General features: G+C 42.7%; 4 protein-coding genes across 8 annotated transcripts; 3 read left to right on the forward strand and 1 right to left on the reverse strand.

Moving 5' to 3' along the window:
- Nucleotides 1-37,988: 37,988 nt before the first annotated feature.
- UCN3 (urocortin 3) lies at nucleotides 37,989-38,471 on the forward strand. Its single transcript, XM_004311438.1, has one exon. It carries the CDS (start codon nucleotides 37,989-37,991, stop codon nucleotides 38,469-38,471), a length of 483 nt encoding a protein of 160 aa, XP_004311486.1.
- Nucleotides 38,472-46,388: 7,917 nt separating this feature from the next.
- Nucleotides 46,389-55,410, reverse strand: TUBAL3 (tubulin alpha like 3; the record flags this gene model as incomplete). The annotated part of the gene is made up of 3 exons (XM_073799910.1): nucleotides 46,389-47,663; nucleotides 49,063-49,211; nucleotides 55,146-55,410. Coding segments are annotated over 3 exons (1,359 nt in total), but the record flags the coding sequence as incomplete, so codon positions are not given.
- A 6,336-nt stretch (nucleotides 55,411-61,746) lies between these two features.
- Nucleotides 61,747-115,068, forward strand: NET1 (neuroepithelial cell transforming 1). 5 transcript variants are annotated; one of them, XM_019933195.3, is made up of 13 exons: nucleotides 61,747-61,979; nucleotides 76,208-76,274; nucleotides 77,522-77,584; nucleotides 80,671-80,730; nucleotides 107,549-107,656; nucleotides 108,069-108,236; nucleotides 108,840-108,902; nucleotides 109,234-109,330; nucleotides 109,687-109,763; nucleotides 110,596-110,853; nucleotides 111,294-111,464; nucleotides 112,463-112,649; nucleotides 112,957-115,068. In XM_019933195.3, the coding sequence occupies exons 1-13, from the start codon at nucleotides 61,852-61,854 to the stop codon at nucleotides 113,361-113,363; spliced, it is 1,854 nt and encodes a 617-aa protein (XP_019788754.1). In that variant the 5' UTR covers nucleotides 61,747-61,851; the 3' UTR covers nucleotides 113,364-115,068. The 5 variants fall into 5 exon arrangements, with proteins under 5 accessions (XP_019788754.1, XP_019788755.1, XP_073657608.1 ...); XM_073801507.1 differs by lacking the exon at nucleotides 61,747-61,979 and adding an exon at nucleotides 72,934-73,049; XM_019933196.3 differs by lacking the exon at nucleotides 77,522-77,584 and having other exon boundaries at nucleotides 61,748-61,979.
- Nucleotides 115,069-123,329: 8,261 nt separating this feature from the next.
- LOC117311156 (uncharacterized) lies at nucleotides 123,330-136,612 on the forward strand. Its single transcript, XM_073799911.1, has 13 exons — nucleotides 123,330-123,364; nucleotides 123,453-123,597; nucleotides 126,825-126,946; nucleotides 128,742-129,220; nucleotides 129,825-129,939; nucleotides 130,344-130,407; nucleotides 130,630-130,761; nucleotides 131,115-131,533; nucleotides 131,624-131,767; nucleotides 133,530-134,613; nucleotides 134,939-135,116; nucleotides 135,238-135,332; nucleotides 135,844-136,612. The coding sequence occupies exons 1-8, from the start codon at nucleotides 123,330-123,332 to the stop codon at nucleotides 131,208-131,210; spliced, it is 1,188 nt and encodes a 395-aa protein (XP_073656012.1). The 3' UTR covers nucleotides 131,211-131,533; nucleotides 131,624-131,767; nucleotides 133,530-134,613; nucleotides 134,939-135,116; nucleotides 135,238-135,332; nucleotides 135,844-136,612.
- The last annotated feature ends 639 nt before the right edge of the window (nucleotides 136,613-137,251 follow it).

The raw sequence follows: 137,251 nt of genomic DNA on the forward strand, positions 1-137,251 counted from the left end.
AAAGCAAGGCGTGGTGGAGGGCAGGTGGGGCACTCCATAAAGTCAGGTGTTCAAGGCCCTGGATCACCTGTGTCCCTTGAGAACCTGTCTCTACCTTTCTAGATTGTTCCAACTTTAAAACCCGAATCCCGGGTCTCCTGGTCATGCCTGGCTCTGCCTCTCGCTGTCCTTGGCTTGATGATCCTCGGTGTTTCCAAGCCCACTTCCCATTTCTGTCCTAGGAGTACCCACCCTGCTCCTGGTCCAGTAACAGTAATAATTTTCGTTCAGTCAGGACGAGGCACAATGCAAGCACTTTACGGGAGTTATCTATCAGCACTGGCTCTCTCACGTAGGTGGTAAATGACCCCAGACCCCAGAACCTGCGTCCTCTGGGCAGTGGTGGCTGGTGCTCCATCACCCCAAGGACCTTTGTCCAAACATACATGCCAGGACCCCACAAAATCTTCTGAAATGGAACCTGTAGGGGTGGAGCCTAGGAGTTCCCTGGATGGCCGGAACGGCGACTGCTGGGTCAGAGCTGCTGGCCTGGACACATCCTGGTTTGACTGATCCCACTACACCAGGAAGAAGCCAAACTCCTTCTTCTGCCATTAGACCCCTGCAGGAGCCCCCATCAGGGCACCCGGTGTATCTGGCTTCCTCCTGCAACCTTCTCCCACAGGCTGCATTCCAAAGATTTTATAAACATCACTGGGGGTTAAGCATTCGTTCAGATCATCTACATCTCTTTCTTAGACTGTGCCTGGAAACTCCTTTGGCAGAGACCCACAGATCCCTAAGAGAACTTTTGAGTATGCGACACCCGTCACTCACAAGGTCTTCAAAATAAAAATGCTCATGGCAACCAGAAATAGAATAGTTCTGCCCCCAGCTTTCATGGTAATAAGGAGAAGCCTGTGAATCAGCTACTCTAAAGGGCAGAGGGCGGGGATGTTTGAAGCAAAAAGGAGATCAGGATTATCACCTGATAACACCTCCCAACCCACCAGCCTCTTTATGCATTAAATAGGAAAGTAATTAAAAATAATAATCACATCTGGGCTATTGTGCTGGGAAGAATGCAGGGAAAATGAGGAGGCGGTGCCCTTGACCCCATGCACTGGGAGAATATGAAGGATGTTTGCCCCCTGAGCAAAGTGTAGAGGGGCGGCAGAGGATGGATGCAGGTCCCACTCTTGTCCAAGGCAGATGGAGGCCAAAGCTGGGATGGTAGAGCAGAGAGGTCAAGAGCAAGTGAGGATTCAGAGACAGACAGGCCTGAACTCAGGTCCCAATCTCTCCACTTCCTACCTGGGAAAGACACAGTTTCATCATTCCATCCCTAGGTGGGAAGGATCCCTGTACCTACGTCCCAGGACAAATGTTGTATGTTAATAACCAGACAACTTAGCTTCAGAAGAAACTTTGATTAAAATATTATGTGTAACAGGGAACTATATTCAATATCTTGTAATAACCTGTAATAGAAAATAATCTGAAAAAAGTATATATATGTATAAGTGAATTGCCTTGCTGCACACCTGAAACTAACACAATATTGTAAATCAACCTTATGTCAATAAAAATAAATAAATATATAGTGTAAAACGTTTATCTCAGTGCCCAGCACTGAGTAAGAGTTCAACAGATGGCTGATAATCGCTATGATGACATAGATGTCCCCCCTGGATTTCCGCTTCTGATCCCTGATGAAGTCTAGGCAAGGACTTCATGACTCAGAGCCTTGTTTTCCCCACACGCACACACACACACGCACACACACACACACACACACACACACACACACACACAAAGGGAGTAATTACCTCTGACCCCAATCCTACTTGAGTCTTTAGGTTTCCCAAAGAATTAAGGCATGTAGGGCAGGACCCAGGACAAAGATATTATTGACCTTCAGCCTTAAAAAGGAGGAGCTCCTGCCCCTTGAGACAACATGGATGAATCTGGAGGACATTATGCTAAGTGAGATAAGCCAAAGACAAATACTGCATCATCTCACATGTACGTGGAATCTAATATAGGTGAACTCGTAGAAGCAGAGAGCAGAAGGGTGGTTGCCAGGGGGGCAGGGGCTGTGGAGGGATGGTGGTCAAGGGCTACAAAGTTCATGGTACAAGATGAATACTGGAGATCTAATGTGCAGCATGGTGACTATAAGTAAAAACTGTATTGCGTACTTAAATTTTCCTAAGAGGGTAGATCTTGATCCTGTGTTCCCTCCATACACACACAGACACACACACACACAGACACACACACACACACACACACACACGCAGGCACACACACACAAAGGAAATGGTAACTGTGAGGTAATAGATATGTTAATTAGCTTGATTGTGGTGATTATTTCGCAATGTACGTATATATCACATCATCAATTGTACACCTTAAATAGATCCAATTTTATTTGCCAGTTATACCTCAATTTTTAAAGAAAGATATTGACCTAGAATGAAAAGGTATCAGCATTCCTGCCTTTATGTTACTTCTAGCAACAAGATGTGACTCCCAGGGAGCGGACAGAACAAAAATCACAGCACGTCTGAAGGACCCACCAGCCAGAGAGGAAGAGCTGGTGAAACATTCAGAACACAAACCCAATGAAACCTGCAGGGGGGAGAAAAATGAACACCTGCAGTAAAAGGTACTAAGAGCAGTCAAGAAAACTGAAGAAAAGCACAAAAAGACTTCCAGGGGCTTCCCCCAAAACATGCTTTGAGTTTTAAAATTTAGTAGATGAATTAAAGAAGAGGATGGTCGGTCACTATTGAGACCAAGTGTTAAGAAATGTGTCAAAGTACAAAAAGTAATAATAATAGGAGATGAAATCAGAGGGAAAGAGAAGATACAGAAGGGGTAGCTCCAGGAGAGCTGATTTTTGATGAATAGCATTTCCAGAAAAAGAAAAAGAAACAGATTATGAGGAAATAACAGGGACCACCTCTGCCCTCCTGCCACAGGCGACTAGAAAGCCAAAATGTAGGAAAGGTGTTTCTAACATTGGATGACAGACAGTGCAGGACTGCCAGCTTCACAAGAAATTGTCCTTCACAAGATTACAGATAAGTCTCAGCCCTCTCAACACTAGACTGGGCATCTTTTTACTATCCTGTGTGACAAAATGGGAAGAACACAGTCACATCCACAGCACAATGGTTGTTTCAAGGAGAAACACTTGGGCAATTGTTTGAATTTCAGGCTGAACAAGTCACTTTTTCCATAGAGTGTTATTTTTACTTTGAAAGAACAACTGCCAGGGCTTCCCTGGTGGCGCAGTGGTTGAGAGTCCGCCTGCCGATGCAGGGGACACAGGTTCATGTGGGAGGATCCCACATGCCACAGAGCGGCTGGGCCCGTGAGCCATGGCCGCTGAGCCTGTGCGTCCGGAGCCACAGCCACGGGAGAGCCCACAACAGTGAGAGGCCCGCGTACTGCAAAAAAAAAAAAGAACAACTGCCAGACAGACAAACTCCAGCTGGTTACTCAAACACAGGTAAATAGCAGACATTTTCTCCTTGCAAGGAAAACAACTAACAGTTTTTGTTGCCAAGAATAAAAATTGAGCTTTCAAGAGAAAATTATAGTTTGAGAAAACAATAGTTGAGAAAGCCACTATGAACTCCCTCAAGAAAAAAATAGTTAATAGGACTAGCCCTGTATTTTTTTTAATTTATTTATTTTATTATTATTATTATTTTTTGGCTGTGTTGGGTCTTTGTTGCTGTGCACGGGCTTTCTCTAGTTGCGGCGAGCAGGGGCTACTCTTCATCGCGGTGTGCGGGCTTCTCACTGCGGTGGCTTCTTTTGTTGCGGAGCACAGGCTCTAGGCACGCAGGCTCAGTAGTTGTGGCTCACAGGCTCTAGAGTGCAGGCTCAGTAGTTGTGGTACACGGGCTTAGTTGCTCCGTGGCATGTGGGATCTTCTCGGACCAGGGCTCGAACCCATGTTCCCTGCATTGGCAGGCAGATTCTTAACCACTGCAGCACCAGGGAAGCCCTAGCCCTGTATTTATTAATGAAATTGAATTTGTAATTAAAAATCTTATTACCCTGATACCAAAGCCACACAAAGATATCACCAAAAAAGGAAACTACAGGGTAATATTCCTCATAAACATAGATATAAAAATCATCAACAAAATAGCTAATTGAACCCAACAATATGTAAGGAGGATAATACATTTTGATCAAATGGTATTAGATCTCAGAAACGGATAGAGAAAAGACAAACATTTTTAAATACCATGATTCTCATTATTTATGGCAACGTTTGATAAAGTTGCTGTGAACGCTGAATTAGTGAATACTGAACCATCACTTCTTGGGGAAATACTGGATTATGTTCCTGCCAGCCTCTGGTCACAACATTCTCATCAATTAACCAGTACATAACCTTGCTTTACATGTGCTTCTATTTAAGGAAACCTCATTTAATTTAATATAAGTTGTTAAGTCATTAACATTGGACTCATGACCCACAGTGCTGTGTCATTACTGAATGAAATTTTAACTCATGTATTATCTCCACAAGACACGTGTCATCCTCTCGCACTTAGGAATACTAGGTAACACTTCAGCACTATGCCTGAGGCCATTTTGAACAGCAAAATCACCCAGAAAAAGCAGAAAACCTAAAAATGTGGCACAAAGTAGACTGTGAAAAGCACACGTGCAGGTAGTGTGAGAAGACAGACTGTCATCTGGTCCAGCCTCAGCTGGGAAGGTGCGCTCGGGGCGACTCAGGATCTACCACCCAGCACACAAAAACTCCACAAGTATTGATTCTGGGGTTAGAAATAATGTTAGCATTTAGGAAAATTCACAAATACACACTCAGTAAATAATGAGGGTCAACTACAGTCATAGAAGGAAAATGTCCATGAGTTGAAGAAACACTTGGGTCTATGTTTTAATGGGCTCGCTGAATCCTAGTTTAGATTGATGAGAAAGGGTACATAAGTGAGCATGTCCTAATGAAGTTCTGGATTATCATGATCAAGGGAGAAATTTGCAAACATCCTGGGAAAAGAATCAGTTACCCATAAAGGGGACCAGGGCAGGGAGGGGAATCCAACTCATCTGGGACTTCTTGTCTGCTACATATTTACCTGGAACTTTGCTGCAGAAAGTGTGATCCACTGACTGGCAGCTGTTGTATCGACTGGGAGGGTCATAGAAATGCAGAGTCTCAGGCCCCAGCCCAGTCCTTCTGGATTCAGATCCACATCTTAATAAGACCCCTAGTGACTAGCAGGCACATTGGGGGAGAAGACAGTAAAGAACATCTACAGACCTTCTAGAAAGAGATTGCCACCCAAGAACCCTCCAAGCAGCCAACATACCATTTCCTATTGAGACAAAGGAAAGATATTTAATGATAGACTCAAACAGAGAGAATATTATCTCTGAGTCCTATTTAAAAAAAAAAAAAAAAAAAAAAAAGCTAGCTAAACAATCCATGAACCAAAGAGAAAGCCTTACAATATACAATTAAATATTAATGGTGAGAATAGAGTCTCTGAGAATGTATAAATAAGAACCTTTGTACCAGAAGAGACAGATTATAAGGAAAATTCTAATAACATTAAATTATTTCATAAAACCTAGATGTTGGGATGAGATTTGGGGAGAGAAATTAAATTATTGCAGGGAACCAGTAGCTCCTTGCAAGGGGTGGGTGTAGGGGAGAGGAGAATAAAAGTGCTTTTACCTAAAGGTCTAAAGTGAGGCTCTGAATGGGTTATATTCTGCACCTCCATGCGTGGATGCTTTGTGAGGTTGCCCCATACCCTGCGGATGGACGGCTCTGAAATGGTAACACCCCCTTTTCCCCAGCAAGCTTAGAGATTGAGCCCTGGAGGAAAGCACCGTGTCTCTTGGTTATTCTGAGGGGAAGGAAGGATAGCTCCCACTTACCTACCATGCGTAAGTCACTCTATGTATACACACCCGCATTTAATCATCACCGAAATCCTGCCAAATACGACTGATACCGTTTTCTCCATCATAAAAATGGAGAAACAGAAGCTTAGAGAAGGTAACATGCCCAAGGCAAGCTAATAAATGAGAGAAATGGGATTTGAGCTCAGGTCTGTTTGCTTCTAAAATGTTTGCTTATTGGGTGAAGCAGTGAGATTCAGAGGCAACAACAAAAAGTAACCTCCTGAAAGCTTCACTTTGGAAGACTGCCTAGCAGTTTCTTACAAAACTAAACATACTCTTATGCAGTCACACTCCTTGGTATTGGCCCAAATGAACTGAAAACTTATGTCCACGCAAAAACCTACACTGATATTTATAGCGGCTTTATTCACAGCTGCCCAAACTGGAAGCAACCATGATGTCCTTCAGAGGGTGAATGGACAAATAAACTGTGGTCCATCCAGACAACGGAACGTTATTCATGACTAAAAAGAAATAAGCTATCAAGCGATGAAAGACATAGAGGAAGCTTAAATGCATGTTCCTAAGTAAAAGAGGTCAATCTGAAAAGGTTACAGACTGTGTGATTCCAATTATATAACATCCTGGAAAAGGTAAAACTATGGAGACAGTAAAACGTTTGGTGAGTGACAGGGGTTAGAGAAAGGGAGGGATGAACAGGTGGAGGAGAAGAATGTTAGAGCACTGAGACAAGAACGTTTGTTATCATAAGGATGGATAGATGTCATTATATATTTGTCCAAACCCACAGAATACACAACCCACAGAATACGAGTGACCCCTAATGTAAACTATGGATTTTAGGTGATGATGATGTGTCAACCTAGGTTCATTGATTGTAGCAATGTACCCTCTGGTGGAGGATGTTGATACTGGGGGAGTCTGTTCACATGGTGGGCAGGGGGTGAATGGGAAATCTCTGTACTTTCCCCTAACTTTGCTGGGAGCCTAAAGCTGCTCTTAAAACGGGTATTTTTTTTTGTTTTCAGGAGGAAAAAACACTGATTCTTAAAAAATTTTAAATTTCTAACCATTCCAAAAACCTGGTCATATCAAGTTAGGTAAATGATCAGATAAAACAACCAAGAACTTTATGTCTCTTCACTTTTTTTTTTTTTTTTTTTTTTTTTTTTACGGTACGCGGGCCTCTCACTGTGTGGCCTCTCCCGTTGTGGAGCACAGGCTCCGGATGCGCAGGCCCAGCGGCCATCGCTCATGGGCCCAGCCGCTCTGCCGCATGTGGGATCCTCCCGGACCAGGGCGCGAACCCGTGTCCCCCGCATCAGCAGGCGGACTCTCAACCACTGCACCATCAGGGAAGCCCTCTTCCCTTTTTTATTTGACTGTAAACAAAAAAGACTATGGCCAGATTTTGAAAGGAGGTAACTGAATTTCAAGTCACTTTGGAGTCATATAACTCTCTCTTCTAAATAGAGATGAAGCATTTAAAAAAAAAATGTGCTTAGTTTTTTTTTTTTCTTAAAGAGCATTTCCTAACAATGATGAGTATAAAATTCTAAAATGGATGAAAGAAGGAGAATATGAATTCAACTTCTTTAGACACGTATGGGTTGTTTGCGACATATACTCATACAGAGAATGCTGGAGTTGGAAGGTCCCACGGTTTTCATATTCCCAGAGGTGTCGGGATTCTGACACTATCTAAGCTGCCTTGTGGAGTTAATGAACCAGTTAATGAACTGGTCCTATATATGTTTTACGTATTAAAGTTCTAAGTAAACTAGCACTTGTTAAAATAGTCTCACTGCTTTAAACAAAAAACAATTTTTTAAAAAACAGGAAAGGGAGAAATTGAAAACCACTTACAATCTGATCACCTATTCTTCTGAACCTGAAATACCAATTTCGTTTTTAAGAACAAAGCAAAGAAAGTGTTACTTTCCATGGTGGGCAGCCAATCTTTGGAACTTGCTTCCCTTGGAGGTGTTACAGGCTGAAAAACACGACGGTTCACACATCTTGCTCACATATTTATTGGGTGTCTGTGCCAGGGTTACAGTGCCAATGAGACGGCCATGACTCCTACTGCATGAAGCTTACATATTCTTAATAGAGTTGAAAGAAAACCATGAAGAAAAACGTTCAAAATTAGCAAAGAAGGGAATTTCTTCTAAGTCTTAGCGTGTGAGCTTCCATAGACCGGAGACTCCAACAGCCTAGCAGCTTACTCTTCTTATTGCCCAAAACACCAACTTTAGAAGAAAATAATCCCGGCAGTGTTTGGAATTAGAGCTACTCCTGGACAAGGTTGTGAAGCTGATCTGGTTCTCTTGAGTTGACTTTTAGCTCCTCTTCCTTCTCCCAAAAAGGCTTTGTCCCATCGCAAAGCGTCCCCCATCCCGCTCCCCGCCCCCCGCCCCACCCCCACCCCACCGCACCGGTGACATTTGGAGGAAGTACTCTTTTCACGGTATCTTCAAGCCTCAGAGCAGGAAATCTGTAATGGTTTGATTCCGGACACCACGATCGTCCCATGGGAGGGATAATTTTGAGCTCTGCTCCTAAAGTTATGCCAGCAGCGTGCCCTGACTGCTCTTGGGTCTCCTACGATGAGGACACAGAACAGAGACACGGGTCCTCACAGGGACTGAACACAGCATTGCTTGTGAACCTCGTGTGGGTGGGAAGACGTCGTCCCAGGACTGCATCCTCACTCTCTTTTAATCTCTTATAAATCCTTCCAACGGAGGTGTTGTCCCTTTTCCAGGTGCATGAAATCAGTACCACCTCCTTCCCCCACTGAAGGTGATGGAACTGCCCAGCACAGACCATGACTGATTCCTCGGTGATTAGATTTAACTCTAATTTGATTTCCAAATGTGGAGAACACAGATCAGTCATGGTGCTGGGCTTAATACAGTTGAGATCTTTGTCTGACAGGAGAGAAGGTAGGGAGTAGAGAAAACCTGAAATGTAAGTCTGTGCAGTCATCCCAGATGGAGAACGAGACCTGTGTCAGGACCTGCCCTCCTTCCTGCCTTGCTTCGGCACCACAGTCCCACCGGGAGCTTGATGCCTGCCTTCCCCAGACCCATGACGACGCTGAGATGGGTGGATTTTCAGTGAGCACAGCCTCTTAGCTCCCTGTGTGCAGTGGCTCCCCTTCTCCCCCCAGCCCCATCAGCTCCAGCACATCTCCCAGCTCCTTTGGCTGAGGTTTCAGCCCCCAACCCTCTCGCCATCTCTCTCCTCTCCCTGACACTGATATCTTCCCAGTTTTGTTACCGAGTCCAAGCTTGCTCTGTTCGCCGTGCTACAGGCCAATGAATCAGAGACGAGGTGTTGAGGCAAAGAATACGACTTTATTCGGAAAGCCGGCAGACCGAGAAGATGGCAGACCAATGTCTCCAGAAAACCATCTTGTGGGGGTTTGGATGCCAGTTTCTTTTATAGAACAGAGAGGGGGAGGAGATGAGGAAGTAAAGTAAAAGGCCATGAGTTTTGCAAAAGTCCCCTGGAATGGCCAGCCCCGGGGAGGGGATGTGTTAATTTCTTCTTTCTTGCAGCCATCCACAGGTGGACAGGGGCGGGATGCTTCCCTGAACAAAGGCGCTTTGGTTTAACATTCAGGCAGAGGGGCAGGCTTCCCTGAGGCAGGCCATTGTGTATAGACAGTATCCTTTTAGTGAACAAAAGCAACAGCAAGCAAAGGTTAAAGTAAAAGGAACAGATCCAACATGTAGTCAGAGTTGGCTCTTCCCTGTTACAGTTTGACTGTTGAATCCCAGTTTTTCCCACCTCCCAATTCCTCCAACTCCAACTGTAGCTAACCGGTGAGATTCTGAACACTCTGATGGCCATGGGACACTCCGAGTTCTTTCCTTTACACCTCAGGTGCTGTCTCCACCTCCCTCTGGCCACTTCCGTCACATTTTGGCCAAACTCCATGGCTCAGATAGGATATCACGTGAGGATATACTGGAAATTTAGGAGAGATATGTAGCTGTGAGCTAAGTGGCCCGGCCCACAGTCAGCTGACCTCCAGACCTGTACCTGAGCCCAGTTGGGACCCGAAGAACCACCAGCCTAAAGGGCTGATCCACAGCATTGTGAGCTGAATATGGTTATGATTTTAAGCCAACTGAGTTTTTTGGGTGTTACATAACACTATTTGTGCAGTCAGTAACTGCTAATATTCAACAACATATGTACAATGTTTGAATAAATTTCCTCCTATTTATATGTTCCTTGATATTTTTCTGTTTTTATTGCCAACTTCTGTGCATTTCATCCCCTTGGGAGCAGTTAAGCCACACCCCCCAAAGTCACACTCCCTTCCCTACTATCTGCTAATAATAATAATAAAGGAGCCTATTACAAGGTTTCGAAAGAATAACTCAAAGGTCTATTGGAAGAAATAGCTTGTAAGTAAAAACTACTTACTGAGGATCAGAAAGTATTTACTTTCAAAAGTGGGCCCAGTACTACTGACAGAAACAATCAGTGTATAGAAATATATAACTCACAACATTTGCTCTCAAAGTGGCTGAAATTGGAGGAGCTAAAAGTCTTAAAATTGAGGAGAATAAGACTAGTACAGGGCTTCCCTGGTGGCGCAGTAGTTAAGAATCTACCTGCCAATGCAGGGGACACAGGTTTGATCCCTGGTCTGGGAAGATCCCACATGCCTTGGAGCAACTAAGCCTGTGCACCACAACTACTGAGCCTGCGCTCTAGATCCCGTGAGCCACAACTACTGAAGCCTGTGCGCCTAGAGCCCGTGCTCCACAACAAGAGAAGCCACCGCAATGAGAAGCCCATGCACCACAATGAAGAGTAGCCCCCGCTCGATGCAACTAGAGAAAGCCCACGCACAGCAACGACGACCCAAGGCAGCCAAAAATAAATAAATAAATTTATTTATTAAAAAAAAAAGAAAAAAAACTAGTACATATAAGATCATTAGAAAAGAATGATGGGATGATTTGCATGACAAAGGCTAGATACACAATAGAGAACACTAGTGTGTTAGAATAAGGAGGAAGGCTGTTCATTTTTTTATGTTTATTTTATATTGGAGTGTAATTGATTTACAATGTTGTGTTAGTTTCAGACGTACAGCAAAGTGATTCAGTTATACATATACCTATATCTGTTCTTTTTCAGATTCTTTGAGCAGAGATGAGCAGCAAGTCCATTGTTTGGGAAGTGTGGGCAGAACGGGGTGATCAAAGCCTTAGAAGCAGGAATACGTTTCAGGACAGTGAATGCGGCAGGAGTTGGGATCAATGGGGAGACTGTCCCACTAAAGTACAAAGCGCATGTTGGTGAATATGAGGGAAAAAACTCAGTCGTAAAGGTCAGATTTCCTTGGGGAGTTAGTGGTACACGCAGAATGTACATGCCACTGCAAGCATCAAAATGTTATACTTTGAGGGGCTTCCCTGGCGGCACAGTGGTTAAGAATCTGCCTGCCAATGCAGGGAACACAGGTTCCAGCCCTGGGTCAGGAAGATTCCACATGCCGTGGAGCAACTAAGCCCATACGCCACAACTACTGAGCCTGCGCTCTAGAGCTCGTGTGCCACTACTGAGCCCGCGTGCCACGAGTACTGAAGCCCGCGAGACTAGAGCCCGTGTTCTGCAACAAGAGAAGCCACTGCAATGAGAAGCCTGCGCACTGCAACAAAGAGTAGGCCCCGCTCGACAAAACTAGAGAAAGCCTGAATGCAGAAACAAAGACCCAACGCAGCCAAAAATAAAAATAAAAAAATAAGGGACTTCCCTGGTGGCGCAGTGGTTAATAATCCGCCTGCCAATGCAGGGGACATGGGTTCAAGCCCTGGTCCTGGAAGATACCACATGCCGCAGAGCAACTAAGCCTGTGCACCACAACTACTGAAGCCTGCATGCCTAGAGCTCGTGCTCGGCAACAAGAGAAGCCACGGCAATGAGATGCCCGTGCACCACAACAAAGAGTAGCCCCGCTCACCGCAACTAGAGAAGGTCCACATGCAAAGCCCACATGCAGCAACGAAGATCCAACACAGCCAAAAATAAATAAATGAAATAAATAAATTTTTTAAAAAAATGTTATGCTTTGAACCACTAAAACCAATGTCGGGGATTTACTCCCAAGCCAATACTTCAAAAGCAGAAAGAAAAAAAAAAAAAAGCTATCAACATAAAGTTACTTTGTGCCAAGGCAGTCACAGGAGAGAAAAAAATCTTTAAATACAAAAGGCCCACAAACTGAGGAGAGACAAAGTATAGCAACTTTAGGGAATATTCTACAGCCATTTTAAAAAAAAAAATCCATGAAGACAATAGATACACAACAAGGTGCTTACGATGTAATATTAATCAGAAGCAAACTAAGTTATATGTGTTCTAAAATTATAGCAGAAGTATTCACTCACGTGGGAATATATTAAAAGGATACCTAACTGAAAGTAGCTCTATGTGAGTTTGAGACAAATATTTAATCTTTTCAAATATTATCATGGTTTAAAGGTGATATAATAATAGCATTTTTTTAAATTTAAAATGAGTTATGCAGAAGAGTTGAAATAATGAAGGTGGAAAATTTTAGCCAAACTGGTCTGGACAGCTCTGTGTTCATATATTTGAACACTATATAATCATACTAGATTGTGACTCAACCTTCCCACCTCTGTGCCTTACCTTTTAATTACCTCTGTCACCTCTAATTGCTCCCATACACATCCCTAAAATATGCTGATTACACAGGGCACCCCAGAACTCTACCCCGGGGCCGCCATTCCTGCTGATGAGTTCGGAGGCACTGATCCCAAACTTCTACTGCTTCTTTTATCTTCTTGTAAGTTTATAGGGTTTGATTTAGGGCCTGTCCTCAATTTAGACCATTAGGATTCTCCTTGCCATTAAATGGACTTGTGTAAATCTACAATTTTGTGCCTACAATGTAAACCTATAAATGAAATGGCTAACAATAACAACTTCACTCAACAAATATATCTTAAATAGCAGGCACCATGAACTAGACCCTAACCCTCTCTTTCTCTCTTAACAAGGCTTTGATCCATGTAACTTACAGCCCATCTACTTAACCCATCCTTTCCACTGGTTTAGAATCCTGCTGCAGGGACCATGTTCTGGCTGTTCACACTCAAGGCTTCCTGCCTCACCATATCCTTGCGTAGAGGTGTTTGCCAATTACATGCAAACTGATATCTCTGTATTATATCTAATTCATCTTTGATGTTTAAGATGATAATAACTGCTATCATTTGTCCCTCTGATCAGCCTTTGCATGTTATTTCAGGGAACCCTGAGGCCTCATGTCAGTCGATGAGAGCAGTAGAGCGAACCAAATGTCACGAAGTACTCAGAACAGGAGTCCTCCTGAGACAATCCCATTAAAGGTGAAGGGGTTTTTTTTCTTTTCTTTTTTTTTTTGGTCATTATGATATGTGATTTATAAGAAGAAATATATATTTGGTTCTCCTCCAGTTCTTGGCACAGAGCTCTTAAAACCCCTGGAATGTCTTAAGTGATAAGAGCCATAAAGGTGAAAGGCGTGCCTTTGGTTATTCGTAATAAGCCCTCATTGAGCCAAAGACCACACCTGAGTTTATGCTAATAAGGTGACTTTTGGAAAACCCCCGAAGCTGGGGGCTGGTTGCCAGGGGAACCAGCCACTGATTAGAGGGCTGGAACTTTCAGCCCAACCCCCCAACCTCTGGGGAGGAGAGAGGAGCTGGAGGTTGAGTTGACCACCAATGGCCAATGATTCAATCAATCGTGCCTATGTAATGCTGCCTCCATAAAAAACCTAAACTGAAGGGGTTCAGAGAGCTTCCAGGTTGGTGAACATGTGGAGGTGCTCGTGGGGTGGAGCATCAGAGAGGACCTGCCTCTTCCCCCTGTGCCGTACCCTGTGCATCTCTTCCGTCTGGCTGTTCCTGAGTTGTATCCTTTTATAATGATCTGCTAATCTAGTGAGTACACTGTTTTTCTCTCAGATCTGTGAAGTGTTATAGCAAATCATCAAACCTTCGGAGGGGGTTGTGGGAACCCAGATTTGTAGTCAGTTGGTCAGAAGCACAGGTGACAACCTGGACTTGGGATTGGCACCTGAACTGGGGGAGGGGTCAGTCTTGGCGGAGGCAGGCTCAGCACACTTGACTTACCTTCTTGGAACAGACTGGAATTTCTTTCCCACACTTACGTGAAACGGCCCCCCATCTTTTCAATGAACTCACGAAGCTTCTATCCCTTCACCTAAGGTGACTTTGATACATCTCTATACTAATCTCCTTCATTAATTCATTTGTTCATTTATTTGCCAGCTATTCATTGAAGACCTGCTGTGTTTGTGTCCACCCTGGGGCTAGGCTCTGGGGAGGTCATACAAATCCCACGGCCGTGCCCCTGATTTTAAAGAGAACGTTTCTAATATTTCTCCATTTAGGTTGATGATACTTATAGATTTTAATACCCTTTATCCAGTTAAAGAAATTCCTTTCTATTTTTAATTTAATGAAGAGGTTTTTTTAAATCAAAAAATATGTTAAGTATTATTAAGTGCTTTTCCTGTAGCTATTGAGATAATCATATCATTTTATTCTTTAATCTGTGCATGTGATGAATTATGTTGATAGTTTTTTTTTTTTTAATTCCAAATGTATTTTAAAGACCAAGTCTACAGGATTTGCTGACAGCTCAGATGTGATACTGTTGCCAAATCTTGGCTCCCTGTGCATAAGGCGGAGACAGAGATTTGGAAGATAAGAAATAGAGGCTTTTTATTTTCTTTGCCAGGCAAAGGGAAGACACGGTAGGCTAGCGCCTCAAGAACTGTGCGCCCCCTTCCTGGGGAATTACAGGGATTCTTATAGGGAAAATCGCAGTCCAAAGTGAATGGTAAGGATCAAAATGGTGAAGGTCTTGCATTCTTCTTCTTGCATTATTTCAAAACAGTCACCACTGGAGTCCGGCAACCCGGTAATTGGGTCTGGCAGCCCGGTAATTGGGTCCGTTAGTGTCTCTGGGTTATCGGTCTGCGACCTCCTTTCTGAAATACAGCTACAAAGAGAGATTTGCTACAAGAAATTATAGGGAGAGTAAAGAGCAAATACCAGGTGCAGGAAGTAAATTACCTAAATTACACAGAATTAGGGATGACAGGTTAGCTTCGTGAAGGGCAAATCTAGTTACAGACACTACAGATTAGTAACAGTTCAAATAAAACTAGGATTGATTAACTCAGGCCAATTTATGTTTCTTCTCTAGCCTGTTCACTGTTCCCTTTATTTTCCTTGTTCTCAGGAGAGGGAAAACTTCATTTCTATTTTTGCTGCAACAAACTCTGAGAGAAATAGAATAGTCAGGTATGATGCCAAAAGTTTTGTCCTAAGCAAGCGAGTAAATAAAATTGCCGTTAATCCAGACAGGGAAGGCTGCAGGGAGAAGGTTTGATTTTGGGCGGGGGGAGGGGGGCGGTTTACAAATCAGAGCTCAGTTTTGTACATGTGAAATGTGAGATGCAGAAAAGACTGAGAAGGACTGTATACAATTGAATTAGAAGACAGGTAGCACCCGAAGATATGAATGTATAAGTGTGGGAGTCATCAGCACCGGAGGAAATTGAGCTGACAAAACATTCTTAAGAACGTACGTATACAAGAGTAAATAGATCTGAAAATTACATGCAAAATGCTTGTCCCTTCTCCAATATAGGACAAAGAGCACATAGAGACAGATGATCTATCATGTTTATTATCCAGCAGGGGCTTTGCTCTGGGCTTGGGTGATACTCCTCACCAGGCATGCAAGTTTTTTCTGGCAGTAGTTATTTTGTCCTATAGGTTGCCTTCAAGTGTCTGTTCTGTAAAATATGATGGAAATTCTTCTATTTGGAGAGCAGAGCTGAAACATCTCTCTCTCTCTCTCTCAGACACACACACACACACACACACACACACACACACACACACACGTGTCAATTCTACTGTATGTAAATTTATATAAAATATATATATTTTTGGGCTTCCCTGGTGGCGCAGTGGTTAAGAGTCCGCCTGCCGATGCAGGGGACACGGGTTCGTGCCCCGGTCCGGGAAGATCCCACATGCCGCGGAGCGGCTGGGCCTGTGAGCCATGGCCGCTGGGCCTGCGCATCCGGAGCCTGTGCTCCACAACGGGAGAGGCCACAACAGTGAGAGGCCTGCGTACCGCAAAAAAAAAAAAAAATAGATATATATATATAGATATATATATATATATATTTTAATGCCTGAGTCTCACAAATTCTGCCTTTGAAGTTTTCCAAAGGTACCAGTCAGCCTAAAGAGAAGGTATGACCTCTTCAGGTAAGATGGAAGGGCAGGTATTTATAAAGTAGGGTGGCTGTGACTGTGGGCTTCTCCTTATTACTCGTATGAAATTATTTGGAGTCTCATTGAGCCAAAGACAAAGTCCACTCATTCTATAGGTTCTTGGATCTCATTTTATAGCATCCAAACTGGAGGCTAGATGGGGCCCTCAAAGATGGCACGGTCCAGTCACCTAGTCATCCATCCATTGTGCCTCTAAGTAACAGACTAAACCACGCTGGACTGAAATGCCTAGGAATCACATAAGAGGGGCAGTGGTTAAGAACAGAATTAAGAGCTTTACAAGTGGAAAGCATTCTTTTTCTTCCCTTTCACTGTGAATCCAAACTTACCGATCATTTCTATAAGGAACCCAAGACGATAACGTTATCAAGAATTAACATATCAATACTTCTTTAACATTTAACAGCAAGATTCCTTTAACATATTTACCATTGCCCTGAAGTTTGGGCTTCAAGATCAGTTTGTTTCCACCATAAAAAGGAACGAAATTGGGTCATTTGTAGAGACGTGGCTGGATCTAGAGACTGTCATACAGAGTGAAGTGAGAAAGAGAAAAACAAATATCGTATATTAACGCGTATATGTGGAACCTAGAAAAATGGTACAGATGAACCGGTTTGCAGGGCAGAAATGGAGACAGATGTAGAGAACAAATGTATGGACACCAAGGGGGGTAAGTGGCCGCGGGGGTGGTGGTGTGATGAATTGGGAGATTGGGGTTGACATATATACACTGATATGTATAAAATGGATAACCAATAAGAACCTGCTGTATAAAAAAATAAATTAAATTAAATTAAAAACTTAAAAAAAAAAGATCTGTTTGTTTCCTTTCCAAAACCTGGCAAATTTATTGAATTCCTGATGAGATTACTCTCTGACTCTTACATTCTCCTTCTGCTCATCCCAGCCCTGACTAATATGTGACCTTTTTTGACAGAATTATTGAAATTCATTAAAGGTTTTATTGCCTCTGATTGCCGACATTTGTCACTGTTGCTGTGACATTTATCAAGCTCTCGTTAGCCCAGACAAGGGTCACTTCCAGCACTGATTGAACTTCCACAAACAAGTTTTCCTTAACTAGCATCAGTTCAGCTCCAACAGTCCTGGCTAATAAGCTACTAATGAGTTTGCCATGGAGTTTGTAACAAAAATAAATAGAATGAGTGAGTATTTAGCAAAGTTAAAAGATATTGAACTTTCAGAAAAGGATGTCATTTCTCTAGAGGACTGTTCTATCTAATGCCTTCCTATGGAAGGGTGATGGGATAGCAGGAAGTTGCTTTACCCTGGGGGTGGGGGGGTCCATACCCCCTTCCCTTAACCCAAACTACCTGATGTGTCTACATCTAAGATGACTTCTGATTATTCCAGAGCCCAGAAAAGAAAGGCACTTATGTCAATGTGAAAGAGCTGGGAAGTTGACTCACTCCTTGGAGGAAGCTCAAGTGATCTCTTTACTTTATTGCTCAAGTAGCTTCAGAGAGTTTGAGAAAAGAGTCTTGCCTTAGAAGTCATAAGATCTGCATTCTTACTAGCTGTTGGACCCTCTTAACCTTGGGTCCAATTACATCTTCAGTAAAATAAGGATCACAAAACTTTACCTGCTCCCAAGAACAAAATTTGGTCAGATGAATTCTGCCCAATATCTCCTCCCAGATTGAAAGGTGGGCACCCCACAGATTTTACTTGTTGCTGTCCTCACTCCAATACTCACCTCCTTCCTCATTTTCACACCAAGAAGGTCAAAAGCTTCCTTCCACTATGGCTGGAGGAGTTTGGCTGTAACACAGTGAAAAGCATAGTTTTCACGTTCAACCTGCCAAACCCCTCCGGTTTTGAAAGGGAAATGATCTCTGTGATAAAAACCAAACTGAAAACCTCCAAGCTTTGAACAGAAGACTGGTGGATAGGAGAAGCTCTAGGCGACAGGAAGGAGAGGATGGGCTCAATGCGCGTGGGGTCTTGACACTTTCCCCCCACTGTCTGCCCTCCTCCACAAGGCTTCTCTCACTCTGATCCTGGTCTCTGATCAAAGTTGGTTCCCAAAGATGTTGTGTTCCTTCTAACATTCGCTCATCCTCATCCAGTTAACACTCATTGAGGGCTTCACCTCCTTACTGCTGGGCTTTGGGATAAATGTCCTGGGGTAAATAGGGCACAGTCCCTGCCCTTGGGAAGCTCACAAGATAATAGAGGAGTGAGCTGGGTAAAGAGACAATAACAGTGAAACGTGGTAAGTGGTCTCATGAGAGTACGTACAAGGTGATACGGGAGCATCAAGATAGAAAAGACCAGCCTCCAGAAAACTTTTGTAGAGGAAGTTACTTTTCCACCACATTTAGTTGACCTCTCAAAAGAAGGACCCCTGTATGACCTGGCATGGTCCCCTGTGATTAATTCCTTGAGTGACGTCAGCACCTGGAGGTACAGCATCGGCCCTGGTCTGCCTGCTGTAGCCTGTGAGCAAGGGGCTGAGCTACTGGCCTGTCACATGGGACTAAGGGCTGAGGGCTGATGTTACCACCTGTGCTTTGCCTTAAGCATCAGCAGATGGCTACTGGAGCTATTTGGAAGCAACGTTCCTTGGAAAGGATTAGCATATATAATTTCTAGATGAATTAGTAGAACCATATTATCCATTAAAGTATTTATACTCAGGGTTTACTTGCTGAAAATAGTCACAGTTTCTTCCTTGGGAGTCCTAAAACCAAATAGCCCACATGATGCTCATCTTAAAAACCATAATGGCGCCCACTCCCAAAGTCCCTGCCCTAGTTAAGACTCTTATTACCTTTAATGAAATTCTTGGGGTGCGCTCCTCACGGGTCTCACTGCTTCCTACATTCCTGGTCTCCAGTATTAATCCTAGCAGGGTCCTCCTCAAAGCACAGCTAAGACCACATCACAAAGTCTGCTACTCAGCCATTAATGTTCCCTACATTGCAGCTGCCATTCCCAAAAAAGGTCCCAACTTTCCAGCCTCATCTCTCACTGCACCCCAACACCTCCCAACCCACCAGCCACGCTGTTCCATGAACACCCTCGGCTTTTGCTCATATATTCCCTCCACCAAGAATACATCCCACACCTCACACCCACAGTCTTTGTCTTTCAAAATTCTTCCCCAATGTCCAGGCCTTGCATAAACGCCCTCTACGATAAAACTTTGGATATCCTCTTACTCGAATGTGATATTTCGTCCTCTGAGCCCCCACATCACTTTGTTTGGAATTCTCTTGTGATCCTTATCTTATTAGCTTCATGACCCCGGGAAAGTCACTTAACTGTAAGTTGAGAATAATACCTACCTTACACGTTGTTGAGAGGATTAAATGAGATTAAAAATAACTTGGAGTAGTGCGTGGCATATAGGAAGTACTCAATTTACAATAGCTTTTCTGGTAGCTATTTTTTGTCTGTAATCACACACACACACACACACACACACACACACACACTAAGCCCTGGAGGACAGGTGCCAACCCTTTTCATCTTTGTGTCCCTTGCAGAACCTCTCACATGGTATGTCCTCAAAAACATTGATTGAATTGGAAATGCCAGCATCCCAATGGAAACAACAATTCAATTTTTTTATTGAAGTATAGTTGATTTACAAAGTAGTGCCAATCTCTGCTGTACATCAAAGTGACTCAGTTATACACCTATATACATTCTTTTTTTATATTCTTTTCCATTATATTTTATCACAGGATATTGAAAATAGTTCCCTGTGCTATAAATTAGGACCTTGTTGTTTATCTATTCTAAATGAAATAGTTTGCATCTGCTAATCTCAAACTCCCAGTCCATCCTTCTCCCTCCCCACCTCCCACTTGGCAACCACAAGTCTGTTCTTTATGTCTATGAGTCTGTTTCTGTTTTGAAGATAGGTTCATTTGTGCCATGTTTTAGATTGCACATATAAGTGATATTATATGGTATTTGTCTTTCTCTTTCTGACTTACTTCACTCAGTATGATAATCTCTAGTTGCATCCATGTTGCTGCAAATGGCATTATTTTGTTCTTTTTTATGGCTGAGTAATATTCCATTGTATATATGTACCACATCTTCTCTATCCATTCATCTGTTGATGGATCTTTAGGTTGTTTCCATGTTTTAGCTATTGTGAACAGTGCTGCTATGAACATAGGGTTGCATGTAGTTTTTGAATTATAGTTTTCTCTGGGTATATTCTCAGGAGTGGGATTGCTGGACCAGATGATAATTCTATTTTTAGTTTTCTGAGGAATCTCTATACTGTTCTCCATAGTGGCTGTATCAGTTTACATTCCCACCAACAGTGCAAGAGGGTTCGCTTTTCTCCACACCCTCTCCAGCATTTGCTATTTATAGACTTTTTAATAATGGCCATTCTGACTGGTGTGAATTGGTACCTCACTGTAGTCTTGATTTGCATTTCTCTAATAACTAGTGATGTTGAGCATCTTTTCCTACGCTTATTGCCCATCTGTATGTCTTCTTTGGAGAAACGTCTGTTAAGGTCTTCTGCCCACTTTTCAACTGGGTTGTTCGTGGGGATTTTTGTTGTTGAGTTGTATGAGCTCTTTGTGTATTCTGGAGATTAAGCCCTTGTCTGTCACATCATTTGCAAATATTTTCTCCCATTCCATAGATTGTCTTTTTGGGGTTTTTTTATGGTTTCCTTTGCTGTGCAAAAGCTTGTAAGTTTGATTAGGTCCCATTTGTTTATTTTTGTTTTTATTTCTATTGCCTTGGGAGACTGACTTAAAACACTGGTACAATTTGTGTCAGAGAATGTTTTGCCTATGCTCTCTTCTAGGAGTTTTATGGTGTCATGTCTTATGTATAAGTCTTTAAGCCATTCTGAGTGTATTTGTGCATGATGTGAGGGTGTGTTCTAACTTAATTGATTTGCATGCAACTGTCCAACTTTTCCAGCACCACTTGCTGAAACAGCAATTCTTAATGTCCAGAGAGGGAGAAACTTTGAGAAAAGGAATAACTCACCCACTTTGTCAATACACCTAGGCTTTGTAAGTATATTTCTTTCTCCTTCTTGAGTGGTTAGTTGGAGACGGAATAGGTATTGTCTTTCCTAATAAGGACACTGACATACACCCAACTCATATCATAATTGCTCAATTTTTATAACATTTAAAAAAAATAATGGTATGTCTCATAGACTGAATTGTGTTATTTGTATTTTCTCCATTGGTGTGTGGGTCACGGAGGACAGTGGAGTGGCTCTGTCACCTCTGTTTTGGTATCTGTGGACCCATAAACAGAACCTGGTACAAAACTGTGTTCCAGAAAATGCATTCTGAATATTGTTGAACCAGATTCTCATTCACATTTCTTAGTGAAGCTACTAAGGAAGCAATAGATCAGTCTGTGCCCAGCTGAGCCTCAGCAATTCTCTCTCCCCTCAGTCTTGTCCTTACTTCATTACCCTCAGGGCAGCTTGCTCATGTTTCTTCCTGGACAGTCCAAACAGGGGCAAAGGTTCTTGAACATTCTAAGGATGTCAGGGCTGTAATATGCTTTGGAGTTAAGGCTCGAAGGAGCATATTTAGAAGCAGTCCTTTTACGTTGGTATTCACAAAGTTCTTCTGCTCTCCATCAGTCTGTCGGAAGCTGATGCTAGGGGAGGATATTAAACAATCCATCAAAGGTCTTGCTTGAAGGAAACTCAATCATAAAGAATGTATTTGTTAAAAGTGCTTTCTGGGCTTCCCTGGTGGCGCAGTGGTTGAGAGTCCTCCTGCCAATGCAGGGGACACGGGTTCGTGCCCCGGTCTGGGAGGATCCCACATGCCGCGGAGCAGCTGGGCCCGTGAGCCATGACCGCTGAGCCTGCACGTCCGGAGCCTGTGCTCCGCAACGGGAGAGGCCACGACAGTGAGAGGCTTGTGTACCGCAAAAAAAAAAAAAAAAGTGCTTTCTTTTTAGGTGCATGATCAAGGAAGGGGGGGAGAAAACAATCCCCCCAAGTACGCAGACAGACAGGAAATCTTATCTTCATCTGGGATTTGGAGAAAGTTACATTAGAGATTGAACAAGACAGCAACTTCTCTCAGAGTAAACGGGAACTTATTTCCTGTTGGAAATGGGTGATTCCTATTCATCCTTCAACTCTCATACTAAATGTGAGCTTTGACATCTAAGAACCTTTTGGTGGACCCCAAGACTGGACGAGGCCCCTCGGGATGTCCTCACAGAACCCTGGTCTTCCTCTCTTGTAGTAGTGGGTTATCCCACCGTCTGGCCACTGCCTCTTTACCCACCCTCAGCCCACTTCAGCCCACCTGGCAGGTGGTTCAGATTCAACAGACCTTAACTCGCATTCTCATATGTTGCTATTAAGACTGCAAATTGCTACAGTCATTATAGAGGACAACTGGCAATATTTTTCAAATATTATCGTATCTTTTAAAATTATAAAAGTACAGATTCTTTGATCTGGCAGTTCTTAGACATCTAACCTGACACTTAATCTTTGAAGTGAAGGATGAATAGGAATTATCCCTTCTCAACAGGAAATGAGTTCATCATTTGCTCTGAGAGATGCTGTTTTGAAGGCAAGAATCATGACTGTCCTGCTGCACCTTTAATCTCCCGAAGTCCAGACTGTCCCTCATGGCCATAGGCATTCAATAAATATTTAAGTGAACAAATGACTTTACCAAAAATTCAGATTTCCTTCATCATGTAAAATCTATTTTTACAAACCCAACATGTTCCTCTTCCAAATGGAACAATTAACTAGTCCTATAATTTTGAAATGGCGAAGCAGGGCATCTCTGAAGCACTTCCTTTGTTGAAAACTGAAACATATTTATTACTGATATTTAAGTGTTGCTCCCACCTGCTCCCCCTTTGCAAATATTTCTGAAGAAAATTCATTTCTGGACAGATTTCGCCTCATTTACAACTAATTCTCTTCAGATTACACTCAGTGGAGGGGTGTTAGCAAAGGTTAGGGCATCAGAGACATGTGACAGCCAAAGAATCAAGTGAATGCAAAGCTTTAATGGACAATTAGTCAGAATGAAGAAAGAGACAAAGGAACCAGATGCCTGTCCTATCACTCAGCAAAGAACTATGCATTGTGACTGAGAGATGCAAAGAACACAGAAGACCTTTTTCCATTTTCTCTGAGTCATTGAATTTATGGGCATAGAGCTGTTTGTAATATTCATTACTATCCTGAAGGGTCAGCAATGATGTCCCTCTTGGATGCCTGATATCAGTAATTTGGGTCATCTCTCTTTTTTCATGGTCAGCCTAGCTAGAGGTTTATCAGTTGTGTTGATCTTTAAAAATACCAGCTTTGGGGACTTACCTGGTGCTGCAGTGGTTAAGAATCCGCCTGCCAATGCAGGGGACACGGGTTCGAGCCCTGGTCCAGGAAGATACCACATGCTGCGGAACAACTAAGCCCATGCGCCACAACGACTGAGCCTGTGCTCTAGAGCCCGTGAGCCACAACTACTGAGCCCACATGCCACAACTACTGAAGCCTGCATGCCTAGAGCCCATGCTCCAAAACAAGAGAAACCACCATGATGAGAAGCCCGCTCACCGCAACTAGAGAAAGCCTACGCAGAGCAACCAGGACCCAGTGCAGCCAAAAATAAATAAATAAATAAATATTTTAAAATGCCAGCTTTTTAAAAAAAAATTTACTTATTTATCTGGCTATGCCTAAAATACCAGCTTTTATTTTCATTGTTTCTCTCTTTTTCTAGTCTCAATTTCATTGATAGATACTCTTATCTTTACTGCTTAAGTTCCTTGCCTTGGACCTAATTTGCTTTTCGTTTCCTAGGACAAAGTTTAGATCTTTGATTTGAGACCTTTCTCTTTTTCCAATATAAGCATTTAATTCCTCTATGCACTGCTTTAAATACATGCCACAATTCTTAATACATTGGTTTTTTTGTTCTCATTTAATTATATTTTTTATTTTCCTTGGGGATTCCTCTTTGATCAATGGACTATTTAGAATTGTTTTTGTTCAATTTCCAAAAGTTGGGGGATTTTTCCAGATATCTCTGTGTCATTAATTTCCAGTTTAATTATTTTATAGTCTAATAACATACTTCGTAATATTTCCTTTTTTTAATCTATTAGGGCTTATTTTATGACCCAGAATATGGTGTATTTGGTGATTCAGTCATGTACAGTTTTAATGAATGTGTATTCTGCTGTTAAGTGGAATGTTTTTTAAGTGTGAATTAGGTCAAATGGGTTGAGACCATTGTTCAAGTCACCAATTCGTAATGAGTTTCCTCTTTACTTATTCTATCAATTACTGACCTAAGGGTTAAAATCTCCAATTGTAATTGTAGATTTATGTATTTTGCTTTTCAGTCCTATCGGTTTCGCTACATGTATTTTGAAGCTCTGTCGTTAGACACACACACATTTAGGATTATTCTAGCTTCCTGGTGATTTGACTCCTTTACCATTATGTAACCTCCGTCTTTATCTGTGGTAATATTTCTTCTTCTAAGTCTGCTTTCTCTGATATTAATCTATCTACTCCCACTTTCTTTTCATTATTGTTTGCATAGTTGATCTCTTTCATCCTTTTCTTTTATCCATGACTTTACATTTAAGCTAGGTACTTTTCAGACAGAATGTAGTTGATTCTTGCTTTTTTATCATACCTGACAAACTCTTCAAATGATGTGTTTATACTGATCATATGTAACATAATTATTGATATTGTCAGACTCAAATCTAATTTTTGCTAGCCATTTTCTATTTTTTCCATTTGTTCCTCATTTCTTTTAAACTATTTTTCTGCCTTCTTTTGAATTGACTATTTTTTATGACTTTATTTTATCTCCACTCTTACCTTATTATGTATCCTTTTAAAAAATGTTTTTGGTGGTTACCCTAGATTTTACAATATACGGTTTAGTTAATTATATTCTACCTTCAAATAGAATTTTGCCTGGATGTCAGGGATGGGATTGCTCAACAATCCTGCCTCCCCCATACTGGTAGGGGGCTTCCAATGATCTGGGCCCAGCATATATTCCCCTCTCCTGTGAGTAGAGAGCTTTTGTTCTGTGGGTGAGATGGACCAAAGCATCTGGACAGCACTTTGTATCTTTCCCAAGGTGGCTTCTTCTAAGTCTACACCATGAGACAGGCTTTCTCCATGTCTCACTCTGTCCAATCTTTCTCATGACCACCCAATGAGGTTTGAGGAGAACTTACAATCATCTCTCCTTGGAGGTTGCTATGGTCTGAATGTTTGTGTCCCCCGAAAATTCATATGTTGAAATCCTAACCCCCAAAGTTCATGGCACTAGCAGGTGGGGCCTTTGGTAAGTGCGTCAGTCATGAGGGTGGAGCCCCATGATGGGATTAGTGCCCTTATCAAAGAGACCCCAGAGAGCTCCTTGGCCCCTTCCACTGTGGGAAGACAAAGGTGCCAGCTATGAACCAGAAGGAGGACGCTCATGAGAGCATGACCATGCTGGCACCTTGATCTTGAATTTCCCAGACTCCAGAACTGTGAAAAATAAATGTTAGTTGTTTATAAGCCATGCAACCTGTGGTATCCTGTTATAGCAGCCCAAAGTAAGATAGGGGTACTTGTTTTTTCTTAGATTAAATTCCTATATCCTAACCAGAAACTGGAAGTTTCTCAATTCAATGTTAATTTGCATTTTTCTGATGATTGATATTGCTAACAATGTTGCCATCTGCACATTACCATTTTGATATCTTCTTTTGTGAAATGTCTGTTCAAGCTTTTGCCAATTTTTATTGGGTGTTGTCTTTATTATTGAGTCATAGGTGCTGTTTATGTATTCTTGGTACACATCATTTATCAAAATTTCTATTATCAGCTTTCTAATGTCTACAAAATGCTTTGTTGGGATTTTGATTGGGATGGCACTGAATCCATAGATCAACTTGGGAAGGCCTCATTATTTCTTAAAATACATTTCCTAGCTCTGCCTATAGAAAGGGCCTAGAAACAATGATACCCTTGTAGCAAGAAGCATCCCCACTAAATACCGTTTCTATATACCCTTCCCACTAAAAAGAACCAGGGTTCTTTGGAACAATGTTTGATCCCAGACAGCTGGATAGTGAAATTACAAGGTAAGCCTAGAACATCTTGCTTTACCAGAAAGTAAGGATATATTTTTTAAAAAACTAATAGGGACATGACAAAGGACATAGGAGCTTGAAGGCCCACCATGTGACAAATTTTGACTAATTTGAGAATTTTAAAAAATTATAGTGATGGATTTTAACACATGGAAGTTTTTTAACAAAGAATCTGTGTCTGTGGTGTTATTCAGAAACAAAACAGAAAAAGAGAGGGAGAGAAAGAAAGGGGAAAGTTGGGGGTGAGAAATTCTTCTCTGCAGAAGAATGTTAGCCAATAAACGTGAAGGATTATGGAATTAGAAAGTTAATGTTTGCAACCCCCAATGTTATAATTTATTCAATCAAATGTCAATAAATGCTAAAAACCATTGGGTGAAAGGGTATGGGGGAAAAAGGATATTCACATGCTCTCAAAACATCAACACAGATTATTTATTGACTACAAAGGAGAGATCTAGGAAAACCATCTTAACTACATGACAAAATTAACACTACCAGTAACACACACTCTTGATATGATTCAATAAAAAGTACATAACATCGTCAATGTGATATTCTTGCCCAAAGTGTTTAACCTGAATCTAAATATGAGGAAACAGACAAATCCAGAATGTGGGGCATTCCACAAGATACCTGGCCTGGATTCTTCATACACAAGACACACACACACACACACACACACACACGCGCAATCACAATGTTGACAATTGGCTGATTTAGATAAAGGGTATACCTGTGTTCATCACACTGTTATCTCTACGTTTCTAGAAAATTTTTGAAAAAAAGTTGGGGTCAAAAAAGAGTGCACAGAGGGTTATTTGGGCAACTCCCTTGTTTTACAACGGGGATAGTGGAGTTACCATCACGGCAGAGCACTGAGAAGCCAGCCATCTCTTCAATAACAAAGTTTGGATGTTTGAAAATAAGCCTAGGAGAGAAGGACTAGCTGGCTGGAATGAACAACAGATTATTGTTTGGGACGATCTCATTTTCACCTCTGAGCTGCCGCAGGGAGACTCCACAGAGCAGTGATGTTCTCGTTAGCAGCTCAAGTTCAACCCAGGCTTCTCTGCCTTCTGTACGGTACAACATTAGCGATAGTTTCTGCAAACCCTGGGACCTGAGAAGGTGCCTGCTGCTCACCAAGATGACTGTTCAGACCTCCCTTTCCCACAGGGGAACTGGAGCAACCCCAAAAGCCATCCACCTGGTACACAGAGTGTGAGATTGAGGGTAGGGAATGTATTGTCCCTGTGACACAGAGTGGGTGGGAAAGTAAGTCTCAGATGAGCAGAAAGAGAAGCAGATTTTTAAATGTTCAAAAATGCAGTGGGAGGGGGAGAAAGGGCAGAATATAAAATAACATCTATGCTATGGCTACAAATACATGTACCCACATTTTCTCAGGTTACAAGTCCAATTTCTCATGCCCTGGTCTGATAATATGGAACCTACTGTCCACACTGCCCCCAAGGCCCAACGAGCTATTTCTGGGGTGTCTTACTGAACAGTACTTTTAATTTCATCTACTTCCAGCCCCCCACCATGGTAACATGGTGTCCTTCCCAAAGCTACAGACCCTAATGGGAGCAAAGTGACACTATTCCCCTCGGCTTTCCCTGGGGTAAAGTCAAGCTGTGTCCCACAAAGGATTAAAAAGCTGATCATTTCTAGTCTTCTTGCAAGGCTCTCTTCTCATTCAATCACCTGATTCCTCAAACATGTCTACAAAAATATTCCTGTAATAAATCTATTTGTGGGAATTCCCTGGTGGTCCTGCAAGCAGCCCGGCAAGGTCTAATTAATTAATTAATAAAAATAAAGCCATTTGTTAGTGCTTCCCATAGCTGCTCTTCTCCCCTGAGGCTCTTATTAAAAGGAAGAGTTTGATTCATTAGGTCTGGGATGAGATCGGAAATTCTGCATCTTTAACAAGCTCCCAGGGATGCTGAGCCTGGGGGTCCAAGGACCACACTTTGAGCAGCAGACTCCTGTAATACTTAGTACTTACTATAATACTTAGTACTAAGTACTTAGCACTTATATTCCTTGTCCTTAGTAGGTTTCCAATAAACCTGATTTGGAGGGATGATTGAATGTATTGAATGTTTCTACGTAGTAGAATAGAGGGGGAAAGCTTTAACAAGACAGCTGCCTTTCATCCTACTCATGATCCTCCTTTTACTTGGAGTAAGGAATCTGGGGCATTGTTGGGTGGAGGCAGAAGTGGCAAAGTGGTGTTTATTTTTTGACTTGTAGAACAAAACAAGAGAGAGCATCAATAGTGGAGGACCCTGCCCATTTGGCCAGTGATCTGGCATCATGGGATGAACCTGCTTATAGCAGCTTCTCTCCCTAACTTCCTAACAATTACTGGCCAAAATTGCAGATTTATCCATTGTTTATTCTCCCCCTACTTTCCCTGTCTTGTACACATATATATACACATAAGCGTACTCCTTGAAATTTGAATTACTCCTTCAGCTTCTATAATGGAAATTAATTGTATGACTTCACACTCTCAAAAGCCGACTATAGAGGTACCACTCCCTGCTAACGCAGCCTCGAGCTGTGGAGACCCACGCATACATTCTTCACCCTTCCTTGATTATTAGAGATAAAATGGAATCTCAATGCAGTCTGACTCCCTACAACTTGTCTTTTTGAATAAATCTCTAATAATCTCTAATTTTAATTTCATTACAATAATATGATCTTCAATTAGGGGCTCCATGTCCGAAACAATCCCTCACTCTCAAGGCCAAGTCCTGTTCCCTCCTCATGGTCAGAAATGCTGCCTCATCCAGCTTTGCAAAAGAAGATGACCCTCGAGAATGTTCGTGTTGGGGGCCTGAGCTATGAGGGTAACCTGTGTGTGACCTGAGCTAAGTGATTGAACTAGAGCATGACCTCTCTTTTAGGCCAAACACTATGATTCTAGAAAAGTTCATGGAAACAAAGGCATTTAAAATACCTAAAGAATATCTGTTCAGGTATATGTAATTGATTGCAATTGTGTGTGTGTGTGTGTGTATGTGTGTATGCAGCTACAGCTTTCCTTGTTGAGTCTCTACTAAACTTCAGATGTTGTGTTAGTTGTACATTTCCTGGCATAAATCTTAGTCTCAAGCTGCTTACAGACAAACAGAGACAGGCAGGAATGGACCACAGGCAACTTCAAAGCCTAGGCTTGACAAGGGAAATGGATTAAAATTCACAGCAGATAGGAACATACTGGCTTTATTTCTGATTGATTGATTGGTGGATTGATTGAGCGCAGTACCTGATTAACCTGCAGGCATGTAGACAGAGGTTCCAAAACACGTTTAGGGTTGGGGGTGGCAGAGGAGAGTTTATTGCCCTTGGAAGAATATGGGCTGCTTGGCCACCATGACTACTGACTCGGCCCCTGTGCAGAACCACGGGTGAGCTCGCCATCCTGGCCCCCCTGCCTAGGAGCACGCTGCCCAGTCTGCTGCTTTGTGGAGAAGTCACCTTGTCACTAGAGAAGACATATCCCCTAAGTGGATCTGTTGGTATTGATCACCTTGTCCACACGTCAGGTAATCAGAACGCTTTGATTGGGCCCACGTTTGGGAAGGCGACAACGGGACAGCCCTGCAAGGCTACCCAAGAAGGCAACGTCCCCCCTTCCCTGGAGGGAGACAGAGAGCTTTGATGCTCTGTTTCACGTGGCCCTGAGGAGGCAGCTGCCTCTTACCAGCGGCCCCCAGGAGCTTCGCTCTAGGAATCAATCAGCCACCAAAAGTCCATCAGAGAGGATCATAAAATGTCTGTGATTTGCCAGGACACCTGGACATGGAGACAGGCTGGAACTTTCCCCACCTGTTTCCACTGCTGCTGGTTGCAAGGTGGATGCAAAGTCCAATGAAACCGATTTCTGATAGGCCCATGGGAGAGAGCATTGGCGAACCCACATCAGAAAGGACTGAACGTGAGTGCAGTGTAATGGGTGCGGTATTATTGCAGAAGTACTAATATTAGTAATTAAACCAGTCCTGCCTGTTGGGAAAAATGTGAGTCAAGGCAAGGGTCTCCCCTACCCAACAGACCAGAATAATTTCAGCAGGTTAAAGGGAGCCCTGTTCATTTGTTGTGGGATATTGTGAAACAGTGCTTAGAGGAAAAATTGTAGCTTTAAATGCTTGTATTATAAAATAATAGAGGGAAAGATGAAATGAAGAATTAATCAATCTAGAAGAATACAGAAAAGGAAAAACAGGAATAAAGCAAAGGAAAAAAAAACCAGAGCAAATAGAAAGCACACTAAAACAGCAGAAAATAATCCAAATACATCAGTGATCACTATTAGTACAAATGTGTCAAATGCCTTGTTAATACAGAGATTGCTAGATTGGATTTTTAAAATTTCAGTATATGTCATCTACAAAAGAATTTTGACACAGAAAAAAACTGGAAAAAATGCACCAAGCAAATGTTAACCAACAGAAAACTGGAATAGCAATTTTGATATCAGACAAAGCAGACTCCAAGGCAACCCTTATTTGGCATGAAAGTGTTTATAGTAAAATGATAAAAGGGGCTATCTGTACGTACCCAACACTCCAAATACATAAAGCAAAAATGGACAGACTTACCAAAAGAAATCGACAAACCCACAAATACAATGGGAGATTAACACACACCCTCCGAAAACTGAGGAGTCAAGTAAACTAAAAATCAGTAAAAGGGAAATAAGGGGAGAATTGAAAAATAAGGATGAATAATACTCTGTGTCCACGTAAAACTTTATCAAGTTCTTACAAATACTATCTTGACACTGACCTTAGAAAAATAGGAAGATACACTAATCTACATTTTATGAAACAGGAGCAGAGAATGTAAGTGACCGTCCCAATCCAGTCACCAAGCTAGAAACTGAGGCAGAAGTGAAAACCCTTTCTCCTGACACCAAAGTAAAGCCTCTCTCCTATAAATCAAGCGTCCTTCCAATTCCCTAGTTCCTTTTTCTTATCTTTTTCTTTTACTGCCTAGCTCAGATGTTAAGAAAATAATTATGTTATTATGTGTAAGTGCTTTGGGCACTTTGGTGAAATGAGCTTTATAAGTAAGAGCCATTTCTATCTATATATGAAGCTGATCAGATTTTCTCCCCACCTGGGCCCTCCACATACTCTCTACCGAGTATTTACATCCCTCATTCATAGAGATGAATTCATGGAAGATACCGATACCGATACCGAGCAGGGCCCTGTGGGGCTCCTAGGCACAAAAGCCTTTCTGTGTCCCCCATTTCTTGATAACAGGAAATAGGCTTCATTCAGCCTCCACGACCTTCCCTGAGTTCCAAGGGGCAGGTTCAAACAGTTGCTAATCTGGGAAGGGAGGGGACCGGGAGACAGGGGAGGAGCAGTCAAGAAACAATAGTGCAGCTCTGGGGCAGGGTCCTGGTTCCCCCTCAAGGGATACACATAACAATACCTTTGAGCTGTTTTGCTGACACTGAAGCCCCCCACCAGGTGGGAGAAGTTAACTGTGTGCTGCCCACAAGCACGTAGACCCCAGACCGGTTGGAACCAGAAGGTCGACGATGCTGACTCCCACTTACCTCACCACGAACCAATCAGAAGAATGTCCACAAGCTGGTCACGCCCTCTTTGAACCATTACTATAAAACTCCTCACTACCCCCTCCAGGTTGGGACACACAGTTTTGAGGGCATCAGCCCGCTGTGGCCCCCTTTGCCTGGCAAAACAATAAAGCTATTCTTTTCTACTTCACGCAAAACTCTGCTCTGAGAATTAATTCGGTGTCAGGGTACAGAGGCTGGATTCGGCTTCAATACCAATGGCTCACCAAGGCCAGAGAAATGGGCCAGCATAGCAGAATGCTTCGTGTGCACTTCAGAGAAGGGAAATCATCATTTATATGAACCAAAACGCTGGCGATTTTTGCTCACTAATCGTCCTCTTTCTTTCTTAGACTGTCCCCAATCCTCCCTCAGATGCAGCCGGAAGCACTTTACAAGCTATAAAGCAAACAGACTGCTTCTTGAAGTGTTCTTCTCTAAGAAAAGTACCTTTAGGACCCTCCCCCACTGCCCAGGTCTGTGAGCATCCCATCCGGAGCCTGCCTGCTCACACCCTCAGAGCTCCTGGGAGCCATCAGCCAATCCCAAAGATGACCTGGGATGGGCCAGTGGGAACACAAGAGCCCATCTGTGTCTGGACACGGGCTGGCAGGCTCAGCAGACAGCCACCAGCCCCTGACACAAAGATGGTTTGGTGCCATGGAGCTCCAGCGTCAAGTGGGGAGGTTTTCTAGGAAGTTGAGAGGAGTCAGAGCAGATCACAAAAAGAGAAGGCAACGTCCATTGTCTCTCCTCCTAAACCCCATACCTTAGGGCAGTGGTTCTCATGGCGTGGGAGAGGGGCAGGGAGCAATTTTGCCCCCAGGGGACATTTCTGGAGACATTTCTGGTCATCACAGCTGGGCAGGGGAGGGCTGATACTTCATCAAGTCGCTAGAGGGAAGCTGCCGAACATCAGGACAGCCCCTCCACATCACCTGGCCCCAAACGTCAGGAGGGCCAAGGCTGAGGATCCCCGCTCGAGGGGAGCAGCGTCTGGTATCCTCACAAGGCTGCCCTCCTGGCATGTCAGAGCTCAGAAAGGCAGACGAGGGAGTGAAACTCAGATTTCCATCTCTCTACCCCTCAACCTACACAAATTCCATGACTGCCTCAGGATCTGAAATGGAAAAAACAAACAAACAAAAACAACAACCTTCTCCCAAAGACCAGAATATACGAAAGAATGAATTTAGATTTCCTAGTTCCATGCTGCCACTAACCTCAGGAGGAGGCCAGCCAGAGAGACAGGCAGCTCCAAAAGAAGGAGCGCGAATGAGGTCCAATCCCCACGTAGCCACAATGAAGGCTGAAGCTGCCAGAGCTTGGGGTCCTTCTGGGTAAGGGCTTTCCATGTGTTTCACACAGATACCTTTGAGCACTGAAGAGTTTTGATAATTCCAGAAGTCCACTCACCTCTTCATCATCATAGAGGAATTTCAAGATCTAAAAGTGCCCATCCAGGATGGGAGCTGTGGTCTGGCCTGGAGACCTGGAGAGAACGTGGTCTTGCACGGCCCTTCATGATGGTTAAGCCCGAGGTTCAAGGTGGTTGTGAAAAGAGATCTGGGCCCACCTGAGACCTGGATCCTCAGTCGCCAAGCGCCTGTGTAATCCCCACAAGTCACTTCTCTCACAGTCTCAGCTGTGAAATAAGGGGGTCACCTGCCTAAATCCCCTTACACCTACACCATCACATTTAGAGTAAAATTCAGCTCATAGTACCTCCCAGTGTGAGCCCGGCCTCTGCCACATGCAGCGCCCCTACCTCCTGCCCACCTGCCTCCTGCAGGTCCCTCTCTGCATTGCGTTCTCCATCCCAGGCCTCTTTTCTGTCTGCAGTCCCTCTGCTCTGCTCTGGTACATTACCCGTCTCGAGTCTCCAGGACAGGGATGCTCCCTTCCGTGCTATGGCATTTGCCACACAGAAATTATCCTGCTTTTACATATCTCTCTAAACTGCCGATGCCTTATAAGAACGGGGGTCTTAATTCACTTTGAATTCCTGAGGGTCCTGCAAGACCTGGCACACAGCAGGTGCTCTAAAGATATTGGATGAATAGATAAATAAAAATGGGTAAAGTTCCAGTGATTTCCCACCAAAAGCTCTAGGTAGGTGTCTACCCGCTCTGCGTGCCCTTTGATGAACGCAAACATCTAGAGCCTTGTAAGCAACCAGAGAGAACACTGCAAGTCAGAACCCACAAGAATCACAGGACAGCAGAGGACCTTTCTTCTCTACTTTCAAGCAGGTCTTGGTGCCAGGTTTCCAAAAGGAGGGGTAGAGAGACAGGGATGCGGGAAAGCTGAAGTTAATGAGAACTAAGGTGAGTAATAAAACTCTTCAAAGAAGCTGCTTCTCAGTTCAACAGAGTGTTTTTCCTTTTTATCAGTGAATCGAGTTGCTAGGGCAGGAAGGGCAGGGGGAAGTGATGGGAGGGCTGGGAGGGAAGGTGGATAGGAGGGGTCGAGGATGCCGGCAGCCTGTCATCTCCATGACGCGGACAGCTGCTTTGGTTGTATTTTAAACGGAATCGCATCCCAGTGTAGACACTGCGTCTGGATTTACGATCCACCCCGTGATCTGTCACTTTTATATACACACACACACGAGGGAGTGGAGTGGTTTCCATAGAGAGGAAATATCACGGCCCACTTACGAACAATACAAGAAAAGGAGTCAGCGACCCCAGCATAGACAGAAGTTCAGGGGGATGGTCCTGGGGCAGATCCCCCGGTCCTGAAGCTGCTGCACATCTCACTGCGCTTTTCCACTCCGGAGGGAAGTCAACTCACGGGTAAGGTTTTGGTTGGGGACTTCTTTATGAAGGATAAATTGATTTGCCCTAAATTAGGCAGGAGGTGCTGGGGACTGGATGGGGTAAGAGATGAGAGTTGCAAACGCCCCTGGGGGCACCGTGCTGAACGCCAAGGTCTGTGTTTTAAATAAGAAGTTGGCTCTAAAGGGACCATGGGGAAGTTTCTCAGGAGGGGCAAAATGATCCTCCCTTCGTTGGTAGAGAGACCTGCTTTGCAAAAGGTAATAGACTGGAGGCAGAATGTGTTCTTACAAATGTATTTTTCTGAACAGAGTCTAGTTGTGAATATGAAAATCGTGTTTACAAATGGAGTGGATGGGGGAAGGCATGGGGTAGAAACTTCAGGGTACAATGCCCTGCTGCCCGCCCGAGCCGGACGATGCTTGCATTTATTGGTTACCAAGGGCATCTCCTTTCTTTCTCTCGATGAACCTGTGAGGCAGGTAATGTCTCCTTTTTAGGATGCGACAACTGAGAGGTTAAGTGGTTGATGGAAGGCATTTGAGGGTAGGGGAGCTTCCCAGCCCAGGTCCTCTGCCCTCAAAGCCTAGAACCCTTTTCCCCTGGCTATACTGGGGACAGTGGAGGGAGGGGACAGATGTCTGTAATGATTAGGTGCCACCTGTGAAGGGGGGGACCATAAAGATGGATGTTTGCTGTCTCCATCTGATGTCCAAGTCTTCTGAGAAATCCTGTCTGCAATGTTCTCCTCTAACATAGCAATCCAGCAAACACACACCCATACACGCACACACACACACACACACATGCACACCCCTCTTCTGAGAATGAATGAAGTAAGACCATGAATGCGAATGCTGCCAATGACAAGTGTTATCTGTAACATGTCAACTTTCTCCTGGCCACTCTTCCCTCTTGGGGGGAAGGGTCTTTCATGAGTGAACCCTCTCTGCTCACTTGAGGGTGAATTGCTTGGAAGTCTGTGTGTGTATATGTGACACATAAGTGCTTCCACGAGTCCACATCTCATTACTATAATACCTTTTGAAATGCTTTAATGCCCCCTAGGTTCAGCAGTTACGTTTTATAAAGTGTTTTCTAATTCAACATCTTATTAGTGTTTGCAGACGAGCTGGGTAACATGGGGACTATCTCCGCCTTCCTCGCTGCTAGAAAACGGGGCTGGCACTGGGCGAAGCCACAGAGTTGTACATTTGCCTTCTCGCTTCACTTTTTTCCTTCAAGCACTCTCTCCCTTGCAGGTGCTCTGAATTTCAGGCCAGCCCAGGCTCCTCAGTGCCTCTCATCCTAGGGCGTGACGTGGCTGTCACAGCTCTCAGAAGTAAGTGTGTATCTTCAGAGAAGCACTGCTTATAATAACCCCAAAGAATGGCTCAGTTTCAGGTATCCAAATGATAAAAATAAAGATGTAGAACTTTACCTCTTAAATCTAACTAGGCGGGGACCACTTGTTTTCAGAGCAGGTAGGAGGGAGATCTTAAACCTTTGTGTTGTTGCACTAGGGTAACGGCAAAAGAATCCAAAGAGCATAAGAGGAGAAACTTGCTTAGGAATCAGACTTTAGTGAGGAGAAAATGACGTTTCTGTCCTTTTATGCTGCAAATGCTAAACAAAACTAAACAAGGAGATAGAGAGAGAGGGAAGAGCCTGGAACTCAATCCCCTAATCTCAAAGGTGGAAATACGGGCACCCAGAGCATTTAATTGCTGAGCAAGTTAGTGGGAGGCCAGGGCTGAGTCTGGTCCCTGAAAGGAGCGGGGTACAAAGGGATAGAATGACAGAGAAAACAACTTCCCCACCCTGTGTTAACCCTTTCTTTGTCAATTAGTTTTTGGTTTTTTAAATCTTTTCAGCCTTAACAAGCCCTTTGAAAGTTCTTCCAGGCTTTAAGATGCCTCCAAGGTGTGAGGCAGCTAATTCTAAGCTAAGCCACATTTCATGCTACTATTATGCAAAACAACTAAGGAGCTCCTCGGTAAATGATAAAGCAGGAAGTCTGGCTATTGACACAATATTGACAGGGGAAAAAAGTCCACTTTTCCACAGTCAACACACATCCCTGTAAAATGTTCTCAGGGAATTGGACACACAATTCTAAGGAGCTCAGAGATGGATTGGAACACTGAGAAAGTGGTTCTCAAAGCGTGGTCCATGAACCCACAGCATCAGCATCGTCTAGGGATGTGTTAGAAATGCAGACTCTCAGGCCTCACCCCAAACCTACTGATTCAGAAATGCTTGGAATGGGGCCCAGCAGCTGGTGTTTGAACAATCCATTCACATGATTCTAAACACTCTGAAGCTTGAGAACTGCTGACTTAGAATGAGTTCAAGGCAAGGAGAGCCTGTCTGGGTTAGGATGGAGCAAATGGTGTATAGAAAAAACGGAAAAGCCAAAAACACAACCCAACAAAGATACTGGTCTGCAGGATCCAATTACCTGGCATATTTGTATATCTATATTTATATTATATTGATATAATTGGTATAATTTATATTTATATTATATTATTTATATAATTTATAGATATATAGATATAGACAGATCACTTCTGAGATGGCTGTGTGTGTACTGAATCTTATCCTAATAGGACCTGGAGATGATTTATATATAAATAGTTATGAACCAACCGTCTTCATTAAGTATTTCGTTAGACCAGGAGCTTTTCCATTTTAATTTAATCTTTCACTTAACCTTTATGAGGTAGTTATTATTATCCCCAATTATCAGATGAGGAAATTGACATTCTCAGAGGTTAACCAATCTGCCCACCGCCCTCAGGCAAATAAGGACCAAGCTGGAATTTGAGACTATGCCTGACTAATTGCCAAGTCTGTGTTGCTTTCCCTGCATGCTACGCAGCTAGTTCATACATTTGGATTATTTAAAGCAAGGATCAGTCATCATCAGGCTTGTGAAAGTGCAGATTGCTGGCCCCAGAGTTTTTGATTGACTAGCTCTGAGCAAGACCTGAGAATTCTTCGCATTTCTAACAAATTTCCACATGGTGCTGCTGGTCCAGAGACCACACTTTGACAACCAGTGAAGTTGAACATGAACAAAGCCCTACTGGATTTGATCCCTTTCCTCCTGCGCCCTAAGCCCCCTTTCACACCCTCTTCCCACATTGCTCTTTTCTGCTACAGGGAGAGATGCTGATACCAGCGCACTTCCTGCTGCTACTGCTGCTGCTCCTAGGGGCCCCCAGCCCAGGCCTCTCCCAAAAGTTGTACAAAGCCGAGCCCATCTTCAGCTGCCTCAACAAGAAAAGCCAGCTGGAGGATGCGCCCCTGCTGAGCAAGAGAAGCTTCCCCTCCCTGCCCAGCCAAGACTCACTCTCAGGAGAAGACCAGGAGAAGGAGGAGGAGAAAGACAAGGAGAAAAGGACCTTCCCTGGCTCTGGGGGTGGCGGTGGGGCTAGAAGCACCCGGCACAAATACCCGTCCCAGGCGCAGCTCCGGCGGAGGCTGTACCAGGACAAGGCCAAGAGTGACCAACGCACCAAGTTCACGCTCTCCCTCGATGTCCCCACTAACATCATGAACATCCTCTTCAACATTGCCAAGGCCAAGAACCTACGAGCCAAGGCAGCTGCCAACGCCCACCTGATGGCCCAGATTGGGCGGAAGAAGTAGAAGCAGAGGCCAGCAGGAGGGCGGCCCATCTGGGACAGAGGTCAGGGTGGAGGGGAGGGTTGGTTCGTATTGGAAGAATCTGCCCTGTTTTCCAGGCTGCTTCACTGCTCAACCCCTCTGCTTCTTCCTGCCTCTGGCCCAGCTCCCTGCTCCTCTGTACATGCACACACCAATGCAGTATAGTCCCCGCTTCACAGATACCAGGCCATTGATGTCTCCACCTACATTCTGCATCTCCTCTCTCTTCCCCACGATGAGAGGCAACGGTCATGCGCTCCTGCCCTCCATGCTGCTCCCTCGTGACCCGATGCCTGAGAAGAGGGCGTGCAGAGCCCCTCTCCCCTCCACACACCCACCTTCCCCAGACAAGGCCAGAAGATGAGGGCACTCAGCATTCCCTCCCCTCCCCTCTCACCCCCATTAAAACCGATGGCTTCTTGAACCCCTGGCTGGTTTCAATTCCTCTTCCTTCAGCCGGCTGCTTTCAGGCCTCCGGGCTTGGAAAGGGGACAGCTAGTGAGGGAGGTTACATGTGAGTCCATTTCCAACTCTCCCAGGACAGGAATGGTTCCTGGAGGTTTTAGGGGGGCTGAAGAAGAGCTTGGGAAAGGCCAAGATGCAGGACTGTGCCGGTTGTCGTTCGATCAAGAGCCATCTACATGGCCTGGTCCCACCCAGGGACACAGCCTGGGATCTGCTACCGAGTGGGCCCCTGGGTTTAATGGGAGACATCCTCAGCTCCTCCATGCTTGCTAGGGATTGGGCTACCAATCTTTAATAGGTGCTTCTTGAACCCATGGTCACTGTCCAGCCCAGTGCTGGACCCAGCGGGGGATATTGATGTGGGAGGCAAGGCCTCTGCTCTCCATGCCTCAACAGTCTAAGTGAACAGACAAAAGCAAAATTTGAAAAGAAGCAGATACCACTGGGGAGTATATAAGTGATGAACAGCAACATGATAGCAATTAGTGTAAAAAAAAATGAGGAATTTAGAGCAAGATGAGAAGGTTTAATATGAGTATAAGTTCACTAGACATGGACATCAGCAAGAACTCTGATGGCCTCTGGCAGCAAAGCCTTCTGCATGGTGACAAGTCATGAATACATAAAAGGAACTTCCGCATGGTAAAATAAACCACATACACACACCAGCAACTAACCCCATCACCGCCAGCAGAAAGAGACAAATGAATGACAGATTTGAAAAATGTTTGCCACTCATGTAAAACACAGATGGCTTACTGATCAAATATATAAAGAGCTACTAAAAACTGAAAAGAACAATCCCCCCCCAAAATAAGCAAGGACATGAATAGATCATACACACACACACACACACACACACACACACACAAATACAAATTGATCCTTAAATGTATGAAAAGATGCTAAACTTCATTGTTAAGAAAACAAATTAAACCTGTACTCATATAGAATTTGTCACCCATCAAATAGGCAAATGTCCCTGTTTGACAATTGGCCCACACGGTGATTGATGAGGTGAAAAGCCACCCTCCTCCACTGCTGGCTGGCAGGAATATAAATTCTGAGAGGCAGTTTGGAAATACTTATTAAAATCACAAGTTCACTTTACCTTTAACTCAACAATCCTGCTTCTGGTGGACATTATTGGCAAAAGCGAAACTGTGCAGTTATTGAAATGTTAAGCTAAACTTGAAGTGAAAAATACCCCATCTCTTAACAGAACCAATGTTCAAAAAACCGAAATGCAACTGTTGTTTCCATCCTGGGAAAGAAACCCTCATGATAGAGCAGAAAGAATCCTGCCCGAGACTCAGAATACTTACCTTGAGTCTGGGTTCCTCTTCTTATGTGCCTCTGAGCAAACCCTTTAACTTGCCTCAGTGCTGATGTCCCATGAAATCTCTTTATGAATGTGACCTCATGGAGTTCTCATGAGTATATTTTAAAGTAACTATTTTTTTTTCCATTTTGTAGATTTCTTAAAATTTGCATTTAATATTTATTTTTGCTTTAATAGTGCATATTCTGTTCACGCCAAAGGTGCAAAGGACACGAAGCAGGAGATTAGCTTGGCTAAGGAAAAAATCAAGCAGGTGTGACATTTCCATGAACAACCGAAAACTAGGAGAACTTAAAAGTTGCAGCTGGTACCCCCAGGCACGCCCAAGTTCACAGCTGTCTCCTCAGGACCTTTGGCTAGGTGAGCAAAGCCTTGATAACAGCAGCCTCTAGCGGACTTTGATAAGCAGCTTTAAAAGGTTTTGTTTTGCTTTGTTTTGAATGACGGTACCTATATCACAAAAGCTCCAATCAAAAGGGTGATTAAAAAAAAAGAGGGCACAGATCATTGCAAATACCAGATTTTCTCTTGCTCTTTTTGCAAATACACCATCACGTATAAGCTAAAATGTATCTGAGGTGGTGAGGTTTACTGGCAGGGGAAGGGGAATGGCATATGTAACAGAATCCTAGAGGATTCAGCTTTGCATCTGAAGCAAGAGATTGGTGCCCAGAGAAGTGAGGGAACTGTCCAAGGTCTCCCGGCTGGTAAGTGACAGATCTCTCTGGCCACAAAGCCTCTGCTCATCCCTCCATGCAGAGCTGGCCCTTCACGTGTACAAAGGGCATAAAAACATGAACCATGTTGTTGCCTTACAGGGCTAGCACGAGCCCCAGTGAACCACAAACGTGGAAGCAGCTGGGAAAGCCCTACACAGATACTAGGACTTATTATGTCTTCAGCAGGTGGGTCTGGTGTTTAGAATGCCCTCAGAGCCTTACAGGTGATTTAAATGTGAACAGAAGCATCTGCTTAATAAACTAAGGAATATTTGCCAAAGCTGGACCCACCAAGAACAGTGGGAAAGCACAGGTTTCCTGCCGGGGGCTCCTGCTGAGCCCAGCATTCTGCTGACCGAGCTCCAGTCCCCAGAATGGACCCCGTCACAGTCACATCAACATGTGAGAAGGGAGAAGGCCACATCCAGAGATCACTACCGCTGCCATCTGCCACCCTTGAGTTCACCTTGTAAAACCAAGATTCACTCTCGATTTCACTTTGTAAAATCATTTGCGGCGGGGGGCGGGGAAGGGGGAGAACTGTGTTGAGCTCTCTTGAAAAAACGGGTTTAAGCTCTCTTTTCAAAATAAAGTGAGGCTCAAACGCCAAGTGAACCTTCTCCAAGGAGACAAGTGCATGCATAACAGGATCTCCAAATGTTCTACCCAACAAGAAACCCCGCAAACAAATACCAACAGCTGACAACGGTGCTTGCTTCATGGCAGTGGAATAATTTTGGAAGCTGTAACCAAATAATCAGGGAAAGCCGAGTGATATCCAGAATTCAATCAGATATTTTATGTAATTCCAAGAACTGGGAGGTACATGAGCTCAAACATATGTAGTATTAAACTAAAAGACATTGATTATATATTAAGAGCCAGAGAAAGACAAAACCTAATCAAATGGTGTAGCTAGCTACCTTAGTAAGAAACACAGACGGAATCAGACTTGAAAACTAACCTTAGTAAGGTTAGTTAGTTAGACTCAAATCTAAGGGTGCGTTATGGGACACTTCGTTCTTTTTTAAATGTATTTTTATTGAGGTGTAATCAACATACACCGTCATATTAGTTTCAGGCATAGGACACAATGATCCCACCTCGTCCTTTAATTAATGAAGTTTCTGTAATGGACTGTTGCCTAGGGTTCAGCACGTCCATGAGAGCTGCCAAGATCCTGTCACAGCCTAGTCAGCATCACTTAGAAGCCTCGGCAAGCTGGGAAGGCAAAAGACAAAAAAGTTATCTTGGGAAGGTAACCCCAAGCCTATGGGATGACATGGTGTTTTCTTAAGGGGCGAGCATCTTTAACCCCAGGAGATAGTCCTGTCTCCTTCCTCCCTAAATCATCATCCCCCAGCTTGAACCTCATGTCTTAGGATCGAATCAGCCTAACCACCCTGTTGACACTGTTCTTTACCAGAACCTGGGTCAGCCTGCCTCAGTTCCTGATCATTTTAGCTCACCAACCTCTCTGACACCCCTCCTACCCTGACAATTGGTGATTTTAACATGCATAAGATGACCTGCCCCACATCCCAGGTCTCAGGTCTACTCCCTGACCCCGTCCAACACCATCTCTCGGCCACGCGATCCCATGGCCACACCCCAGACTTCATCCTCACAGATCATACACCGTAGGACCGGCCCCTCCTGTCTCTCCAGCTCACTTTCTCTAGGACACCAACTCCAATGGTCTTTCAGTCCCACTGAGACCAGTGATCCGTTGATCCTGCTACCTTTTCACTGTCCCTCACCCTCTGCTCATAACATCTCTTCACGCTTTACCAGTTTAAACGCTGTGGTCAATCATTATCATTGTTTTTTGTAGACACCTGTCATTCTCTTGTTCCACCTTTGCTTTGCCTAATTCATTAAACACTGAGAAATTCAAACACTCCACCATACCGCCCCTGCACCTTGAAGCTGAACACAGCTTAATACACACACACATACACACACACACACACACACACACACACACACCACTGATTGATCTCACTTCAAAATCCTGACAAGATGCCTCAAATGGGCTCTTAAAGCTGTTCAGCAATTAGGCCACATCTCTCTACACCATTCACTTGCCTACTGTCCTAGACTCTCCCTCCTCTTCTTTCCTCAAACCTCTCATAGATCCTCCCTATCCAGTCTCGGCTGGTGACCTTGCTTCCTACTCCACCAAGGAAATTGGATGCTTCAGAAGCAAAATTTCACAATCCCACCCCACATCTACCTACCTGGACTCACGCACTCTGCCCTTGTTTCTACACTAGAAACCCACACGCCCAGCCGCTCCTGGTGGAGGGCCACGCTGTGCTCTGCACCAGCTTCCCATCCCCTCTTGCCTGCTTATGATATTGAGCCAACAACTGGCCCTTCTTCCTCCCACGTCGTCAGTGTCACCCCACCCGCTGCCTGGTTCGGCACAGAAACCTACACGACAGCCTGCAAGCCCTTGACCCCTTCCGGGCGGTGGCCATCCCTCTGCTCCCTTTGACAGCGCTCCCTTGGAAGTTCCCTCTACTTACCTCTCATTCTCGAAGTCAGACGTCCATCCCTATCCTTCCACTGAAACTGCTCACGAAGGTCAGCCAGAACCCCTACGTTGCTGAATTCAGTGGTCAAGCCTCCGCCCTCACGCCTCTTGATCTGTAAGCATCACTCGACCCATTGAACCACCACCTGCCCCCCGCACACACTTTGTTTCCAGCCTGGCTTTCAGGACATCATACTCTGTTTCCCTCGTTCCTCAATAGCCCCTCCTTCTGAGTCTCCTTTGCAGGTTCCGTTTGCCAGGTATGTTCTTCCTCCAGGCATCTGCATTCTCCCTGTGTCACTTCCTCCAACTCCTTGTCAAATGCCTCTTTCTCACTGAGGCCTTTAGTAACCACCCTATTTCAAATTGCAACCTCCTTTCCCCTTACCAGGCTCTATTATTTCCTTTGTGCACTATTGTACCCATCACCTTTTACATGCAATATAACTTACTTATTTAACATGTTTATTATCTTTCACCCCACCTTCACTACCATATAAACCATGAGGGCAGGGATTTTTTGAGGGGTGGGGCGGGAGGGCTTAATGTTTATCCCCGGTGGTCAGAATAATGAGGAACACATGACAGGCACTCAGTAAATAACGGTGAATGAGTTAATTAAATAAGGATTATTAAAGTTCTTGTGACAAGGAATCTGTGCATAATTAGCATTTAAAGTGCAGTATGTATAATATTTAAGAGTATTTGTCCTAAAAGAATCATAGTCAGCCTGATAATTCCAATTTAAAATATGTAAATTGAGTAAATAATTTACACCTGTGATCTTAAATAAAAATCTTACTAGTTTATAGACAGTCTGGAACATATAGGAATACTAATCACCATATTTATAGTTTACTTTGTTCGATTTTAAAAGAATTAGATTTTTTTAACTTTTTATTTTATACTGGAGTATAGTTGATTAACAATGTTGTGATAGTTTCAGGTGTACAGCAAAGTGATTCAGTTAACATATACATGTATCTATTCTTTTTCAAATTCTAAAAGAATTAGAGTACTTGGGAAAGTTTGTCAGACAATTAAAATTCTTAAAATAAAATAAATTTATAAATACAACCTAAAATATTTGAGCATTTATCTAAGATTGCAAAGGGCACCAAAAATTCAAACATATTCCCTTTAAAAGTGATTATTTAACTTTGCTAAACTTAGAAATAATAAGATTTACAAGCTGAACTTAAAAATTTAAGAAATATTTAGGATTTTAATCTTAATTTTAGTAGTTTATTAATTTTTAAAAACAAAAGGAAACTTCTAAATGTTCTTTTTTGAGTTTTCTAAATGTCTTTTCACACATGTGCACACGCCCCCCCACACACACATATGCAAGTGCCCTCTAGAACACTAAAAAAAAAAAAAAAAAAAAAGAACGGCAATTATTTAAGCATTTCACTAGCGCCCTCCAGTGTCCAAAGAGAGGAATAACACATGTACATAAAAGAATATTTTTTCTTAGTAAAAACCTACTAAACGTTCAGACTACTATGTAGGATATTCACATGAAAAAATATATTTCATCAATGAGAATTTACTACAGTATTTTCAATATAGTGAGAAACCTCATAGTGTATCTCCACTCTCCCTATATTCCCAAGAGGCCACAGGCAACAGGTGACGTCTGATCTGGGTTTGAAGTCGGAATTACACCCCACGGTCACAGAAGGAAAGAAGAGAGAAAGTAGTGAGAAGGAGCAGAGGCAGAGGAGAGAGGAAGAAAAGAAAAAAAAACGTGCTGGGAAGGGGTGAGCGGTGTAGCTTGAAAGGAATGCGTGTGAACATGGTGAAGAGTGTCTAAACAATACTTCCACCAAACTGCAGTCATTAGCCTCCGTGGTGACAGCAGTGTGAGTTGAAAATAAGCAAAATGGTACATTGTTGGAATGAAGCTCTTAAAGGCCACATCTCAGCGCAGTGATTTTGGTTTGTAAAAGCATCTACCAGGAAAGTGTTAAAGATGGAGCGGCAGTTCTCGGGTCCAGGTGGCACACGCAAAAAGAAGGTGGTAGCATTGCACTTTGATAAATCTCACAACAAGAACCACAACGTTAGGCCTCCAGCCAAGGCTTTAGAGCCTGTTACCTTCAGTTGTCCAGCCGGACCAAAAGCACAGACCACGTGGAGACCAAGAGAGCATAACTGGAGGGCCCAGGCTGAAAGGTCAGCGCTGTAGATGAATGAGGCACCTGAAACCTACCTACAATCAGCTCGAGAGCAACACCTAAGCCCAAGCGAGCACCTTTGCAGTGTCTTATCTTACTTCCAACTAGTAAACTAAACATCATGGATCTTTAAAATCTAGCTAGTCGTTTTAATGCATTTATAGCTGTTTTGTCCATTTTAAATTATCACCTGTTTGAACATGAGTCAGTTTAATACCCAAAGTTAATTCCATGAAGTGGTTTTTGAACTTAAATCCTCAGATGACCCTCCCTCCAATTCCCAGGGCTTCTCATTTAGCAAGTCCATAACGAAGCTCAAGAATCTGCCATTTTTCTCAACATCTTAAATGGCTCCCATGCAGGGTTCTGCTGGCCATGCTTCCAGAACACATCCTCAAGGACAGAGGAGCGGAAAGAAATCACTTTCACCTTCTGACCTGCAGGACACACAGATTCAAACTTCTGAAAAACCCAAGAATATTCTTGTTGTTTGTTTATTTGTTTGTCTGTATAAAAAGCAAACTGAGACCTTAAGGCCTTGGAAGAAGGAAAAGACTCATATTGAAGATATTCATTATTTAATCAATGTACAAAATATATATATGGGAAAATAACATTAATAATCATTACATGCTATTTTCCATCTCAGGAACAGGAAAGGAAGAGCATTCACTTTAGGGTTTCATAGTCACTTGGTTGAAAAAGCAAAGAAGAAAGCCAGGTTTCCATTCTGACAAGAAAAAAAAAAAGATGAGCCCCAGAAATTCAAAGGACTCCAAATCTTAGAAGGTTCACAGGGTGCAGTGCTGAGTGACACTAACAGACAAGGAAATGTGGGCTCATTATTAATATGGACCCATTTGATTGGAACTCGGGGTCTCGCTTGACTTAATTTCCTTTTTCTGCTCATCAAGGGAACTCTAGCCTTTAAGTGTAAAGCGTGACACTTAAGCTTAGCATTCATTGTCACCAGTCAGCTCTGCATCAGAAACTTCGCCCCACTTCCTCGTAATCCTTCTCCAAGACTGCCAAGTCCTCCCTGGCTTCTACAAACTCGCCTTCCTCCATGCCTTCCCTAATGTACCAGTGCAGAAACGCCTTCTTGGCATACATGAGGTCGAACTTGTGTCCCAGGCGGGCCCAGGCCTCCACGACCGCCGTGCTGTTGCTCAGCATACAGACAGCCCGCTGGACCTCGGCCAGGTCCCCTCCCGGCACTGCCCGGGGGGGATGACCATTGATGCCCACCTTGAATCCAGTTGGACACCAATCTACAAACTGGACAGAGTTCCTTGTCTTCATGGCTGCAATTGCCGTGTTCACGTCCTTGGGGACCACATCCCCTCTGTAGAGCAGGCAGCAGGCCACGTACTTCCCCAGGCGAGAGTCACACTTGACCAGCTGGTTGGAGGACTCGAAGCAAGCAGCTGTGATGTCTGACACAGAGGGCTCCTCGTGGTGGGCGTTGTCCGCAGAGATGATGGGGGCGAAGCTGGTCATGGGGAAGTGTATTCTAGGGTAAGGTACGAGGTTGGTCTGGAATTCAGTCAGGTCCACGTTCAGGGCCCCCTCAAACCGGAGGGAAGTAGTGATGGAAGATACTGCCTGACTCAGCAGCCTGTTGATGCTGGCATAAGAGGGGTGTTCAATGTCAAGTTTGCGATGGCATATGTCATAGATGGCCTCATTATCCACCAGGAAGGTGCAGTCCGCATGCTCTATGGTGGGATGGGTGGTGAGGATGGTGTTGTAAGGCTCCACTATAGCCGTGGAGATCCGGGGGGTTGGGTAGACAGAAAACTCCAGTTTAGCCTTCGTGCTGTAGTCTGTGGAGAGCTGCTCCATTAAGAGAGACGTAAATCCTGATCCAGTGCCGCCTCCAAAGCTTCGGAAAATCAAAAATCCCTGAAGACCACTGCACTGTTCCGCCTAGGGAAAGTAAAAGGGACATAAGAATTCAGCCAAATAAACCCAGAAGCAGTGGTAACCGTGGGACACAACTAGTACCCCAAAACAAACAGAAACTTTCAGAAAGAACTGGTTTACCATCACTAACTTATCACAAACATATTTACTTTGAAACATACTTGAGAAGTTACTTCTGGAGTGGGAGAAGTGCTTAGAGTTTTACTGTAAGCAAAGCATAAATATTCAACTGTCTTTTGCTACCCCTGATGAATTTATCTGTATGTGGTCTAAAGTAAGGTCTTTACCAATAACAAAGAAAATGACAAGCAAAATATTGAAGTAATATAATCCCCCCCCCCAGTAGATGAAGTACCTTTCATTTTCATACCCAATCTACTGTGCTGGTGTAAAAGGTACTGTATTCCCTAATGATTATGCCAAACATCAAAATTTTTACTAGACAAAGGATTCTCCAGACACAGGTCCTTAGGGAAGAATTAACTGTCAGTAAAGAGTAACTGATCTCCAGGTAGGATGTGCCTCCTGTTAACTTTACAGATCTTAGTAACTATTGGAAAATGACAAGTTTTAGAGTTCTTTGGAAGTCTCTGATAAAAAGATATGCCACGAGTCAGCAGAAGCAAGAGTAGATGGGGGCTAGTCACTAAAAAGAAGGAAACCCTGCTGTTTGTGACAACGTGGATGGACCTTGTGGGCAGTTAAGCAAAGTGAAATAAGTCAGACAGAGAAAGAAAAGTACTGCATCATCTCACTTATATGTGGAATCGAAAAAAGCCAAACTCATAGAAACAGAGAGTAGAATAGTAGTTGTGAGGAACTGGGGTCGGGTGGGAGATGCTGCTCAAAGCGTATAAACTTCCAGTTATAAGATGATTAAGTTATTGGGATCTAATGTACAGCATGGTGACTGTAGTTAACAGCACTGTGTTGTAAACTTGAAAGCTGCTAAGAGAACAGATCTTAAATGTTGTCGTCCCCACACACAAAAAGGTAATTATGTGAGGGATGGATGTATTAACTAACCTGATTGTGGTGATCATTTGGCAATATATTCCTGTGTCACATCACGATGATGTACACCTTAACTTTACACAATGTTATAGGTCAATTATACCTCAATAAAACGGGGGGAGATAAAATATTTCCTCATAAATATAAAAAGAAAAACAAAATAGTCGATGGGGGCTGTACAGTAAGTGCAAAGGCTTCTTTCCCCTGCCTAGTAAGGAAGGTAGTCAGTGCCCACATCAGGACCAGCCAGCTTTGAGCATGCGCAGGAGGCTCCCAGGGGAGAGGTTGGGTGGTGATGGAGGCGTAGGTAGAAAGTGCTGCTTGGGCGGGTCCCGCAGGATCACAGGCACACAGGCACTGCCTGTGGAAGGAGAGAGGAGCCACTTGCCAGCTTTCGGAGCCTCTCCAGCACCAGATCGAGGATCTCTGGCCCCACAGAGTAGCGACCACGGGCGTAGTTATTTGCAGCATCCTCCTTTCCGCTGACGAGCTGCTCCGGGTGGAAGAGTGAGCGGTACCTGCCTGCACGGATCTCATCTGCCAAGAGGAAAGGAGGTCAGTGCAGTCCACTCCATCCCACCCCTAACTCTTGCACAGCCCTGTACCCTGACTCGCTTTCTCTCTTCTAATGTCCTATAAAGAAATGGATTTAAACTGCCCAACTGGCCCTTCTTAATTGAGGAAAAGGTATAATTATCCCCATATAAATTGAAAGCACGTTTTTCCGTCATACACCCTTTATTAGTTTCTCAGGCCTACTGTAACAAAGTACAACAAACTTGGTGGCTTAAAACAAGGGAGATTTATTGCCTCATAGTTCAGGAGGCTGTAAGTTCAATGTCCAGATGTCGACAGGGTTGGTTCCTTCTGGAGGCTCTGGTGGAGAAATGGCCGCATGCCTCTCTCCCAGCTTCTGGTGACTGCATACAAGTTCTTGGAGTTCTTGGCCGGCAGCTACATCACATCATCTCTGCCCCCATCACAATGCCCCCTTTTCCTGTCCGTGTGTTCTCTCTTCTCATAAGGTGTACTGAGGGGACCACCCTGCTCTTAGAAAATGAGTGCTTCTAAGTATCTGATGCCAAGTCCATTGGGGTACATCTGCATAAATACATGTCATCAAGCCAATTTTATCATTATTATTTATAATTGTTATATGGGCCATATATCATCCATATATCCAACCAGATCATTGGACATAGGGCCTCCCTAAGCTGGTATGACCTCATCTTAACTATGTACATCTGCAAAGACCCCAGTTCCAAATAAACTCATATTCTAGGGTTCATATTCTAGGGTGCAGAGTTTTGGGGGGACAACATTCAACCCACCACACATGCGTGGTACTTTTGCATTTTAAGATAAAGAGCCAGCTGTGTGCTGGAAAAGCATACCAATCTATATGATTAGTTATATGCTTAAAAAGAGGCTTTCACAAGAAAAACGGAGCTGGAGGAATCAGGTTCCCGGACTTCAGACTATACTACAAAGCTACAGTAATCAAGATGGTATGGTACTGGCACAAAAACAGAAATATAGATCAATGGAACAGGATAGAAAGCCCGGAGGTAAACCCACACACATATGGTCACCTTATTTTTGATAAAGGAGGCAAGAATATACAATGGAGAAAAGACAGCCTCTTCAGTAAGTGGTGCTGGGAAAACTGGACTGCTACATGTAAAAGAATGAAATTAGAACACTCCCTAACACCATACACAAAAATAAACTCAAAATGGATTAAAGACCTAAATGTAAGGCCAGACCCTATAAAACTCTTAGAGGAAAACAGGAAGAACACTCTACAACATAAATCACAGCAAGATCCTTTCTGACCCATCTCCTAGAGAAATGGAAACAAAAACAACAATAAACAAATGAGACCTAATGGAACTTAAAAGCTTTTGCACAGCAAAGGAAAACATAAACAAGATGAAAAGACAACCCTCAGAATGGGAGAAAATATTTGCAAATGAAGCAACTGACAAAGGATTAACCTCCAAAATTTACAAGCAGCTCATGCAGCTCAATATCAAAAAACAAACAACCCAATCCAAAAATGGGCAGAAGACCTAAAAAGACATTTCTCCAAAGAAGATATACAGATTGCCAACAAACACATGAAAGGATGCTCAACATCACTAATCATTAGAGAAATGCAAATCAAAACTACAATGAAGTATCACCTCACACCAGTCAGAATGGCCATCATCAAAAAATCTACAAACAATAAATGGTGGAGAGGGTGTGGAGAAAAGGGAAGCCTCTTGCACTGTTGGTGGGAATGTAAATTGATACAGCCACTATGGAGAATGGTATGGAGGTTCCTTAAAACACTAAAATAGAACTACCATATGACACAGCAATCCCACTACTGGTCATATACCCTGAGGAAACCATAATTCAAAAAGAGTCATGTACCACAATGTTCATTGCAGCTCTATTTACAATAGCCAGGACATGGAAACAACCTAAGTGTGCATTGACAGATGAATAGATAAAGAAGATGTGGCACATATATACAATGGAATATTACTCAGCCATAAAAAGGAACAAAACTGAGTTATTTGTAGTGAGGTGGATGGACCTAGAGTCTGTCATACGGAGTGAAGTAAGTCAGTAAGAGAAAAACAAATACCGTACGCTAACACATATACATGGAATCTAAAAAAAAACAAAAAACAGAAAAAAAACCATGGTTCTGAAGAACATAGGAGCAGGATAGGAATAAAGATGCAGATGTAGAGAATGGACTTGACATGGGGAGGGGGAAGGGTAAGCTGGGACAAAGTGGGAGAGTGGCATGGACATATATACACTACCAAATGTAAAATAGATAGCTAGTGAGAAGCAGACTCATAGCACAGGGAGATCAGCTGGTGCTTTGTGACCACCTAGAGGGGTGGGATAGGGAGGGTGGGAGGGAGGTGCAAGAGGGAGGAGATATGGGGATATATGTATAGCTGATTCACTTTTTTATAAAGCAGAAACTAACACACCGTTGTAAAGCAATTATACTCCAATAAAGATATTAAAAAAAAAAAAAAGAGAAGCATGCAAACTCAAATGCCCACACCACTTGGTGCAGTTAACACAAATGCCTGAAGCAGGGAAATAGCGTGAAGATGTCAGTATTCCATACAACCAAGCATAACCCTTGCTGGTTTCATTCCCTTTTAAACCAAGAAAACATCAAGACACAGCATGTCCAAGGGCCGGGTCACACTCACCTACCTTAGAATTATCCAAACAGCGTGATTCCTGAAGATCGACGCAGCGGCGTTTGAGGGCTAGGGAGGCTCTGGGAATGTTGCCCTGGTTATAGCGGGTGGGATACGCATTGCATAGCAGTTCAGAGCATGTGCTCAAGAATCAATTCCCTGGGTGCATGGCTGGCCTTCCTCACTTAGCTATAGAGCAGTTACCTAGTGTCTCTAAGCCCCAGTTATATCCTCTCACAAATAAGGATGATAGCAAGACCTACCCCAGTGAGTTATCATGAGGATTAAAGACCACAGAGCATGATGCATGGCCCATATAACAATTATAAATAATAATGATAATGGCTTCCTGTCATGTATTTATGCAGATGTACCTCGATGGCCTTGGCATCAGATACCCAGAAGCTCCTGCCTAAGAGGAAAAGCATTCATTTTCTAAGAGCGAGGTGGTCCCCTCAGTACACCTTGCTCTCCTGTGTATGACCATGTATATGACCACAATTTGGTACACCCCTAAATGTTTAAATTTAATAAAACTGAGTTGAAATTACTTTTAACTAACATATGCACACCAAAAAACCACCACCAAAGTTGGGATGTTTTAAAGATATATTTACAAACAAGTGGGCATATAATTCCAGGTAGATTACCTGCTTCTCACCTGAAGCAATAAGGCTGAGTTCAGTTTAAGTAGGGAATCTATGGAAGCCTGCTTCTTCAAGACAATGTCCAATTGAGTTCTTGAGGGTGGTTAGTTCCATAAATTCCTTCAGTAAAATCCACTTTCTGGGAGATCAGTGATATAGCACCACCATTCACAAGTATACAAATTTCTGCCATGTTTCCACCCTGCTCAGAGACCATGTACCTGGCCCAGCATCCTTAACCAGCATCCACAGGGACTTTGGTGGTTTTTAAACATGATTATTATTTGATGGTTCTTTGGCTTCCTTACCTCCATTCCAGGTTAAGCCTTCTAGGACTCCCCTATATCAATGTCCTCCTCATTTTCAAGCTGAAACAACACTCACGGGTGTCTGGATGTGTCTTTGCTCATGGTTTCCATCTCTCTCACCTGTGAACTATTAAAATCCTCCTGCCCAGTCTTCCAGACTCAGAGGAACTATCACTTGGTCCATAAGGTCTTTTCTGATCTTTTCCATAGAGGTAAAGCTCAGGCCTTACTTCCTTCAGATTCCTACACACCACCTCCTCAGTAAAGCTTTCCTTGACGTTCCTTTTGAAAAACAGCCCCCTCAGCTCACACGCAATATTCCCTTCCCCTATGGCCCTGCTTTGTTTTTCCCCATGCTCCGATCGCCACCAGACACACTATTTGGCTTTTATAGGTCTGCACCCCACTAGAATGTAAGCTCCAGGAAGACTGATACTATATATCTCTCCAATGTCAAGATAGTGTCTGGCCATATGAGGCATTTTTATTTGTTGAATAAAACAAGGAAAATCAGTGCCTCCTCTCTAAACCCTGGAGCTTATGGCGTTTTGTTTGGACCAACTCAAGATCCTCAAAATTGCCCTCCCTCCAGGCTGAGTTCTAGAGGATTGGGGAATTTCTTCTGGTCTTTGCCTGCCGACTGTCTCTCCTCCAGCTTGCTTAGCTTCTGATCCTGGGTCCTCCTATTTGCCTAGGTCTTTGGATTAGCACAAGTTAAAATATCTGCTACAATATTCACAATGCTGGGGTGTGGGCTCTCACGTTGCTCCTTCAGCCACATTTACCAAGGTCCTCTGGGGACGTATTCTACCCTGCCCAGGATCATGGCACACCAGACTCCAGCTAAAGCTCACAGTTGCAAACTCCCATTTGTTTGAAATGAAAATTCAGATATTCTCTTAGGGCACTTATAACTCAAGTCAGAATATGACGTGACTGCCTCTCTCAGGTTCCACACTAGTCTTGCCTGTTCTTGAAGCCATCAGTAGCTCCTTATTTTTAATTCTTTCACAACATTTAGCAGAGTAATACTGAATCAATATAAATCTTGGCCTTGACATTTCTTAACTTCCACCTATTAATTTAAAAAACCTTTCTATCCTTTCCCTCACGTTGACATCAACGTACTTTCTCCATCAGTTTGTTACTTGATTCAGACTTCGTTCTGATGAGGAAATGAACTCCAATCCAGATTGTATTTTCCAGAGAAGACTGTAATGATATTTCCTATCTCACTTGTGCTTCTAGAACCTCACTATTTCTGTATCAAGAGGTGAGGTCTATATCCCTTCCCAGGATGGATCTTTGTAACCGCTTCAACCCATGGAGGACAGCTGAAGTGACACAATGTGACTTCTGAGGCCAGGTTATAAAAATGGCATGGACTTCTGCCTTGTTCTCGTGGGATGCTTGTTCTTGGAACCCAGCTACCATGCCACAAGGATGCACGAGCAGCCCACAGAGACCCCACAGCCCTGGCTTAACTCTCAGCCAACAGCCAGCACCAACTCGCCAGCCAAGCAAGTGAGCCACTTTCAAAGTGAATCTTCCGGCTCCCACTTGAGTCTACCTTTCTGACACCATATGGACCAGAGGAGCTGTCCTCTGAGCCCTGTCCAAACTGCAGATTCATGGAGAAAGTAATGGTTGTTGGTCTTTTAAACTGCTAAGTTTGGAGGCGATTTCTTACACAGCGGAAAATAATTGATACAGAGTACCAAACCCAAACCCACCCTCCTCTGTAGTCTTCTCTGAAGTCAGCAAGACCCTTTCTCTCCCCAGCATTTCGCCAGCTCCATTTCAAGTGTTTTTGCACGAGATACTACAACATTTGCTGTTAATAATCGTAAGTAATCATTTTATAATCATTAATCATCATTTCCCCACAATTAGAAGAGTTATTTAGCTCCTTCCTTCTTTGGAATCATGTTCAACTATTCTATTCTCTAAAAGCAGGTAATGCCAAATTTCAGATTCTTTGTCAGAAGCTTCTAGCAACTGGCTTTCAAACCCAGGAAAAGATTTAGTGTTCTGTTACAGTCGATTGTGTGGAGAAACTAACAAGGTTTTTGTTCTTTTCATCACACAGAGAAAGAAGGCTAAGCTAGTCCTCCCTTTGGGTTTGTTTGTCATGCTGATCACCCTAAGTGTCCACTGAGAGATGCTCTAAATTTGGAAAGGGCCATATGATCCTGTTCAGATAGATTCATGTAATCTGATGATCCCACCCACTGATACTTGCTTGTTTGGGTTGTGGACCCGGTTAAACACACTAGAACGTAAAATGTACATTACCTACAACAGTTGGCTCCAGGTCCATGAAGAGTGCTCTGGGCACGTGCTTCCCAGCTCTGGTCTCACAAAAGAAGGAATCGAAAGATGCACCCATAGGCTCCGTTTTGGCATGTGCCTGCGGATACTGCCTGCCGTCGAGAACAACGCCATCTGGCTGGATTCCGTGTTCCAGGCAGTAGAGCTCCCAACAGGCATCCCCAATCTGGACGCCAGCTTGGCCAATGTGGACAGACAGGCACTCCCTCTGAAATGAGCCGTAGTATTTAAGTTACAGCTGTGCATCTTCCTAACATGATAATACGAGCTACATCACTCAGCAGGTCCAATCAGGGCTGAGAGAAAGCAGGCTAGCGTATGCCAGCAAGAGAACTTTGTGATAAAGCTAATGAAAACTGTCTCATGGAAACCAAAAACCAAGGTACAGGTAAGCTTCAGGAACAAGTAAACCAAGGACTCCAGTTCACACAACATAAATTGAGCATCTATTGTGTAATGGGCTAAGGATGAGTTAAGACATATCATATATGAATAAAATCAAGCTTTCTCACCCAGAAAAAAAATTAGTTATTGGAAAGGAATAAAACCAAAATCAATGTACAGCCTGATATATGTTAAAACCCACTGCAGTCAATCTCATATCTTGAGATTTTACATTTACTGTTCATATGTGCTCTAAATAAGGAAGGATGTTCTAAGCTTAAAAGTAGTGCAAAATTTACCAAGGAAACATGCTATAGATTTAATAACCCCAAAATGTAAAAACTCCATACTATAATAAACAAACAAAAATACTGATGTATATAAAAAAGGATTTATGGGCTTCCCTGGTGGCGCAGTGGTTGAGAGTCCGCCTGCCGATGCAGGGGATACGGGTTCGTGCCCCGGTCCGGGAAGATCCCACATGCCGCGGAGCAGCTGGGCCCGTGAGCCATGGCCGCTGAGCCTGCGCGTCCGGAGCCTGTGCTCCGCAACGGGAGAGGCCACAGCAGTGGGAGGCCCGCGTACCGCAAAAAAAAAAAAAAAAGGATTTATGTATAGCCCTTCATATATGAGCTATACATAAGGCAATTTTATATACATCAATTAAAAAATACTTGAGACATCTATTAGATAAATAGGAAAATGACATAAACAAATGAATTACAAAAGAAAGAAATGATCTAAAATGCAAAGATTTAGGCACAATGGCATTCACAGTATCATTATTTATAAGAGTAAAAACCAAGAACCAATCTACTTAACCATTTACCTATTGTTGGGCATTTAAAGGAAAGTACATCGATACAATGGCATGCTATGCAAACCTTCAACAGTTACCAAAAAATTGTATGACATGGGAAATACTTATGTTAAAATGTGACGTGAAAGCGTATGTTATATAATTGTATATAAAGTATGATGTCAAATACATTTAAAAATAAGCTTACTCAGCCATAAAAAAGAATGAAGTAATGCCATTTGCAGCAACATAGATGGGCCTAGAGATTATCATACTAAGTGAAGTAAGTCAGAGGAGGACAAATATCATATGATATCACTTATATGTGGAATCTAAAAAATGATACAAACGAACTTCTTTACAAAACAGAAACAGACCCACAGACATAAAAAACAAACTTACAGTTACCAAAGGGGAAGAGGGGAGAAATAAATATAAATACATATAACATAGATAAACAACAAGGTCCTACTGAATGACACAGGGAATTGTATTCAACATTCTGTAATAAACCATAATAGAAAAGAATATGAAAAAGAATATATATATGTATAACTGAATCACTTTGCTGTACACAAGAAACTAACTCAACTTTGTAAATCAACTATACATCAATAAACAAATAAAATAAAATAAAAGTAAAAATAAGCACAGAAAAAAAGTCTTTAAAATGCATCAAAATATTAACTCTAGTTACATCTGGGTAGAATTTTTTTTCCTGTTTAAACTTACCTATTTTCTTCACCCTCATTAGCCTCCCCTCTCCTCTCCCACTTTTAAATTACCATTCACTTTTATTTTTTTTAAGGCAAATAACTTTTTTTTTTTGTAATTTAAATATCTACTCATCTAAGAGAGGGGAGAAAAAGTTAAATCCTAAAAATCTAAAGGGACAGCAATTGCTGGCTTTAATATCGTTGTGTTTTGATTGCCAATGGTCATGGAACAAGTCTGTGCAGAGGGTCTTACAGGGTGAGAAGTCTGTTTACTGCATCATCAGGACCCTTCAGGCTGTCTGCCTGATATGCTGATAGGCAACACTGCCCTCCTCTGTCTGTCCGTGGCTGCACTTTCCCAAGGTCTGAGATTCAACCACAAAAAGACCACCGATTGGAGGAGGGGAGGGAGGTCTCTGTGGCCAGTCACAGCCCTGCCATCTGACCCAGACTCTGCTCACTCTGCTTGTGCTCAGCCATAAAAACCCTGTACTTTGTCTCCTTGAGTCACGGGCATAACACAGAACTCTGTGCTTTACGAGGAATTCAAGTTCATTACCTGAGTAGAACTTCCCTTTGATTTCTTTTGTATGCAACCATGTCTCTCACGACAAAGGAAGTGAACTCAATTTACAAAGCACTTCACTTAGTACCAACCAATTTTTCCAACCTCTGTCTGGCACAGAAAAATCAAAACAACATATTCCATCATCAACAGCCTTCTAACACCTGAGTCTGTAAAGCACAGCTTCAATCCTCTCTCCTCCCAAAGGACTTAAGATGATCTCAGTACATTAGCTACTGTGATCAGATCAAAACTTACCCCAATTCCTAGATTTAGGTACAAACTTAAAAGTGGCGGAGGGGTGGGGGTGGAGGGGGTGGAGGGGGGCGGCGAATTCCTTGTTTCTGCGTCATTAAAACCACTTGCATGTAGATTTCTCTCACAACATCCTTCCACGGCTGTTTTCCACCCAGTCCAACAGGTCATGCACACAGGGTACTTGCTCTTAATATTCACAGTAAAAATAATCGCCAACATGAAAAACAATTGCTGATCTTCATGGGGACTGTTCTCCCAAGTGATACAGACATAGAAGGGAAACAGCTTTTTGAACTTGGCAGGAATACTTGGCCCAAGAAGGACCAATCTTGCCCATCCTGGTTTGAGAAGCAGCTGAGTTTATCTCATAACTGTGTCCCGGGGACAGAAGGCTATCTCCACCTTATTCTTAGCCTTTTCCTCCTTTCCAAACTATCTGTTAAAATATTAGTCACACTATATAAAATAAAGACTGTCAAATGCCCACTGAATATCAGTAGTGATATCACAGCACATTCATAAATGCTGCTTTAAAGCTTTTTGGGAATTACTAGGACAGCACAGTTTTTTAATTACCTTTTTATTTTGAGATAAATATGAATTGTAGATTCATGTGTGGTTATAAGAAATAATGCAGAAAGAGCTCATGGATCCCTTACCTGTTTTCCTCCAGTGGAAATATCTTGCAAGATCACACCCAGAATATCAAAACTGATACACTCAAGACAGAGCATTTCCATTACTGCAAGGATCCCTGATGTAGGAAGGCATAATTTTTAAGAGCAAAACAATATAAAATAAACATCCTTAAAATGTTGGAGAGAAAGTCCAATGGGGTGAGAAGATCAAAGATGAAAAAGCAATTCGAATGCTTGCTTTCATTTAAGAATTAAAAATTCTAAGACTAAAAATTACTGTGACTGGAACATAAGAGATAATAACACTGTTGGTGGAAACATAAATTGGTGCAGCCACTGTGGAAAACAGTTTGAAGGTTTCTCAAAAAACTAAAAAGAGAACTGTCATATGAAACAGCAATTCCACTCCTGGGTATATATTTGAGAAAAACAAAAACACTAATTCGAAAAGATACATGAACCCCAGTGTTCATAACAGCATTATTTACAATTGTCAAGACATGGAAGCCACCTGAGTGTCCATCAACAGATAAATGGATAAGAAGTGGTATATACACACACACACACACACACACACACACACAATGGAATATTGCTCAGCCATTAAAACAGAACAAATTTTTGCCATTTGCAGCAACATGGATGGACTTGAAAAATTGAAATAAGTCAGACAGAGACAAACATGTATGATATCACTTATATGTGGAATCTAAAACATACAAGAAACTAGTGAATATAATAAAAAGAAGCAGACTCACAGATATAGAGAAAAACTAGTGGTTAGCGGAGGGGAGAGTGAAGGGGGGAGGGCAATTTAGGGGTAGGGGACTAAATGGTACAAACTATTAGGTATAGAATAAGTGACAAGGATACATTGTACAACATGGGGAATAGAGCCAGTATTTTATAGTAATTACAAATGGAGTATGACCTTTGAAAATTGTGAATCACTATATAGCACACCTGTAACACATAATATTGTATAGCGACTCTACGTCAATTAAAAAAAGAAATAAAAAACCGAGAGTGAAAGGAAAGTGGATCATAAGAGGTGGTCCCCAAACAGAATTATTGTAAGTAACTGTATTAATTATTGTCCTCAAAGAACTAGACTCAAGAGAGGACAACATAGAGGTCCCTGCCCTTCACCCAGCCTCACATTTATGAGCTCAGCAACGGTGACCTGGGTCTGAAGTTCCCAGAAACTCTGAAAGCATTACTAAAAACGAAGCCACTGGTTTCTACAGAAAAACCAGCACACTCAGTCTAAAGCAAATGTAAAAACTAAAGGAAGGAGAGGATCTTGCCTCAGTGCTTCCATTAAAGGCAGTGAACCACTACAAATCAACAAAGCTTGTCCTAAAAGCAGCAGAATTATAGATGAATAGATGAGATTCAGAGCAGATTCAAATCTGATCCAAACACAGATATTTAAAGAAACAAATGCCTCTTTAAAAATTTCTTCTCTTGTGTCAGGAATCCATGAAGAATTGTTTGGTGGGGGAAAAGAGAGACACACATGATGAAAAAAATTTGCTACAACTGTTGACAGCAACACTGTCAGCAACATAGAAGCCACTTACCATGTTGATCTGCAGGTGCCCCACTGCCCAGTGGTACTGACAGGAGGAGCCGCCCAGGTAAGCTTTATCAAAGGGCAGGAAGTGACTCTACCTGAGGGCTGAGACACTTAAAGCAGCACAGCCTCTTTTCAGTTTTTCACTTCTCTGGTGTCAGAGGAGCTGTGATGGGCCTACCTGAACACCCTGTGATAAAGTCTGTGCACAACTACCGATGAATTCTCTAAAGCGTATCCAAATCTGCTTGCGACGTATACCTAGGTTGAAAATAACAAATGTCTTTAAGAAAGAATCCTCCTCTTGTATTAAGAATGTATGAGGGGCTTCCCTGGTGGCGCAGTGGTTGAGAGTCCGCCTGCCGATTCAGGGGACACGGGTTCGTGCCCCGGTCCGGGAAGATCCCACATGCCGCGGAGCGGCTGGGTCCGTGAGCCATGGCCGCTGAGCCTGCGCGTCCGGAGCCTGTGCTCCGCAACGGGAGAGGCCACAACAGTGAGAGGCCCGTGTATCGCAAAAAAAAAAAAAAAAAAAAAGACAGAATTTGAATTAACAGGAGAAAAGCAAACAGATTTTTACATGTACAGAGGATCCTCCATAGGAAAATAAAAACCCAAAGAAGGAGCAAAACCTTAGTGCTTATGTACGAGGTTGGACAATGAGAGGGAATTGAGGAAGAGTAAGTAAAATACACGGGGAGACCAAAGGAAGATAAGAGTTATTCAAACAATTTCTGTTTGTAGAGAATTCTGTCTCTGACTCCCCCCATCCTCCTGATATGGGGAGGGCCGCTATCACAGGGGAGATTTATCTCCTGCTTTCATGAAGAAGGGGGGAGGTCAGAAGGCCCTTCTTGCACCTGGTGTTCTTCAAGTGCCTGCAGCTAAAAATAATCCTCCTTCCAAAGCAGCATGTTTAAGGTGGCATATATTGCTACCCTTCAATGTATATACAATTTTATTTCTTAGGATAGATTCCCAGAAAGGGAATCAGAGTGTGAAAGGGGAGGTGATTTTTAAAGCCTTTGACATAAAGAAAGCAGTATTTTAAACCAAAGAATGTGCTATTTAACAATTTTCTTTTTTATTTGAGAAGGTCCTTTACGTGCTGTAGTGCCTTCTTATAATTAGAGGATGAAGGCACTTGGACTCTTCTGCTCTGGAGACAGGAGGTCTCATAATCAGATTTACTGGTTTCCTAGAGAGAGCCCTGAGAACACATTTTTCCAATACCTTTGGTGACCGGGGATTTATCTCACATGAATAATTCAGCGTGTGCAAACCTCATTTTACTTTCAACCTCTCCCCACATGCTAAGAAAGTTCTAAAATGCTTCCAATTTGCCTTGGCTTGTGGTGAAAGTCCTAATGAACTGTGAACTACTAATCGGGTCTTGGGGATTTAGGAATGGAGTCAGAACTAAATCCCAGGTCACGCGTTTTCAGCAGGGCGACCCCCTCGGCTGCCCTCCCCTTCTAGCTTCTACGAAGTTAAGCGCCTGGAGGTAGGAGGAGAGGGGCGGGACTCCACGTTTCCTAGCAACGGCACGCCGTCCCCTGATTGGCTGGTCGCCGCGCGGCCGCCATTTTCAAACCCCGGAAGATGGCGATGGCGGCGGCGGCGGTGGCGGCGCCCTCCTGACAGGAACCCTTCTCCGGGCCGAAGCGGCCGGGCGCCGTGCGGCTCCCAGCGGGCCTCCCGGGCACCCGGCCACCGCGCCGCCCCCTTCACGCCATGGAGCCCGAGCTGGCGGCCCAGGAGCAGAGCCGGCCGCGGAGGCGAAGCCGCCGGGCCTCGGGACTCAGCGCGGGCGGCGCCGCAGAGCCTTCGGCCGACACCCCCGGGCCGGGGTCAGATGGCAGGTGAGCGCTGGGGGCGGCGGCGCCTGGGGACCCCTAGCGTTGGGTCCGAGGTTGGGGAGGGGGTGGGAGGAGGGGAGGGGCAGGGGAGGGCCGGGCTGCCTACTCTCCTCCCCCTTCTCCCCCCTCCCTCTTCTCCCCCCTTTTCCTTCTCCTCCCTCTTCTTTTCCTTCCTCCTCCTCGTCCCCCTCCTCTCACCCTCCTACCCCTCTTCCTATCATCTTCTCCCTGGTCCTTTATTTCCTTTTCTCACTCCTCTCCTTCCTACCTCTCCCCTTCCCCCTCCCTCCAGTCTCCTTCCCCACCTCCCTCAGGTGGCCTTGGAGATCCTCTAAACATCCATCAGGTTTCGGGCCGGAATTGGGAAGGTTCCTAAATGCCCCCGGGGAACTGCGGGGTCGGGGGACGGGAATCGTCCCTGGAGCCAGAGGACTTCTACCAGACAGCAAACTTTTAGCCTAAAAACGAGCATTAATATGAAAAGTTTTGCCGAGGTCAGAGTCTCTCCTTTGGAGCCTTGGCCACGTCGGTGCTCAGCGCAGCTCACGGCCCCAGCCTCCTGGGTAAAGAGAGCAAAGAGGATGGTCGCCGACTTTTTAGCTGTTGACACATTTCACATTCTGTCCCGTGTGTCTACAAAGGAAGGACACTAGCCGAGGGTTTCAGAGGCTGTGTCTGCAAGAGGAGAGGGTGAAAAAGTGCTAAAGGCGTGGCTTTCCCCTCACGGTTTTGCAGGGGGTGGGTTTCCAGTGACTGGCGGTTGGACCTTACATACCTGAAGTTGTGTCCTCATCTGTCAACTGGGATTATAATAGTACCCACTTCCTGTAAGTTGTGAAATTCAGTGAGGTCATGTGTGTAACCCCATACACAGAGAGCTCTCAACAAATGTTAACTGTTATTTGTTGATTTTTATCTATAATTCCACCTCTGCTCCATCTTTTCAGAAGCACTGTGGTCCACTTCACATTATTACTTGAGATAAACTACAGTTCCTTACATAATTTACATTCCAGTCATGCCTGCATGTGCCAATCCCTTTTTTTTTTAATTTATTTAATTAATTTATTTTTGGCTGCATTGGGTCTTGGTTGCTGCGCGCAGGCTTTCTCTAGTTGCAGCGAGCAGGGGTTACTCTTCATTGAGGTGCACGGACCTCTCACTGCGGTGGCTTCTCTTTGTGCGGAGCATGGGCCCTAGAGCGCGTAGCCTTCACTAGTTGCGGTGCATGGGCTCAGTAGTTGTGGCTCAGGGGCTCTAGAGCACAGGCTCAGTAGTTGTGGCACACAGGCTCTAGAGCACAGGCTCAGTAGTTGTGGCACACAGGCTTAGTTGCTCTGCGGCATGTGGGATCTTCCCGGACCAGGGATCGAACCTGTGTCCCCTGCACTGGCAGGCAGATTCCTAGCCACTGCACCACCAGGGAGGTCCGCCAATCCCTTTTTGAGAGAAAGGAAAACACCTTACTTTCATGGACAAGGCATTTATAAACTCATTGTAAGTTATCATGCAGAGAGAACAGTATCTTTCATTAGATACTGATTTTTATTTTGAAGTTTACGATAACCCTTGCCTGAAACTTTTATACTGATTACAGCCTAGTTTAAGAAGAAGTGAAAGAGCAGAGAGAGAGATGTCATCATCTCTGAGACTGAGAAATAGGAGAATCGGGAAAGAATCAGGAAAGCCTAGTTAAGGGAAAATGAACATAGAATTTCAAAAACATCAAGTGGGGCAGTGTTAAATTCATTGCACCTACCTAGTGCCAGACATTGTTGTAGATACTGGGAATTCTGGTGAACAGATGAACTCCCTGCTCTCCTGAAGCTTAAAGTCTGCTTGGGGAGGAAAGACAATAATGAAATAAATAATAAAATATCAGGTGGTCATTGCTGTGAAGAGGCATACTAAGGGGGATAGAGATAAGGAGAGGGTCATGTTGCTGTTTTTAAAACATCACAAGGAAAAGCCTCTCTGATGATAGCGATGATGTTTAAGCAGAGACCTGAAGAAATTAAGGAACAAAGCCATGTGAATATTTGGGGAGAAAGGCAGTAAGTGCAAGTAGAATCTATATGGTATGTTCAAGGACTGCAGAGAAGCCAGGGTCACTAGAGTGGAGTGAAACAGAGGGCAGAAAGGTAGATGATGAGGTCGGAGAGATGACTAGGGCCAGATCGGGTAGTATATGGTTGACTGCCAAAAGGACTTTAAATTTGAATCCGTGGTTGGGAAGCAGTAGGAAATTATGTGATCTGTCTTTTAAGAGGATCACTTTGTTACGTGGCAAGGATAGAATCCGAGAGACCAGCTAAGAGGCCATTGCAGTTGAAACATCCGAGTGGTAGATGTGGTGGAAAATATTCATATTTGGGATGTGTTTTGAAAGTAGAGCTGACGGGATTTGCAGATGGATTAAATGTGGAGTTAAGAGAAATAGAGGAATGAAGAATGATTCCAAGGTTTTTGGTCTGAGCACCAGAAGAATGGGTTTCCATGTTCCTACAAAGGAAAGACCTGGGGAGTTTGCCTTGGGATATGTTATAAGACTCTTATTAAGGAGTTCATCACACCAGTTTCTTTTTTCCTTTTTCTTTTCTCTTTTTCTGCTTTTTTCTCTTTTTTTAAAAAAAATGCTTTATTGAAGTGTAACAGTCGAATGAAAGAGGGCATGAATCATAAATGTTTTTGGCTCAGTGAAATTTCATAAAGTGAATGCATCTGTGTAACCAGGTATAAATCGGGGGGTTGTCAGCAAGCAGACTTGAAATCACAGCATTGCGAAGTCATCTAGATAGTGAGTCTGAATAAAGAAGAGATTGGGGGGCTTCCCTGGTGGCACAGTGGTTAAGAATCCACCTGCCAGTGCAGGGGACACGGGTTCGAGCCCTGGTCCAGGAAGATCCCACATGCCGCGGAGCAACTAAGTCCGTGCACTACAATTACTAAGCCTGCGCTCTAGAGCCAGCGTGCCACAACCACTGAAGCCCGCACGCCTAGTGCCCATGCTCCGCAACAAGAGAAGCCACCGCAATGAGAAGCCCACGCACTGCAAGGCAGACCCAACGTGGCCAAAAATAAATTAATAAATAAATTTATTTTTAAAAAATGAAGAGATTGGGGACTTAACCCTGAGGCACTCCCCACATTTAAAGGTCGGGGTAATGAGGATGCTCAGAGGAACAGCTGGTGAGGTAAGAAAGAGCCAAGTGAGCTCAGGATCCAGGACGCCAAATGTAAGAAAGGATTTTGAGAAAGGACATGGGAAACTATGTCAAATGTGACTTACAAGGAAGGACTGGAAAGTTTAGTTAGATAAGGAATGAAAAGACCATTAAATCTGCTAATGAGAAGAGCATATTGACCTCGGATAGTTTCCATGAAACAGTTAAAATATTGAATTTAGAATGTTTGTAGTGGGTTGAGAAGAGAATGCAGTGTGATTTGTTCCGGAAATATGTGAGCGTTAGACACTAGGAGTATGGAGATGGAAAAAACTGTCCTTATTCTGGAAGAACTTATAATGATATAGGGAAGAAAGTTAATAATTATAATAGTGTATGACAACAGTTACTATAGCTGTATATATATGATGCCATAGATGCAAATAAAAGGAGAACTTACCCTGACTGGAGAGGACAGGAGATGATTCCCTGTAGTAATCCCTGAGTCTTGGAGGACCAGTTTAGACCGTAGGTGTAAATGGGTGACATCATATGGGGGAAGGATGTTAAATGTTAAAAGGCCCTTAAGCAAATGAGCATGATGAGTTCTAGGTATCGTAACTAGTTCACTGTGGCTTGACGCTAGTTGTGTAGGAGAGAGGACTCAGACCCAGAGGAGGTAGTGATGAGAGATTATACTGAAGAAGTAAGAGTCGCATCATCAAGGGACCTTGTATGCCATGACAGTAAATCTTAGGAAAACTATTCCCTAAAAAGTGCTCATATACATAAAATTTCAGATTTGTGGACCCTTGCAGCCCAACTATGGATACCAAGTTAAAAATCCCCAAGTGAAGATGATGAATTGGTGGGAACTCTATCTGCAGTAGCCTAGATGAGTGTTTGAATCTGATGGCTGGCAATGAGATAGGAGGACTTGACACGCTAAGTGTGGGTTCCACTTTGAAGAACTCTCGCTGCAACTGGAGAGCAAGAAAGAATAATGGAGGCAACGCAAGCTTGTGGGGTAGAATCTTAAGAAGGGGTAAACTTGATATGGGGTGGGGGCGGTGGGGAATAAGCAAGTACAGGGAGAGGTTGAAGAGACAAGAGAGAAAAGATGATGAAACAAGTGACCAGCAAGGCAGAAAAGGGTGGAATCCAAATTAAGGGTAGAGAATCTAGCCTGGCTAAGAGCTAGGTAAGTTTGGGGGATGGGGTATGTTGTAAGCAGGAATTTGAGGGCTTTCCCACCAGGGTTCTATTTTTTGTGTGAGGTTGGAAATGGTGTCAGCTGAGAAAAGGGTGGTGGCAAAGGCAGCATGAGGAGAGTAATGAAGTTAGAAGAACCTTGGAGGGAGAGGATGTAAGATCATCTACAAGAAGATGTGAAGTTTGACAAGATAGTGTCAGTTAATAGTGGGGCAAGACAACTGTTTAAGCATAACATCAGATCCAGAAATCGTAATGAAAAAGATTGATGTATATGACAATGTAAATATTATAACTTTTTCTAGACAAACTCACTATACACTGATTTGAAAGACAAAAAACATACAGGATGGGCTTCCCTGGTGACGCAGTGGTTGAGAGTCCGCCTGCCCATGCAGGGTTCGTGCCCCAGTCCGGGAAGATCCCACATGCGTGGAGCGGCCGGTCCTGTGAGCCATGGCCGCTGAGCGTCTGGAGCCTGTGCTCCGCAACGGGAGAGGCCACAACAGTGAGAGGCCCGCGTAGCACAAAAAAAAAAAAAAAAAACCATACAGGAAAATATCACCTTTTTTAAAAACATTGTTCACATACTATAGTTTCACCCATTTGAGGTGTATAATTCATTGTTGTCCTATAGATTCACAGACGTGTGCAACCATCACCAGGCAATTTTAGAACATTTTCTTCACCTCAGAATGAAAACCCATACCCTTTAGTTATTCATCCCCCTCCCCAACACTCCTTTCTTGCTTTACCCCAACCTCTAATCTACTGTCTGTCTTTATGAATTTCCCTCTTCTGGACATTTCACATGAATAGAATCATGTGGCCAATTTTAGTGAGCCATCCTTTGCCCATTTTTAAAATTGGGTTATTTATATTTTTTATTATTAAGATATAAGAACTCTTTATTCTGGATACACGTCCCTTACCAGATACATTGTTTGCAGGTAGATATGTTCTCCTATTCTGTGGGTTGTCTTTTTTTTTTTAATTGAAGTATAGTTGATTTACAAGTTGTGTTAGTTTCTGGTGTACAGCAAAGTGATTCAGTTATACATATATATTCTTTTTCAGATTCTTTTCCATTATTGTTTATTGCAAAATATTGAATGTAGAGCCATGTTCTGCTCCTCCTCCAGCAGCAGCCATGGCGGCAGCTCGGGCATTGTGGCGAGGGGGACGGTGCCGGGCAGACCCTCCCTAGAGGTCTCCCTCCTCTGCCTCCTCCTGTCACCGCTCTGCTGCTCCATTATTTCTTCAAATATTTTTTTCTGCTCCTTTCTCTCCTTTCCTTCTGGTACTCTCACTGCATGTATATTGGAGCGAAATCTGGTAGATAAAACAACATTTTAATAAGGTGTATATTTAAACCAAGCAATTATAGGGATTTATCTTAAGAAAGCAGTTGCATAGCATATGTAGATGTATGTACAAGGAAGTATATCACAACACATTTTTATAATAAGTTTAGAAAAAACGAGAAAATTAAATACATTATACTTTTATACAATGAAATATCATTAGCTATAATAGTTTTTAAAATCTCTTTTCATAATTCAGATGGAGTTTATTTGGTATATTGTATACAGTATATTTGGTTTTTAGTTTCTTTGTTGTTGTTTTCGGTACATTTCCTCTGTGTATCTGTGCAGGTTTTCTCTAGGGCAGCAGTTCTATAAGTTTGACATCACTGATAATCTAGCTTAACAGAGGAGGGCTGGATTCTTATATCGCCTTGTATATAATGTGTTGCAATGTATAAAGTTGAAGTATATAAAGAATGAAGTATATTAGTAGATAAAGAAAATCTGCCCTGACATAGATTTTCAGTTCAGTAAGGCATGGGTACTTTAATAGGCTTTTCAGGTAATTGAGGATATTCTTTGATAATATACCAGAGCTTGACAAGTGGTAGTTTCTTAACAGGTGGCTGGAATTTAGAATCTGAAACCATAGCAATGAATTTTTCATTCTCTGTTACATTAAAATCCATTGGTCTGTTAAAACTTTGAATAGATCTATTTTACCCATCCTTGATTTTGTGACATTATGCATTTGTCATTTGGAAAATATTGGCACAGGGAGTTAAGCAAATCTTCTAAAGGTTGATACATACTGTTACATGCTATCAGAAAATCACAATTATTAATAGTACCACCAATCTCATGTGAAAGCTTTTAAGTATTGGGAGGATGCCATGCTCATAGTGATGGGTACAGTTTTCAAAAAATTCTGATTTTCATTTGAAAGCTCAAATTTTTATCATTGGCAGCAGCAATACTTCATTATAGATAAATGTCCGCAAAATACTCAAGTCCAAATGACAGTTTATCTGTTAGTCATTCTCTCAAGTAAAAATATTGTTCTCTGCAAAGCTAATTTGGTTCACAACCTGATTGATCACACAATTGCTTTTCCTCAAGACAACCTTATTACACTGGCCATTTTCCCTTATTCAGAAGGGATATTCTCCTGGAATTTGTATCGTTACACTTGATTCATTTATATTTAATATCTAATTCTTATTCTTTGTCTCTGACTGCTTTTAAGAGTAGAGAAACAAGGATATGACCCAGTGTACAAGTGGAAGGCTTGGCCTTAAATAATAGAGCTTATCCACTATAACAAGAGAGAAGAAAAGGTCTATGGTTGGTAGACTGGACAGTGTAAATATGTAGGATATAATATAATAAGGTGCAGAGTCAAAGCTGTTAGTGAGGTGGGGGTGGGGAAGGAGTATTGGAAGAGTAAAGAGAGAAAGGTTTGAAATAGTTATTTCAGAGGGTAGGCGAGGAAATGACAAGGGAAATCTAATAGCGTTGCTGAGCAGAACTGAGGATCACTTGAAATTTGTGGTCAGGAATTCATAGTGAAACTAGGCAGCGTGTGTGTGTGTGTGTGTGTGTGTGTGTGTGTATACACATACATGTGTACACACATTTGCGTGTAAATAAATTTTTTTGAACATAATGTGTGTGATGACTACTACAGGATATGGCAGGGGCAAGATAATTAGGGAGAAAAGAGTGGAGACGTCTGGAATCCACTGGGGTGTAAGCTTTCTGTGCAGCTGCCTCTTATGTGGCAGGCCTCTGGCTCCTTTTTCCTCTTCCGTCCCTCTCTTTTTGATTTTTTTTGTTTTTTAAAAATTTTATTTATTTATTATTTTTTTTCATTTAATTAATTAATTAGCACAGGGTCTTTGTTGCGGCAGGTGGGCTCCTTAGTTGTGGCATTCATGTGGGATCTAGTTCCCTGACCAGGGATCTAACCCAGGCCCCCTGCATTGGGAGCGTGGAGTCTTAACCCCTGCGCCACCGTCCCTCTCTTTTTGTTCTGGGTAGTAATAGGCCAGGGTCTTGTCCTCAGGCAGCCCTGGGCCCCACCACGCAGCCCATAGCTCAGAAGGCGGCTTGCTTTTCTGGCCCAGTTTTCCTGACACTGTGTTTGTTCTAGCCCCAGCTTTGACTCAGCTAATTATTTTCTCTGGGAATGTACACTCTTTGAGACTGTGACCCACAGCCAAATAAAACATTAGCGTTTAAAGAGTTTAGGCTTTACAGTCAGGCTCCTTGGGTTCAAACTCTTGCTCTTGAGGACTTAATCTCTTTTAAGTCTCACTTCATAGTGTCTAGCTCATTATTAGTATCTATCTCATAAGGCTGTGATTAATCTCTTTAAATCTCACTTCATATGGTATCTGTCTCATAAGGTTGTGAAAATTATGGTAGGTAATTCAAGTAAAACATTAGAATAGTACCTAGACACAGCAAATACTCCAGAAATCTTGTGTCATTATTTTCGTTTTCTGCAGGAAGCACTAGAGCTATAACTTACTTACCCTCTATCAAGGAATATTTAGCAATTACCTCTGTTGTCAGTTTTTGTAGAGGTGGTACAGTATAGTTGGTAACAGCACAATGCTAGATCTTTGACTTTTGTTTTCCTAGTGAAACTGATGAATTTGTAGAATGGACATCCAGGGTTAAAGGTATATTCTTAAGCCAAGCTAGTTGTTCTGTTAACTTAGAGCTGAGGATTCCTGTTGCCTTTAAGGGAATTTAACTTTTTGGATGGACTATTTTTCAGAACATTTAAAAAACTAAATTAGGGCATATAAACACAAATTGAGCCAATCCTTGATAATCCCGGATTGTCATTATTATTACTATTTATATTACTAGTTGCTGAAAATAAAAGGATGCCCCCACCTAGCTCCTAAGGCTGTTTCCTCCCACATTGAAATGACTGTACTTTTTAACAGTTTTATTGAGATATAATTTACATGTCATAACATTCACCCATTGTAAATGTGCAGTTCAGTGATTATTAGTAAATTTATAGACACAGTTCACTGTTCATCATCCCAAATACTCCCTCAAGTTTGTTTGCAGTTTGTCCTTGCTCCTACCCCCAGACCTAGGCAGCCACTAATCTGCTTTCCATGTCTATAAATGTCTATTTCTGGACATCTCTTATAAATAGAATTATACAATATATAATCTTTTGCATTTGCATGTTTTGCAGTTTGTCCATATTATGACATGTATCAGTATTTCATTCCATTTTACTGCTAAATAGTATTCCATTATATGAAATGAATATTCCACATTTTGTTACTCCATTTACCAGTTGCTGGAGATTTGAATTGTTTCCAGTTTTCGCTATTATGGATAATGCTGCTGTGACCATTTACATACAAGTCTTTGTGTGGACATATGTTTTCATTTCTCTTGGGTAGATTCCTAGAACTGGAATTGCTGAGTCATATGGTAAGCTTATGTTTAACCTTTTAAGGAATTGCCAAACTGTTTTCCAAAGGCTACTAGATTTTTAACGAAGTAGCTTTTAGATATTTTTCTCTTCCCTCACTATTACTTGCTGCTGGCATTATCCCCTGTACCCTGTCTCCTGAATCTGATGCTGTGGGCAAGGCAACCTGATAAGTATATTAGAAATTCGTAACGCAAAGGCATTGAATGCTAGTCTTGAGTATTAGTGTAGGATGTTGTGATGTCTGGAATGTGTGTGCATGCTGGTTTCTAGATGCTCAGCTGTGTTCTGGACTAGAGATGTTCCAAGATGTATCTGTTACTTGGGACTCTCAGATACAGGTGAGAAAACCCCAGTGTGGTAGAGGAGATAGTCTACATGATTATCAGCTCCACCAGGCTCTTTCCGAAGTGGAGAGGAGACAATCCCTTAAGATGCTAAGCAGTCAAAGCAGTAGGAGATGTCTGCTTCCTCAGATATTAAACCCAGATAAGTGAATTTTGTCATTGTTTGTCTAATTTGCAAAGCACTTGAGACACTGAGTAGTTCAGCACCCTAAATACCAACAAATGTTATCTATAAAGAATAGTTTACACCATTCATTCTATAAGATTGATGCATTCATGGTACCTTTGGCATTTACAGATTACATTTTTAATTTAGCTATCTGTGAGTTACGTATAGTTGTTTGTAATCAGGCTGAGAAATGTGTTTGAGTTGCACCCAACAGCTGCATATCAGTAATACTGTGTTCTTGTTTTCACATAGGAAGTAATTTTTCTTAACAGATCTGGAGGCATCCAAAAACTTTTCAGTTATACTTTGTCATATTTCAAATGTCCCTATGCCTCAAGTCTTCTTTTTTGCTAATTTCAGTGACCTACTCTGCTATACTCCTATCATTAGCCCTTCTATTTAGCTTGCTTTTTAAAAAACATTACTTTGCTAACTCATTTTGGTTATTTTCATTGTAAAACCTTAAATACCTATCTTATTATAAGCCAGTATCTTTATATTTTTGTGGTTTATTTTCCTTTTTAATTAGAATAGTCACTTATATTGTCTGGTACACTTTATGAAAATGTTGCCATTTATAAATCTGCCATTATAAATCCAATTCAGCTCTTAATTACCTGCCATGATAGAGGAGGACAGTGACACAAGTCATAATCTCTGAAAATACAATTCGGTTTAAGAATGAAATAACAGGATGATTTTCTTTTGAACATCAACTTTGCCATTTTAATTACGCTTTGTTTAGACTAAATTTAGTTTAGTGTAAAAATAATAGTTTGAAAACACACCAAGTGATACAAAAGGAAATGTGTTAGAGGCCAAGGAATAATCACAATGGGGTTAGTAGGAAACACAATTAATATACCAAGCTAGTTCCTTTAGGTATTAGTTTATTTTATGCTTTAAATGTTATAATTATTTGGATATATGAAAAAAAGGATTGGACAAAAATTCTTGAAAAGATGAAGAACTGTCACTTCTTATTTCAGCCTTTGAGCTCCCTTTTAAATGGACTGTACTGGGTATCTTCTAGAAAGGCCATTTTTAATGTTTTATGAAATCAAAAATTTTTCCCACAAGGATTTAAAATAGCTGTATTACATTTTGAGTCTGACCCCTGTGAAAAAATGATTATATATCTTTCCAAGATTTTTGAAAGCCGGCACTGACTCACATGCTTTCAGGGCACAATTTGTTTTTTGGGTTCCTGTTTTACATGAGTTTTCAAAATAAATAGGTACTTGTTACTGAAATAGGAAAAAATAGCATTACTGTAAAGCTGATTACAACTGGTGCTGGAAAGAATCTTGCCATCCAATTGGAAATATTTTTCCAGTTTGTTGACCTGTTTAAAATTCCGAACAGCTAATTCTTTCCAGCTTTCAAACATCAGATTCATTCTGAGGTCAGTATGGACAATTCTAGGGAATAAAGAAATGAATAGCTTTGGTTTTGTGTTCTCCTTAATACTTGTCTTATATCCAAAAGGAAGTGTTTATTGACTGTTTTAAGTGCCACTATGATTACTACTTTGTAATGAATATTTGTATTACATTAAAGATAATCTGGGAAATCATAATTGTTGCTTCTCAACCCAGTCCCTACTGGGGCTCTTTTTAACTGTGTAGTATATGATAGCACTTACCTAGAGGAGTGTTTTTAAAAAGTGTGCTCTGTGGACTCATAAGGTATGAAGGTCCTGTTTTCCCTGTAATCTTTTGGCATTTGCTTATAATATTATTGATATTATCTATGTATACTATAATACCATATCCATGTATTCTTTATTTTTTTTTTATTTGTTTATTTTTATTTTTGGCTGCGTTGGGTCTTCGTTGCTGTGTGCGGGCTCTTCTCTAGTTGCAGCGGGCGGGGGCTACTCTTCGTTGTAGTGCGCGGGCTTCTCATTGCGGTGGCTTCTCGTTGCGGAGCACGGGCTCTAGGCACGCAGGCTTCAGTAGTTGTGGCACGCGGGCTCTAGAGCGCAGGCTCAGTAGTTGTGGCACACAGGCTTAGTTGCTCCGCGGCATGTGGTATCTTCCCGGACCAGGGCTCGAATCCGTGTCCCCTGCATTGGCAGGCGGATTCTCAGCTACTGCGCCACCAGGGAAGCCCCCCATGTATTCTTTAGTCATGTGAATTATAATTTATTGCTGATGTCTTAGTGTTTTATCAAAAATCATGCTATTTTCTTCATTGTTGCTTGACTTTTCTGCAATGGCAAGAAATCATCAGTTCCTTAGGTTATTCTGCTCCACTAAAGAGGCCCTCAAAAATTTTTTTGAGCTCCAAATAATTATTTAGGAAATGTTTGCTTTAAATATCTTAAGATCTGGGGGCTTCCCTGGTGGTGCAGGGGTTGAGAGTCCGTCTGCCGATGCAGAGGACACGGGTTCGTGCCCTGGTCTGGGAAGATCCCACAAGCCGCGGAGCGGCTGGGCCCGTGAGCCATGGCTGCTGAGCCTGCATGTCCGGAGCCTGTGCTCCGCAACGGGAGAGGCCACAACAGTGAGAGGCCCACGTACCGCAAAAAAAAAAAAAAAAAAACTTAAGATCTTTGTGCAACTGTTTCTAATTATTATTAGTGTCATCCTATTTCGCTATGTCAGGAACCTTAATAGTAACTGAACAGGCCTAGGGAGGAAAAGAATTCTCCATCCAGTTATGCCATTGAGCCCTCTCTCTGGTCTGCTTTTCCTCTCTAACCTTGCTGCTGCCCCTCTGCCCCTTACCATCTGTTGTAAGCAATATTGGAACTGCCTCTTAACTTGTCTTCCTGACCAGTGTGGCCTTCTTCCAATCCAGCCTTCTTCTTTCTTAGAACTCAATTGCTGACAGTTGCCGTACATATTCAAGATCAAGTCCATACTCTTTAAGGATTGTATGTGAGGCCTTTTATCATGATCTAGCCCTTTTTTATTTCTTTTGATACTCAAACATAAGGAACTACTTGCAGTTTCCTGAATATAATTCAGTTCACTCCCCCTTAACATGTACTATTCCCTTTCCCCACAGAGCCTTCCTGGCTCTTGTATGCTTTGCTAATTGCTATTTCTCTTTGATTCAGCTTTAGTATTACTTAAGTATTAATTCTTCTGTGAAGCCATTTTGCTATCCTCTTTCTCCTTGTAGCCATTTTCACTTGTGTTCCTTCTCAAATAAACTTCTGCTTTATATTTAGCTTAGAAAGCTATAAAAGTTTTTGTGTTCGATTTAAGCTTCTAAATATTTGTAGAAATAATGGCCATCTGTGGTTTTCTGTAACTTATAGACCCCTTATGAGGGTCAAGGGTGAGAGACAGAATATACAAGTGGACAATGGCCTGACAATGCAGGAAGCTAAGTGCAGTAATTTCTGTAATAATCAGCCCCAGATGGCCAGGACTTGATCAGTAGCTGCCAGCTTCCCTAATTTTTGTCCTTGCTTCCAACTTAAAACCAACTAGAGCAAATCAAATCTGCACCCAGTAAATCACATAGGATACCCTAGTCCTAGTTAGCCTGCCTACAGCTTCCCCCTGCCAGTCAGGGTACACCAGAAGCCTTCCCTTTTTTCCACTGTAAAGCTTTCTCATTGCTCAGCCTGCCTTTGAGTCTGCCTAAACGCAAGTGATGGTGGCCATCTCCCTTGCCGTAGCAAGCTCTGAATAAATAGCCTTTGCTTTTCTCATAAGTATAGTTTATAAAATTTATTTCATGTGCTAGCTATGTTTCGTGATTTTCTACATGTTTTATAAACATAGAGGTTTATATTTTATAAAGGTGAAGACAGGTTTATATTTTATAAAGGTGAAGACAGATTTTTGTCATTTTGTTTTATAAACATAGAGGTTTATATTTTATAAAGGTGAAGACAGATTTTTGTCATAAGGATTATTTTGTTTCTTTACATTGAATGACAAGATGACACAGAATAAAAATGTATCACTTAGTAGTAAAGGAAAAAATCCTAGTCAAATTTTAATCTTACTTGAGACCTTTGTCTTCTATATAGTTATTCAAAGCTTTTTATTTGGTTTATTAAATCATAATTTTTTTTAAAAAATCAGTACATGGAAGAGATTTAAACATGAAATCCAGAATAAATGCATTTAGGTTTTATTATGTTAAGAGTATTCTTTTATTCTTATTTTTAAAATATTAAGCATGAATGCTGAATTTTATCAAGTAATTTTTGCATCATTTACTGGTTTTTATTTAACCTATTAGTGCAGTATATTGTATAAATATATTTCATATTATTGAGCCATGTGTATGTTCCTAGAATAAACTCTGCTTGTTTTGAATTATTTTCTTTAAATACTCTTAATCTGTTCACTAATTTTATAAAGCTCCTTTCATTTTTGTAAAGTTTCTGAAAATGACCAGAACCTATACCCTGATTTTTTACTTTTTGTGGTTTCTTTTTTACATACCCTTCCTCTTATTTCTACAATTGAATGACTAATAAGGCTACTTTGAACAGTTTTGAAACTATGAAAAAGATAGCTTTTTATCTGTCTAGTGCTTTATTTTACTGAAGTTACTCTCAGTGTATTTATTGTTTGAATTTTCTGTTAACAGATATTCCCTTCAGAGAGGTAGCTCCTTCACATTTTTAACACCTGGCCCCCATTGGGACTTCACTTTGGTGAGTAGACACCTAGGTTTTTTATTTCAAGACATTAGTTAATTCCTGGGTTGTGTTTCAGTCTGGTGTACAGCTCAGTTGTCTATACCTCTGAAAACCTTGAAGTACAGAGTTTCTATCACCATCTTTGGCAGCCTAATTTAATTCTTTTCTGCTAACAAACTGAAAGAAATTTTTATTTCAATTAAATATAAAATATATTTTGAAAAGTATCAGATCTATTCATCTTTAACTCTATGCAATTCTTTCTCTCATCCCTACCCGTGTTAAACTTAAGAGACTATATTAATGAAACGTGAGGCTATTTTTATGCACACACTCTAACAGCTTTTTTCTTGGTTGAAAAATATAAAAATGCTTGTAGATAATATATATAATGAATGAATCTTTTATTAGTCATCTTAGTATAGAGGGACTCCATTATTTTTAGAATGAGACTTTACAGAGGCATCTAATCTTGTGCAAAGTGACACCAGAAAATTGGGGGATTTTATAATTAAATACTCATTACTTCACAATACTCATATAAATAAAATATGTACAAATAGAACATGATTCTTATCTCTTCTTATTTGGGGGAAATAGCAAAAACGATTCTGCCTCTAGTTTGCCAAACTTTACGTATGTGCATGTATTGAGGATGTGCCATTTCATTTGTATTCTGTTCTGCTGTATTTAATTTGTTTTTCTGTTGGGGACTCCTGTTCGAGATTTCTGTGAATAATAGCATTTACATACATTAAGTGGTCAGTAAAGCATTCATGGTAAGAGTCTCCTGATTTTAATGCAGTTCCACATTTTCCTTTCAAACTTTTTTCATCTTGGTCCCTTTCCCTTACTAGTTGAAGAACCTAAACTTAAACAGAAAAACTAGTAGAGAAGTGTCTCCAAATTTGATTTTGCAAGACTATCAGCAAAAATATTTTGAGCATTACCCCTGATATATTTATTTATAATTTTTAGGTATGTAGCAACTTTATTAGCTAATATTTCAAAGCTCAGTACTCACTTAGGGTGAGATTAATGATCGTGGACATAAATGTATATTTCAAATAGTCGGGATAATTTCAGTTTGGGGCTGGCTTCTAAAATGGATTTGATAAGATTGCCATTATCTTTAACTCACATTTTTAAATGTGGTTGATGATGAGCTCATCATCTGTGTATTAAATTTTAGTAAAGCTTATTTTTTAAGGATTAAGAAATACATAAAAATGAAGTTCTAACATTTTCCTCCTGTATTCCAGGAAAGTTACCTTGCATATCGTCTGGGACAGATGCATCTCACTTGGGAAAACACTTGTGTAGAGGTCTCTGTGACAAAAGAAATATCTAACGGTTCATGTATTAAAACTTTTGGAATGTGATTGATTAAGGAATACTAAGAGGGAGATTTATAACTTTTTAAATACATAGTTTAAGAAGGGAAAAGAACAAAAATTAAGCACTCAAGAGGTGAGAAAAAGAACAATAGAGTAAATCAAAGAAAAGAGGAGAAGTAAGAGTGGAAAAAATAAAATCAACACCCAATCATGATAAAATTCTTGGCAAACCAGGGATAGAATAGAACTTCCTTAGCCTGAGACCTACCACAAACAACATACATAATGATAAAATGATAGTGACAGTCCCTTTAAATTTAGAAAAAAGCATGCTGTCATCATATTTATTCAGCATTGTACTAGCGCTCTTAGCCAACACAGTAGGACAGGAAAACAAGTGGTACACAAATTAGAAAGGAAGAGACAGTCTGATTTCATTACTTAGAGACAATATGATTGTCTACATAGAATATCCAAGAGAATATTAATAGCAACTATTAGGACTAATAAGAGTTTGAGCAAGGCCATAAAAGTTATAAAAAGAAATCAATAGCACGTATGTATGTTAGTAACAAACAAATGTAATTTTTTAAAATTTATTTATTTATTTTTGGCTGTGTTGGGTCTTCGTTTCTGTGCGAGGGCTTTCTCTAGTTGCGGCAAGCGGGGGCCACTCTTCATAGCGGTGCGTGGGCCTCTTACTATCGCAGCCTCTCTTGTTGCGGAGCACAGGCTCCAGACGCGCAGGCTCAATAGTTGTGGCTCACGGGCCTAGTTGCTCCACGGCATGTGGGATCTTCCCATACCAGGGCTCAAACCCATGTCCCCTGCATTGGCAGGCAGATTCTCAACCACTGCACCACCAGGGAAGCCCAACAAATGTAATTTTTAAAGATGCTTTTATTGAAATAAAAAAATTTTAAACTAGGAATAAATCTATGAAAAGATGGGTGAGACTTTTATGGGAAAAACTGGAAAGCATTAGTAAAGAACATAGGACACCTAATGAAATGGACAGATATACCATTTCATGCAAGGAAAGGCTCAATAGCATAAAAATGTCCATTCTTCCCAAATTAATTCATAAAGGCAATGCTGTTCTGATAGAAATCTCATTAGAATGTAATAGATCCCAATTCATGCAGAGAAATAGAAGGCCCAGGACCGGGAAAGTAGTGTATCCATCAGGGAGCATTATGACTGAGCGTATAAGCTATTAAGACTCACTCCAAAGGTACAGAAATTACACAGCAATATATGGGTGCAAGTGTAGATAAATAGACGGTTGGAGTGAAATAGAGAACCCAGAAACCGACTTATGAGAACTTATTGTATCATAGGCGTTATGAAAGAATGGTGCTCTCAGCAAATGATGTTAGGGGTGGGGACAATTGGCCAAATTACCTTATACCACATACATACAAAAATAAATTCTAGATGGGTTGAATATACAAATATGAAAAATGAAACTTTAAAATAGTTAAAAGAAAATACAGTAGAATGTTTTACAATCTGTTAAATTTCTTTATACATATGCCCACACATGTGTAGATTTTATATAAATACATAAGTATGATCCTGTACATGCTTTTTTTCCCTCAGTACAATCTTCTTTTTGCTTGGCAGTTTCTTCCCCCTTTCCTCTCTTCTCCCCATGTAAGTCCTTCCATTCCCCCAGTTCCACGCTAACCCATGTCACCAACACTGTATGTATCCCTCTATATTTTGCTCATATAATTATTCACAAATACACAGCCTCACAGATAAGATACACATAAGCAGGATTTTTGTTTAGTTTGCTTTTCAAAATTAGGATCATATTATTCATACTTTGCTGCATCTTCTGGATATAACCTTAGAAACAATAGAGATTTCTTGAGTTCTGTCACCTCATTTTTTAGTTTTTCCCAGTTCTGATTTATATTGTTCTTTCATGTCTTGTATCATTTTCTTAATGTCTTTTTAGCTAAGTTCGAAATAGTATTTTATAGGTTTGCTCTGCATCTGTGAGCATTTCCTTTTGAGGTGACTTCATTCCCTGTAGGGATGTTATTCTGCCCCTTATTCTGTCTCTTTTTTCTTACAGTTATTTTGTGTAGAATTTGACTTGGGGAATTTTCTGTTCATTTTAATATGAATTTAGTTTTCCTGAACTTTTACAAAGAGGCTTGGTGCAGATAGCTTTTCTAACTTCATAGAGTTCCCTCTTTTGTTGTTTTCATGGGGCTTGCTTCTGAGACTTCCAGGCTCCATATATTTCCCCCACTTCTATCTGGACTTTATCTTTCCTTTTCTCAGTTGCCCCCATCCTGCTCTATGTTGATTCTGCTCTCAACAGTTTCTCCTCAGGGTGGGGCCAGGTCCTGGAAGGGAGCCCTGGCTTGTCAGTTTTGAGAGTTCACAAGAGCTAGGCTGTATCACAAGTAACCTGAAAAGTTATTTTGAGGTTTAAGGGAAGAAACGTTACTTAAGGATTCTTTTTCAGTATTGATTAAGGACCAGAACTTAAAGCTATATACACAGTTTTGTCACTACTGGCACCAGTAGGGCTGAATGAAGGTGATGAATGATAACTGGAAGGTACTCCCGGTACATGCATGTTCATTTTCCACCTGATAAATCCTGCTTCAGGCAACAAATCTTAATTACTTGGGCCATGAGAAAAGGATATTTTTTTCCTAGTGAAATCAACCCCCCCATAGGATAAATAATATGTGTTCCTTTTTTAAGAAATTTGTTATCTTTATATATAAAACATATTTTACTTTTTCTCTAACAAGTATAGACTTGACTTACATAAGAGTTCTGTTCTGAAAAACTTTAGATAAGTAAGTTTTTTAATAGGGTGGAATCACTTCACAGCAAGGGATGATTTAGTCAGAGGGGACTTTTTAGAAAGTATATAGTATGTGCTGGCGATAATTTATGGGCATCCCTCACAAAAATAATTTTCTTATGAATACAGCCTAAGACTTCACTTTTTAAAACTGATTTTTCTAGTTGTATGTGGTCTTTGTTTAATGGACTAACATGCATGCCTTCTATATAAGAATAAAATTTTTTCTTTTTTATAGAAAAGAAAACGAAGAGCAAAAGATGATGATGTCATAAGCCTTAGCAGCCTTGATCTGAAGGTAAGCCTTACTGCTCTGGCAAGGAAAAGCATTTAAGAGTATGCAGATAGCATTTTATTTCTGTGCTGTAAAAATAATGAATGCTGGGGTTTTTGCATTTTGCATTTTTTAAGTGCAAAACTGAATAATATTGGCTGTCACAGATCTCCTCCTTTTTCTGTTCTACTTCTTGGTTAAGAACAAGTAGAAAACCTCCCTCAGAATAATAGTGAACACAAACTCACATGCCTAAGGAGACCAGGCCTGTAGTCTATGCAGAGAAAGGAGTAGGTGGGGGACTGTGGTGAACTAGAAGGGCACCATGCCTCTCCTCAAGAGAGGTAGCTGCTCCTTTGCTCTAGCCCCCAAACCTAAAAAGCTATGCAAGCCAAACAACTTGTCTACAAGCCAGATGTAGCCCAGGGGTTTCCAATGTGTGATCTATGATAAACTAAAACCCAGTGCAAACTTAAAAATAATTATTTTTAATAATTGTAATAATTATTTTTAATTATTTAATTATGTAAATAATTATATTTAATAATGTATTGTAAATCAGTTATACTCAAATAAAAATTTTTAAAAAGAATAAGAAAAATGTAATAATATTTTTAAAAACTGCCCCCCCCCAAATAATCCTCTTCTGTAAAATTGTAGTTAAGTCCAAAACTCTGGCATCTTTGAAATTACTTATTTCATTTTTGTCAGTTGGCAAGTTTTACAGAACCATCTTGGTTTTAAGGAACCTTTTTAAAAAGATTGTTATGGAAAAGTTATACATTTTTAAAGTAAGATTTTAAAAAAATGTTTGACATCACGTTTAATGATGGCAGCTGCTGCTTTTTATTTTCTTTTTTAAAGGGTTGGAAAAAAAATTTTTTTTTAAGATTTAATTTTTTATTTATTTTTGGCTGTGTTGGGTTTTCGTTGCTGCACACAGGCTTTCTCTAGTTGCGGTGAGCAGGGGGCTACTCTTCATTGTGGTGCACAGGCTTCTCCTTGCGGTGGCTTCTCTTGTTGCGGAGCACAGGTTCTAGGCGCACAGGCTTCAGTAGTCATGGCACGCAGGCTCAGTAGTTGTGGCGCACAGGCTTAGTTGCTCCATGGCATGTGGGATCTTCCCATACCGCGGATCGAACCTGGGTCCCCTGCATTGGCAGGCAGATTCTTATCCACTGCACCACCAGGGAAGTCCCTGCTTCTTTTTAAAGACAAGGTATTTTCTAAAAATTAAATTTTTATAGGTCTGCCCATCAACATTTTAGCAAATCTGGCAATCCAGATTTTGTGGGTATGTGTACATGTCTTTATAGAAGAATTATGTGTTTTAAGTGTTAGGCTGTTTGCAAAACAGTTTTAGTTACATTTTTTAAATCTTGTTTTCAAAGAAAGAAAAAGGTGTGAATGGCAACCCTGAGTATTTTTAGGTATGCTTCAAATGAAATCATATGCAGAAATAAGAGTTTGCCACAATAAAATCCATGGTCAGATCTACTTAAAGACAATCCTCCTTTTTTTCACCCCAGCTTCAGCAATAATTAATATACCATCAGATCAGTCTCATATCATCTATCCACTCACCTACCTTCCCCTGGATTATTTTGAAGCAAATCCTAGACATTGTATTATTTCATCTGTATCATCAGATTCAGTGTTCTCACTTTCCTTGATTGTCTTAAACATGTTTTGTTTTGTTTTTGTTCATTTTATCTGTTTGAATTGTAATTCATGTAAGGTCCATACAGGGGGATTGATTATATCTCTTTAGTATCTTTTGATATATAGGTTTCCTCTCTAGCTCTTTGTTTTCTTGCAAATTTTTGTTGTTGTTGAGGGAACCATGTCTTTTTTCCTGGGGAGCTTTCCACAGCCTGAAAAGTTGTGACTGCATCCCCATGGTATCATTTCCTGTGTTCCTCTTTTCTCTGTATTTCTGATAAATTGGTAGTTAGATCTAGAGAGTGTTTGGGGCTATTATGTACTTCCCTCAGAAGGTATGTAATGTCTTTTTGTGATGTTCCCAACATTAATTATCATTGCCTAGATCCATTTATTCATTGGAGGTTGCAAAGGGGTTATATTGTGCCTTTATCAGTCCTTTGTTTATTAACTGGAATACTTCTGTAAAGAGAAAATTCCCCTCATCAGCCTTGGTTACTCAAAGGTACTGATTTATAATAAAGGTAGGACAAGTGTTTGATTCCTTTCCTTTATCAGTTTTCAAAAATAATGAGTTTTATTCATTAAAATGCTCTAAAAGTAACTAATGATTTTTCTTTTTAATATTATTATGAACTTATGGATATGAACACATTTTTTGTGTTTTGATCCATTTTAGTTATTACTCTTACTATGCTCAAATTTTCCCATCTTCGGTCTCTGGGTGCTGCCTCAGGAGGGCTCCTATGTCCTTTTCCCCCAGCTTTATTAAGATATAATTGACATATAACATTGTATAAATTTAAGGTGTACAACGTTTTGATTACCTATGTCCTTTTGACATGACCCTCACCTTATATCTAGAGGCTAAATGGCCTCCTTTTCTTCCTGGATGACAGGTTATTCCAAGCCAACTTGTACATTTCTTTTTTTCCTGCTCCATACCTGGAATCGGTCATTTCTAAAAGCCCTGATTTTAGAGGCTAAAATCTGGGCATTTTGAACACTTGTTGCTACCAGTTGATCATTGTTTTTAGGCCTTTTTAATGGACAGAGCTAAAAATATATATATACTTTTTAAGATAAAATAAATTATGAGTTTATACTGATATTTTAAATTCAGTGCTAAAGGATCTTTTACTTAATCTCATTAATCTTACTGTCTAGATCTCTTTCACCTGCACCGAAAATCTGGTTTCTGTGGGACACTGACATAATTACTCACTTGATTTACCCTTGGTTCAAAGACAAATCTACATTATTACAAATTACTACCACATTACTACAAATGATAAAATTACTGAAAAAATTTTATGTTTCACATTTTTTGTTTTTTATATATAGGTTATAGTGAGGATATATAAATTTTATGTTTTAAAATTATTGAACTAGTTCTCTTCTATGTGTAGTTATGCCAACTCACTTTATTTGCAATTTTTAAGAATACTGCTTTTTAAATTTAATTTTTCTTATAACCATGTAACAAAATTGTGTAGAATTTCAAAGTCAGTTCTACAAGATTCTTGTTTCTATCCCTGGCTCTTCTACCCTACTTCTTTCTTCTATACAAAATGTTTTTTTTTTCCTTTTATTAATTTCATGGTTTATCCTTCCACTTTTTAAAATTATAAGTAATTGCATATGTTGTATATCTCACTTTCTTGGATAAACAATAGCATGTTATCTTTCCTTATGTGTTCTGTTTTATTCTCTCCTTTTTGTTTTACTTGTATGTTTTAGCTTTGTTATATCTTTCAGTGTTTAGGAAGATTCATGTATTTGTTCTATTGGTTATCTTTCTATGATGCCTTCACTTCTCTCTTTTTGTCTATCGTAGATTTGTTCATTCCTGTGAGCATTGTTTTAATTAACTAGCACCTCTTCTCCCTCCTCTCCTCTCCTCTCCTCTGACTGAAGTAATCTCTCTTTATTCTAAGTTAATATATTTAAAGTAATAAGTGCTTATTTTACTTTTCATGTACACTCATCATTCTCCATTTTTAAAAAAATAGTTTTGCTGTTATCTCCAGGGTTAGCACATTCAGCCATTATAAACTATGCTGTGTACCCTGATAACCACCATTTAGACTTAGTTCTACAGGTAAGTATATATTTAATGATCAGCACCAGTCCTTATATCTATACCTTTTTAGGTTTTTGGTTTTCTGAAGCTCATTCTTTAGCACAAGGGTCAGCAAACTGTGGCCCACAAGCCATATCTGACCTGCCCATTTATTTACATATTGTTTATGGCTGCTTTTAAAAACACTACAGTGGCAGAAGTTGAATAGTTGTGACAGAGACCATGTGACCTGCAAAGGCTAAAATATTTACTGTTTTTTTTTTACAGAAAAAGTTTGCTGACCCCTGCTCTAGAGTTGAGTAAATTCAGAGGAAGTGTTCATGGGAGCAGTATTCCCTGAGTTATTGAATGTTCATATCAGTTTGTTTGCAGCCTTTATACTTGAAGGTTAGTTTGGATGAATATGAAATCTAAGGCTCATATTTTCTTTCCTTGAATATATTAAATATTTTACTCCATTGTTTTCTGGTATAAAGTGCCACTGTTGAAAAGTTATAATAATATAGTTTCAAGTCATCTTTTGTTTTAGGAGCATTTTTTCTTGAATTATAGTTTTTGGTATTTTTTCTATTGTTTTTGCCTCTCCTCCCTGCCCTTTATACTTAGGTTGGGTCTTCTTTTTGTATCTTTTTATCACTTTCTTTCAAAACATTTTTTTGTCTTTTTTATTTTTAAATTCATCTTCCTTTTTTACCTTCTTTTTCTCTCAATGCATTAGTCATTGTTTTTTTCCATTCTGAAATAATTTTATTTTTAATTCTTTCCTTCTATCACTTCATTTCAAATCCTCCTTTCTCCACTTACCTAATTTCTGAACTTTATGTTCTTTCATAGCTTCTATAATTTTCATTTATTTTAGGCTATAAAGACATTATTCTACTCCACATTTTGTTTTCTTATAGTAGTTTTAAATGGGTTTCATGATTCTTTTATGAAGTACATTAAGTTTTCCTTTCCTGTATTTTTAGGTGAGAGGAGTGGGCCATGGTAGCCTGTTTTCAGCTTCATGACTCTAGAGCCCCTCTTGTGTTGTTTTCACAAGTGATTTTTAAAAGTATGGCCTCTTTGTCTTGTTTATGGTTTCCTTTGCTGTGCAAAAGCTTTTAAGTTTAATTAAGTCCCATTTGTTTGTTTTTATTTCTGTTACTCTAGGAAGTGGGTCAAAAAAGATCTTGCTGTGGTTTATGTCAAAGACCATTTTTCCTCTAAGAGTTTTACAGTTTCTGGTCTTACAGTTAAGTCTTTAATCCATTTGGAGTTTATTTTTGAATATGGTGTTAGGTAGTGTTCTAATTTCATTCTTGTACATGTAGCTGTCCAGTTTTCCCAGCACCACTTATTGAAGAGGCTGTCTTTTCTCCATTGTATGTTCTTGCCTCCTTTGTCCTTAGAAAACTAAAAATAGAACTACCATATGACAAGCAATCCCACTACTGAGAATATACCCTGAGAAAACCATAATTCAAAAAGAGACATGTACCACATGTTCATTGCCGCACTATTTACAATAGCCAGGACATGGAACCAACTTAAATGTCCATTGACAGATAAATGGATAAAGAAGATGTGGCACATATATACAATGGAATATTACTCAGCCATAAAAAGAAACGAAATTGAGTTATTTGTAGTGAGGTGGATGGACTTGAGTCTGTCATACAGAGTGAAGTAAGTCAGAAAGAGAAAAACAAATACCGTATGCTAACGCATATATATGGAATCTAAAAAACAAAATGGTACTGATGAACCTAGTTGCAGGGCAGGAATAAAGAGGTAGACATAGAGAATGGACTTGAGGACATGGGGTGGGCGGGGGCAAAGCTGGAATGAAGTGAGGGTAGCATGGACATATATACACTACCGAATGTAAAATAGTTGGCTGGTGGGAAGCAGCAGCATTAGCACAGGGAGATCGGCTCCATGCTTTGCGATGACGTAGAGGGGTGGGATAGGGAGGATAGGAGGGAGGCTCAAGAGGGAGGGGATATGGGGACATGTATATGCATATGGCTGATTTGCTTTGTTGTGCAACAGAAACTAACACAGTATTGTGAAGCAACTATACTCCCATAAAGATCTATTAAAAAAAAAGTATGGGGCTTTTCCCTGGTGGCGCAGTGGTTGAGAGTCCACCTGCCGATGCAGGAGACACGGGTTCATGCCCCAGTCCGGGAAGATCCCACATGCCACGGAGCGGCTGGGCCCGTGAGCCATGGCTGCTGAGCCAGCGCATCTGAAGCCTGTGCTCTGCAACGGGAGAGGCCACAACAGTGAGAGGCCCGCATACCAAAAAAAAAAAAAAAAAGTATGGCCTCATGTTTTCTGAAATCGTTCGTTTCTGCTCCCTTTCTCTTTTATCTGGACTGTTTCTTGTCTTTGCTTCTGTTAACCTGTTCTGCTCAATTTGGATCCTACTCCTAGAAATTTTTCTCAGTGCAGTGTTAGTTTCAAGAGTTTCTGTGGCCCAGACTGCTCCAGCACCAATAAACCTTGTTACTTGGGAGTGCTCTTGCCCATGGCGTGAGGCTTTGGTCCTTGGAATCCTTCCCAGTTTAGACCACTGTTCGCAGTGCACCACTGTGGGGGTTCCCCTATTCTTGGGGCCATCAGACAAGCCCAGTTGCCTTCCCTTTGCTTCTCTGTGCACAAATGCTGAAACCATGTGGGTCTCATAGCTGTTCAGTTTGCCTCCATCTGACCAACAAAAGGTGTGGGGGGAAGCACTCTCATTTTTGGTGTTTATTGGGTTTTCTGTTTTGCTATGGTAGTCGCTCTATCTGCCTTTTCTTTTTCTTTAAAGAGTGAAGACCTGTCAAAGATTAGTGTATTAATGTATTGATGAGTAAGCCAACAGAATGGTAAAGCTGGTCAAAGAGCTATAGGAAACACTGAAGTATTCTAATAACTGAAATAAGGAATGGTGGAGTACAATTGCTAAATTTGATACAAAATAGATTAATAGCCTCATCTACATGTCTGCCTACCAAATATATTTACATTGCTATCAGTCCCTACAGAGTTAACATCTACCCTTACAGAGTTGTAACAAAAAAACCTTAATAGCAAATAGTGAATCAAGCAAAAGGTACATAGCCCTAGAAAATGAGATAATCTAATGAAAAAGCATTCGGGCATCCTTTTTGTCTGGTTTCAAGTTTTGGTATTTTCTGCCTCATTCTTTCCTTAATTTTATTGCCTTTCTAATTCTGATTTATGTCCCTTCATAGCTAATTTTGGAATATTATAGTTTTTGTGAGTATGTTTTTCTACCATGCCTTTATTTTTTTTTTTTTTATTTTTTTTTTGGCTGCGTTGTGTCTTCGTTGCTGTGCGTGGGCTTTCTCTAGTTGCAGTGAGCAGGGGCCACTCCTCGTTGCAACACATAGGCTTCTCACTGCGGTGGCTTCTCTTGTTGCGGAGCACAGGCTCTAGGCGCGCAGGCTTCAGTAGTTGTGGCACGCGGGCTTCAGTAGTTGTGGCTCACGGGCTCTAGAGCACAGGCTCAGTAGTTGTGGCACACTGGCTTAGTTGCTCTGCAGCATGTGGGATCTTCCTGGCCCAGGGCTCGAACCTCTGTCCCCTGCATTGGTAGGTGGATTCTTAACCACTGCGCCACCAGGGAAGCCCCAATGCCTTTATTTTTTGTAGGGATGTTTTTTCCCCTATATCTTTTTTTAATATAAAAACTTTGTATTGGATTTGATTATGATTCTTTTTCTTGGTCATTGTTATGTGAAAATAGTTTTAGAAAGAAGGAATGAGTCAGCAGAGCTTCATGACTCTAAAAATTCCTCTTCTGTTAGGACTCTGTGCTTTCACTGCCAAGGGCCCAGGTTCAATCCCTGGTTGGGGAACTGAGATCCCACGAGCTGCACTGTGTGGCTAAAAAAAAGAAAGAAATGATAAATATATAGATATACTTTCTGAGTTCTCCAGGACCTGTTTTTCTCCTCAACTTTTATCTGAACTTTTTCTTTCCTGTATCTGTCAGCTCTACTCTACTGTGTTTGTATTTGAAATCTTCCCAGAACCTGCTCCATGTGTAGGGCTTTGTCCTTTGAGTGAGCTTTGAAAGTCCATTACGCTCAGGTGTTCCAGTCACAAACTCCTTACTGTCACCCTTGAGTATATAAAACTCTTTCCAGTTGCAGTTGCTATTCTCAGAATGGCTTGCCTCACTCTGCAGTGAGGAGCTGTTAATAGTTTTGGGGATTCTTCTCTACTCAGATCTGGCAGATGTTTTGTTATTCTTCTCTGCTTTCTCATCCGATACCATATACGTCTTAGAGTTGTTGTTAGTTTATCCATGTTAACGTGTATTTTTGGATTCATGGAGATGTATATCTTGTTACAGAGTGCTGTGCATATTGACTTTGGGTTTTGGTTTTGCTGTACTTGCTCTACATGTCCTTATGGAAGGATTTGGAAAAATTGTAAAACTGTACCACTGCCACCACCTTATTCCCAGAATTCTGCCTCATGTTATTTTGTTCCCAGTGTGGTGAAAGGCAAATTCAGCATTCTTCTAAACCTAATGTAATTTTAGCAGATTTTATTGACATTGAATTTACTGGAATTATTTGAATTACTATAATTTTTAGGGTAGATATTATATTATGAACTAATACTCACCAACTAGGCAAATGGGCTTTCTCTAGTTGCGGTGAGCAGGGGCTACTCTTCGTTGCAGTACGCAGGCTTCTTATTGCAGTGTCTTCTCTTGTTGCAGAGCACAGGCTTTAGGCACGTGGGCTTCAGTAGTTGCAGCATGCAGGCTCAGTAGTTGTGGCTCACGGGCTCTAGAGTGCAGGCTCAGTAGTTGTGGCGCAAGGGCTTAGTTGCTCCACGGCCTGTGGGATCTTCCCAGACCAGGGCTCGAACCCGTGTCCCCTGCATTGGCAGGTGGATTCTTAACCACTACACCTCCAGGGAAGCCCTCTTTTTTTTTTTTTTTAAATTCCACAAACATTCATGGAGCACCCACAATGTTCCAAGCACCATACTGGACCTTAGAGATAAGATTATATACAAACAGGAAACAAGAACCTCTGACAAAATCATGCCTGCATAGATTACAATAGACTGTGCAGAAGTACCAGTTGGTATTAGAAGGAGGAATGAGAGTAATAGAAGATATTTTGCAGGTCTTGGTTTGGAGTTGGGTTGTTATGAAAGCAAATGTGAACTTAGGAAGACCAACCCAGATAGAGAAGGGGCATCTACAAATACCAGGAATTAAAATCAGTTATATTAATATAATGATGAACAAATGATTTGGAAAGAGTCAAAGAAATATAGGAGAACGAAGAAATGAAGTACAGAAGGTTAATTGGCCACTTAGTTGAAGGCTATAAATGATAGGCTGAAGAATTTATTGATCTCACATGAAAATCAACAGAAACAACATTCTGGATTCTTGAAATGATTTTCTGAAGTATAGTCTTTCCATCTGTATAGAAAGTATGGGTTAGTAATGGTCTGGTATAGGTTAGTAATGGTCTGGTATAGTCTAGAGGCCTTGAATTGGAGTAATGGCTGTGGAAATGAAAACAGCATTCCTAAGGTTCCATCTTTATCAATCTTTTCTTCTTAGTTTCCTTCTCGGAGAACTCATTCAGTCAGTAGATGCTGCTGTCTAAAACTGATGACTCCTAGTCTGAATCCTTAAGCCAGATCACAGTCCTAATGTTCAGAACTTTTTATCCAATTGCTTCTAGGGGTTTGTAACTGGCCTCCCTGCCTATAGCCTCTTTATGGTGCCATATTGATCTTTCTTCACAACTTGGTCTTTTTAGTACCTTGCTTGAGTTCTTTCAGAAGCTGTTTATTGCTTTAAAGATAAAAATCAAATCTTTCACTTAACATATAAACCCCTTTATGATGAGTTTCCCTACTCCATCGCTCCAGAATTTTTCGTATCATACTTCCTATTCCCTTTCCTTTGCACATCCTCATTCCCTTTCTTTACCTGGCTTATGCCTCTTTATCCGCTATTCAGGCATTATCTCCAGGAGCCCTTCCCAGAGTCTTACCTCTCTTTGTGTATTTCATGCCCCCACCCGCCTAGGGTGGCTACTTCTCCTATATGCCCCTTGGTAGGGAGAATTGAATGGGGAAGGAGCAAGTTAGGATTCCATGAGGAGGAAAGAAGTTAGCAATGAAGTTCACAGTAGCATTAAGCTGTATATATACCTTGAAAATAATGACCGGCCAAAACAGAGTGCTCGACCCTGCCGGCAGGTCAGAGTCACCTGGGAGCTTTTAGGGGAAGAAATGTGCTGCTGGGCCTTATCCCAGACTATGTGAAAGTGGGGTGATGGTGTAAGGAATGAGGGTGGATGACATTGGGACCTAGGAACATCTGGGGAGGAGGGAATTTGTTTGGTTTTTTTGTTTGTTTGTTTTTAAGATGTCCAGGTGATTCTTGCTTATAGCCAGGGTTGAAAACTACTGAGTTAGAGTATGGCATTCTTAAACTTATCCTTCCCCCAAAAATAGATACTATGTCGACTCCCCAACCCGTTTTTTGCGTGGGCTTTCATCTAAGTACAATAGTTAGTATGTAATAAGCTAAATGTAATCAGTTCGTATGATCATTTAATGCCTGTTGCTGAAAATCATTCACTTTATTTACCTCTATATTTCATAGCCATCTGTTTGATGAATGAACAGATAAGTAATATTGGTCAAATAAATGAAATAAGACCTTGGATTTGGGTAAGGATGTAACATGAGCATTGTGTTATGTATTTTGACTTAGGATATCTTATATGAAGAATTTAGTATTAATTGAATTATCATGTGATGCATCATTGGCTATGAAGCTGTGATTGCTTATCAAATTTGTCTCTAAGTAAAATTTCAGCACTAGCTTTTATCAGGTTGTCTTACTACTGTGGTATGTATAAGTTTATTCATTTAAAAAAAAAACACATTCCAAAGGTGTTTCTCAGGTCTGTTTCCTAGCAACCATAACCTTGCCTTTTTCTTCTGATAGGAAGAGTCAGAAGTGACTGTTTACTTTGTTAATGTGAAATAATACTGGGATGAGTAATACTGAGTCATTTTTATGACTGAAGTTCTTTAACTCTGATAGTCAGTGATCAAAAAACAAACCAAAACACTTCAGAAGAAATCTTTTAAAATATATGAACGGTTCGTTCTTTTTCTCAACGTTCAGATTTGGGGATCTCATTTTCTTAAAAGTTAAATAGCCTATTGAAGTGTTATATTTTGAGTATTGCTGTACTGTGCAATTTTAGATTAAGCCTAATACTAAATTATGTATTTTATTCCTTAATAACTATGACAGGTAATTGGTTATTTTCCTGGGGCACAGATTTGAAAAGTTTGAAGCTAGCTGACACACAAAAGCTGGTGACTTAACTTATGAATAAGACTACCTTACCACCCTTCACTTGGCATTTTGATATAACTTGTTGAACAAGGCTACCTTACCGCCCTTCACTTTGCATTTTGATATAACTTGTGATCTCTACTGGTTGCCCTGTAAAATAATAAAACATTGTTTCTCTGTGACAAAAGTCCAGAAAATAAAGCCAACTGCTGGTACAGGTGATAAAAGTTAAGAGAAACCAAAGGTATATCAAAATGGTTCCTCTTAACTTAAAATATAAAAATTAAATATAAAACAATTATTCCTGATAATGCTCTAAAAAGCCATTAATCCAGAGCTATTTATCCTTAAACTTAATCATTCCTAGATAGCTATGAATCATTCCTAGACTGCTATGTGCATCTAAATACTTTTGTGTGCTTTTTAATTGTAAAAGTAACACACAAATGCATTGTCCTTGTACAAAAGTAAAGCAACTTTTTCAAGTCCCCTCTTATCACCTCCATCCTCTGAGGCAACCAGTTATTATTTTATGTGTTCCAGGTCCTTTTCTGTTTATTTACCTACTTTCACACAGGGTGTATAATGGTGACATATATATGATTATCCTGTACTTATGCTATAGCTTGCTTTTGCTATTTATATCTTATCACTACATATAGGGCTACCTCGTGCTTTTTTTTTTTTAATAGTATTCCATATTATTAAAGTACCATAGTCTACTTAACCAGTCCTTTAAGTATGGCCCTTTAGTATATTTTTCTTTTCTTTCCACATTAAAAATAATGCTTAATGTACCTCTTGCTTGTGCACAAAGGAGGGACCATGCTTATGTCTCTAATACAGTTACCCAGAAGTGGAATTGCTGGGTTGCAAATTTCAGTTTTGATAATACTATTCATTTGCCTTCCAGAAAAATTTGATAGATTTTCACTTCTCCATCAGTCTATGATAATAAACATATCCCTATACTCTTGTTAGCCCTGGATTTTATTAATATGTAAAACCTTTTTCCAATTGTTGTGATAGACAACCAGACAGAAAATTAATAAGGAAATAGAGAACTTGAACACCACCATAAACCAATTGGACCTAACAGACAAATACAGAACATCTTACTGCAAAACAGAGGAATATATATTTTTCTCAGGTGCACATAGAGCATTCTCCAGGATAGACTATATTTTAGGCCACAAAACAAGTCTTAATAAATTTGAAAAGATAGAAATTATGCAAAGTACTATTCCAATCACAGTGGAATGAAACTAGAAATCAGTAACAGAAGGAAAACTGGAAAAATCACAAGTAAGTAAAAATTAAACAACATACTAGTAAACAGCTGATGGGTCAGAGATGAAATCACAGGGGAAATTAGAAAAGACCTTGAGACAAATGAAAATGAAAGCAAAATATACCAAAACTAATGGGATGTAGCAAAAGCAGTGCTAAGAGAGAAATATATAGCTCTGAATGCTCACATTAAAAAGAAAGAAAAAAAAAAAAAAGAAAGAGGGGCTTCTCTGGTGGCGCAGTGGCTGGGAGCCCGCCTGCCAATGCAGGGGACACGGGTTCGTGCCCCGGTCCGGGAAGATCCCACATGGCGCGGAGCGGCTGGGCCCGTGAGCCATGGCCACTGAGCCTGCGCGTCCGGAGCCGGTGCTTCGCAACGGGAGAGGCCACAACAGTGAGAGGCCACAACAGTGAGAGGCCCGTGTATCGCAAAAAAAAAAAAAAAAAAAAAAAAGAAAGATCTCAAATCAACAACCTAACTTCACACTTTAAGGAACCAGAAAAAGACAAACAAGCTAGACTCAAAGCTAGCAGAATGAAGGAAATAATAAAGATTAGAGTAGACTGAAATAAAATAGGGAATAGAACAGTCAAGAGAGAAATTGAGAAAAATCGATGAAACTAAAATATGTTTCTTTGAAAAGATCAGAGTTGACAAACCTTTAGGTAAAATGACTAAGGAAAAAAAAGACAAGACTCAAATTACTAAATTCTAGAAATGAAAGTGGAGATATTACTACCAATTTACAGGATTAAAAAGGATTACAAGAGTACTATGAACAATTGTACACTAATAGAATGGATAACCTAGATGAAGTGGACAAATTTCTAGAAACACACAACCTACCAACCTACCTAATCTAAAGATTAATATTTAATTCAGCATTGTGAAATTTTCTTGTTTTTTAGTTTATTTTCATCCTTTTATTCTCTGGTCTCTGCTTCTAAAACTCCTATTCAGAAGATTTTGGAATATCTGGAACATCTTGAATTACTTTATATGTTTATTACTCTCTTTTATTCTTCCATTTTTTCTTTCTTTTTTTTTTTTAATTCTTCCATCTCTTAGTCTTTTGTACTATTTTCTGGGAGAATTCCTTAATGTGCTAATTTCTCATTAGTGCCTGTTCTGCTATTTAGCCTAACTATTGACATTTTTATTTTGACAATTTCTTTTTAATTTCCACAATCTCTAGTTCTTTGTTTTGTTTTCTCATAATAGTCTTTTTTTTATTAATATATTTTCTCTGTTAGGTTTCTGGGGATATTAATTATATTTCTTTTAACATCTCCTATTTGCTCTACTAACTAATATAAAATAAGCCATAAATCAAATGAAATTATGCTACGGCCAGTGAAGCTTGTTTAGAAGTTATGAACTCTAACTTTTGGACTTAACAGTTGTGTGTTACTAGTTGTTTGACTGTATAACTTATATAGCCATTCTAAGCCTCTGTTATCTGTACTTAAAGATAAAATTTTAATCTCAAACTTCATTCGTAGCTCTTCTCCACTCCCCAGCATATTCGATCTTCATTCTTTCATTCACTCACTCATTTCTATCAATATATTTTGGAGCTCCTACTATGTGCCAGACACAGAGAGCAAAACAGTCTTTGCCCTCATGAAGCTTACATCCTATTGGGGTCATAGATTATAGCTGTCTGCGACTCTAGAAATTTGTGGGGGAGACATGTATTCTAGTCTTTGAATACCTCTCTTCACCTCCTTAAGACCCAGTCTCCTCCAGGATGTTAGGCAGGGAGAAAGGACTGGAAATAAGATAGTCACCTTACTGGATGAGATTACAATCCTTTTCATTGTTGGCTGTAACTTCTGTTCTAAATTTCCCTCTATGGGATCAATGAGAATGAGTGATGGCTAATGAGGAATCCATTCTGGGAAACTCCCCTAGGTATTGGTAGTCTCTTGCAAGATTTAGCCACATCTTTTTGATGACCTTAGCAAGCATCATACCAACAGCCCTTCCAGTGCATGCTACCATCCCAGGGTAGGGTCTGCCTACCCTGATGCAACCATGCCAGTAAGACCATCTCCCCAGTCTCTTCTCTGTTCCTCATACTGGTAGAACTGGAAACTCATGTGGAGTCAGTGCCATATTGGCCCTCTCTGCTATTGAGAGTCCCTAAAGGATGGAGGGCTTGAGGAGGAGAGAGAATAATCTCTTTCCATGAAAAGTGCAGGGCCCCAAAGACCAACAGCTTTATTTCTCAGGCCTTTTCTTATTTTGCTGGGATAGTCCCAGGGAGAGACCTGCTGATATGCACGAGATAAATCATCCTGTTTAACTAATGCCTCCAGAATACTAGCACCTCTGTACTCTTGATAAGCATTAACATGAGACAGGGATTCTCCCACTTTGTGCACACTCCGAAGGTCCATCTGCATGCCTCTTCTCCAAAATATTTTGTCTCAATCTTTCTGATTTTGCTCCTTCCAAGTCCCTGACCAATCAGCCAGACCATTCACCACTTCTCAGGGGCCTGTATGGATCAGTACTTCATGCCCTTTCTCCCTTTGTATAAAGTGAACAGCCACATGTGCTGCCTACAGCTCTACCCACTGGGTAGAGCTTTACCATCCCTAAATGGGTCCGTAATCGTGCTCAAAACAACAGATGAAGCTATCCACCCGTGAACTAGGGCCAAGTTTTTCTCCTATGTTAGTTGATTATTGAGAACCCCACCCGACCCCCACCAACAGATGAGGAGTTGAAGGGGAAATTTCAGTGTAATGTACCGGGTAACATGGCAATCTGTTCAGTAATTTACTTATGCCCTTTGGACTGGCTCAGGCCTGATTCCAAATGACCATTTCCATGGTACCTGGCCAATCCTGTGACTCAGTTGGTATACTTGGCCTTGTTCATTTGGGGCGGCTCTAATTGCATTAGTCACATGATGTAACGTGGGCAGGTCCTCAGTCTTTACTATGGCTGCTAGCACACCAGGAGCTGCTGTTCAAACAGCAAGTGGTTTCCTGCCATGGAAAGCATACCTAGCTTCAGAACCCTAGGAATCTGCATTGAATTTCTCTTCCTGGCCTTGCCAAAGACGTCACACAGCATCTTTGTCTACCATAGACATCTCAAGCTTGATCAGATACACTGGCTCACATGGCCTGCAGGGCACCTGACACCCAGCCTGGACCTGCTACAGTGGCCTCTCTTGCTCTGGATCCTACTCAAAACTGTGAGCGTTTCAGATTACCTCATTAATGGGTCAGAGCAGAATTTCCATGTGCAGTATCTGCTCTCTTCAACCTAGTGCCATGCCTCTTTCTTAGTGCTGGGATGCAAGGTGCAACAATTTGACCTTTACCCAGGAGGGGAGATCCCAGAAAGCCTCAGGCCATTGGACCTATTAAAATTTTTCTAATATGGCAGCCCTTGAATTTTCTTGGCATGCATTTGACTTCCTAGACTGTCCAGAATACTTGTCATTTCCCATTCACCACATCCTGTTAGTATGGTGTCATCAGTATTCTAGACTAACATGATGCTCTATGGGATGTCAAGGTCCTTGTGGACTCTGTGACAGAGAACAAAAATGTTAACAGCCTCAGGACATGAAATGTAGAGTGCTGTCTTTACCACGTAAAAGATAACTACGTTTGCTCCTTACTAATGGTTATTGAAAAGAACACACAGGCTAGATTAATAGCTGTATACCAAATACTAGAGATGTGTTCATCTGTCCCAGTAAAGGTTCTACATCTTGCACAACAGTTGAGATTAAAGCTCCCACTTAAGTTTTCAGTGGTCCACTGTTAGCCATCACAGGCCATCTCGCTGCAGGAGGCACACAGATCAACTGAATGGAGATACAGTAGAGACTACCACTCCTACCTGCTGTAATTCTGATGGCCATCTCTGCGTTTTCTCTCGGTGTGCAATATTGCTTCGGTTTATTACCTTGGCCCAGGTGTAGGGGGTGAAATTTCAGGGGCTCCCACTTGGCCTTTCCCTCTGTAATGACTCTGAGAACTTGAAGGTTACCACCTACTTTTTCAGGCTTTTAAAGCAATTAACAAAAGCCAGCCAACTCTGCAATCCTTACAATTACTATTGCCCCCATGTTGTTCATTTGTCACCACTGCTATACATATGTCATTGCTTCACTGCTCCATCTGTACCCAATTCATATCTTGGTCCTTATCACCATTTTATCAATGAGTGACCAGTTCCAGAATCCCATCCGGTGTGTCTAATCTCTAGTGCCAGTCTCAGTGTCAGTGTCTTAGCCGGTGTTCCCTCCAGAAATCAGAGCCTGAGACGTGAGATAATTGACAGGTAGTCTCTTTTCAGGTGTGGTGCCAGGGAACAAGGAGGCAGCTCATGCACACATCTAATTATGGGACCTTCTAAAGAGCCATGTAAAATACACCACACAGTTGTCTTCTCAAGGGTCTGAAGAGAGGCTTTTATCCACTAGCTCCTGTGCTCCATTAGTCAATGGCTGTCCCATGGGGTGTTAATCCCTCACACTTCCAGGCTACACGTGTAAATGCCACACTCGGCATCCGAGAAGCCAAGGGTGGAAAGCAAGAGGGGCGCAGCTGAGGCCAGGACCTGTTGGAGGCGGGGCTGGTTGCTGCAGCAACAACTGGAGTAAGAAATGAGCTGAGAAAACAGGAGACCGGTGCGAGACAGTGTTGTTGGTCGTCAGGTTTTGACCTTAGCTGAGTTTCAGGGAAAAAAGGCAGAAAATCCCACTCAACATTTTGTTACATAAGTATAAGCGATCTTTACATGATACTGGAAGATCCCTGTGTACTTGAAATAAAAAGTCACCACTAACAGCACCAATACTCAGTTTTATTTGCTGCTTGTATTATCATTGCAAAAAGAACCATGGTTTTGATAACACCAAGCTTCTTAGTCTTTCTAATAGTATTAACTGATCTGAGTTGATCTTTTCCCAAAGTAAATTCTTAGTAAAGCTTGGACATACTGAAATTTTAATCCAAATGACTTTTAAGAACTCAAATCCACGTACAACTTCATTACTAACTTCTTTCATACTCATCTCATCCAAATGTAACTGCCTGTTTTAGTGTTGTTTTTAAACTTATTACTAGATATTTTAGAACTCTGATTCCTCAGAAGTTCCATCTTGTTAATATTTCAATCAGTGTTTCCTTTTTTAGTAAGATTTGAAATTCTGTTTTTAACTAACCTATTTTTAGTGAGATACATAGTAGTTATTTGTAATCTTGAACTCGAGAGTTTTAAAATGGAACATCGTTTTTTTATATTTAGAAAAAGTCCTTAAAATATTTCTTGTGAACTGTGGAATCTTTTTATACACTTGTACAATTTTAAAATATATGTTTAATTTATCAATATAAAACATGAGAGCTACATAGGGCTAAAGATAAAAATTTTACTATCAATATAAGCCCTTACAAACATAAAGTGGAAAAAAGTAGGTTGGCAATTGCATTTCACAATATCCCTTGTAGAGGGCAGCAGAGAGCTTAGAGTTTTGTTTTTTCTTTACCCATAATAAGGCTTTCCTAGCCTAAGTTCCAATTGCTTGTTATTGTTCCAGACAAAAGTAAATAAAAACAAATATCTGTACCAAAAAAAGTAATGATTATTCTTCAGCTTTAATTTATTTCTAAATTCCAGAATTCTAATTTCACATTAAAAGGAGAAAAACGGTAAGTAGGGTAATAGTCCTTTTTCTGTAGAGAAGGAAACATCTCTCTCTTTACCTTATTCAAATTTTAGGAAAGGAAGCATTGAAGGCTCCATACAAACAGAAGAACAGAGGCTATAACTAAACCTGGTTTTTGGAAAACAGTAATTTTATCAAAAACTTGATTTCTTAAACAAAGCTGCATTATTATTTTTAGATAACACAGTTATGTTTTTAAGTTTATAAACTCTAGATTTTCTACACAAAGAAAAGACACTCAACCAATCTGTGTTTCAATTGTAGAAAGTCATATAAATAATTGCTATTAATAACATGATCAGTAAAGTAAACCATTGATTGAAATAGGATCTCTTCTAAAACTTAAGCAGCTGGAACTATTTTGTTACTATCTTTTTATTTACCTGCCTATAATACAAGTAATCTCTCTACTGTGGTTTTATGCTTTCCTTCTCTATAAAATGTTGGCAGTTATTTAGCAAAACTAGCCTGGGACTAGGAGATTGGGTTTTAAACCCAGCTCTGCTCCTAACTCGTAGAATGACAACTAGCAGTGCCTGAGCACTGAGCTGTACAGACCGGTGCTGAAGGTGGTACACGGATTGTCTCACGGGGAAGAGACGTTGCAGCCACAGTTGAGCAGACCAGATTCAAACCTGTTCAGCCACTGATGACCCATGCAACTTGGGACAAGTTTCTTAAACTTTCTGAGTTTCCTCCATCTGTAAAATGAAGGTAATAATACATACTTCATAAAGTTGGTTGAATAAGATAATATGCATAAAGCTCCTGGCACAGAGTAAGGACTCACATTTCCTTTTTCTTTTTCCTCACTATCCAGTTTCCTCCTAAGAAAACTGAGGAGGATGAATTAATGATCACAAAGGACCTTTTCAGCCCTTGTATTTTATAGAGCATTGTTAGAGTCAAGATTCTCTTAGGCTCATGGCTCAGAGTGCTAACTGAACATTCCTTGTCCATTGTTGCTCTTATAGATGCTGTCTACAGTTGTCTGAATTATATTTAGACCACAAACCTGAACATCCAAAATGAAACTAAGATTTTAGGTTTGGTGAGCTGGGATTTTTCTACTGGGACTATTCCCTATTAGACCCTACTTGGTTTTTGCAGGCTATTTCTGCATTTAAGACTTCTACCTTTACCCTTCGGATCCTTACTGAAGGAGAGAAATGAAAGATATCCTTTCCCCTCGTTACCGTGGTCTTACCTCTATCAGAACTAAATAGAAAAACATAGTTTGGAGAAAGACATCAGGTAAGAGACGATGAGAATGCCCTAGCAACTTCTTTCCTCACTCCCACTCTGCATAAGTCCTTTATTCCCTTATGAAACTAAGTAGCCATAAAGTATTGGCCTTACTTGCAACCATCTTTTAACTGATGAAACTAACTGAACCAGACTACTGGGTTCTTATTAACTCTGAGGGCTTAAGCGGATCAGCGTTCTTACCTGTAAAATTACGGAACTGGATTCCATGATCTCTAAGGTGCTTCCACTTTAATGCTGTGGAACTACCTACCACAAACAGCCTCTCAAGGCCAACTGCATCACGCATGTTGCCCAGGTGTGACCTGGTAATAAAGAATAGTTGACGAAATATAACCAATCACCATTACTTTTTTCAAAAGTCTAAAAGCAGAAAGACAAATTAAAAACATCATCCCAAATGCAAAACACATTGATGTTTATGTAAGGGCAGCATTCTTTCTTCCTGCAAGAAGTAACACTGTCCTGCGAACCTTAGTAAATTGTTTTTTATAGATTATTTGTCATTATAGTCTATGTCCACTATTACTCTGCTCTATTCACTCTTCAAACCTTTGTGGTTTCTCTTTTGTCTTCTGCTGAACTAGCACACTTGAGGTCTTCATTAAACTTGTAATCACTAAATCCATGAATCTTTTCTTACCCATCTTAATCTTTTTGTCGTAACTAACACCTTTTCTTCCCTTGGCATCTCTCCAAAGTTAGATCCTTGGGCCTCTTTTCTTTTTGTCCAGATTTTCTCCCCCAGGCATCTCATTCACTTCAGAGCTTCAACTCTGATCCCTGTGTCTCCGACTCCCCAGTCTAAATCCACCCTCTGACCTCTTCAAGTCCTTGTCCAACATTTCCAGGTTCTAGCTCAATAGTTTTATTTGCATGTTTTTCCACCACCCAAGACTCAGTATATCTAAAATGAAACCCAGAATTTTCTTTCAAAGCTTATTCCTCTGTATTTCTTTATTTGCATTAACAGTTACCCTTCCTAACTTTACAGTTGTTGGCATCTTTGACTTCTTGCATATATCCTTTTCCTTTCCCACTGGTCCTACCTTAGGCAAAGTTCTTGATCCCTGACTGTGATTTTTGCATTATGGTTCCAGCCATCTTTCAAGCCATCTTAAACACCACCTTACAACATACCTCTCATTATCTCTCTCATGTGCTCAGTAAAGCCCTCTGCTCGTCTGTCTTTACCCACAGCCTGAGACGTCAGGCTGTGAGTTTGCTTTTCATGCTCCTTTGGGAAAGCCTTGCACTTTTCCCTTGCTCAGACCTTTGAAAAAAATAACATGACCTTCAAGGTACTGAAACAACATGTTACAGCCTCTTCCCTAGTGTCTTTGCCACCCTCATCTCATCTGCCAGAATTGGTTTCTTCTCCTGAACTCCTTGCTAGCTGTACAGCTTATTTTGGACTTGTCAAAAGCTGTCTTGCATTACTTATCTCTTCGTGTGGCCTAGCTTTACACAATGGTCTGTTAGCGCTTTAGGAGCGTATATGAAACCTATTTTTTTCTATCACCCATAGCATCTAGAATAGTGCCTTTTACATAGATTTCTCAGATTTCTCTGACCCTAATAAATCCTAATAGAAATGTTTTTGCAAATTATCAGCATCATATCATTCATAGTAGCATATGGTTAAGAGGAAATCCTACTTTTCGAAATAGAATACAGTACTTACTGTTAAAGAAGAAACTCTGCTTTGTTGCAGGCCTACCAAACCAACAGAAGTAGGGTTGCTTCATAGATGCAAGGCTTTGGACTAGAAATTGCACTTACGTAATATAAAAGCAAGGCTCCTGGATAATTAGGCTTTTCTTTAGTATATACATTTTTTAACTCTGAATTACAATTTTCTTAAAGTTGTCAAGTTGTCCGTTCTAAATTATTTTCTAGGAAATAGGGTTTTATAGAAAAAGTATCCCTGTGTGCAGCTAAGTACTAAGAAAGGTAACCTAGATACGCAATTCATTTGTCTTTGGGAATGCTTTTTAAATCAGGAAAAGCCTTACAGTAACCCAGTTTCCTTTTCCCCTCTGGTCTCACTATAGAAATTCCAAACCTCTTGATAAAGAGCTTTCTCTGGCAGAGAAAGCGGAGAGGCCTAGGTGTGCCCCGCTGTCAGTTAAGGGCTGTCACGTGTCCCTCGGGTGCCCGCCCACTAGACCCGGCCCAGCCGGCCCCGCCCACAGAGCCTGGAGTGCTGCTGGCGTCTCGAGCGCCCGCAGAAGCCGCTACGCCGGAGACGCTGGGTGATGGCTGCGCGGGGCAGCTGAGCGCCCAGCCGAGCTGAGCCGAGCCGGGCCGAGCCGGGAACTTCCCTGCAGGCTGCCGACTCCGGGAGGACTTGGGCTGGGGGCGTGAGGTACTCGGAAAGCATGGTGGCGCACGATGAGGTCGGAGGTCTCCTACCTATTAAAAGGACTATACGAGTCCTCGATGTGAACAACCAGTCTTTCAGAGAGCAGGAGGTGAGACTTGAAAAGCCAAAGGAAGGTTTCTAACTCCACGGAACTTGAACGATGTTTAACAGTTTATTAACAGTATATTGTTAAACTTAACTTTTGATCTCACTGAGTATTAAAACGTATGACTTTGATTTACATGCAGGTTTGAAATGTGTTTAGGAACTATTTATGCATAGTGTAGCTTGAGTGTACACAAACTTTTATACAAAAGAAAAACATTTTAAATGTATATGCTGTTCAGTTTGGTTAAATTGGTCACATTTCTGATGCTTAATACAGTTTTCTGTTTGGTTGGGGTTTTTTGGTTTTGGGGGAGTTTTGACCTGCATTTATTTATATTACCTAGTAAGTCTTAAGAACTGCTTTGTGGAGTAGGAAAATAAGAATCCCTTCCTTGCAAGTTAGTGCTAGTGAACAAAATGCCATCTGACCTAGTGTTCATTTTTCTTTCCACGTCTAATAAGTTCATTGTGTGTGACTTTTGTTCTTAAGAAAGCAAAATGTGTTAAAATATTTCAGCCAACAAACCGTTATTTAGGTGCTTCTGCCCTCCTTGCTTTAATTACGTAAGTCGTACTTTTTTAAAGTCTTTATGAACATTTATCAAAATAAGTGATTTTTATGCCATTTTATTTAATTTTGATAGTTGCCTTAATTGTGGGCATTCTATTTATATAGCACACCACAATATATATACACTCCATGGTTATACTATATTATATTTCTTATCTTCATTGGGGTGATGGTTTTGTGGCTGTATACATATATCAAAATTATCTAATTATACATTTTAAATATGTGCAATGTGTTGTATATCTCAGTATAGCTGTGTATCATACATACGCACACCTTTTGGTAGTTAGAATAGCTGCCGTCTTTCAAAGGTATGCTTTTATTTGGTGTGATTTGGCTTTGTTTTTCTATTTGTTTGGTTTTGGCTTTTGTTTATATGTTTCTGTTTTCTCAAAAGTGGTCATCAGTGTAAATACTAAAACTGAACTAGTCTTTTGAACTAGTCTTTTTGTTTGGTATCAGACACCAGCCATGTTCTGGCATACCTTTATTCCAAAGATTAAAAACACCAGGAATGTTGTCAGGTTTTTAGCAACACAGCCTTAAATAAATAACTAAATTTGACTATTTCTATTACTAAGAGGAAAGGGAAGACATCCTGTGAGATAACTCATCTTTATCTTTTTATAAATAACTTTTTCTTTTCATTCTTCTTAAAGTTCTTGCCAGGTAGAGGAGAAAATTATTTATCTAGTAACCCAAATGAGTAAACCCAGACACATGTTTTTTTGTGTGTCTTGATTTGGTTGACTCTAGAAGAGACCCTCCTGGAATATATTCTCTTATGTGACATCATTAGGAGAAAAAAAACGTTTTACAAAAAAACCGGGTTCACAACAGAATTTTTCCATGTTGTTGCTTTTATGTGCAAGGTACATTCCAGTAAAAGATTTGAAATTGATGTTAACAATTTTCTGTTTATAGATATCCAGAAAATATTTTAAGGCATAAAATCTGACTACAACTGGATTAGTAAAATAAATAGATTGATTAAAAACTCGTCTCAAGTCAGATTCCCTATAACAACGCATGTGATTGCCTGGCTAAACTAGATAGTGTGGTTAAAAGGTAACCTAAGTAAACAACATAAATGAATATTACAGTTCGTAAAGTGAACTCTAGCCCTGGTGAAAGGTTGCCTACAGTAGAAAAAGTTCCTTGAGTATGTACAACTTGTTGGTGTTCTTTATCTATTCCCGTAAGTTTTCAGATTGTCTTTTGAGGAGGGTGTGTAGTTTCAGTATCTGTACTCGTTCTTTAAGCTTCTTGTATTTACCATAATGCTGTTAACAATGCTCCAAAACAAAAATAAACAACCACGGCAGCAAAACCATTATGAAAGCCTTATTCTGGGTGATGGTAAGATAGGTAGAGTCCTACTCCTCTCTTCCTTCTTTACCTCCAGACCCTGTACCTGCATTGTGTCTGCAAAGGGGCAGAGGTGGGCGGAATCCCAGCTCTCAAAACACCAAACCAAAATAAAGTGGCTCGTCTAGACCTCTAAAGAAAAACTGCTTTTGGTTGTAGCTCACATGAACCAAATTCTAATCAATAAAGAGACAATTTTTTGTCCCTACCCTATAGGTGACCTGTGAATGCGTAGTTCATAACACTTTTCCACAAAAGCTGTCTGTATGATTTTTTTCAAATAATGTATTTATCCTGAAATTCGTGAGCCATATTCAGTATTATGCCTTTACATTTCAGTCACACTTTTTGAGTTATTTTATTCATTAAAATTCTTCATACTTTTGAAGTAAATATATATGCTAAAAGTTTGTGTTGTGTCTGCCAAACATTCATCACATATGAACTTTTAGTAAGGCAGGAAAGTTACTTTTGGATCTTAAAAGCCTGTGTGAAAAGTACAAGGTGTCCTCCCACCCCATCCCCTCCCCCATGTACTTCCTGATTCAGCACTACTTTGGTACAGAGAGATTTAAGAGTATCATGCTGTACTGACTGAGCTAGCCAGGCGCTCTTACCAGACGGTTTAGATTAGATACAGCCCTGAGACTAACATCTCTTTGTGAAGAAGTGAGATTATAGGTGGGTTTCTAAAGGACTGTGGAACATATTTAATAACAAAATACTGCTTATTAGCATTATATCCTGACACACTAAAGAGACAAAATCCACATTTCAGAGTTTTAGTTTCAGAAAGGTGCTTTAGATATGTTTACACTTAATTATCTAAATCTAAATTCTGTAGTTTTTATTTTAAATATCACAGTTTTAAATTACCAGGAAATTAATAGTTGTACTGATCCAAAGATAAGAATTTTTTGATTTTATGTATTAAATTAGATATCAAATATTCTTTTCCTTCCAGCTAAACTAACGTTTCCTTTCAAATTCACTGGGAAGAGCACCTTTCCAAACACTTTTAAATTGAAATTAAATATTTTATGATTTACTAGGAAGTCAAATGGGTTATGATCTAAACAAGGAAGAGGAATTAACCTCTTTCCAAACTATGGAACAGAACTTTCTGACAACTGCTTTGTTTCTAGTTGGCGTTGGCATATCTTACTTTGTGAGGTAATTATATCCCCATTCAAACAGAAGCGTCTTTGTCCTGTCTTTACTCAAGAGAAAGGAATGCCTTCTGCCGCCTTCTGCCCATGCATGTGTCGCTTCAGTCTCGCACAGATGGGTCTGGTAAAGGCATCCACACATGGCCTTGGCCACACAGTGTCATTTTACTACATATCCTGGAGCCTTCTTTTTCGGTTCATTTAACATTGGCACATTAGTGGCTTTATAGTCATAGTTTTACTTTGGAGTTAATTATTTTGGCGGGGGAGGGTTGGTCTACAGCACCACCTCTTAAGGACTCAGGGGCCTGAACTCTGTTGGTTGTCCACAAAGTCTTCTTACCTTAGTGGGTCACATTCCCTCCTCATATGTGTATATACCTTTAGGAGCTTTAATAAGTCTAACTGCTTCTTTGAATATTCAAATCATTTAAGTTTCTTTCCAGAGGATTTTAACCCTTTCTGCCACTTTACTTTTGAATTATTCTTAGGGAATTATTTTTACTCACTTTCCTCATCTCTTCTTTATGACCGATCAATTCTTTGATTGGTCACATCAAATAATTCTTAGGAAAAAAACTTTTTTATCTGTCATTTTTAAGTGGTAATTTTTATATAATTTTTTATCGTATATCCTTCTGAAGTCTCATTAAAATTATTTTGTCAAGTATGCCACAATTGTCAAAGGCACCAAATATAAACAAATAATTATGCTCCATAGACATCATAAAGGATAGGCCTGTTCTGTGATCTGGCCTTCTTTATCTCAATAGCTGTGTGAGTCACCTAATGGTATGCCTCCATTTTCCTAGCGGTAAAATTAGAGTAATAAAAAAATTTGTAAAATTTTGAGGTCTTTGAATGATAAATGATGTTTGCTATACTATTATTATTTTAAAAACAATACATGTAAAATAATATGTCCTCTGAATTTGTATATATTTTTCCTTGAAGTTAATTAAATGTATGAAAGAGGATCTAATTATTTATAAATACCAACATTTACATAGTAAGTGGAAATATTCCTAAGAAAGAATGTTAGTAATGGGTAAAACTTAGTATGCTCCAAGAACTGTTCTGAGCCCTTTAAACATACCTTAATCTTCATGACACCTTTATAAGAGAAGTTCTAATATTAACCCCATTTTACAGATGAGAAAACTGGGACCGAGGATGTTTCCTATCAAGTGTCCAAACCAGGATTTGGGCCCAGTCAGTCTGATTCCAGAGGCGGAGTGTCCTCTTAACCACTGTCCTAACTGTGCTAGAATACCTCCACAACAGGGACCTACCTCACTGCCTTTAGAGCTAGCTGACCCATTCCAATGTCAGATGTGTTCATTTAAAAGCTATTCTCTAACTGAAGTATTCAGGAGTAAAATGATAGAATGTCTGGCATTTGCTTTAAAATATTTCAGTAGAGGCAGAGATGAAACAAATTGTTATACTAAAAACTGCTGAAGCTGAGTGATTAAGTACATGAGGTCCATTATGCTGTTCTCCCCTTTTGTGTATGTTTGAAATTTTTCTAAATAAGGAGGTGTTTTTTAAAAGTTACTCTCTATATTAAGCTAAAAGCTTCTAAAGGTTTTTAGAATCTAATTGTTTGTTTTAATTTTGGGTTTTTTTCTGTTTAATGATAGTATGTTATGTTCTCAGAGTGATGTTCAGATATTTGACTGGCCTTTCTTATACCATTTATTATTTAATAAATTACTGTTATTCTTTAGTGTTCTTTGTATTTCAACAATGAAAAACAACATTCATTTTCAGAGTTCCATGTTTCTGCGTTTTATACTGTACAAATATCTGGTTTTTGAGAGGGCTTAACTTTGTCCAAACTTGTTTGAAATCATTACACCTAAACACACATTTAGTATAACTTGTTTTTGTTTTCACAGGAGCCAAGCAATAAAAGAGTTCGGCCTCTAGCTCGGGTCACATCCTTGGCAAATTTAATTTCTCCTGTAAGAAATGGAGCCGTCAGACGATTTGGTCAAACCATACAGGTAGGGACAAGTAATGTAGTGAGGGGACTTTTTATAGAAGCCTAAAATTTGCATTTTCTTTGAGTCATACAAACAGGTTTTTACTATTATACTTAAACATAACTTTCCTTTTTTGGAATGTGCTGGTAAGGCATATTGTTGCCAGAACAATATTTATATAACCTCATTATATTAGTTTGTATCTTATATCAAAGCAAGATCTTTAATAGTTTTTATTCCCAGAGAGAATTTTGACTGATAAATATTTAGAATACTGCTAGATAGAAGCTTGGATAAATGATTGTTTTATGCATAGAGAAATTCTCAGAACCTTGCTTTTAATTTGTCTTTCTATTTTTTTTTTAAGAAAAAAAGTAATAATTCCTGTATCCTCCAAACCTTCTTCTCGTTCACCTCTTTCTTTTCTTTTCAGTCATTTACCCTTCGTGGTGACAACAGATCCCCCGCTTCTGCCCAGAAGTTATCCAGCAGATCTACAGTCCCGGCGCCCACCAAAAGGAGAAGCAGTGCCCTGTGGTCGGAGATGTTAGACGTCAACATGAAGCAGTCTTTAACCTCCAGAGAGATCAAACGTCAGGAGGTGTGCCATGCTCAGTAGCAAGACCATGTGTACTGGCTTAAACTGAAAAAAAATAGACCCTGATTCTGTTTGTTTTTTGTTTTTTTTTTGCGGTACGCGGGCCTCTCACTGTGTGGCTGCTCCCATTGCGGAGCACAGGCTCCGCGGCCATGGCTCACGGGCCCAGCCGCTCTGCGGCATGTGGGATCCTCCCGGACCGGGGCACGAACCCGTGTCCCCTGCATCGGCAGGCGGACTCTCAACCACTGCGCCACCAGGGAAGCCCCGACCCTGATTCTTAAACATATGTTTTGCCAGAAGAATAGCAAACTAATGCCTATGGCAAGATAAACTTGCATTTTTGTACTTGAATGCCATTCATAACACATGCTGAGCAGCACCTGAGATGGGGGATGGTCATCCAGTTTAACAACTCGGATGGGGTAGAATTATGAAACCTACGGCATCCGCTAATTTGAGATTCCATTCTGAATTAGTTTTCAGACGGAATCACTTTAAAAAGCGCCGTTCAAAACGTCAGTTAAATGGTAAATACCAGTTGTATGTAATTTTTGTTTCTCAAAGGGAGGAGTGATCTATGATGTTTGCTGGATTTTTTTTTAGGCAATATATGAAATGTCCCGAGGTGAACAGGATTTAATTGAGGATCTCAAGCTTGCAAGAAAGGTCAGTAAATAACTTTCTATCATGTGCCATAGTTTTTAAAAATTACATTTCACAAATTCTAAAGGATGATTTTCTTACCTTTAGAAGTTGAAAAGTAGAGAATATCTACTGGTGAATACTTCTTTTAGATGAGGTTTATTAGATGCATCTCTTCAAATATGAATATCAGTAAGTCTATTTTGGGCTTAACATATACTTTAATTTCTTTTATGTATAAAATAGAATCCACACTAGTTTTACATAGTTCGTCATGCTTGCATTCAAGTACAGATCTCTCATCATGTTTTATTTGCTTGATCTCTTTGTGTGACACATTTCTCCCCTCTGACAGGCCTACCATGACCCCATGTTAAAGTTGTCTATTATGTCAGAAGAGGAACTCACACAGATATTTGGTGATTTGGACGCTTATATACCCCTGCATGAAGGTAAGATATGCTACCTAATTTTCATAGGATTCTGAACAGCAGTAACAAGTAATTTTAAATCTAAACTTCTAACTTAGTGCTGAATATTTTTTAAATTTTTATTGAAGTATAGTTAATTTAAATATTATATTAGTTTCAGGTGTACAGCATAGTGATTAAGATTTTTTATAGATTATACTCCATTTAAAGTTACTATAAAATATTGACTATATACCTTGTGCTGTACAATATATCCTTGTAGCTTATTTATATTATACACAGTAGTTTGTACCTCTTAATCCCCTGCCCCTATCTTGCTCCTCCCTGAATTATTTTTTAAATAAACCTATTGGCATTTCTGCTTCTTTACACTTCAGATTTGTTGGCAAGAATAGGAGAAGCAACCAAGCCTGGCGGAACAGTAGAGCAGATTGGTCACATTCTTGTGAACTGGGTATGTAGCAAGTTGTTGCCTTCAGATAGGTTTATACAGATGTGCCAGACTTGTCATTTATGATCAATATCACATTGATTTGATCCAGTTACTGGATTCTAAAATCAGATAAATAAGGCGTTAAAACTGAACAAATTTACATAGCTGTAGAAGTTATAGTCTCTGTTTAAAAAATACTTCATGAATGATGCAGTTTCATTTGTTTTAAGAATATGTTCCTCCTTAGACAGAATTCCCACATTATATACCATCAGTTATCTGTTTTATTCTCTCAGTTAACATTTGAGTGCCTGCCAGATGCCAGCCACTGTTCTAGGAGGGGTGACTAGAGATTCAGTGATAAAAGATGGTCTCTGCATTTATAGTCAAGTGAGAGAACAGGCAGTAAATAACCAGTTTCAAGGCTGTTGAAGAATGTGAGAGAGGAGGGCTCAGGTGTCCTGGGAATACAGGAGACCAGCATGTAACTGAGGCTGGGGAAGTAGGAGGCATGAGTCTTTGTTTGGATTTAGCCATATTAGGGAAATTGAAAAAGGGCATTCTCAGATTGGCCCGAAATACTATCCAACCCCCATTATCACCTGCAGGAGAATTTTCACAGCTTGTTAAAACTTTCAAGAATAGCTATAAGTATTCTATGGTAAATTATGTTGGTTTTTCAAATGTTAAACTGATTCTGAACTACTGTGATAAACCTCAAAGGATCATATAATAAGCTTTTGATTAAAAAAAAGAATAGCTATAAGTTTTCTGTTTTGTGTCCACAGTCTTACTAATGGACTAAATTGTAACAGGAACTCATTATACTTTGTTTTCTCTTATTACTCTTCAGTTGCCAGGCTTGAATGCCTACAAAGGCTACTGCAGTAACCAGCTGGCAGCCAAAGCTCTTCTTGATCAAAAGAAACAGGATCCAAGAGTCCAAGACTTCCTCCAGCGATGTCTTGAGTCTCCCTTCAGTCGAAAACTAGATCTTTGGAGCTTCCTAGATATTCCTCGAAGCCGCCTCGTTAAATACCCTTTACTGTTGAAAGAAATTCTTAGACACACTCCAAAAGACCACTCTGATGTTCAGCTTCTGGAGGAAGCTGTAAGTAGTCCAATAAGTGATTCTTACGTTTTTCAAGTTTACATATTAGCTTGCCTGAGAAAGATATACAATGATACTCTCACACTGTCTGCATGTTGAATCAGCACAGTGAAGTTTTCTGTAGTCGTTTTAAGTTCTCGTATGTTACTGCACTGTGCACTAATAAAGAGATGTGTAATACATAACACATTTTATATTTATATTTTAGTTAGAAGACCGGATTCTAATCTGATCTCTTCCATCAGCTAGCTGTGTGACTTTGGGCAAATCACCCATTTGGCTGAGGCTGTAAAATGAAGGGACGGCTGAATTACCCGATTTCTAGAGTCCCTTCAAGCTTTAACATTTTATCATTTTAATGTGACATTTTAGTCCTGTAGGGAAACAGGATAAACTAATATGCTGAAAATGCTACATTGATTTTTTTTTATTATTTTTAGATATTGATAATACAAGGAGTTCTCTCTGATATCAACTTGAAGAAAGGTGAATCAGAATGCCAGTATTATATTGACAAGCTGGAGTATCTGGATGAAAAGCAGAAGGACCCTAGAATTGAAGCTAGCAAAGTATTGCTTTGCCATGGGGAACTGAAAAATAAAAATGGACATGTAAGTGCATTTGGACACTAACATATGAAGTGAGCAGTTACTGCCCTTTTCTCACTGTTTAATTTTTTTCCACATTGATTATGAAGCAGGTTTATAAAATAAACTCATCACATACTGAAAGAAGGTAACTGGATTTTATGTTACCAGCTTTGGTAAAGCAAACATTTGGTTTCTGTCATTACCGAATAAGTTAAATGTCTTGGTGGAGAATCAGTAATCATTTATTTTTTAGTTTTGAAGCATAAATCAACTTGTTTGGCTAGGGGTTCCTTTCTAAATAAATTATTAGTTTTATGATGTTTAATAAAAAAGCATATCCTTCAAAAAAATTTTTTGCAGAGTTTATAGTAATAGAAGTAGTTTTTAGCACTACTAAACAAATTTTTGTAGCAGATTGAATGAGAGCAAACTTATTTTTTAAATCTTAATTACAAAGTTACCTGCTAGAACTAAGTATAAGCATGGGATGGTATTTTTATTTCATTACGTGCTTTTCAGAAGCCCAATTTGTAAGTTGAGGTTCTTTTTTGGAAAAGAGTTAATCTTTCATCTCTGATTTCTATCATGAGGCCTCATTGTTCTATAAAAGCTTAAATTTATGTGGGACAAAACAGAACAATTAACATTTTTACCAGCTTACATTTTTAAATTCTCACCCTGTTAGAAGACTGTGGTGTATAGTCCTGGTGTTTCCAGTCACGTTACCACCGACAGTCAGGTCTTTGTGGTGCATAGCGTTTGCTCAGCTGCTGCTGAATCTAATGTTACACACGGATAAAAAAGTTGCATATAGTCTGTGATGACAAAAGCTCTCCGAGGAGAACATGCATAACTTTAAAATCACCATCGTTATGAAGTCATTTGTAAGGGGGATCTTAGTAAATCAATTTGATGAAATTAGTAAGATCAAATCGAGTTGTTTTTACAATGGATTTCAGTCAACTTAAAGTCACAAAGTTCCATATTTAGGAAGCATTTTTTTTTTCTCATTTCTCCAGAAACTCTACATTTTCCTGTTTCAAGACATCTTGGTTTTGACTCGGCCTGTTACACGAAACGAGCGTCACTCCTACCAGGTTTACCGGCAGCCAATCCCAATCCAGGAGCTGGTCTTGGAAGACCTGCAGGATGGAGATGTGAGGATGGGAGGGTCCTTTCGAGGGGCTTTCAGCAATTCAGATAAAGGTAAAAATACACGCTTTAAAATAGTTTCAATAATCATAAACTCAGTTTTAATCTATAAGAATTCTGTCCCCACACAAAAAACTAAAAATGAAATGGGTTCCATCATCCTATACCTATTACACTCCTTGAGTTGGCAGGTGCTGTGCTGCTCTGACACCAGCACATGTACCTAATAAGTAACATCTAGGCACTATGTAATGTATCTGCCTAACATGTGCATGCTGTATAAATACCAGCACCCATATTCACTTTATCTAGAATAAACTTTTGAAGTCTGATTTCCATTTTTTAATTTTTCTTTTTCTAGCTAAAAATATCTTTCGAGTTCGCTTCCAAGACCCCTCTCCAGGCCAGTCCCACACTCTACAAGCCAATGATGTGTTCCACAAGCAGCAGTGGTTCAATTGTATCCGAGCTGCCATGGCCCCTTCCCGACAGGCTACCAGCCCCTCTGAGCTGCAGGGCTTGCCGGAGCCCCACGAGGAGTACGGAGAGAACTGCCCCCCTGCCAGCAATGCCAGGGCCCAGAGACGGGCGTCCACGGCATCCAGCGTGACTCAGGTGGAAGTTGATGGAGACGCTTCCGAAAGTGGCACCCCGGTGCACACAGCAGACAATGCTAAGGGCACAAAAGCGCCCCGAGCCCAGGCTGGCCTCCGAAAAGCCAGGGACAAAGCCCAGGTCGGTGGCAAGCGGAAAGAGACACTGGTGTAAAGGAAACTCTGTGGTAACCGGGGGAGAGACTTTATTTATAACTGTGTACAGTTGTTCTTTCTTGTAATGTGAGTATGGGAGCGTTGCAGGGTTACTTAATACCAGTCTTCACATTTTCTGTGTTTTTGGTTGGGTTTTGGTGGTGGTTTTTTATTTTTTAATTTTTTTTAATGGCAGCTAAAGATATATATGCAGATTACTGTTAAACTGCAGTGTTTTTTTTTTTCTCAGATCATCTAGAACATGTAAGTCTGGTATTTTTAATCAAATGAAATACTTATGAAATGGGTTTTCTCTTCATTCTGCATTCATCGTGACTTTTTTTTTCTTTTTCTTTTTTGCGTTATGCGGGCCTCTCACTGTTGTGGCCTCTTCCGTTGTGGAGCACAGGCTCCGGACGCACAGGCTCAGCGGCCATGGCTCACGGGCCCAGCCGTTCCGTGGCATGTGGGATCTTCCCGGACCAGGGCACGAACCCGTGTCCCCTGCATCGGCAGGCAGACTCTCAACCACTGCGCCACCAGGGAAGCCCCATCACTTTTTAATACCAATTGTGATGTTTATAATATTGGCCAAAGCTTAAAATTTTGCAAATACAAGGATTTTACCAGTGTTTATTTGATAAACTTTGCATGCAGAATTTGAAATTTTAACATCAGCATCTAAGATCTACTTGGAATATATGTTTGCAATATTTCAGAATTTATGTTGAAACATAAGTTCCTTGGAAAAACAAAACTTAATAGGTTTTCCATTTTACCAACTGGAATGCTTTTTATTAGTTTGTTTTTCACTGCACATTCCTCATTTTTCATTGATTTAACCTGCCAATTATTTAATTTTTTCATTGTAAAGTAGTTTTTAGTATTTGCTTTTATTTTTTTACTTTGATGCCTTTTCAAATTGGCATGTCTTTAAAGTGTTTTTCTTCCTTGATTAAAAATGTGTGTGTGTGTGTGTGTGTGTGTGTGTGTGTGTGTGTGTGTATTTTTTTAAATCATATTAACTTTACCAAGTGAAATCAAGCCATACTGTTTTTGAGCCAGTTAAGAAAATTGCAGTTTTTAAAGTGTAGTATTTCAGGGTTAGAACATACATGAAATGACTCAGTATATTCTGGACTACTGAAAGAAAACCACCTTAAGGATTTCATGGAAAGTTAATATTGTCTGAAAAGCAAGAGGGAAGGAAGTTGGCTGGTAATAAGTATTAAAAAAAAAAAAAAAGAGGGAAAAAGAGTGTAGTTTTGTCTTAAAGTAAAAAATGTCTGGTTGTGTCAGACATTTATGAAAGATAGTAAAAGCTAAACTTGAGAGTGTGTAGTAAGTTGTAGAAGGCTTGAGGGAAGTGAACTGTATTTGCCTTGGTTTACAATACTTGCAAATAATGGGTTTGAAAAGAAAATGTGTTGAAAATTTGACCATATGAGATCAGTTTTGGCAGATGTATTCATAAGAGACTGGTGAATCTTTTACTATGAAATGTTTCTGTTCAAATGAGATCGTAGTCTTTAAGGCGGGGGTGCTAAAAGCCCTATGTCATGGCAGATTTGTAATGGTGATCAGCTCAAGTAAATGTTGACTATTATGTGAACTATATTTGGCCAGTGGAAATGAAAATTGAAAAAGACTGTAAATAGTTACATCCAAATGATTTCTCTGTATAAATGAATTATACAATTAAAAAAAGAAAGTCACACACATAATCACCCTTAAAGGTTTCTTGGCTGGTGGATGTTTGGGGGACGTTTGCCAGAATGCGTTGGTATAGCAAAGGGGGTGATGGCAAGCCTCACAAAGTTCTTTAAAAAGTCATAAATACTTACACCTTTGAAATTCATTGAAAAGTAAGAGAAAAAGATTCAATTAGGTCAAGTTTTTTGAATCTTATTAAACCATTTAGAACACATTATAATCAGAAATAGCAGTTGAATTGAAGACAGCTGAACATCTGGCCACTTTCTGGATACAATAGTAAAGCTATTAGCAAAGCATCCTCATTAATTTGATTAATTTCAGATTTTAACTTAGGTATCTCAGGTTTCTAACTCTGGAAATTCAAAGTCAGTAGTGTAGATTATATCAGTGGTTATGATCTGAAAAATCAGCAGATTTCTAATCATTTGTAGAGATGTTATAAGATACAGTCTCTTCCAGAATTACCTTGATCAGCCTCAAGTTGTAGAAACAATAGTAGTTCTAATATTGTTAATGAAATGATGTTTTACTGAAAACTCTAGCTTCCTTGGGTTCACTCAAGGGAAAAAATAAGACCCAGAAACTGAATAATTGTGTAGAATGGACACTCTTCATAAATTGCATCTATATTTGAGAACATCTGACGATTTAGCCTAGTAGTTCTCAAGCCTGTTTGGGCATCAGAGTCACGAGGGGTACTTTGAAAAAAATAAAGGTAACTGGGCCGCACCCCCTAGCTCCCCTCCCCCAATTCCTACACCTGTTTCACTGAGTCAGTATCTGGGGGGTGGGAGTAGAGGGCTGATAATTTATATTTGTAAACACTCCCCTCTAGTGATTCTGATACAGTGCATTCCTTGGGTCAGCACTTAGTAATCACTGATCTAGCCAGTAGCCATTATGTAAATGCTATATAGTAAGTACTGACATATATCTATTAGCTTTTCAGTTTACCTTTAAACTCTTCAGAGTCTGAGTTGAGGTAAGTACAGTTTTTCTTTTAACTTCTTTCCATGAGCATGTTTGTATATTTTGAGCAAAGGGTAGTCTCTCTGAACTGAGGGCTCAACCTAGGATGTGTGCATACAGGTGGGAGGGGAAGCTCGGGTATCTGGATTAACTGTCAGCCAGTGGGACACCAGTGTCACTAAATCACCCTTGAATCTATTAAGACTGGCATTTTCTCAGCTGATCCGGGAGGCGACTCGCCACTCTTGTGCTGGCTTAGCTCTACTTTATGTTTGGTGCTTGAGTAAACATGCAGACCCAGCACAGTACTTGGTTTTCTACAGTATATGTATGGCTAATGCTAATGTTACTGAATTCATTTTACAGCCATCTGCCAATGCCTGGCTAAGGCTCCCATCTGTCAGTCTTGATGACTGAGATACAGACCAAAGGGGGCATCTCTCCAGTTCTCTTCCTTATTAGAACTCCTGCCTGTCCCTAAAGGGGAAACTGGTGGGTAGTATTGTCTGTTAGGGTTAGAAGTCCTGGGATTCAAAGTAGGTGATACCTCAACCTGCAAACTTGGGCTTTTCTTAATCAGCATTAGCGAACACCCTTGAAAGAATCGCATTCCTTTGTCCATTGAAGCTAATACCCATGAGAGGAATATCCTAGCAAAGTAAATCTCCCTCAGTCCTAGAGTCTAGAACTTCCTAGATCAGAGGAGTTTGGGGTTTTGCTTGCATATTTGAGCAACTCCAGAACCAACTGCAAGTCTGAGGAACTTACCAGATATGGTGGTTTCCTCAGGTCTGGTGGTACATAATCTTATTTAGCATGCACGCTTTGAGACAATGGGAGCATCCACTAGGGTAACAAATAAATGTTTAAATCCATAGCTTCAAAATGAGTCTGTAAGAAAAAGCACAACCTTTTAAATCGCCTTTGGAGTATCTCATGAAACCAACTTACTCCTTTGAGAACTGATTTTAAAAAAATCAAGCATTTATTCTGCCTTTTCCTCTACAAACTGTATCTCAGGGTAACTGAACAGCTGAGGAAGGGAAGATTTTCTTTATAGCAGTAGCCCAGCTAATCAATGAAGAAGGCATGATAGAATATCACCATTTTGTAAGCCCTGGTGGATTGATGGATCTAGATTTCAGCCATTAATAAAGACCACCAGCCACGGCATACCTCTTGACAGTGGTGCCCCCCACCACCTAAGCAGTCTTCCCAAGAAAATCAGCCTGAGTTGCATCTGCAGGAAATTAAGACAAATGACAGTTTCTTCAACAAAATAAAATTGAAAGAGAAAGATGGAGGTATCTATGACTTAAGAGACATGTCAAACCATTGCAATGTATGGACTTACTTGGATCCTAAATCAAATTGTTTTTAAATAAGACAATCTGAAATATCCAGGATAGACTGGATATTTAAAGTCCCCTAGATATGGGGGTTTATTTATATATAAATTTATTTATATTTGGCTGTGTTGGGTCTTCACTGCTGCACACAGGCTTTCTCTAGTTGCGGCGAGCGGGGGCTTCTTTTATCGCAGAGCACAGGCTCTAGGCGCGTGGGCTCAGTAGTTGTGGCTCGTGGGCTCTAGAGCGCAGGCTCAGTAGTTGTGGCACACAGGCTTAGTTGCTCTGCGGCATGTGGGATCTTCTGGACCAGGGCTCAAACCCGTGTCTCCTGCATGGGCAGGAGGATTCTTAGCCACTGTGCCAATAAAATTGTATGAGGTCTGAGATTTCCTTCAAAATTACAGGGCAGGAGCATGGTTAGGGATAAAAATGAAACCAGATTGGCCAGCAGTTCAGGATTGCTTAAACAGGATGAGAGATCATGAGAATTCATTATATTCTTTGCATATCTTTTTGAAGATAAGTGACATTTTTCACTAAAAAAGCAGAAGTTAAAAAAGAAAAAGAACTTAATGAAATTCCAGGATCCTAATGTTTCCAACTTCTCAGTCTCTTAACCCACTCTGAACCCCCAGTCTTCACTTTTCAAAATAAAGGCAGAATGTTTATCAAATATAGATGATTTGCTCTCTACCCTCTCACAGATACACAAACCTTTTGCCTAAATTCAACATTTGTGTCCTCTGTTACAATTTGGCGACAGGATCAGACTAATCTGGATTCTGGTTTAATCCACACAGCCTTTTCCTCCCTCTACTTTCCTTTCCCTGTATGTCTCCCTCTACCATCATCTGCTTCCTTCACCTGCCCGCTTTCCCAGGCACACGAACGTGTTTTCCACCCTGAGCTGAGGCAGTGAGAAAGATGTTCCCAGGTCCCCAGTGAAGTGACTCCATGCGGCCTGACCCTGAGAATTTCCAGCAAGGGCCAGTTGGTTAACTACATCTCTGCCCCTTAAGAGAGGAGACAGCATTACAATCTCTGGTAATGTTTGTGCTGCTGAGTAGCCCAGAAAGTGAGACAAAATCAGCTACCTTCGAAGAATTCAGCTGACCTTCCACGGAATTCAGATTCCTCTGTAGCTGCTGCTGGGGGCAGGGGTGGGGGTCTTGTTTCCCTCACTCTCTGGGCAGGGCCAGGAGAGACAAATCAATAAAGTCAGGCCTGGAACCTCACACAGAGTTTAGTCTGATCCCCTCTTCACCGGCTGAGGCATCTGAGATCTGGAAACATCACATGACTCGCCCAGGATAAGCCGGCGGGTGTGTAGCAGAGCTGAGGTTAAAGTCCTGTGCCGGCCTGTGTGTGTCCCCTGAAGATGCCGCCTCTGCTGCCAGCCCACGGAGGTTCAGAGGACCCGCCTTGGAGGACTCCCGCAGACCTTGGAAACGAGTGTGTTATGAGTAGTGACCACAGCAGAGGTTCGTGTCTGGTTCCAATAGGCAGCAGGTACAACCCCGGTCAGTTCACCTCTTCACACAGCTCTGCAGAAACTGGTTTCATTCTGTTCCCAGGAGCTGACACTGTTCTCAAATCGGAAACCAGAAACCAGAGCTCTCTCCAGCCTTGATGTCTTATACTTCTCAGACTGAGTGCCATCTTCTTTGTTATGCAGGTGCAGGCTCAGAGTCAAAGCATCTCCCGGGGCCTCATAGCTGGCAGGTGACAAAGATGGAGCTGGAAACTGGGCTCGGACTGCTGGTGCTGTTTACTCCACTCACTGTGTTCACAACTTGCCGTCCCAGGAGGTCTGGGGGTGGGGGGATGTTAAAGCTGGGGTGCAGGGAAGGGGTGGCAGAGGGTGGCCTGTCGGTGTCCCCCCACCCAGGTGGCCACAGGTGCTCTTTCAGTTTGAAAGGGAAGAGGGTGGTGCAGGGCTGGCAGAAGTGTTGGGAGTGAAGGGGAAGAAAAGACGTGACCCCGTTTCCCTGGTTTAGAAAATGGGGGGTGGGTTGACCTGGGCTCCACGGCCCTGGCCTCTAAGCTCTCTGCTTGTGCCGAGGCCTCAAGGCCTGTTGGTCCCAGCCTTCCAACCAGGGTGCTGCCCCCGCTAAACTAGGAAGCAGAGGTTTAACTGGACATTCTGTCTCCCTTTCTTTCCCCTCAAACACCGGCTTCTCTGTGCGTTTAGAGACCCGCACCCTCAGGTTTGACCAGCGCCTGGTGTCATCCGCTGTGTTACCCACAACCTATGTGATCAGATGGCTCCCTCGTCCCTCTGAATACAGGCCCAACTTGCTGCCTGGTGCCCACCCAGCCTGCCTTCCCCCCAGCCTGCTCCCTCCAGGACACAAGCCGCTCCCGGTAGAGGGTGTCTCCAGCGCTTCCCCAATCCCACTCTGCCAAATCCCAAACACGGGCCCTGAGAGTCTTCGTTCTTGCTGTGCTCCCAGCACTCTGCAAAATCAGCCCCACGCCCCCGGCAGACCAGCGGGCACAGCTCGAGGACCATATGCGTCCGTCCCCATGGCTCCCACTGTCTGGGGTCCCCTCCTGGCAGGCCTCGTCCGCCCTTCACGCTGGCCCTGAGCACCTGGAGCTCGCACTGAGGCCCATGTGGCCCCGAGCAGCATGTGCCTTACCCCTCAGCTTCCTCTAAGAAGAGCCAACTTAAACCCACCATCCCTCCCGTCCCCGGTAGGCCTCGCCCTCTGGGTTAATTCTCCAGATTCGGTCCGTGGGAGCGGGCACCACCTTCCTTCCTGAAGGCCCTCGTCCTCCAGCTGCCGTGCCAGCACATTCCCCTAGTCCTCCCTCCCTCACATCTTCTCTCCTCTGGGCCCTTCTCTTCCAGACCTGAAATGGCAGAGAGCCACAGGGCTCGGTCCCCAGACCTCTTCTTCTATGCTCCTGGGAAACCTGATCCATTCCCATGACTTTACTGTCCCCAGTGCCTGACAATTCCCAAAGGACACCTCCAGCCCTCACCCCCCCCGTGAGCTCCAGCCTCGCCACCTGGCATGGCAGCCTCTCCCATGTGCCCACTTGGAAATCTAAGATCTCACATTTGACATGACCCAAGAGGACCACTGCTTGTCCACCCCAATCCTCTCCCCCGCCACCCTGAACCTTCCCCCATCTCAGTAGATGACACCACCGTCCATCCACCCTTGATTCCTCTAATTCACTCACATGCCATGACCACTCACTCTCTGAGCCGCGTCACCTTGACTTCACATCACATTCAGAATCCCACCCAGGGTGAGGGGCAGTAAACTCTGGTCCCTACGTTCCACTCCTTGCCACTCTCAATCCACTCTCCATACAGCAACCAGAATGATCTTTCTAAAGAATTAGATCATGATAAGTTATCAAATCTCTTGGTTTTGTGTACTCCACTTCATGGAAACAACAAGGCCATCATCCTAAACACTAAGTCTTTAAGGGAAACCTTTAAAACGCACCTTCAAAACATCTTAGCAACTTGCTAGAATGGTACCCGAAGAAAGGAAAATTGGAGATGGGCTGAACTGTAAATTTCCTACATAAGGCTCTCTTCTAAGTCTTATAATAAATGTAAAGGTCATGTTTCTACCCTAGAAAACAGTAATAGTCTTCCTTAAGTAGGTCAGTGATAGTCTGTGCCAGCTGTATATCCTAGTCCTTACATTTGCTCTCCTGTTCGTTCCTGGTCTTCCTCTGGGTGGTTTTTATTTGTAAGGCACAAACATCCTCTTTTTTTAACTCCTTGCTCTTGTTTTCACATTTAGTTTCAAGTGGCGTAGTCCTTATTTCAATCCAGAAGATTTAACTATTTCCTCTGAGAATTGATATTTGCTCTTCAAAATGTATATATATATATATATATATATATATATATATCTCAAAGCAAAATGTTAGAGCTCTAAAAATAATTTTTTCTGTTGTTAAAAATCGTACAGTTTCAGATTTCCCTGGTGGTGCAGTGGTTAAGAATCCACCTGCCAGTGCAGGGGACACGGGTTCGAGCCCTGGTCCGGGAAGATCCCACATGCCATGGAGCAACTAAGCCCGTGCGCCACAACTACTGACCCTGCACTCTGGAGCCCATGAGCCACAACTACTGAAGCCCGTGCGCCTAGAGCCTGTGCTCCGCAACAAAAGAAGCCACCGCAACGAGAAGCCCGCACACCGCAACGAAGAGCAGCCCCCGCTCGCCGCAACTAGAGAAAGCCCGAGCGCAGCAGCGCAGCCCAAACTAAAATAAATAAAATCATACATGTTCATCATGGAAAATTTCGATAACTCAGGAAAGTATAAAAAAGAAATTGCCTCTAGAGAATGAGAATACCCTCATCTCAGACCCCACAGACTCCACAGACTGGAGGAAAGTATTTGTAAAAGACACATCTGATAAAGGACTGTTACCCAAAAATATACCCAAAAAACAAACAAAAAAACTCTTAAAAAGAACCTCTTAAAACTCAGCAATAAGAAAATGAGCAAACCAGTTTAAAAAGACTTGAGTAGACAGCTCACCAAAGAACATACACGGGTGGCAAACATATGAAAAGATATTCAACATCATAATGGCCCAGATTCAAAACACTGACAACACCAAATGCTGGCGAGGCTGTGGAGCAACAGGAACCCTTCATTCATTGCTGGCAGGAAGGCAAAATTGTACAGCCACTTTGGAAGACAGTTTTGGCAGTCTAACCAAACTACAAAACCTACCACGTGATCTAGCAATCATGCTTTTAGGCATTCACCCAAAGAAGTTGAAAACTTATGTCTACACAAAAACTTGCACATGGATGCTTTTACAGCATCTTTATTCATGATTGCCAAAACTTGGAAACAACCAAGATGTGCTGCAGTAGATGAATGGATAAACTACAGTGCATCCAGACAGTGGAATATTATTCAACGCTAAAAATAAATGAGCTGTCAAGCCATGAAAAAGACAGGGAGGAAACTGAAAGGCTACATGCTGTATGATTCCAACTATACTGATGTTACGGGAAAGGCAAAACTATGCAAACAGTAAAAAGATCATTGATTTTGAGGGGTTAGTGGAGAGGGAGGGATAAATAGGTGAGGCACAGAGGGTTTTTAGGGCAGTGAAACTACCCTGAATGCTACTGTAATGATGGATACACGTCATTATACATTTGTCCAAACCCACAGAATATACAACACAAGAGTGAACCCTAATGTCAACAGTAGACTCTGGGTGAGGATGACGTGTCCATGCAGGTTCATCAGTTTTAACAAATGTGCCGTCTGATGGGGATGGGGATGGTGATGGGGGGGGAGGCCGCGGGTATGAGGGCCGAGGGATGCAAGAACTCTACACTTTCCACCTCATTTGGCCGTGAACCTAAAGCTGCTCTAAGAAAATTAAGTCTTTTTTTTTTTTAAGAGAAAGAAAAAACTTACCCAGTCCCAATGTGCCACTAGGAGCACACATCCTTCAAAGACTGTCTACAGAGATCAAAACTGGGGTGACGGAGCACACGTTCTACACGCATTGCCGGCGAGCACCTAGCACAGTGATTCAGACCCGTCTGCCTGAACGACCGGGCCAGGAGCCCTCGCTCTCAGCCCACGGCTGCTCGGGGACATTGTGCACCCAGAGGCCAGGTCTCAGGCTCTAATCGCAGGCCCCGCCCACCCAGGGCAGCCGCACCTCCAGCTCCTGAAGGGTCAGGATCTAAGGCAGGCATGTGCCCGGGGTGCCCGCAGTCTGGGTGAGCGGGGCTCCGAACTGCCGTTTGTCCACCCCTGTTGAGTCTGGGCTGGAGCTGCCTCTGTCCCAGCTGAGCAGGGGTGGACCAGCCCCGGGCAGAAGCCCTTGCCTCTTCTGTGTCTCCGCCTGGAGTCCGAGCGGGGCCTCTCTTCCGTGCCCCGTGGGCAGAGGCCCAGGGCTGCCAATCGCCCCCTCCCCGGCAGCGCTGGGGGACGGGATGAGGAAGGAGCAGGCTGCAGCCCTCTGGTTGAAGTAATTCTCTCCCCTCCAGCGGCTCGGGCTATAGCTGCCCGTTGAACGTGACTTGAGAGGCTGGCACCAGGCCCCCTTCCGCTCCTAGAAACTGCCCCAGGACTGGGAAAAGGCTGTTAGCTGACATCGCGCACCTTCGCCAACCGTGGAGCATCGAGTTCAAGCTGGTCCGCCTTCTCCCTACCAGGCACCCCCGCGGGCCCACCTGGATGTTCATCTCGGGCCATCTCCAGGTGTGATGCTCAGGGCTTGGCTCTTCACCCAATTGTCAGAGAAAACACGTGGAAGCTGTGATGACGGGGGAAGAGAGGGAGGGGGAAGGGCAGGCAGTTCCCTGAGGTCGACGCTGCAGATACAGGCGAATGAGGTGTAGGGTGGAGCCCTCGCCCCCACTTTCTTCCTGCTCTTCTCCCGTTTCCAGGGCCTGTACTCAGTGCCCTCCAGGCAAGGGACGGGGGCGGGGGGCACCTTCGCACAGAGTCTCTGCCCCAAAGGAACATGTGGCCCAAGACAGCCAGCAGTGAAACCCACACGGGACAAACGTCACAAACCACAGGGATAGACAAATAGCAGGTGATGTTTCCGTAGCGTCAAAGGTACATGCTTCTTACAGGGCAGCAGAGGTAGCTGGAAACCCAGCACCGCCTTCACGCGGCCCGGGGACCGGCAGGCCTGAGTCAGGTGTGTTCCCTCAGACCTACGCGCGCCTGATCCCAGCGGGCAGCGCACTTGCCCAAAACAAAGGAAAATGACACACAGGCAAGTAAATACACACTCCCGCACCTCCCATCTGAGAGCAACTGGGCAGAGTCCCTGCAGCACAAAATGATGTTTGCCTGCACGGCAGGGGCGTGAATCTTTTCCACAAGAGGAAACTATTTCTGCAGTCATTCTCTGCTGCTCTAACTTACAGGCTAGGTCCTCTGGGGCTGGATCTCTGAGAACTGTGCAGTGAGTTTCTTTGTTGCAGTAACAAACAAGTGCAGCTGTTGGCATGTGCCTGCTGAACAGCATGGGTCCAAGGGATGCGAAATAAGGTGCCGAAATCAGAGCAGTGAAAAGTGACACCCTAACCCGGCAAATGCCGGCACCTTGAGCCTCCCTCCCCTGCAGCAGCCAGGCTGGCTCCCCAACCTGGGAAGCTGTTCCCCCCTCCCTCCCCCTCTTTCTCCTTCCCTCTGTCTAGTGACCTCCTACTCATCCTGAATCAGGCTTGTTTTGCCCCGTGTACAGCAACCCAAAATGCTGAGACGCCAAGGTTTGCAGCAAAGAAAGGGATTATTCGCAAGGCAGCCAGGCGAGGCGATAGGAAAACAAATCTCCAATCCGGCTCCCCGAAGGCAAGCGGCCAGGGCACTTAAGGGATGAGGACTAAAGAAGCAGGGTGATCTGAGGCATGGGGAGCGTGGGGAGAGCTGATTGGGAAAAGGTGTGGTGATGGTCGTTCTGCCCAGGCGTAACTAAGCTACAGGCCTCTGCACGTTCAAAAGGTCACCCACCACGTGGACATGCACGCCTGCCCAGTTGAAGGGTCAGTGGTCCCACCCAGTCTTAACCAGCTCGGTTCAAACTGGACACAGCTGACTCTCGCTCAGCTGAACTAGACGCAGCTGACTCCAACTTTCTGGAAAAAAATGGAGCAAACATCTTATTGTTTAGGCTCCATGCGGCCTGGAGAACAAGCAAGTTTTTTGTAGCAACAATTAAAACAACCTTGATTAGTAAAGGCAGGTGCGATGGAGTTAGTTAATGATCACCCTCGGTTTTGATCCTTCAGACCCAGCTAGGCCTCCCCTGTTGCAGGCCTCTGACACCCCTGTAGACCCATCCCCCCGCTGCGTCCCCACCGCACTGGGGGTCTGTGGCTACCCCTGTGACATTTAACACTTTCCAGTGTGAGCATCACCTTCTCTACTCGTCTGTAAGATTACTGGTCTTTGTGTCCTACCCACCAGTTCTCCTGACGTAGAGAAAGTGCTCGGACGTGTTTGCTAAATGAACCAGGAAGGCTAAATTATCTCAGCTCTGCCTCAGCAAGAGTCAGTGTTACAGGAAACGATCTGGTTGAAGACTTCCAGCCCTGCGAGGGCCCTGTGGCAGCCAGGCCTCCGATGAGCCCCCATCCTGGAATTCAGACCTTCTCCAGCCCCTTCCCGCAATGCATCCGGGCTGGTCTGCATGACCAACAGAATAAGATGGACATGACAGCATGTGACTTTGAAGCCACTTCCGCCTTACTCGGTCCTGGAGGAAGCCAGACACTATGCTGTGAGGACACTCATGCTGGCCTGTGGAGAGGCCCCCGGGCGGAGGAACTGACGTGCCCACAGCCAACACCAGCTTGCCCACCGCGTGAGGGAGACACGGGGTGGGGGGCAGACCTCGCGCCCCAAGCCGAGCCTTTGGATGATGCAACCTCATCAAAGATGCTGGGCCAGAACCACTCTTTGATTTGCTCCTGGAGAAATTGTGAGATTGTGTGTGTTGATGAAGGTTTTGAAGCCGAGGGTGACGTCCAGTTAAGTCCATTGCACCTGTACCTGCCCTCACCTATGAAGCTCGCTTTCATTGCTGCCACGAAAGACTTGAACGTCCTCCACATGTCACGGAGCCCAAACAATAAGATGTTTGCCCTAGCTGTTTTCCAGGAACTTGGAGTCAGCTGTGTCTAGTTCAAGCCCCAGCCACTTAAGGCTTCTTAGGACCACTGATCCTCCAACTGGGCATGCACAAGTATCTGCTTAGTGACCTTTTGTCATCAGGATCCCAAAACGCCACCTTCAGAACTGCTAACTCCTCCGTCTTCTGAACAAGCTCCCGTGGAAAAGCCTGCAGCTTAACACCTGCTCAGAACAACAATGAAACTCACCTTTTTCTTATTTCCAATCACCTTTCTGCCACGCCCCACGCCTCAGACTACGCTGCTTCCTTACCCCATAAATACCCCAGGCCCTCGCCTTCGGGGACGTAGATTTGCGGTTTGTTCTCCAGTCTACTCGTCCGGCTGCTTCTGCTCTTTCTCGGCTGCAAACCTCAGTGCCTCGGTGTCTGGCTGCTACGCAAACTGAGCCAGGTTTAGTAACAGTTTTTACGGAACTTCTTATCGTAGTGATAGGTAAGTACAGACCCTGATAGGTGAGCTGGGTTGGAGCTGTCGTGGGGAGACCTGGGGAGAGCCCGGTCCGAGGGGGCTCATAGGCCCTGGGATTTGGACCAAACCAGAGAGAGCAGGTTAGTGCAAACCTCAGGAAGAGAAACCAAGGCTCGTCTCCCGGGGCCCCAAACAGGGGAGTAGGTCATAAACATCAACCAGACGCAGCTGTGGTCTAAGGCCTGCTGCCCTCTGTCCCTGAATCCTGCATCCCACTGGACAAGGCAAACAAGCTGACCTTGAAAGCCCCGGTCTTACTCAATCTTTTGACTTTACAGCGGAGGACTGACTTGTCTGCTGGGTTGAGAGCTGCGCCCCGTTCCTCTGACTCCAGCCGAGCTGCTCCGGGCTGCACTGCCCCACGGACTGGCTTCAAGGCTGATCGCCTCCCTCACCCACGCATCACCTGCCCCCGCCTACTGGCCAGGACGGTAGTCACTCCCCCAAAGGCCTGTCCTTCATGCTTCTGGTGGCTCTTGCACTAATTGCGGCGGTAACCCAACATCCAGCCTGGGCGGTGTCTGCAATCTCCTCCAGGTTCTACCTGGTGTTCCCCAGGGGACCCCTTAAATTCAGCTACACAGCTTCCCACCCACCCCCAGGCCCGGGCAGGACTCTCGCCACCCAGTCCCTGGAGACGTCCTTTCTTCAGTCTCCGGAGAGACCCTTTCCTCAGAAGCAGGGCTGTCTCCCAGCCTCTGCAGCCATGTCCCCAATGTGCTGGGAGGCCCAGCAGGAGAATGAGATGCAGAGGAGAGCCTGCAGGGCAGTCTCAGAAAGGCTCTCTTCTCTCTGCACCTCCTCACTACCCTTCCATCCAGACTTCTGTGTACACTAGAAGGTTCCAGCAGTGACTTGGCTAAGCCCCTGGCTTCAGAGCTTGGGCAGGTTTACCAGATGACCTGCCGACTGTCACCTATTCATTTGTATTGAGAATATTTTCTGGATGCCTTCCGAACTCCCTCCTGGAGTTACTTAACTGGCCCTTCATTCTCCACCTCCCCTGGACCCAAAGAACAAGCCCTCTCTCTTCTCTCCTCACTTCAGACCAAACAGTGACCATCCCCCTCCCACCCCCTGCTTCTCCGCCTCCCTTTGGGTTGGATGGAAACCTACAGGTCACGACGCAGGAAGTGGTCCCTGGTGCTCTTCTTGATGAGCAAAAACAAGTTCTGAGACCTCGGGGAGTTTTTGCAAACCTTTGGAAATGAATCAGAAGTTTTGAAAGCTGAATCTTTAAAAAGGTCCCCCCGTGGCTGCAGCCAGATTTTGGCCCCTGGCTTGAGTTCTGAGCTCCCTCTGGTCTTGAGAAAGGGTCAGGAAGTGCCTGTGCTGTGCCCCCTCCCTAGGGGGAGAGCCAAGGTAGGCAGGCTGGCTGCACCTGCAGGAGCTCGAGGCCCAGGGCTCTTCTGCCCCCACCTGCGCCTGCCCTGCCCCCGGCTCCCCCTGGAAGAGTCTATGTAGGTGAAGTTCTCTCCTGCATCCCTCACTGTCACTTATCCTCTGTCTTTCTCATTCTCCAAGGCACTCATCTTTTCCTCTTGGGACTCGCTCAAGCCCACCCCTTCCGTGGCCTCAGCCCATCCTCAGTATAATGGAAGGTTTGGAGCACATCCAGGCCCAGTCATTTAGAGCCACAGTCACAATTCTGCATTTTTTAACCATTCTCTACCCGCTATTCTTTAATCGACACATTCTGCGTTTAGTAAGTGTATTTAAAAGATGGTGATTATAAGTGGAAAACCAGCTTCCCTCGCTATAACCAGAAGGAAACAATAACAATCACCATCCTGAAAGCAACACGGTAAGTCCTGCCCGAGACACTCTTGCCTTGAAAGGGAGGTCACCTCTCTCCTTTGTTACCTTTGCCAGGTTAAGTCCTAAAATCATCTCAGGTACCATCAGGCCCCAAACTTTAGTCAACAACGGACTCCCTTTCAGATCTACCAGTTTAGGACTTCCCTGGTAGTCCCGTGGTTAAGACTCCACGCTTCCACTGCAGGGGCCATGGGTTTGATCCCTGGTCAGGGAACTAAGATTCCACGTGCCACGAAGCATGGCCAAAAAATTAAAAGAAAAAAAGTCTACAAGTTACTTTTCTGTTTCTTTCTCCCCTCTCTTCCGCCCCCACCCCGTAATAATCATAACATACATGCAAACACAATCCTCTGGTCTAAAAGTGCGTATGCCAAAACAGCGTTTTTGTTTTTGTTCTTTTTTTGCTAGCACCAACCACGGAGCAAGACACCAGCATTGTCTGGGGAGCGATAACAGGCTGTGTTTCCAATATCTCTGCCCACTGGCCCTGACAGATACCGTGGTGGTTCCTGCCAGGAAATCCCCTCTGCCTCATGGAAAACCCAGAGGAGGAAGTGGAGTCGCGAGGACTGTTCAGGCTCCACCCCAAGATGTTGGAGTGAAACCAGCCCATCTTCTCGGGTCCGGAAGCCCATGGGCTCTGCACACGCTTGCAGGGACCCGGGAGCCTGCGACAAGACACACACACACCACCGAAGCCCCATGCGGTTGCCTCTGCACCGTGTTTTACCAGATCCGAGCTGGTTTGGAGTCCAACTACCACTTGATAAAGCCCGCAGAGGAAGAGCTGTTGCTACCTCCGTTTTGCAAACGAGCAAACCAGGGCCAAGAGCTCTGCCAGAGATCTAACAAGGTCAGCTTCGCTCCCGCACCCACAGTGGGCATGAGTAAGTCCTCACCAAATGTATCGCCCTTCCTTCCCGAACCCCGAGGCCACTTGTGTGTTCTGAGCAGCTGTAGGGGGAGAGCCTGGGTTGGCCTCTGCCCTGGTGCCCCCAGCCCACCCCGCCATGCCCACAGACTTCCCTGGGCCTCCTCTCCTGGTGATGGGGCGCCCTGTCCTGCCTTCTCTCCCCTCAGGGACCATGACACCCGTCCTTGCCTGGGCCATAGCCCCAGGGAACAGCTGGGCCTCAGTTACAGGGTTGCATCCTCACGTCAAAGACCACCCGCCACCCAACCCCTCTGCCCGGGGTTAACGGGGCTCGGCCTCGGGAGTTGGGGGCTGGGGGGCTCGGCCTCGGGAGTTGGGGGGTGGGTGCCCCCCCAGCCCTTCTCAAACCCCTGGCTCTCACTTCCAGGGCCTGGCGTGTGGCTGCCCCACAGCCTAGGAGACCTCTGTCCCCCCGCCTGCTCTGGCCTTGCAGTGGAGGGTCTTCAAGAATCTCGCATCTGACGCCTCCCAACTTTTCTCCCACCCCGGACCCCTGCTATTCCCCAAACTGTGTTTTCACCCAACAAACCACAGTTGCTGCATCATTTGTTTTCCAGATGTGATCAAAGATGGGCGGAGCTGCTCAGACGTCCCTGAGCATCAGGAGAAACTCGCTGGCTCTGCTGGGCGATGCCCTGGAGAGCCAGGGAACTCCTTCCTCGACATGCATTTGTGAGCAAGTACTGGACACTTTTTACCCACTTATACTTGTCTCTTGTGGCTGCTGGAATGAGTGACCGCAAACCTGGTGGCTCTGTCCTCACAGATCTGGAGGCCAGGTGTCTGTGGGCAGGCGGGGCTGGTTCCCAACGGGAGGCTCCGGGGAGAGTCTCCTCCTCGCCTCTTGGGGTGCTGGTGGCTGTCTGCATCCTCGGCACACCTGGCTTGTAGAAGCAACCCTTCCATCCCTGGCCTTCCCCACTCTGTCCAGGGTCTGTTTCCCAGAGAAAACTTCACACATCGTTAGAGTTCAACACATAAATTTGGGGGGACACAAAATGCAGCCTGTAACACTCAGTATTTCCAATAAAACAAGGATCTTTAGACCCACCTTCTAAACGATTCCCAAACTACAGAACCATTGAACTTCAGAAACGGGAGGAACATCAACGTCCATCCAGCCCAAGACCCGCGGGATGGGTGAGACTCCTCCACGGTCCTTCCCAAATGTCTCCCGAGCATCTTAGGGAACTCCTCTGTCCCCCGTCTCCCGAGGCAGCCCCAGACCCCTCGGGTGGCCCTGCGGTCCGGGAGCGTCATCCTGCTGAGCTGCCGTAGGGCTCCCCACCCCACCTCACCCCCTGCCCCCAGCACACATGCCGGCCCTGGGGCCGCTTGGAGCAGGTCCGAACCCCTTTCCAGGGGCGGCTCTTCAGCTGTGCAGCAGCCACTGTTCGGGTCTTCCTGCTCGGGGCTGAACGCCCCCCCTGCAGTGTCTTCCTGGTCACCCTTCTCTGGGCAGGTTCCAGTCCATCTCTACCCTTCACCGAGAAGGTGAGGCGCCTGGAAATGAAAGCAATGGTCATGTCTATGCTGTTCATCCATCCTATGAAATCAGCCCCGCCGCTGGGATAACAGCAACGCGCAGGACGCATGGAGTCCAGCGGTCCTGACACTCATGTTCTGGCGGGGGCGGGGGGAGGAATGGTGGACGCAGAGGAACAAGCAAGGGACGGAGCGGAGCCATGCTCCCTGGAGTGGAAGCACGACCGTCAAGAGTGAGGCAGGCGCTCTGGGCTGAGATCCAGTGACAAGGATAGCAGCTCAGGCAAAGTCCCTAAGGTAGCAGAGCCCCCCTCCTGCACACCCCCTTCCCAAAGGCCCCACCAGCTCCTTTCTCTCTCCAGACCTTAGGTGCCTCTGAAGCAGGGCCAGCCCAGGGGCAGCTCAGCCAGTGCAGGCCCACCCAAGGTCATCGCCCTGGGAAGGAGGCTCGTCCTTAAAGACAGAGATTCCAGAATTTCAGTGGCTTCGAGGAGAGAGGATTATGTAGCAGTTTAGGCAGCCCACACTTCTCTGGACAAGCACGGGGTCCGGGTGTTTGGTGCCTTCCCCAAAGGTATGAGGCTGCTTCTGACCAGGACGAACCACGAGCCTAAAGATGGGCACAGAGGGTGCTTAAAAGGCAGGCTCTGCAGTCCTGGCTCCAGTGAACCCCGAACTCTCCCTGGGCCTGAAATGCCCACTACCCACATGGTCTTAGAAGCCCTGGACACTGAGAGACCCGGCTGAAACGTCATATCCAGCTGCCTCTGCCCCCGGCAGGGTGAGTCCCCATCCCAGGGGGTACCAGCTCTCCAGTGGGCACCCCCTCCCCAGCAGCGATCATCTGTGCTCACGTTAGTCCCCGATACAGGGAGCTTTCAAAGTGGAGGCTTTCTTGCATCACCAGCGCCTAACACTGTGTCAGGAAATAATGGTGAAGGAAGAAAAGAGAGAAGGAGGGGAAGATGCAAGGACAAAGGAGTCCCTGAGCTCCAGCAGGAGCCCGGCTCTCGGGGTGAGTGTCGGCTCCTGTTTGCACACTCGGGCGGCTCCCATCTCCCCCTGAGCCTGCTGTGACCTTCCCCCCATCCTCACAGGCCCACGGGGAGGCGTGGGGCTCAAGGAAACACTGTGGGAGGAATGAATGAGTGAGTGAATGTCACCGCCATCACCACCTCGCTGTCGTGACCACACGGGTCTGGATGCAGGAAAACTAGTACTCCTTGAGAGCACTGGCATCCCCTCCCCGAGAACTGACTTCCTTCTGGGCTAAAGGTCAGAAAGGTGGGGGCTCCATGTTGGCTCTCAGGGGGCAGAGCAGGTGGGGGGCCGTGGGTCACCCAGCAGAGCACTGTCTGTTCCCAAAGTGACTCAGACTGGACTTGGGTGACAGCAGCCTCCCAGTGTGGGCTGCAGAGCCTGTGCTCGCCACCCTGCTCCACCCCCCAGCACTGCGCCCCCTTCCTAGTGGGCCAGAGGAGGCTCAGGCCTGGGGCACTGGGCAGAACCATGGCTTCGGGGCAGGTAAGGGTTTCATACTCTTCTTGGCTTCTCAACCTTGGCCATACAAGCACCTGGGAGCATGAAGCAGGTGGCTTAGCCCGGGATCCCTGGACCAAGGAGAGGGTCATAACATCATGGAGGGGGAGGCCCACACGTGGCCTTTCTCAAAAGCTCTGCAGGTGCTTTAGTTGGCAACCAGGAGTGAGAATCACAGCTTATAGAGAAGGCTCGGGCTGGAAGGGCAGAGGTGATGCAGGAAGCTCGTGCCAGTGCCCTAGGGCGGGGTCATCTGAGTGGGAAAGAGACCCAAGCGCCCAAGATAGCCAACAGCGGCAGGTGAGCAAGACCGAGCTTGCAGAGGCACTCGGGCCCTTTCCCAAGTTGTGGTAATAACGGAGCAGAGCACACGAGGGGCAGGTGAGGTCACCTGTGCTGGGTAATGCCGGGGGAGGGGGGGGAGGAGGGCCCTGGTTTCCCAGGAGTGGGCTGCTCCCTCTGGAGCGTGACCACCCAGCAGAGTCCTGGGTGAAGGGGAGGGGTAGGGCAGCCATATTCATGACCCTCAAACTCAGAACCTGAACAGGTTGACAGAAAATGGGGCTGGATAATTTATCTAGATTGTTCTGAGAATCTAGGGCATAGCCTGTATCTATTGAGAACATACTCTTAACAACTCCTTTTTTGGGGGGGAGTGGGGTACTGTGAAGAGAGAAGCATTGATCTGAAATCTTATCAACTGGTACAAGTGGCCTGACATCTAAATCGTTGTCTGTCCTACCAGTTACCTGCCCTGGAATCTATTTCCCTCCTACACCGAGAGGGAAAGAACTTTGTGATGGTTAACTTTAATGTGGCATCTTGGCTGGGCTAAATGGAGCTGGGGAAACAGTGTTAATGGGTGCGTGTGTGAGGGTGTGTCCAGCAGCCATGAGCATGTGACCGGGTTCAGCAGATTTCTCTCCCCATTGTGGGTAGGCATCACCCAATCCACTGAGGGTCCCAAACAGAACAAAAAGGGAGAGGAAGGGCAAGTTCACTCTCTGGTTTGAGCTGAGACATCCACCTTCTCCTGCCCTCGGACATGGGTCTGGTTTGAGCCTTCAGACTAAGATCGGGACTTACCCTGTCAGCTCCCGAGGCTCAGGCTTTGGTTTGGACTGAACTACGTCCGCAGGTCTCCTGGGTCTCCACCCACAGCAGGCAGGTCCTGGGGCTTCTCTGCCTCCTCCGTAATGCATGAGCTGATTCCTATAACAAACCTCGTGTCTCTACAGACCCTACCGGTTCTGTGGCTCTGTTTCTCTGGAGAACCCGAATACAGAACAGCTGGGATGTTATGATCATATGCGGACTGTCTTCATGGTTCTTAGAAGCCGGGGCATAAGGTGCCCTCTCTCTCCAGTCACGCATCTTCCCGTCGAGTGTGAAGTTGTAGAGATTCCTTTTCACCCCATCGGCAGCACGGGAGCCACCTCCTCCCTGCAGAGGTCATGCCTCGTGTGGGAGGGAGCCAGCCAGGTCTCCGGGCATCTAGTGCAGATGGTGGGAGGGTTTGTACTAAACCAACCCCAATCCAGAAATCCACACGCCCTGAGCTCAGTGAGTTTACAATCTAGGGTAAACGTTGATGAGTTTTATTTTGTTATGTGGGGTCCTGAGGAAGGAGACTTGGCCTTGTTCGCAAGGAATTACAATACGAGATGCACTTTGAGAGACTCATACTAAGAGGGAGGTGTTTAGTCATTCACTCCAAGGGTATATGTTAAGGATCCACAACATGCTAGGTCCTGTTCGGGAGGGCTTCCTGGAGGAGGAGGCATTTGATATGGACCTTAGCAGGCCTGTCAGGAATAGATATAAATTAAGATTTAAAAGATACAGGGACAATTCAGTGAAGAAAATGTATTATTTAGTATATGGAATTTGAAACATCTGTTTTGACCAGAGGTAGCATAATTCATTAAAATTAATGCCTGGAAGGATTTGGAGGAATTTTTGCTTTAGTTGAGATTAGTTTTGTTTTCACCAAAGTGGTTTCACCCCAACCAGTTCCCGTAAATGCATCAGTTCAGTTCTGCTTAGCCAAATGTCAGTTTTGTGTGTGATTCACATTCCAGGCGCTCGGGGTGAGTGTCGGCTCCTGTTTGCAGGACAGCAGCGAACAGGTCAGCTCCGCTCTGCGTCCACCCTGGCGATGAAATGCGACTGTTCATCTCTGTCAGGTTATCGTTCGATGTTTAGGTGAACTGACAGCAACTCAAACAATTTCCAAGCCACAGTCACACTAAAAACTGAAATATCAAACTAAACAAAACTTCAGAGAAATATTCAACAACGGCTAAGAACATCTTATCCAATGTGAATCCCTGTAATCCTGTGAAGTGTCTTTAGAAATAATTTTCTGGGAAATTGGGAAATACCAGCAAGCGGACCATTTGCAGAGCTAGTCTCAGCAAATGGATTTTCAGAGGTGGCTTTCGGAGCCCCCGGTTTCCTGATGTGACTTCGAGCCGCCTTGGCTCCTGGGAGGGTTCTAGCTCGCTCTCCTTATCCTCTTGGGGTCTAGATGGGGCAGGGAAGCTTCAGGACTAGGGGCTAGGTAACCTGGGCCACCCCCTCACCACCACCAAGGTCATCCAGGCCACCTGGAGCCAACGTGAAGCTCTTTTTCTGTCCCCTGCAGTGTCCGGTGTAAAGAGAAAGTCACTAAAACACAGGCCGGCAGATTTAAGAAGATGGTGAAGCCCTGGTCCCCACCAGATCCCTCCCCAGGGCTCCTTCCTCCAAGGGTGGGCCCACCGGGACGCCCCCTGGAAAGCAGCTGCGGCCCATCCAGGTCCTTCTCTCATCCGAGGCCTGAAGTAAGTCACTTCCTCTCCCAGACCCCCAGATTCCCGTTCTGTTCCCCAGGCAATAGGTGAAGAGATATTTCTGCTGCTTTCTTCCTGCCCTGTGGCCCCATCGAACACTTTTCGGCAACAGCTCTGCAGGGATGAGCCTCAGGGGTCCCACCTCTCACCCCAGCCTGACCCCCACCTCCCTGGACTGCTGGTGGCTTTACCTCTCTCCTTCCCTCTGTAAGTTCTAACCGTCCATTGCATTGTTCTCAGTAGAACGTATTTTACACACACAAGAATATGGAGAATAAAGTAACATCCCTGTATTAGCATCCTAGAACCAGGCAGCCTAGGAAGCAAAACCTGGAGGCATTGATCAAGAGCCTCCCGGATCCCTCCTCCTCCCCCTCCAGAGGAAGCACCAGTCCTGAACTTGGAGTTTACTGAGTAGTGTTTTTAAGGAAAGAAAACCAGTTTTATACCCCACAGACTTGAGCCACTGTCCTCAGAGCTTTGGGCCTCACGGGACAGTAAGATGTCAAAATTAATGTTGGGCACTTGTGGAATTCCCCACACTTCAGAGGAAGTACGTGAAAGAAAAAAAAACTCACAAAACTCACTTACCATCATAGTCACTTCATGAAAGAAAGGACATTTAACACAAACTATAGAAAGAGCATATTCTCAGAATTTAAGAAACTGAATACATTAGGTTCGTCAAAACGTCTTTATTTTTCTTGTTTCCACACAGAGCCTGGAACACTTCCTCCTGGACCGGCCTGGCATTTAGGAACCTCTCATTTAGAAACTAACTTCTATGACCTGCGTCCCTAAGAGGATGGGGACTTTCTTGGGGGGGGGGAAGCACCCGGGGGAACCACCCCCATCCAGGATGGGTGCCTGCTGCTGCCACCGTCCCCTCCTCTGATTGTGCCCCACTTCTTGTCTCCCGTCTTATCTCCTCCAGATGCTCCAGCCCCTCCCCCCCAGAACCCTCAGGGACAGGAGCCTCCTGCCTTTCTTCTCTGTCTCCCCACCCTCCAACCCAGGCCCGAGGAAAGGACTTCGGCCAGACCCTGAGTCAGGGCTAGGATGGATGGGGCAGCCCTCTGTGAGGTCACGGGAGGCTGAGTGACCCACTGAAAATGTCCCCAAATGGAAAAACTTCATCGATACCATAGCTGCACCTGGGTAGCGTGATACCGCTCCCACTGCACTGGGACAGAGCTGTCACTCACCCGCCCACGTGCCGGAATGAGGGGGATGGTAAAGTGCCGGGCAGGTATTTTGCAATAACTCCTCAGGTAAGCGGGCTCTGCCTCTCCCCACCCTGCGCTGAGAACCTTTGCCTTGGCTCTGGCTAGGATGATTTTCGTTGCTGTTTTTTTTTTGGTTTGTGTTCTGTTTTGTTTTGTTTTGTTTTTTTCTTTTAGCCGTGCTGCACGGCTTGAAGGATCTTAGTTCCCCGACCAAGTATCAAACCCACGCCCTGGGCAATGAAAGCACAGAGTCCTAACCACCGGCCTGCCAGGGAATTCCCCGGCTAAGAGAGTTTTTTAAAAACACAGCAACAGCACAGAAGCCCAAGTTCAAATGGTACCTCAGCTTGACGCGGGGGGCAGTGCTGCAGGCAGACCCTCGTCTCCCATCTCCATGTTCTGGACTCCCCCCACCCCTCCATGGGCGCTCCCCAGCCTGGGAGCCACTTCAGAGCCCCCCACCACAGAAAGGCCCTGAGAGGCTGCAGCCAAGGGGTCTGGGGGGGCCCCTTCCTCCCTGAGCCGTGTCCTCCTCAGATCTGACTGGGAAACGCCCCCCCAAGTGCAGCCCTCTGCCCCTTACCCATCACAGCACCTCTCGTCCTTCCCATTCCCACCTGTCCTGCCCTCCTTCAGGTGGGGCAGGGCCGGTCCTCCGGGGCCACCACCTTCACTGTAGAAGATCCCATGTCTCAAAGGCAGGACAAGCACACGCGTGCGTGCACGCGCTCACATATGCACGCATGCACACATGCATCTTTTTCTTTTAGCTCGAGTCTGAAGAACAGTTGGCTACGTGCAAAGGATGATAAACTTCGTTTGTGGTGCAGGTATGTCCCAGCCCTTGGTCCAGGCTCCGGCCTCAGGTCCTGACCGGAAGCTTAGGCAGACCCTCCATCC

This window comes from Tursiops truncatus, chromosome 2 (genome assembly GCF_011762595.2).
Source record: "Tursiops truncatus isolate mTurTru1 chromosome 2, mTurTru1.mat.Y, whole genome shotgun sequence".
Classification (NCBI taxonomy): domain Eukaryota; kingdom Metazoa; phylum Chordata; class Mammalia; order Artiodactyla; family Delphinidae; genus Tursiops; species Tursiops truncatus.

Excerpts from the sequence above, each read along its gene's own strand:
- UCN3 (XM_004311438.1), top strand. The coding sequence starts at position 37,989 with ATGCTGATACCAGCGCACTTCCTGCTGCTACTGCTGCTGCTCCTAGGG.
- NET1 (XM_019933195.3), top strand. The coding sequence starts at position 61,852 with ATGGAGCCCGAGCTGGCGGCCCAGGAGCAGAGCCGGCCGCGGAGGCGA. Across the intron at positions 76,275-77,521 it reads CCCATTGGGACTTCACTTTG|GAAAGTTACCTTGCATATCG; the intron begins GTGAGTAGACAC and ends CCTGTATTCCAG. Across the intron at positions 108,237-108,839 it reads GAGAGATCAAACGTCAGGAG|GCAATATATGAAATGTCCCG; the intron begins GTGTGCCATGCT and ends ATTTTTTTTTAG.
- LOC117311156 (XM_073799911.1), top strand. The coding sequence starts at position 123,330 with ATGAGGAAGGAGCAGGCTGCAGCCCTCTGGTTGAA. Across the intron at positions 129,221-129,824 it reads CGCACCCACAGTGGGCATGA|ATGTGATCAAAGATGGGCGG; the intron begins GTAAGTCCTCAC and ends TTTGTTTTCCAG. Across the intron at positions 130,408-130,629 it reads GCCCAAGACCCGCGGGATGG|GGGCGGCTCTTCAGCTGTGC; the intron begins GTGAGACTCCTC and ends ACCCCTTTCCAG.